We start from the raw sequence: 121,896 nt of genomic DNA, 5'->3' as shown, positions 1-121,896 counted from the left end.
CCTAACAGACTGCAGTACAGTGTAAACATAACTTTTGTACGCACCGGGAAACCAAAAACTTCATGTGACTCACTTTATTGCAGTGGTCTGGAACTGAACCCACAATGTCTGAGGTAGGCCTATATTTAATGAATGAGTACCTAGTTTCAACAAATATTACCATTTTGTCATATTTTCCTTCTCTACCCTTCTATTCGGAATGATGTTTCTGGGGGGGTGGGGGGAGAGGAACCTTCACCTATATAGTAAATTAACCGCGTCTGAATCAAAGACTAGCAGATGTCATTCCTTTCATGTAAGTAGGTCCTCCCTCCTAAACTACACGGTATGCCATGTACTGTTTAGAAATGTTTGGGTGTAACGACGCATTTTGTAAAGAACAAGTACTTAAAATACTTATCTGCATTTTTGGTGCCTAGAACAGATCCAAGTTAGGCATTTAACAGATATTTGGTAAATTAACAAATAAATCTGCCACCATTTTATCCAAAGACCAAAAGTTCCTCCAAAACACATATGAAACGTTTGGCCTTTTAAGTACCAATCATAAAACAAACATCATCTTGTTAAATGAACTGGTAGCAAAAAAAAAAGGACCATCTTCTCTCTGTAATTCTTTATTAAAAATACTGCTGTACACGTAGAGACTGAAAACAGGATTAAAGATGAATAACCCATATTGGGATCATGACATTAGAACTTAACATACTGGTGCTTTTCAGGGAAGTTGTTGACATCCAAATTACAGAACCAAGGTCAAAAGCAAAATACAAAGGTACCCTCAAAAATATTTACAATGAAGTAAATACATTAACAGATTTTAAAATAGGTAACAAAAAACTGAAATGACCAACGTTACATGATTTCAAGGGTTGTCCGTTCTGTGCTTGTATCTGTCGTAACAGGAAGGTGTGCAAGTTTATATCCTTAATTTGAGTACTTTCAGATATTAAAATCTTCCTATGAATTAAAAAGACTAACTTTTAGACAACCTGTTAAATGGAATTACACTATGGAAAAGAGGGCTCCCCCAAAAAACACCTAAGCAGAACTAAGAGTTCTATTGAAAACCATTCCCAATAAAAACTAAATGAAAAATAAATATAAAACAAAGCTTAAAAAAAATAACGTATTACCTGACACCAACTGTTTTCTGGCTGACAATATTTACTCATGAAAACATATCAGCTGTCTACCTTTTTATTCAAACCAAGTCCTGAGGTTACTAGGGGCTGAAGCAAGCTAGCATTTATGATGCAAACACTCTTGGGGTTGTGATTTGAACCGGCCTCGCAGAGGGAAGTTTGCTGGTCTACACAGAATGAGAAAATCAAGCCCTATTTTACCCCTGCCCTTCCTTAGCTTTTGCAAAACATTGGTCCACAAATTAAATTTTCAAAAAGTTCCCAGACCCTGAAACTAAAATAGATGATCCCCTTTCATTTTCAAAGAAAACAATATTGGAAAAAATCTCCAGCCCGCTTATAAATTAAGCATTTCATATTTCTTCTAGAATACAAGTAGTTCTTTTTTGTACAAAAGAATTACAATATGATTTGTCAAAAAACATATAAAAAGACAGCTGCTCTTTGTCAAATACATGAGCTAATAATGATAAAAGACTTTTGCATGTTAATGTCTCCAAGTTCCTGTTCCTTTTACATAAAAAAAGAACATTATGGTGGCAAATGTTAATTATCCTTTGAATATTGAGCATTATGTTCTTTTAAAATCCATCCTGATCAAATGCAATAACTGATTTTCTTTTTAACTCAACAACTGATGCTACCAGACGTGGACTCAAACACACTTGTTAAAACATGTAAAGCGTGTCTCTAGTCTTCAAAGATTTTGGGTGAAGAGGTGCTTTTTCTTGATGCAAATCTCAAGGCAGAGAAAATCATTTTAAAGCTTATAAAAAGTGGACAGAGAAATATTAAAAACTTCTCTGAAAACTACAAATATGTATAGTTATTAAAATTGAAGACTGTAACATCAGTTGCAAGTGCTTGGAAGTCTTTCCTGACCTTTTGAGTTTCCGCATTTTCTTCATAGTTGCATGATGAGCACCCAGTGCTAGCAAAACATTCAGTGCTGGGAAAGGAGACAGAGTCTTCATCACTGTTTTTTATGAAAGAAAATTCCTATGTATTTGGCAGTCTTCAGTATCAAAGTATAGGTATTTCATTAACTAGAAATTCCATGAATACCCAAGTTTGGCGACAACTGCACGTCCAAATGTTAAGAAAGTTAAGAGGAGGAAAATTCCAGACTTTTGAGACTGACTTATTCAGGAATATCCCACATAGTTATTATCAAAAGCACTATTACTTTGGGCTAAGCAGTGACTGCAAAGGCACAGCAGATTGTTTTCCCTCCAGATTCAGGCTGTAAAACTTCAGAAAGCTCCTGATGCCAGACCACCGCTGTGTTTAGTTCGTCTTCTGAACAGTGTCTCTGTATCTGTATCCAGTGTAAAGTACCATAATAAAGCTGTGGTTCAAAGAACAGAACTTTATACAAAAAAGCAAACTGGGAAAAACCTAAAGCAATATACTCCTGAACTTCAGGCCTTTAACACAATTTCTTAATTTTTTTCTGTTAAAAAATGGCATAAATGTAAATGTATCTGATTAGCAGGGAAACGCCTTTTTAAAAAAAGGCTCTGGTTGAATTTGGAGCAAAGAGCTCTGTGTGCTCCTTCAGTTCCTGTTTGTCTAACCCTCATTCAGAAAGGACTTAAATCAACTAATAGGGGAATTCACACCCAACAAGTCACTGAAATTTTTGTGTGTTCTTAAAAACAAAACAAAAAACACACAAAAAAAATCTCAAGCTGAACTAACAGTGGGTGGCATACAGAGCTTGCATACAATACTCTTACAAGAATTATGCACTATACGGTACTTCCATGAAATCATTTACCTGGTCCCTTATGTTATTCAGGGCAACCCATCCCCAAAAGAGCAAATTCTGCAACCCTCAGTGACAAAAATGCTGCCCAGCATTGTTTCCCAAAAACCTCCTTGCAAATCGTTTCCCTTAATAAGTATACAATGTGGCAAAAGTTCAAAGATCAGAAAAAAGTCTTTAAAAAATTAAAATTAGTGCATATACAAGTGGAAAAAACAAAAGCTGGAACATCATTCCCCTAACGGTGCTCCTTAATCTAAAATAAACTCTTCACAGGTGTGGCCCACCGGCAGCCACAGCTCAAGGATAAGTGAAACATTCTTCCTTTCAAGTAACAGCGCACCTGACCCAAGTGCAAGCAGCTCTGCTCATCTTCTGCTTGTTTCCCAAACGCGAAATGAGATGATGAGAACAGTTCAGCTGTAGTGCAATTTGCTATTGGTTAATAAGCTCCTCGGCCATATCCCGCCTGTTTTTTTTTTTAAGCAAATACTACAACTGACCATTTGCAGCTGCAATCAGTTCTTGAAAAGTATTTTCAAAGCATCGCTTTAAGTCACTGTAAGTCACCACAAGTACACTCTTCTCATCTCTGGAAATGAGGCTTATTTTTTCTGGCACACCAGCATCTAACTGAAACAGACAGAAACACAACATATGAAGCTCAAGCCTATTTTAGGACAACACTTGCAACAGTGATATATGAAATATTTTTTAAAATGTTGTCACATTCCCCTCTAGAAATTCATAAATATTTTACATCACTAATCACTATGCACACACTTTTCAACTCAGATGCGTTTTTAAAAAACTGTCCTAGGGACTTCCCTGGTGGCACAGTGGATGAGAGTATTCATTAAATAATCTTCATTTAGGATGTCTGTCCATGGCTTATTTCCACAGGATCCACCTGTCAGTGTTTATTCTAGTTCTACATATTTTTAATTACTGGTGCTTTGATACTATGGATACCGTTTTCTAAAATCTGGTAGAATTATTCTCCACTCGTTGCTCTTACGAAAAATGTTTTCCCCTTAAGGGAAAAGGGCAAATGAATATACAAATTGTACCAGGTTAGCTCAATGATAACATAGTCTTGTTCTGTCTTATTGACAATACTCTCTAAAGAGTTTTAAGGAGATTCAAACACGGCAAAGTAGTGCTTAAAAATAACACCACCGTGTTTTACCTGAAGGGTTAGCACACTGTACGCCAACAGCTCTAAATCATGTGCCACCGTAGGTATTTTCTCCTCCAGTCCTTGTAATTTAGGGACAGTTTAGACCAGGGGTCAGCAAATGTTTTCTATAAAGGGCCAGATAGTAAGTGTTCTAAATTTCAGGGCCATATATCAACACAAGCCTCTGTCTCATACTCTTCTTAGCTGGTTTTGTTTTTACGATCCTTTAAAAATGTAAAAACTATTCTTAGCTTGTAGGCTGTACAAAAACAGGCACAAGGATTTGGCTCACAGGCCAGTCCGCCAACCCCGGATTTAGATATAAACCTATACACAAAGGCTAGGCTATACTTCTGGAGACCCATTCTCTCTGTAATTCCAAGTAATTCGTAAGGAAAATGCACTCCTCCCTCCCTCCATAAATCGCACCTCTCCTGGCCCTTTCAAAAACACAAAGCTCACCTCTCAAAATTATGATACATCTCTACCTGCTTACTTCATCTAATCACTTCTAATTCTCCATTTATCACAGCTGGGTCTAGTGATATGCCCAGTACTGCGTTTTCACTATTATTAACACTTGATTAACACCCACAGCTGACAGCACATGAACTAAGGACATGCAGGACTCACAATGACTGAGAAGAAAGGAATTCAACTTTTAAAAAATAGTCAAACACAAAATACTGCTTTGTTTGTTATAACAAACTACACTTGGTAAATAAAAGAGAGTGGGGCGGGGGTGTGGGAGGCAGTCCTTCTGTGACATTTTATCACAGCAGAAAGATCCACAATGAAGAATTCTTAAATTATTCATGTAGGCGTTAAAAAAAATCCTCCCTGGGGCTTCCCTGGTGGCGCAGTGGTTGAGAATCTGTCTGCTAATGCAGGAGACACGGGTTCGAGCCCTGGTCTGGGAGGATCCCACATGCCGTGGAGCAACTAGGCCCGTGAGCCACAACTACTGAGCCTGCGCGTCTGGAGCCCGTGCTCCGCAACAAGAGGCCGTGATAGTGAGAGGCCTGCGCACCGCGATGAAGAGTGGCCCCCGCTTGCCGCAACTGGAGAAAGCCCTCGCACAGAAACGAAGACCCAACACAGCAAAAATAAATAAATTAATAAACTCCTACCCCCAACATCTAAAAAAAAAAACCTCCCATTCTACAAATTGTTATTAAGTAGGTACACCTAATAATTATTAATAAAATGTCTTGTACACTATAGCAGACTACATCTTAATTTCTTAAGTCTCTTAGTATCTGTAGGAGATGCAGCTCTATAAATTGTAGATAACAGCACTGTGATCTTAAAAGTCCAGATACAAATTACCTTGTTAAGACAAGAAATGATATGACTGAGGTCAATCCAAGGAGCGCCCGCTTCTGTCACCTGATGAAAAAGATGATCCCTAAAGAGTTTCAACAGATAACGGTCTCCAGTCTCCGACCAGGTAGGATCCTTCTGAAACCTGGGGGAAGGTAATATTTCACCTCAGTAACTCATGCTGTATACCACAGGGCTATATGTTTATACTTCAGACTCAAAACTAGTTGAATTTTATTGTTTTCTACAATAAATCAGAAAGTAGCGTTTGTGTGTAGTTTTTTTTAATCAAATTTTATGTCCAGATTGCCCATAGATTTTTAAAAACTAATCTCACTGAACATGAAAGTATATGAATACCACTTGCCACTTCTCAAGGCAATCACCCCCCTTACACACTCCTATTTTATAATCACTTCCTTCTTTAGGGCCCTACCATTAGATAAAATGGGGAAGAAAGCAAATGTCTTCAGATACCTTTAGAAATAGGTTGAAAGAGATTATCCTTTTCCTCCTCCACCCTTAGGTCATACGGTAGAGAGAGGTGGTCAGACAGGTGTTCTGCTTTACTGGGAGCATAAAACAGGGAAATGCTTACGAAGCAAAAAGGGGGTAGATTCTGGTTTCCTACCATCATGTGATGATGTGAAAGTGAGCTGCTAAGAACTGGAAAACTGACCAGATGATCACTGCTACGTTTTCAGTGACCCATGGAACTTACAGGCTAGTGGGGAAAACAGACATTCAAATAGTAATTGCTTATTTAGAGAATGCTATTAAGAAGAAGGGATATGGTATAGAACAGAAACATGAATTCACCTGGGAAAGCAAGGAAGGCTTTCTAGGGAAGGAGTGGATGCTCTTCCCAAAGGAAGAGTGCCCCTTAGTCAGAGGTATGAGGTTTTGCAAAGGACAGAGCAAGGAGCACTTAAGAAACTTAGGAAAGGTCAGTGTAGCTGGATGGGGTTGGGGGAGAAAAGAGAAGAGAAGAGAGGGAGCAGAACTGGAGGGGTGCAGAGTAAGGACAAGGAGGGGTGAAAAGCCAGGCAAAGACAGCACTAGAGGCGAGGAGGACAGTAAAAGGAAAGAAACACATCTGAAGCAAGGATAAAAAGGGAGAGGTCAGACCATGCAGCCTTAGATCACATTTAAAAATTAGATCTGCATTCTGAGAACAAGGAGGGGTAAGCCCACCACAGTCATGTATCTGGGTTCATACAACAAACGGAAGGTGGAAGATTCTTTCCTGCAGAAGCTGACCTACCCAAGGGAAATACTGACATTTGGAAGTCTACCAACAACAAACAAAAACCATACGTAACAACATCATGCTGCTTTATCACACAGTCTATTGTATAATCCCTGCCTCCACAAGGAACTTCCCCCTAGCTTTTAAGGATGTCATTTTTAATATGAATGAACAGCCAAGGATCAGAAATCCTTTGCAGAATAAAACAAAACAAAGCAAACTGTTCTTTTTTCTATGAGATATTGCAGGGAACAGAATAAAAGTTAAATAAATTAAAAAAAACCCCACTCACTAAAAATCTATAATTGACAGTCTCAGAGAAAAGGAATTAAATGCTATAAGACAGAAACATGCAGAAAGCAGAAAGCAGAAAGTTGTTGAAAATTTAAAAAATGATAGCAGAAATTCAAAAATTCAAAGGATTAGGGAAAAACCCTTTAATTTTAGACAAAATTAAGTTGAGATTATTGCCTAGAAAGTAAAACAAAAAGATACAATATAGAAAATAGAAGAGAATATTAGAAAATCAATTGCAAAGGCCTAAGAGCTAAGCAATGGGAGTTCCAGAAAGAGAGAAGAAAAGTTTTCAAAGAAACAATAAGACAACTTCCGAGAACTCAAAGACATAAATTCCCAAGATTAAAATGCCCACCTGTTGATTCACCAGAATGAATCAAAAACCCACACACACCACAGCACATCGTTGTGAATTTCTGCACATCAGTGATTAAAAAAAAAAAAAATTCTAAAAGCATGGGGAGTGGAGAAGGATTTGGAAAGAAAATGGCTTTGAGTCCGTCTGGAAGTTAAAAGACAATGGAGCGACGCTTCAAATTCTGAAAGAAAACTATCATTACTATTACTTAACTACGTACTAGAGGTACTAGCTAACACAATCACTCAAGAGAAATCAAAAGTATAGAAATTAGAAGGGAGGAAATATACTGTCATTATGTGAAGACACGATTATATGCCTGGGAAACCCAAAAGAATTTACTGAAAAACTATCCAAACACTAATGTACCAAGGTTCAAAATTTATAGAAATCAATCGTTTTCACATACAACGATATAATCAATCATATCACATACAAGGATAACTCCTTATCCTTAGATAAGGAGTCTAAGAAGACAGAATGGGGGGAAATTCCCATTTATAATAGCAACAAGAAAAAATACCTAAGAACAAACTTAGTGTGCTACAACTATATGAAGAACAATGTAAACACTGAAGAACACTAAAGCAGACATCAGCAATACGACGACATGTCATTATCCTGGTTAAGATAACTCCACATCTAAAAACACAAATGCTCCTTAAGTTTACTAATAAACTTAATAAATATACCATCAGGTTTAAAAAATTTTTTTTAACTAAACAAGCTGATTCTAGAATTTATACAGATAATTTAAGTTTTAGGAAAACAACAAAAAACAATAAAATGGAGATAAGAAAGAGCTAACACTACTAGATTTTAAAATGTCAATCATGATGGTGTGAAAGAGGTGCTGCCTTAATAAACCAGTGGAAAAAGCTAGACTAGTCCATAAACAGCTTCTGGACCACTGGGTAGTCGTCTGGGGGTGGGGGGAGTTGGATTCGTACCTTACATCCTATATAAATTCTGAATATATAAAAAACTTTAACAGGAAAAAATTGAAACCTTAAGTGTTCTAGAAGGAACTACAAGATTATCCCTTCACAATCTTAGAGTAGAAATGCCTTCTAACTTTCTTACTATGACTCAAAATCCAAAAGTACAAAAGAAGTTTGATCAGTTAGACTACCATAAAAATGCCTACGTGTGAAAAGATTAAGCAGTCAAAAGAAAAATGACAAACTTCAAAGAAAATGATCACAAAGGGTAAATCTCTCTGGCTCCTGTACATCAAGATGACAGACAATCCAACTGAAAACAAAAATGCGCAAAGGATCTGGTGAGACAGAAAAGGAAATATAAATGAATCAAAAAGATAGGCAACATGCTCATTATGAGTAAATACCAAAAACACCTGCACTGAGATTTAATTTCTCATCTATCAGGTTGTCAAAAATCGAAATTTTTTTTTTTTTTTTTTTTTTTGCGGTACGCGGGCCTCTCACTGTCGTGGCCTCTCCCGTTGCGGAGCACAGGCTCCGGACGCGCAGGCCCAGCGGCCATGGCTCACGGGCCCAGCCGCTCCGCGGCACGTGGGATCTTCCCGGACCGGGGCACGAACCCGCGTCCCCTGCATCGGCAGGCGGCCTCTCAACCACTGCGCCACCAGGGAAGCCCCAAAAATCGAAATTTTGAAAGAAGTGTTGTTGGTGAAAGAATCTCTCATGCACTGTGCCTGGTAAACCCGTCTAAGGGCCATCATTACAGTCACAAATGACAACGGGTGCTGACCTAACGATCACAGTCGAACTCGTATTTGTGCACACACTAAATTAAGTATGTGTAAGTCAGTCCCTGCAGAATTGCTTATACTAGCAAGAGGCTGAAAACAACTCAAATGCCCATCAATAAGGAACTGGAGAAATAAATTACAGTGTACCTACAGGACGGACTATTACATGGCCAAAAATTATGAGGAAGCACAGCACAGTGGTTAACAGCATGGACTCTGGGACCACCATTCTGTCTGGATTCGAATCCTGACTCATATGTGACCTTGAACAAGGTTTTTAACCTCTCTATGCCTCAGCTTCTGGGTTAAAAGGGAATACTAACAGTACCCAGCACCACAGGGCTGTTAGGAGGATTAAGTTAGGTCATATTTGTTAACTATTGACAATAGTGTTGAGCATACACTAAACACATCTAAAGAGAAAGATTTCCAAAATATATTGTTATGAGAAAAGAGCAACAAACAGAACACTGAACATGGTTTACAATTTGTAGATATTTAGAAGTGGGGGGACAGGGGTGATAAGAATATACAGTTGTAACTCGGAAAATATGTGCAAGAGACTAATAAAAGACTGGTGGGAGGAACTGGGGAGACTGGGGGTGTCAGGTATGAAAGAGAGATTTTTTATTTTTCACTGCAAACCCTTTTCTACTTTTTAATAAATTGGTTCATATAATATCTATTCAAAAGATTTAAATAATAAAAAGAATTTTCTGAGGACAATCTGGAATTATATGCCCAGTCATACTATCAATAAAGTATAAAAGTAGAATAAAGGTATTTTCAGACTTTCAAAGACTCAAAAAACTCACCTTTCTCAGGAAGCTACTGAAGGCTGTGCTTCATTAAATCAAAAGAATAAACCAAGGAAAAAAGCAAGAAACAGGGCAAGCAACACAAAGGGAGAGACAACGAGAACAGCACAGGGAAGCTCAGGTTCTAAAGTGAGAGTGTGAGCAGGCCTGAAGCCAAGGAGCCCAGAGTAAAGGGCAGAGGCTCCAGGTGCAATTTCTCTAAGGGGAGGAAAAAAAGGGAACTGACAGGTTACCTATTTTTGACCATATGGAAAGGTATTTTAGAACTCTGGCAGAGAGTCTGGAATGAACTAGTGGTAAATATTTTTTCACTTGTTTAGTTTTCTATATAAGACAATAATTAACATCAGGAAAACAAAAATCTAAAAACAAAATACAAAAGAAAGGAAATACGGTCATGATTTACTATGCAAAGCAGCTACGAACAATATTTACCTTGTTCTAACAATGCCAACACTGAATAAAGATTTATCTCAAAATTCATGGGTTAAGCGGTACAATGTGTGTGTACTTAGTTAAGGGAAGGGGGTGTGAGAGAGAAAGCCTCATCTTCCACAGGACAAAGTCATTAGCTGAGTTACAAATTGAAGAAAAATTTAAACACTGAAGGAAAAATCAAGGAACAGCACTCTAAGCATTATACTTTTTTAAATAAAAGAGATAAATGCCAGAAAGAAGCAGCTGAAAGTCTTTTTTAAATGGTTCGACATATAGTCATGTTCTCTTCATTCAGAAAAATCATCAGGGAAAATGCTAACTGAATCTTTTAACTTTGAAGAAAGCTAAGGGAACTTAAATTTTGTGGTCAAAACATTCTCCCAAGCAATGATATTTCCCTGTCACCTGTCTCTATTAACAGAGGTAACAGTCCTGAAATGCAACTTATGCTACAGCCTCAACAGCTGCACTACTGTTCTACCTGTCTTGGACAGGTGTAACGCACAAACACCAAACTTGCTTCTTTCTTGAACATATGGTTAACTTACAAACAAGGCAGAACTAAACAACAAATAATGTAAGATGGTGATGCTATTCCAATGTCACTGATACGACAGCTATAAATAATGCACTTTAGCAGAAGAACGGCTAGAAACATCTGAAGTATCTAATCTGACCAAGGTAACCTGAACTGAACAGGCTTCAGAAAGGAGACAGGGAAGAGGCAGTACTGACAGGCAGAAAATGCACCCTCGTACGCAAACCACAACAGAGATTTCTAACACAGTGTATTTTCTGTTCGCATGTGTGTGTGTGTGAAATCCCTAAGGACAACCACAACGTACGCTGTGGTTAAAAAACCACACCCTAATGGCTAACAATAGGCTTAAGGTCACTTTACATGAGAATTTTTCTTTTTCCAGATAAAACCAGTAAGAATAAGGTATACTCATTCTTGTTACGTCAAATAGTGCCCTTGATTGAAAACACATTGTAAAATACTGTAAATCCTTACTCCGGCCTCTCATTGATTGTTCCCAATTTTGCTAGAAGCCTAAACAGTCTTCCATTTTGAACCTCCTATAAAACATTTTAAAAAGAGAGAGAATATTAATGTTCCAGCTAACTGAATATAAAAGCAAAAGTTTACAAAACTGGTATCCTGTACCAATATTACCTTTAAACAATAAATCTTAATATCCCCACCTTCTGGTTATACTTTTGAATACAACGTGTCCATTTCATTCAATAGTAATACTCAAGAAGATTATGCAGCTGTCCATTTTTTTCTTTTTTAAAAATTTTATTGGATTATAATTGATTTACAATGTTGTGATAGTTTCAGGTGCACAGCAAAGTGATTCAGTTATACATACACATATATTCACTCTTTTTCAGATTCTTTTCTCATACAGGTTATCACAGAATATGGAGCAGAGTTCCCTGGCTATACAGTAGGTCCCTGTTGGTTATCTATCTTATATATATATATAGTAGTGTGTGTATGGTAATCACAAGCTTGTGATTTATTCCTTGCCCCCTACAGCTGTCTATTTTTAAGAATTATTAAAGTAATTCACATTAAAAAAAAAAAATCAAGATTGTGTCTCATGACTGTAGCAAAGCCGCAAACAAAAAAGAACAAAGCAAATGCCCAGAGGACCTAAGAAATCAAAATACGGAACACTAAGTTTGGACAAAAATATCTGCAAACAATCTTAGCCAGCTGTGTACTATATTCAGCACAGTAATTACTCTGTTTTATATCTATTGATACACACAGATGCAGGTGTGTACACACTCCTTTAACTACACACTTTACCTTTGCAAGGTCTTCCTCTATGACATCATTTCTCATTTGAGCAGCATCCAATTGAGTATAAAATCGAGCACCAATCATGGGCATGATGTCATTTACACTTCGCATCCTGTTTTGGTCAGTCAACAAATATCTAACCAAAATAGAGAAGGATCACTTGAATGCCAACCACGCAATTCACAAAACAACACAACCCCCAAGCACACGGGCACTGCTGCCGCCAGCATGTTAGTGTGCACAACTTCGGAAAAAATTTTTTCATGCAAGTCGAGTTCATTTTTAAAGCTTAGTAGTTATATTTCTTTTCTCTGGAAAACTTTAAGAGCCAATGGAAAAAACTGTAAAAATGTCTCTTTCTCTAAATGTTTTACTATTATGAAAATGAGAAAGGAAAGCTGGGTAGAGTTAGACTTACCATATTTCCATTCTCAAACCCTTCTTTACAATAGTGGGAGATGAAAAGATTGTTACAAATATTTTTGGAGGGGTGAAATGGGGGTGATTGTAGGTGGGGAAATTTTTCCATTGCTCTTCAAAAATAGTTTTTGAAACTAAAACTAGGTCTTCCATTTTGATACGTTAAATAAGCCTCAGCTTTTTAGGAAGCTGTCTCCTGCTCTGTGACCTCATTTACCACCTGTCATGGTATATTTATTTCTGAGAAATCTTCATGCACTAACACACATCAGAAAAGACGGAATCAATTTCTTCTATCATTATAACTAAGGCAGAAAAATATTACACGTTTCAAAAGGCCACCTGTCAGAATACAATGATTATCAATCATCTCTTACTATTTATTCTGATAGGTAAGCCATGTCCTAACCATTCTCATCAAAGCAGCCTCCTAATCTTTCACTCTCTGCTTATAATTCGACCTTATTTTCTCCATAGGACTTATCACTATCTGCAAACATCTTACTTGTTTATATGTTTATTAAGTCTTCCCCATTATAATGGGTGGAAGCTCCAGAAGACGGAAATTTTGTTCATCTTATTCAGAAGTGTCTTCAGCATCTGACATATAGTAGGCATTCTTTTGTTGAATAAAGGAACAGTTATAAACTCATGTGGATAATCTATGTCTTGGCTGTTCATCTGTAATTACTGACATATTTGTATCTAACTATGTATAGTATATGTGTACTAACTATGTATAAGCTATGTGACTTTTGGCAAGTTACTTTACATCTTCAAGCCTCAGTTTTGACATCTCTAAAATGGAGCTAATGATGGTACCTAATTTATAGGGTTATTGGGAGAATTAGGTGAATTAATTCATATCAATCAGTTCAAAAGTGCATGATACATAGTTTACTACTCTGTATATTTTAGTTATTGGTTAGTATGGAAGTATGACCTTTTTGTTTATTCATTTTTTATTAAGGAACATTTCGTAACATTTGTAGAAGGAAAGAGAATTATATGATGAATCCTCATGAACCCATTACCCAGTTTCAATAATTATTAACTTACGGCCAATTTATTATATTTATATCCTTTACTCTCACTTTTTTAAAAAAGGAAAATTATAACTTGAGATTATTTAAGACATCCTAGGTATTGTAAGCTACAGCTAGAAATCACTGCTGTGAAAATATATGAAACAAATATTTTTATTTAAAAGAGAAATCAACTTATTTGATTATTAAAAGGAACCAGGTAACCACTGGCTTCCAGTGCTCTGTCACCAGCAGGACACTTATGCCAGCGTAACAAAGCACAGGTGGGCAGCCCCATCCTCCATCCCTCAATTCCATACCACAGGGCTAGTCCAAAAAGAAACTGGATCATCCAGGGTTACACAGAAAGATCAGAAGGAACAGCTGGAAGCTAAAAGAGACTGAAAAGGATCAATAAGCTCTAATTGCTTCTAGAACATCATAGAAAAAAATTTCAAAAGAGACTTCCTGGCATCTGTTCTCTTGAATAACTTATAATAAGGGTTATGGTTGCCCATCCCCTGGAATCCCCGATGTCAGACCCATCTTAGACTGTTGTGACTGCAGTCCACATGGCTTCTCTTAAGCCAAGATCATTTCAGACCTATGCTCAAGGATTCCCTGGAGTATGAAGACACAGGAGGAGAAAGAAGCATAGGGACCTCACACACGTGCCTTCTGGAACAGGTGTCTGGGCCACACAGCACAGGACCGGGCTGCACGTGAGGTTACTTATGACAGCTTTTACAAAGACACTGGTCTCTCTGGAGAGCAGCACTAATAGGACTTTCTGAGATGATGCGTATGTTCTACGTCCACGCTGTCCAGTATATTAGCCAGAAGCTACATGCGGCTTCTGAGCTCTTGAAATGTGGCCGGTGCAACTGAGGAACTGAATTTTAAATTTTATTTAATTTTAATTCATTTAAACTTAAAAGGTCATATGTAGCTCATAGATACCAATGCAGCTTTACAGGGTCTAGCCTTTCGCCAAATGTTTACAACATCAATAACTAATTTAAACACACTGGTTTATGAATTTACACTTGATCTTAGCCAAAAGGCCGAGAAGTGATGGTTTATGTATTTACTCCAAGAAATACATACTTAGCAATAAAAACAAAGAAATTAAAAGTTGTTTAATTATGTTTTGCCTGATTTTAAATAGTGGAAACTAAAATAAAATCACTGTTAAAAGGCCCTCATGAAAAATCTGTCTTATCTCATATGATTATTATATTAAAACTTACAAAATCAGATTCTTCAGATCAGAGGAGTAGTTGATTGTCACCAGTTCCATGGCTTTCTGTAAATTCTCTCGCTGAATTCCTGCCAAAGAGTTGCAAGCCAAAGCCAACACAACTTTTCCTAATGATATCAGATCTGCTTGCTGACATGAAAGAATAAATATAACTTTTAATTTTTCTTTTATAGGTACAAATTTAATACACTGACACTACTGCCTGCATGGAAAAAGCATCTTTACAAAGAAGCTGAAGAACTCAGCACAAGGTTCCCAGGTATTGGAGCTTATCAGTCACCTGGGAGCTTATTAACAAGACCATTTCTGAGCTGCTCCACCCCAGATTCTCATTCAGGAGGTATGGGAACAGGCCCAACATTTTTAAAGCACCCAGGTAATTCTAATGAAGGTAGTTCTGGGGGATACTTTAAGAAACATTACCTGAAGCAATTCACATGCCAACTGCAGAACTGCTGCTTTAAATTTTTTTTCTAAATTTTTATATTTAAATAGAGCTGATATCCTTACTATTACAAGAAATCTGAGGTTGGTTACCATATAGTTAGCTGCTTTACAGTGATCACTCACGATAGGCACTTTTCTCATTTTCCATGATGCACAAAATATAGTGAGAGTTCATTTGAAGAAAAGTAATTCCCTTATTCCAAACACAGCAGCAGCATTACCTGATTTCAGAGTAGGTTCCCTAGACACTGACAATGTTGCAAACCCCCATGACATTCCATCTGCCGTTGTTTCCAAACAGACCGTTTTGTACTATAAAAGATCTTTGAGCTCTGTAACCACCTGATTTCCTACCCTTTTTTTTTTAAAGATTTCCCACTCTGAGGCTTTCCTTCAAAAGGAATTTTTAAAAGACAGCTGGCTGAATTGAGGTAAGCTCTCTACCACCTATTAAAACTCCAGGAAACAGAACGGTCACCCCAGGTGGCCCTGCTTGGCAGGTGAACTATTAATGATCACATGCCTAGGAGACAATGGAGTAGTTCAGAGTTCAATGAAATCATCTGAAGTCATTTTTACAGAAAACTTACATAAATCTTCACAATCTGAGACCTCATCTGAATTATTGGATACATGTTTATTTATGGAATATTGGTTTAGTATAGGAGTTTTCAAACCTAGTTTTACATTAAAATTCACCTGAGAAGCTCAAAAAACAAACAAAAAGTCACCCAGTGGCTATCCCTTCATCCTCTTCTGGTGTTATTAGTCTGGGGCAAGATATACGTATTGGTATTTTTCAAACCTTCATAAGAGATTCAGATATGCAGCCAGGGTTGAGAATCACTGGTTTCGTGGAAGTTTATAAATGGTGTATTTGCAAAATCAGGTGAGTATTTCAAGGCAATCACTAATGAAACTTTAGGACTATACAGCTATCCTTAACAACATTCTACCCAAATAGCAAAGAATAAAAGGAAAACAAACTCCATTATTAAGATAACATTAAACAGTTCAAATCTAAAACTTTATCCAAATCTAGCACATATGAATCTGACGCTGAGCCTGAGATCCTATAATCAGCGGAACAACTGATTAGACAAACAGCTTTGAATCTATCAGGAAAAGAGATGCCAAGGATTCATGCCAGAGAAACTTTGAAACTTCATTAGTGGCAGAGTTGGGGGCCCAGGCTGGCAGGGGGGAAGGTGACAAGGAGAGGGGCGCGAATACTGTGGCGTTTCTGTTCTCCGGATGGCTCTGCCGTGACTGAGTTCAGGAAGGGTTCCTCACGGTCATTCTCAAGATCAAGGAAAACATTCACAGTTATATTAATGAAATCCTAAAAATGCTGATCGAGAGAAATCAGTACACGTAAAAGCTAACTGTAAATTTCTACAAGTGTTTCAGTCCAATGTCATCAGCAAAGTTAAGCTTGTTATTGTTTAAGTATTTCAGCAGCATGTAGCAACACACAGCTTCCCAACCCTCAAACAGTAAAATCTTCAGTTTAGTTCCACCCTGAATTGATGCTGTAACTAAACCTCCCACCTAGAACATTCCGTTATTCCCTGTTATGAGATAGGAAAACCAAAGTGCAAGACAGCTGAAGGACTGTTATGGGTATAAAAAATAAGGCCATCTGATTCTGAGTGTAAACGCCACCTTTCTGAAGCTGACTCAAGGTGGGAATACCCACTTTTAGAAATAGAGTATACATGTCTCATAATCCAGACTAAATCAGAACTGATCTTTTTAAATAAAAGAGGTTAATGAAGTCCTGCTTAATTAAGAGAGTTTAACATCGTAAAAACTCAGTAACTCTTCTTTCCTTATTTCCCAGCTAAATAATTTTCCATTTGTTATTTTGCTTCTTACCTCCATCTGGCTTTGCCCCCCATTTGTTGAATTCTGGAGGTTTTCCCCCCAACTCATTTTCAGTTTCTTCCTGATTCTTGACTTCTTGATTTTTCTCTGATTCTATCTATGGCTCTATTTATGTCCATTTTACTGAAAGTCAGTCTCTATTCACGTGTCTGAAACAGACTATGAAAAATAGACTACAAGAAACAATGCACTCCTTTCTCATGTACCCTCTTCTCTGTGAAATCACAATCCCCCGTTTGGGACTACCTTTAATTCTCTCCTTTACCTTACTATATAAGCTACATGGAAAATCTACACATATATACCCACTCCAAAAAAAAAAAAAAGGAAAGAAAAGAAAACCTGATACAACTTTTACCGCTGAAAAATAAAGGGAGGGTGACAACTGGTTGAAAGTAGCCCAAGTTTATGAATGAAGGCAGTTCCTAACTTACCAAGTTGCCCCAAATCCTTACTTTAAAGTTATTTGTTTTGAAACTCTGGGATTATTTTTTCTTATGAAGCGTTGTTTTTCAAGGTAACTAACTACACAACCCATAATATAACTCCAATAACGGACATTTGCAAATAAAAAATGGAAAACAACACTGATGTGATACTCACAGAAAAACAAAATCAAACTAGTCTTATCTTATACAAGTAATTAAAAAGAAAAAGGAACTATTCAGAATAGAAAAGACTGAAGAGATACCGTGAGACTGCACGTAAAAAACAAAACTGGAAACATGGGGTTTCCAAATACTTGCAATAGAGGTTGATGGCACTGGTTCTAAATAATGTCTGATTTCTCTTTAAAAGTTTAACATTATTTTCCTGGATATATAAAGATCACTAGTATTTTAACAGTCAATAACCAGTCACTTTCAGGAGCACAAAGATTATGAAGAAAAATTTTCAGAGCCAATTAGTTAGGCACTAAGTATAAGACAGAAGATAAGCAGGAAAACAGCTAAGAAACAACCAACCTGGATAAGAAAGAGGGAGCAAATTCCCTTCTGCAGAAGAAAGCTGCTAGGGCTGGGGGCTGGGGGCTGGGGGCTGGGAGGGTGGGTAGCCAGTTTCTTCCATGGAGATCCCACTAGATGGCGCTACCAACCAGAACAGCTTGGCTGCTGCTGGGGGTAGGTGGGCACCAGCAGAGGGGAAGAAGCTGGGTAAAGGCTGCATACAACTGAATGTGATGAGTGGCTCTAAGTCTGGGGACTGCACTGTCCACGGTCCAGTAGCAAAGGAAGAGGTTTATGCATGAATCAACTGTAATACTAAAAACTACCTGGACTCTACTTCTCCTTCTGGCCTTTCCTTTTGTTCTGAAATTCTGTCTCATAAAGTGAACTTAAATCTTTCAAAGATTTCAAGAAAAGAGAATGAAATGAGAAGGACAGTGGGAAGGGAAGGTATTCTCCTCCTTGCTTCTCCATGTAAACAAGAGATTCTGCCTTACATCAAACCTCTGTAAGTTAATACATGTTCAGAAACAACAAAGATTTCTTACATGAAAGAAACTAACATTGTCTTAAAATGACAACTGCATACCCTCCAAAAAATATGAATACAAACTGAATGATACGAAGTATTTACTTTAAATAGCTACATTACTTGCACAGGGTAATCAAAGCAAAAGCAACTACACTTAATGCTCCTTGCAGAGGTAGGTTCTTACTCTGCTACACATTGTGTTAATCAAGAAATAAAAACTAAATAGCTAAGAACAAAATGGGACCTAAGTCCACAATATTATGATGAAGTCAGACTATAACCAAATTCTAATAATGTACAAGAAGTGAGTGATAGGCTTTGGTTAAGCAAAAGAAAAAAAATCATTTAGAAAACAGCAATACAAAAATTTTCCTTTGAAAATAAAAATTTTGGATTGATAGTGGGACAACTATTCTAAAAGTAAAAATAACAGGTGTGATTTTTAACACACTAAAAAGTGAAAAAAAAGTAAAATGTCATTTAATATATTTCATTCAGCTGACTAATTAATGTTTTAATCTATGCTGAGGACAAATTTCCTTGTCAAATAAATGCATTTTCATTCAAACAGCTGGAGTCTCTGACACTGTCATTAATTCTGTATATGCCAACGTATAAGGGCTCTACACTAAACACAGCACAGGGATTAAGAAAATACACGTTCAAAGTTTGCATAGAGACCACCCCCAGCATAAACTGAAATCTAGACTTAAAACCCTGAAAAACTTTAAAATAAACAAAATTTATCTTAAAAAAAAAATCAAGCCTTAAGTTATTAAGTATCCATGTTAATTCTTACTCACCTGGTATTGAGCCATTAATGCCAATGGATTATTATTCTGACTGTTATCAAATGTTAAAACATCAAAAACTCCAACACAATTTACTCGCAACCTTTAAAGACCAGAAAATTTAAAGAAAATAATTAAAATGAGATTTAAAAAAAATTATATACTACTGGAAATTGAACATTTCTTATGATATTAGGAGGGATCTCAGAATCCTATCCAGTCTTACCTCCTGTCCTACCCCCCATAACCTCTATCAATCACCATTTTAGAGATGACATCACAGACATCAAGTGATAGGCCTATGGTTATAAAAGTCAGGAATGGATAAAGCCAGGACTATAACACATCTTTTGACTACCAGGCCAGTGGTCTTTTCACCAAACCGAGCTGCTTCTTTATTAGTTATTCATGAAAAGAGAACTAGTTAGCTTCTTAACATGTACTAGGCACATTCAAAGCATTTTATATGTAGTAATTCATTTGATCCTCCCAATAATCTTATGAGGCAGGTACCTTACAAATATGGAAAATGGAGATAATAATAGTACCTGTCTCACAGACTGTTGAACACATAGATGTTAATTAAGTAACTAACAGAGCCAGGATAATGAACCCAGGTAACCTGGTACTAGACCTTAAGCTCTTTATGCTATGCTACCCAAGACAACTCTCAAAATTTCAGCAACTCAAATAAAACTCTAGTGAAGTCAAGGTCTGTGTTACTTAACCCTTTATCACTGGTTCTCAAAGCATGAAACCCAATCAGCAGCAACAGCATCAGTCACCCAGGCACTTGTTAGAAATGCAAATTCTAAGGCCCCGCCCCAGACTTCCTGAATGAGAACACTGGGGGTGGAGCCCAACAGCCTATGCTAAGCCCTCCAGAATATTGGGACTCGTGACAAAATGTGAGAACCACAGTTGTACACAGAAAAGTTGTACTGACACTGTTTGCTATCCCCCCAACCTTAACCATACATACCTCCCAAACCCTCACACGATCTTGGTTAATAACCAGGCATCTTATTAAGAATTCAACATTTTAAGAAAACTTACAAATGAACTCAAAGTCACGGCAGTTCTTCTGGATGGAATATATGAAAAGGTAGAATTAAAACAAATCATCATGCTATGCTTACTAAGCTGTCATAGGTTAGATGCTCAATAAAGAAGCCAAAACTCAAAATGCTAGTACCTTGTTTTGCCAGTTATCAGAATCTTTGTTGGGTCCATAACTCGACATGCCAAACCTGCTGTATGAATGGTACGCAATGCAGAGCTCAGTTGGACAATATATGCCCAAATAAGAGATTCTGGCAATAATCCAGCATGCTGTCTGGGCAATGGTCCATCGTGTTGACCTATAAAAGCAAATAAAAAATGGCATCTTCATTTAAATAATTAACTAAAAGACTAAAACATGCAAAGCAAGAAGAATTTAAGAAACAAACCCAAATTTTCTTATTTATGATATTATACCTTTATATTGTTAGCAGCAGCAGAGCTCTCTCACTGAGCTTCTCTTTTCTGTGACCATTATAATTATTGCACAAAAATTATTTAAAGTAAGAATTTATACTTAATTGTGAGCCAAATAAATGAGCTCAGATTAAAAACAGGAACTGCAGAGATTATCTTTCTTAAACTGTGGCTAACCCTTGCCTATACTACCATTCAGGTGTGTGGCAACTACACACCTGTGGCTTGAGGGAAACAAAAGTCTCTACCATCATTTATGTTGAGTGTTTTCTTATTCTCCTCATACTGCTCAGCCTCCCCTATTATAGCCAAGTCAGTTAGATGAAATGACATCCAATTCACAGAAAACATAAATGTAAAACACTGAAGGTCATTTATGTGTAATGAAGAAACACAAAAATGATCTGGTCTACCACGAAAAGTAATCCTTTTGATTCTATCAACTCTTGTTAAGTGCTTCTTGATACTACTTTCTGGGTCACTGTTAATCAGCAGAAAAGAAGCCGTATAAATTTAATCTTGATTTTGTAATTATTTCAGGGAATATGACTTTATAAATCCAAGTGTTCATATGGTTGTAAACAAACCTTTTCTGAATCAGTTATAAAAGCAACACAGTTAAATGGTTAATTGTGGAGATAATAAATAGCAAATAAGGAAGAGCAAACACAAAATTCAAAAACTGCTATCCCTCAATTTAGACAGAACTAAAGATAATACCATCTGGAAAACAGTGACAGATGACTCAAAAAGTAGCTCTAGTGATAAATGTCAAGACAACATCAAAGACAACCACGAAGAGTTTAAATAAAACTATTTAATAAGTGTGGTAGTAAGGAAAAGAAATATTTATAGCAAATATTTATAGCTACATATTCATAGCAAATATTTAGTGCATACTGTGTGCCAGATTCTGTCTAGTTACTTTACCAACATTATGTCATTTTAAACCTCTTATCACAGTCCCTATATGGTACGCTATTATTATTGCCACTTTCTTATTAGAATATTTATTACAATATGCGATTTTTTAGTTTGTTTTAAATTAACAAATTAAATAGTATAAGAAAGCATTATACTTCCATTTATGTCTCTATAAGTTTACACAAACACTGGCTCTTTTTTCCTTCTTTTTTTAATATTCATATTGGGAAAACAGAGGATTGCCTTGTATTATATAAATTGTTGTAAATTAAAGTATATATGGTACATTTAGGGAAGTTACTACCATTCAAACAATACTAGAAAAAGAACTGATTCCTAGGAAAATGTAAACATAATATATCAAATAGTCAGCCAACACCAAAAAACAGAATTAAGATTAAAAAAAAAAAAAAAACTGGAAAGGAGTGCTATAAATCAGTGGTTCTCAACAGGGGTCCCTGTTGCCCCTCAGGGACATCTGGAGGCACCTAGAGATACTTTTGGTGTCACAACTGGAGGAGGGGCTGCTCCTGGCATCTAGTGGGTAGATGGCGGGGATGCAGCTGAACATCCAGCGATGCCCAGAACGGCCCCGCACAAATAATTATCCAGCCCCAAATGTCAGCAGTGCTGAGGCTGAGAAACCCAGCTGTAAATTAAAGCCAACAGTCACTTCACAGGTGTTATTACTAAAATAAACTTGAACAACTACAGCTATATTCATCTGTAGGAAAAGTTACACCACATCCCCTTCAACAAAATTATGTATGTGCTACAGATGACATGGCAAAAGGAAACAAATGACCACACTATGCGACCAGATTTTTAATGTGAAACAGCCATGTAACCACAGCTTTCTTCTTTCAACTGTCAGAAAGCACAGTTACAAGTAAACAGAATACATTTTTTATCCATAATGCCAGTTCTTAAAGGAGTCATGATCCTAAAGATACTGGAATGTGGACTCAAGTCTTCTCCCTCCTTACTTCCTCTCAGGATATATTCAGGAAAATCTTTAACAAATTAAAAACCACTGCCAAGAATGTCATGTTTCTTTCCTGCCCCCATACAAGAAAATGATACATACATTTTTCTTGACCCCAAAACATAAACTAATTAATAGACACAACAAAATGGATTTATTTTTACTCTGAAACAACTTACCCTTTAATAATCATTTGTTAGGATGTAATTAAAATATTTTGGTTCTTTGCAATATTTGAACTAAAAAACAATTCTTTAAGTAAATATTAGAAAGGGGCAAAAAAAGAAAATATTCCCCATTTAAGTAAAAGTTACCTGAAAATTTATTTTGAAGACTAGCTCCTTAAGGAACACAGAACCCCACCTTCAAGCAAAAGCATTTGTTTAGGGAAATAATTACATATTGATAAATGACACACCGGCACACTGGAGTATGCAAAACAAAACAAAACACAACAAAAAACCAAGACTAGAAAGAAATATACCAAGAGACGTGCTTTGGGTGGTGAAGTTACAGGGATTACTTTTCAATTTACTGAATTTTCCAAACCATCTTTATTCAGAAAGCATTATATTATAATTTTTTTTTTTTTTTTTTTTTTGTGGTACGTGGGCCTCTCACTGTTGTGGCCTCTCCCGTTGCGGAGCACAGGCTCCGGACGCGCAGGCTCAGTGGCCATGGCTCACGGGCCCAGCCGCTCCATGGCATGTGGGATCTTCCCGGATCGGGGCACGAACCCGCGTCCCCTGCATCGGCAGGCGGACTCTGAACCACTGTGCCACCAGGGAAGCCCCAGAAAGCATTATATTTTTTAAAGAAAAAAAATTTTAAGAGGAAAAAAAGCCTTTTATCGTATTCTCAGCTACTTAAATTTCAGGTATTTACACGAGTCTTTCATAACCCACCTTCATCTCAGTCTATACATGTACGTAACATGTTATTTCCTATTGTTACATATTGACTCCATTTCTTTAAGGTATTTCTTTTTTAAATGCAATAGGGTCTTTACGCTGAATGATTACAGGGCTAAATTTACATGTGTTTTAAAATACAAAACTACTCTTCCACAGAGCAAAGGCATCTGTCAAACACAGCTTGCTTGAATCTTTTTCTTACCCCACTTTCTCTTTGTGAAATAGGCATCCGCATTAGGGTCATTGAAGTGTCTGCTCATCATAGTCTCTCCTCCAGCGTGGAAATCATATGCAAACACAAGAGCTTAAAATAAAACACAAACACTCATTACTGCAATCTGGCTTCAAATAATGAAGCCCACTAGCAAAAAGACCATTACAAGTCACTCACAAGGCTCTGCAAAAGCTTTAGTGGTAAACACTTCACGCAAGGTCACGATATTTGAGTGCTGGATTTTCTTCCACATGTCCACCAATACCATGCACTTTGTGTTAACAAGACGAAAACCTGAAAAAAGAAAAAAGTTTCTGCTAACCTGTAAATGACATCTCCCCCTTATTTCATCAGAAATGTGCAGAGGGCTTCCCTGGTGGCACAGTGGTTAAGAATCCGCCTGCCAGTGCAGGGGACATGGGTTCGAGCCCTGGTCCGGGAAGATCCCACGTGCCACGGAGCAACCAAGCCCGTGCGCCACAACTACTGAGCCTGAGCTCTAGAGCCCGCAAGCCACAACTACTGAAGCCCGCGCCTAGAGCCCGTGCTCCGCAACAAGAGAAGCCACCGCAATGAGAAGACCACACGCCGCAACGAAGAGTAGCCCCCGCTCGCCACAACCAGAGAAAGCCTGCACGCAGCAACAAAGACCCAACGCAGCCAAAAATAAATAAATTAATTTTTAAAAAAAGAAATGTGCAGAAAAAGCCACGTTATACATCACTTATGAAATACTAATTTCCAAATGAAATAATATATGTATTATCCTTTAAATTCATGTTAAATAAACTCACTTAGGAATCTATGAATAATCTTAGCCTCACTAATATGCTCCTAAAAGAGGATAATTTATCTTCCTTACCATGTATCCTCCGAAGGCAATAAGGCAGATCATCTTTGCTATTTACAGCTTTGTAGCAGGACGTAATGTATCCAAAATTACTTGATTTCTGTATCCGGTTGGGTGGTGGCAGTGGTTCTAGAGGGAACAGGCTATGGTAGCTGTCAACTTCTGCAGGGACTGCTAGAGTAATTCATAAGAAGATGACTTTAACTTGCAGACATTCACAAATCTCTCAGATCTCAAAGTAATGAAGAAGAAACCAACTCTATAAACCAGATATCAAACACACTGTATTCTAGAACAGTGTCAACATTTGTAACAATTCTATAGGACACACTCGTCTCACTATCAATAAAAACAGGCATTATAAAACAACAAAAGAACAACTAGATTTCAGGCACTCAAAAATATTTGTCTTTTATAATAGCACACCACTCTTGTTTCTCAGCTGTTAGAAACAATTCGCATTGTCACTTATGAGATATTAACCATTTCTGATTCTGATGTAAAATAAAAATCAAGACAGTTTTTGTCTTTAAACATCTTATTTTGTAAAAACATATTTAGACAATGGTGTTAAGTATATGAAATTCTTTTTTAAAGAAACTGAAAACAACAATAAACTGGAGTGTATATGTAATATGTCTGTGTATGTATATCGATTTATATGTACAAATATAGCAATCTGTATCAAACTCTCAAACCATTCATTGGAATAGCACAGTTTGAATACCTAGCAAAACACAAAAGAAAAAAACTGAAACAGCTTTACCACTATGCCTGCCATGTTCCCCTGTATTTCCTATTAAGAAATACAAGTGAAACGTCATTAAGAAATTCCAGAAGACAGGTCCAAAATGACCCCTCTGCCTTTACCAAATATTTACACTCATTATCTCTTAGTTCTTGAAACAATTCTATGAGATAGGATTCCCTATTTCATAAACAAGGAAAGTGAAAATCACACATCTAGAGAGATAGTTGAGATGCAAACCCAGGATTCTGATTCCGTAGTCTTGTGCTCTTAACCCCTAGATCGAATTTTGGCCGTAGTGAAAAACAAACATCAATTCATTGTTAACTTTCAAACCAAGGTCAAGGCATGTTCTATGGAAGAAAGGCGGTATAAGGGAAATATACACACAAGTGAATATAGCTGTAACTTTTGCCCACTTACTATTTTTTATTTGAACAATCAGTTCAATTTCCACAAAGAAACAAATGATGAATAAATGTTGTTTCCTAGTTTTTTGATAAGGAGCACTTAATAAGGGAATTAATTTCAAATTAGTAAAAATATATTGAGTATCCACTATGTATTAGTGAACACATATTAATGAAATGCGGGTTCTTATCAAGAGGCTTAGAGAAAAAGGATTGAGATTTACATAAAACAATACAGTACCAAGCAAAATAGCTTTTAAAAAAGTACAATTCACCATGGCACTGGTTCTTAAACCCTAGCACCCTTCAGAATTACCGAGAGGCTTGTTAAAACACAGTTTGCTGGGTCCCATGCCCAGAGTTTTGAGTCAGCAAGTAGGTCTAAACCAGGGCCCAAGGATTTGCAATTCTAACAAGTTCCCAGGTGATAATGAAAAGTTGCTGTTGGGTCACGTGCTTTGAGAACCACTACACATGGAAATACAAAGCCATGGAAAGGAAAGCCAGTTCCAAGGATATTAGGAAAGATCTTACAGAAGATCTGGCATGTTTACTACAAAATGATGGATGAGACTGCTTCCAGTGAGCTAAAACAAATGGAAAGAGCGGTGAGACAGCTAACAGACCAACAACAAGGACTTGAAATTTACTACACCAAACACCGGTACTCAGAGCATCAGTGTGACAAAGAGACTGTGTGAGGGCCACAATAAGCTAAAAATGTTATGCTCTGAACTCCCTTCTCCCTCTGTCTACTTTTAAGCAAGTCATGAATTCTACACACTGAAGGAAAACAATTGTGCTTCAGTGGAAAACGGTGCACTGTCTAAAGGATAACCCTCTGGCGTCTGATTCTGTGGGAGATATTTTACACCTCTGTTAAGCTGTAAATAACTGATAAATACCACACTGCAAGATAATTCTCGTCTATAGGCAATGCTGTCTGGTGAAGGCTCGACGGACTTCCCTCCTCCCCTGTGGAAAAGACAGTTTACACATTTGTTTCAATATTCCTCATCTATGATGTGTTTTGTAATACAGGATTGGCTCCCTCACAACTTAAATAAAATCTTTAGTACTTTCTCCTTTTTATATCTGTACATCCTGATTTTAACCTTTTTTCGGAAAATCATCTTTTAACCCTACATTTCCCAGTCTACTCTGAAATAATCATATGTGGCCTAATATTAACCTTGAAAACCAAATGTTTCCCTTAATAGACAGGAAAATTCATTTGTTGTTCTGCTGTTCTTCGTTTCTAGTTCAGTTTAACAAATGCACAAAATTAAGTACCAATAAAGGGAACAGGGGTGTCTCAATCACTGTTTGGCATCAAAAATCAAAGTAAAGAAAACCAACTCGGAAGATCCCAGACAAATGCACTCCTTAATTCAGCCCAATATTTAGTCTGGGGCTCAGTTCAACCAAATAACATTAAAAATAATGATAAAGAAAATTTTAGTGTCTTTCCTCTATTCAACCCAACGTCCCCTCAAAGAACATAGAGAATGACAGACTGGATCTAAGATACTGAATGTCTGAGGCTCACCATGGTAAACCTATGGCAGAGTTTCTCAAGCTCAGCACTAGTGACATATTGGACCAGACAATCCTTCGTTGTCGGGGACTGTCCTGTGCACTGGAGGGTATTTAGCAGCATCTGTGGCCTCAACCCACTAGTAGCCAGTAGCACCCCGCTGCCAACTGTGACAATCAAAAATGTTCCAGACGTTGCCAAATGACCCAATGACCCATGAGGGGTAAAATCATTCCTGGCTGAGAACCACTGATCTACAGGAAATAAATTATGATTTGAGTTGAGAAGTCCTAATTTGATGGAAGTATGAAGAATAGAAAGGAAAAGGGAAAGGAAAAAGTCAGTAAGACCAACATTAATAAATGAGTCAAAATGAGTCAAAGGTTAACAGTAAACATGAGACATAAAAAAGATCAGAGTGAGACAAGCGACAGAAAAAACCACTTATTAAACCTTGTTTGAACACGGGCGCACAGAATTGGATTAACCACAATCTTCAGTTTGTGACACTCAAATCACGAGCTCATGTCCATGCATGGCCTGCTTTTATTCAGTTAATTATTCTTAATAATACGGTAAGCATCTGCAAACCTGGCACACAAAACGAAGCCTCAGACCTTGACTTGAATGGTCATCTAAATACATGGTTCTCTACCAACCTCTGCCTTCCTTCTCTCTCTTCCTTCCGTTTTTATATAGTTTCATTATACCTATATGTATTCCTCAAAATTTTATTATGTATATATGCATATACACATGCATTTATTGATAATGTAAATACATATATAAATTTCAACTTTATAAAAAGGTATCATGCTCTATGTAGTCTCTCGCAGCTCACTTTTAAACTTAATATTACATTACTGAGATTCTTCCACATTACTGCTTTCTTTATGAAGTGTACTTTCTTCATTTAAACTGCCATGTAATATTCCATTGTCTGACAGTATCAGTTAATTCACCCACTGTCCTTCAAGATGAGCGTTTGGACTGATCAAAGTTTCTGCTATTGTAAGCAGTGATATTATGGATACTTTATACATTTTCTAGTTAAAAATATAGAGTTGACCTATATCTAGGAGCAGAACTGCTAGATCACAGGGTACACAGATATTCAGCTTCAGGAATTTTCTGAAGTGATAACACATTCACCAATTTATACAACCAACAGCAATGTACTGGAGAACCTGTGGATCCACATCCTACTACTGCACATGGTCAGACTTTCCAATGATATCTTATCTGTCTTTCCCTGATCATCAGTGATGTTCAACATTTCTTCACAGATTTTTCGTTGTATGAATTTCCACTTTCTTGAAATGCCTATTCCTACCTTTTGGCCATTTTTCTGTTTTGTTGTTTTTTTTTTTTTCAGGCTCTTACTAATTCGTGGTTTTTATTTTCTTCGTCAATTGTGTAAATACCTTCTTCAAGTTTTTTCTTTAGTATAGATATCTTTGGAGTGTTTTTAATTTTTTTTTAATTAATTAATTAATTAATTAATTAAATTTTTGGCTGCCTTGGGTCTTTGTTGCTGCGTGCGGGCTTTCTCTAGTTGCGGCGAGCAGGGGCTCCTCTTTGTGTGGTGCGTGGGCTTCTCGTTGCGGTGGCTTCTCTTGTTGTGGAGCACCAGCTCTAGGTGTGCGGGCTTCAGTAGTCGTGGTGCACAGGCCCAGCCGCTCTGCGGCATGTGGGATCTTCCCGGACCAGGGCTCGAACCCGTGTCCCCTGTATTGGCAGGCAGATTCTTAACCACTGCACCACCAGGGAAGTCCCTTTAACCGTAATTCAGTAAAATTTATCAGTACTTTCTTTAAGAGTCAAGAATTTTTGCCTCCAGTATAGGAAATCTTTCTCTACGGAAAGATTAAATTTACTCATTTGTGTTTCATTGTACGAATTTTAAAGTTTTGCTTTTGACATTTAAATTCTTAATCTATTTGGAACTGGTTTTTGCATGTGGTTTGAGATCATGATACAATTGTAACAATACAATCTTTTACCATAAAGAAAACCATTTTTTCCAATGCCTTCCTTTCCCCACTGATTAGCCACCTCTATCACAGAATGTGTCTAGGTTCTCCCTAGTCTGTTCCAGTAATCAATTTGTCTAACCCAGTGCCATTACGACACTGTTTCAGTTACTATAGACTCAAACCAAGCCTCCCCTCCTCAATACACCCAGAACCCTAATCATAATCTTCAAAGTGCTTCAGGTAGTCTTGGACCTTTACTCTTTGATATATTTATCATATACTATGAAAAGCTCTGCTATGCTGTAATATAATAAAAAAATAAAATAAAATCTTGATTAGAAGTGTGGAAATTTCAGCCAATCCCCCAACCTTCCACAGAGGAGAGAGAGGTTGGAGACTGAGTCAATCACGAAGAGCCAGAGATTTAATCAACCACACCAAGACAATGAAACATTCATAAGAATTCCTAAACAGAGGGATTCAGAGGGCTTACAGGTTGGTGAGCATGATGAGGGGCTGGGAGGGTGGCATACCTGGAGAGGGCATGGAAGTTCCCCACACCCCACCCTATCCCCACACTCTGCCCCATATATCTCTTCCATTTGGCTGTTCCTTGAGTTGTACTCTTTATAATAAGCCAGTAACAGTTTACAAAGTGCTTTCCCGAGTTCTGTGAGTCATTCCAGCTAATCGCCGAACCTGAGGGCATGTTGTGGAAACCCCCAAATTTGTAGTTGGCCAGAGAGAAGTTTGAGTAGCCTGGGTACCCCATTTCAGCTGGCATCTGAAGAAGGAGTGGTCTTATGGGACTGAGCCCTTAACAATTAAATTGTTAGGACACGAATTAGGTGTCAGAAGTATATGAGTAAGAATAGCTCATGTGCTTTGACTGAAATTATACTGAATCTATAGATTAGTTTACGAAAATGGCAACCATTATGTCCTCCTATTCATGAATATCGTACTTCACTCTCTATATTTATCTTATTTAACACCTTAGTAAATCTCTGCCACTGATATCTTACACATCTTTTGTTCTGCTTATTCCTAGGTACTGATATTCTGAAGCCACTGTAAATAGCATCTTCTAACTTTTTTTTTTTTTTACCCTAGCTAGGGCCTCAAAGACAATGCTTAATAATAAGGAAAATTCCAACGTGAACATTTCAAAGGCTATGACAGGTAAGTTTCCTGCCCAGCCTTAAGACATAACAGCCAGACAGACATATTCCTTTGAACTCTTTAGCGATCAAGAGGATACACAGTGGACTGTGCTGAATTCGCGATTACAACCAGGTGTTCTGAGATTATCGCTACAGCAAATGTATTCCTACTGTATTATTTATAAAGTTTTCCTAAATTACACCACATTTCACTGTGCCTATACTGAATAAGCTAGGCAAAGAGATTTTAATGCTGAGAAACATCATGGTACAGTCAGAAAAACCGAGGTTTAAATTCTGACTCGGTCAGATAATTACTAGCCACTTGTTCTTAGAGGCAAGTTACTTAACCTGCCTGTTAACTTCAGTTTCCTCATACGTAAAACAAAGGTGATAATGTTAGTATCTATACCACAGGAGTTTTGTGAGGAACTTACAAACTTACACACAGAAAGCCTTAGTACCCTGTCTGGCATGCCGCAGCCTCAATAATAATAACACTCACCTCCCCACCCCTACTTAAGTACCTATACTTCATCGTTTCAAAAGATAATAATATTCTAGTGCACGATGAGGTAAATCACCATGAATTCTAAAACTACCTATTTTTTGGATGAACTAGAATCTTGTCACATGTAGAATTCTTTGAAAAAATACTAGATCAATGGCATCTTGGAATTCTTCTTAAGTAGGTTTCAAATAAATATAGTCATAAAATAGTAATTAGCTAGCTTAAGGCATAAAAACATGTAGGACTAGATAAGGATTACACTCTCCTTTAAAAGGAAGCATCAGTCAACTTGCATTTTACCTGGCATATCTGCTTGATCAATCTGAGCCATTGTTATTAAATGTCTGTTAATCAGCTCCTAAGAAAAGAAAACAAGTATATTTACATCTAAACACAACTTCTGAAATCTGGACTTTCTATTGCAACTGAAGAGCCTGAGTACTAATATTTTTGGCATGTGTACTTTTTAATGTTGGTATCAGGACATAACATTTCCAATAATGTGAAATGTCTAAATTCCAGTCCTGGATAGACCTGCCCATCGCTAAGGTTGGTTTCAAGTAGCAGTGCTATAACCCAGAGCATGCGGCTAGCTCTGTGGCCAAGCTCGTCGATAATTCACTCTACAAACATTATACTGGTGCAACTTACTTCTGTGAAACAAAAACATTTCTGAGAATCGAAGAGTAAAGTAAAATTCTACATACCAAATAATACCTGTTCAACACTGCCAAAAAAAAACTAAATAATTTTATAAAACCTACTTTACAGAAAATATTGAGCTGCCTTAAAAATGAAGTTCATTTCTAGGCCAAATTACTTATTAGCCAACTACTACAGATATTAGCAAAAAGTTGTCTAGTGGTTAGAAACCATTTAAATTATTTATTTATATACTTCAGAGACCTTCCAGTGCACAGGAGGTGCCGTGCAAAAAGGTGGGCCCATTTAAATAGCTACTCCGTGTTCTACATCTGAACACAGTTACTTGCAATTTTCTTTAAAAATGGGTTTCCTTAAATAAATATCAATTAGTCTCATAAACTGTAAATTCTATCTTCTTTATTACAGCATATTTGATTAAGTAATACAATTTGAAAGGAGCTCTGTTCTTTCTCCAGTTCTTTGCTAAAGCACGACAGACATTAAGTATTTCCACTCCGAACTCTGAAAGCATACCTGTCGGAGTTCATCAGCCATGAAGAAGGAAGGTGCATTTGCTTTTGGTTGCATATAAGCAACATGAGGTGCAGTTGGAGGATAAATATGGTAGTTTGGAAAAACCTGAAAGATAGGAAGGGGGAAAATATCATGATCAATTGATAAGCTTTATCATTATTTCGATAAAGTTTTAATCTTTAAATGACAGTGACAAATGGATACTTTTAATCTTTAAATAATAGTGAATTAAACACCTGAGAAAAGCTATTATTAGTACACCTTCTGAATGATTTCATTTTTTAAATAATTTTTATTGGAATAACAAGTTTTTAAAAATCTAATGAGAAAGGAAACATTTCTTCAGATACAGTAAAATTTCAGGTCCAATGAGAGGCAAAAGGAGCTCTTTGTAAGCATTTTTTTAAGGCAGCTGGAAGAGAGGAAGAAAGTAGATATTCACGGTGCTTGGGCACAGTCAGATCAGGTAGTAACTCTGCCGTGGACGCCCAAAGAACTGTCCTCTTTAAGGGTTTCTAGCGACCAAACGAAACAAAATGTTATCTAGATACTTAACACTTCAAACTAGAACAGAAAAGAGGACCAACATACTCTGGGTCAGCAGTGGAGGTGAACAGAAGGGTATGACAATATACCTTCCAATCAAACTACAACAAAGTTACTCAATTCTGCTTCCAGCTTCTTGTCTTTGCCTCTTCCAATTGGAATCTTCTCACCACCCCGCTTTTTTCCCTTTTTCCTCTGCCTCTCCTTCCCTTCAACTGGTCCACGATACAAAATCAAGTACATCCTAAAATATCTTTTGTTTTATTCTTTCATTTTTAAAGCCAAAACATTTTTTTTTCTCTTTTAAAAATGAATTCATTTGATTTCTGTTGCCCTCATGTGGCTCTTCTGCTCTGGATCTCAACCAGGAAGTGATTTTGCAATACCTGTAAGGTCTCCTTTAACCTATACCTGAAGGGAGAAGAGTGCCTCCTTTTTCTTGCCTTGGTTTCCTTATATCAGGTAGTATAGTTGGGCATGACTACCTCAGGTTTACCAGGAGCATATTTTTAAGAGTGGTTTGAAGGGTAAAAACATTACAAAAATGTGCCACATATAATCTCCACAAAAACAGCTGAGACAGTTTTGTGACAAAAGAACCTCTTCATAGATTAAACTAACTTTTTTCTACAAATATGATAAAATAAAAAACGTAAATAATGATAAAATATGATAACCCCTCCCCCCAAAAGTAAAACATTGATGGAATTCTTACTTGAAAGAACCAAGGAAAGTCTCTACTCTACCTCAATTATTTGACCTTCAGTTCGGCAAGCTGTTCTGTGATAACTTTTGAAAGATCTCTGACCAAAAACAAAACAAAACAAGAAACTATTAGCTATTTTATTATTTTTTAGAAAGCATTTTACATGATTTACAAGTACTTCTATAAATGTTTTCACATTTACTTCTCATACGATGGTCGTGTGCTTAACCTCATTTACAATCGGGGGACCAGTCTCAGAGGTACTAAGATTCAAGAGTCACAAAACAATGGCAGAACTGGGACTCTTAAAAAGGAAAAATAAAAATCTGTTGTCTTTCCACTCAAACTGCCTTTTAGTAAAATATTAAATGTAATCAAAATAAATCATTAATTTAACTTATGGGGTCAAAATCTGCTTACCAAAATCCAAACATACTTTTCATCTAAGCCTGTCAGTTATGATTTTGTCAAGTATCTACAGTTTAGACCAGCATTCATATTTTAATGGAATTTGGCTTTCTTACTCATGAGATCTTCATCTACTACTTATTTTTCTATAGCTAAATAATTTTTGAACATGGACAAAATTATGAAACTAAAAGTGTACAATTTATGGAACATGACGCTTCCCTCTCGGCCCCTCCCCCCCTACAGTCCTTTGGTAGCTCTTTCCTTACCCATAATCAGGGCTCCCTGAACGTCCTCCCTCCTTACCAGTGACCCATGCTGGAGGCCTCCTATCACTGTGTCCTCCACCATCCAGAGTTCTAGCTATTAAATCACTGCCTCGCCTGAGCAAGCATTTATCATCGGTTTGCTCTCAGCAACTACTGATAAGAATCCATCTACTTCTCTAACTACTTTCTCTAACTTCAGAGGTGAAACTACCTGTATCTACAAACAAAAGTCAGCAAACATCAACACCAGCTAGCACAAGTACTAGGTAACCCCATAAGCAAAACATGCCATAAAGTAATAAACTAGAGCTTAAATATAACTTCTGATTACAAGCAGATTTGGCCAAAACTAGAGATATTATTAATGCAGAAACAGATTACTTTGAACAGGTAAGAAGAGATTGGAATTATCATCTAAGTCAGAAATTAATTACTTTTTCACATCACAGTATAAAGATACAGGACTGGGTAAACCTCCTCGTTAATCTCATTAATAAGAAGAAGCTGCTATAAGAGCCCTCTCTTTTCTCCTTTAAATGCAGACATACCATTCCAGTCAAAGGTGCTGGAGTTGTGTCTGTATAGAAGTAAGTCGTCCCACCGACAGTTTCCTTTTGGATCACCTGACCAGAAGATGGAGTCTGAGAGACAGGATTATTAACAGGTGTAGAGGCACTAGAAGGCACCAAGTAATTGGCTGGATTTGGAGTGTGACTTCTTCTTCTGGGAGCAGGAGAAGTATGTGGAGTGATCTTGGGGGAGTGCAGAGGGGAAGATCCAGCAGACAATGACATTCCTGAAGAAGATGTAAAAATGTTTCTTAGAAAGCAAAAACTGGTTTCAGAGAAAAAAATCTGGAAAATAAAATGCAAACGTTCATTTGGAAGAAACATCTTTAGCAAAATTCTTTAAGTTCAAAAATAAAAGACAATTTTGTCTCGTTTTAGAGAAAGCTCTGATTAAAAGCAAATGTAAAGAATTTCTTTTTTTCAAATATAGTCATTCCCAAATAAATTAGGATATTTACTGTAAGAATACGTCTCCTCCATATCAAGGTTTACATGAGAAACTTCAATAATAAGAATTACTGATAATTTAATAAATTAATCAAAAAGTGAGAAATAACTGAGACTCTATAAAATTATGCCTTTTATAAAAGCCTTTCTTTAATAAAAGGCATAATTCCTTTTTTGTAATGAATCATTTAAAACTATGGCTATTAACAATACAAATATCACATACCCCTAAAATATTTTACTATCAAAAAATAAAATTATTTAATGAGATTTATTAGATTTCTTTTGGCCAAATACTACTAACAGAATGGTTTGAAAAAGCAAAAAAAAAAACTAAGTCTAGTCTTAGTTGAAATACATGGCCGCTTAAATACCATAGTTTTTTAAAAATCAAGACGTATACTATTTTGATGCCTTTTGTCTTTAAACAGGCATACGCTATATAGTAGACAACTGAAAATTTCTGCAGATGCATACTCTGCTCTAGTGCGAGTTTTACCTAAACACAACTAGCAAGAAACCATTGTATGCAGAGCATCCTCCATCATGAATCTATGGTGGAGAAAGGGAAAGGACAATTGTCTTCAACCCTCAGGAGATTCCAAGCTATCTGAGAAAACAAGGCCAGGTCACATGTAAAAGGCATAAAATGGCTTACAGAAACACTCAAATAGAAACGAATGTACTGTCAACTCCATGCCTCCATACAGATGGAATGCAAATTAAGTAAAACCAGGCACAGTTTAGTCAAAGGCTTAATGGAGGCGATCAGTTCTGAGCAGAGACTGAAAATGGTTTCTCCAGCCACAGTTAGTTACACTTCCTGAAAGAATTAGCTTATCCAGGAGCTATTTTCTGGCTATTTGGGAAACAACTGAAAAACTTCACCTTTGAAAAAATATGCCATCTCACGATTCAAGAAAAAAGTTACCAAAATGCTTCTGGTCACAGAAATATGATTAACAGGGATATGAATTTCAATTGCTAAGAATTCATAAAACACGAACACTGTTTTTTGAAAAGATGTAGGTGAATAAAAATAAGGTTGAGAACTGAGATAATACTTATTTTTACTCTGGATAGCCCTCTGTATTTCCTAAGAGCCCTGACATAATTATTTTGTCTGATTTTCTGAGCAACGAAGGTAGCTCAGGTAACAAGCACCGCAGTACAGATCAGAAATTTACACACAGTGGGGGTTGTTATCTGACCAAGGACATATGTGCACAGCCAACAGCAAAGCCAGGCTTCAAACCCAAGTCTCCAAACTTCCAGTTTAATACTCTTCCTGCTATAACACAATGTCTACTGCACTGACATTAAAATAGGCCAGGAATTTCGCAAGTATGTCTTAAATACATCTAAGAGAAACTTTAAAAGTCTAAAACCCTTTAGAAAAATACTTATAAGGAAGCCAAGCTATTATATTAACATATGAGCCTAATTTTTAAAACTCATGATTCTTTTTTTTTTCGTGGTACGCAGGCCTCTCACTGTTGTGGCCTCTCCCGTTGCGGAGCACAGGCTCTGGACGCGCAGGCTCAGCGGTCATGGCTCACGGGCCCAGCCGCTCCACGGCATGGGGGATCTTCCCAGACCGGGGCACAAACCCATGTCCCTTGCATCGGCAGGCGGACTCTCAACCACTGCGCCACCAGGGAAGCCCTACATATGAGCCTAATTTTTAAAAAACTTTTCCAGAGTTCTGTATTTTTTCTAACTCTGTATATTATACATTTAATTGTAGGTCAATCCATACTGCAAAAATTGGGAGGATTATTCAACTATTTTCAAAAGATACATACTCCCCACTCATCTAATATGAAATGCATCTACAGTTTTCCTAAAGCTAGTCTCTAAGCCCTTCCAATATAAAACTGGCCAAGTCACCAAAAATGAGTAAATTTGTTTACTACCTTTAAATTAATAACATCAGCAAATACAGCTACCAATTCTTAAGCACTTTCCATATGTCAGGCAGTAATAAAAGTGCTTCACATACACGACTATTTAATCCTCACAACAACCCTGTGAGGTAGGTATATCAACAGTCACCTCACAGAGGAAGAAACTAACTTAAAAATAATTTTTAAAAATTTATTGTAAGGGCAAATACAGGTTACTGAACAAAAGAATCAAGATTGAAACTCAGGCCTATTTGATTCCAAAGCCTGTGCTCTTAGCCAATATCTAATACAGCTGCCCAACCCCTAAGCCATACACCAGAGAACAGAAAGGGGGTCCATTACACTTAGGAGCGTTAGTGTGACAACTTAAACGACGTGTGGGAGCAGGGTAGGGGAAGTGGGGTGCAGCAGGAGAGGAGGGGAAGAGTCTGGCACCAGAGCAGGCGTACAAGTGAAACAAAAGGTAGAATCTCTCCTTAAGGCAAAATACGAGGAAAAAGACTACCAGAAACAGTCTAGGAGAATTCACAGGTTGTAAGTGACAAGCTCTCTCTTCAGAATTTTAAATTTTGTGGCTATTCTAGTACAAAGTTTCAGCACTGAAATCTGAGTTAATATATCTGAGCTGAGGCTGGCTGGCACGATCTAAACACATACAAAATAAAACATGTAAAACAGTAATAAAGATCACCACCCATAAGGGTAACAGAATATTTAAGTTGTATGGGAAGCTAGAAAGGAAACTGACCTCTAAGTTACTGAAACATCCAGCCACAAAAGGCATAGCTTTGTGCCACCAAAATATTTTGCAAACATGTTAAAGAATCGAGTAAAATACACACATATCTGCTTGGAGAGAGTTATTCTGTACTTGGTATTGTGAAGACGATAAGCACAACACACTTAATATTAACTGCCTGCATGTAACACTAAATTACAGACAGCACAAAGGAGCAGAACCTTACTACAGAAATCAGTAACTAAAAATCAAAGTGAAGTAGAATGAACAGATTCCATTTCATCTCTCTTGCATGTAAATATTCCTTCATAAGTTCCATCTTCCCTTATATGGGGGGGTGGAGGCAGGGGCGCTACTTGTGGTTATTACAACAGTTTGCTATTAATTAGTACTCTATCACATGAACACGTATGCAAACATAGCAACACACTGAGGATACCATGAGAGACAAACAAGAAGAATGAAAATCTGTATTTTAAAAAAAATCTGAATTAAAAATATTTAATTTGTGTATTTATTTTTTGCATTACTTTTGTAATTAACTCTTAAAATGACATTTTGGTGAGATCATATACAATAATTACACTGTAATTTCTTATTAAGTGAATATGCAAACTGAGATATTTAAGTCATGTGTAAGTTAATCGCTTTAGAACATTCGAACAAATCCTTCTTAAAAGTACCCAATTCAAAGAAAAGTGAGGAACAATACAGAAATGCCCACTGGACGAATTAACCAGAGCAATGAACAAAATAAATGAAATTTTTAAAATTTAAGGTTAACTTATCAAGGTAAAAGTATCAGTGTTTCTGGATGACATAATTCTATATCTGAAAAACCCAAGGAAACAAACAAAAAAAAAAGACTCTTGTAAATAATGACAGAATGCATAAAGTAAATGGCTCCAGTATTACAAAATACCAAATGAATCGTTCCTAAATACAAACATCCACCTAAGACAATCATATTTCTGGGAAATCAGAGACTGAGCTAAATAAAACAAATACCCTCCCTCAACCCCAACCAAAACTATGAGCACATAGAACTGCACGATAAAATACAATACCCACATTTAAAAACATAGCTGAAATCAAAAGAATAGCAACAAAAGCAAAAACTCCAAGAGCAAGAAATTAAGGCAAAATTGTGAACTAGAGATTATACTGTGGGAACTTTGGAAAACCACATCCCAGGCCAGATATAGTGTCTACAAGTTAAGGCTTCCATGTTCACATAGGCATATGAAACATGGCCTTCAGCACATAAAATGTGGAGAATGAAATTCAAATCCCAGTGTAAAGCCAGGAGTCTGGAAAAGCTGTACCATCAGGCAATGGTGGAGGAGAAAACTGCTACCTGTCAGCCCACAGGCAATAGGTAGGCTTGTCTGTGGAACAGAGATGGAGAAAAGGAAGAGGGCTTGGCGCGTGGTGGGGGGGGGGGTTCAAGAGAAATGGAAACCTAATGCCTGCACCATGCACAGGTGCAGGAGACAAAAAGCCCCAGGAGATTCTGTGTGATAGGGATCCCAGTGGGTAATTATAAAACTTAAACTGCACTGGCAATGGACACCTGGGTAAAGCAAACACCAACTATTTCGACAAACAAACAAACAAACATGATCTCTCCCCAGAAAATAATCCCATGTGAAAAGAACTCCCAAAATGAGAATCAAATATGCACAATACATTGAGAATTAGCACCCTGAAAACAATGAATCCCAGATAACAGAACCCTATAAAGGAGATTTTAAAAACCCTACAACTAAAATGATTAAGGACATGAAAGAAGTGACAAACATTTGGCCTCTCCCGTTGCGGAGCACAGGCTCTGGACGCGCAGGCTCAGCGGCCATGGCTCACGGGCCCAGCCGCTCCACGGCATGTGGGATCTTCCTGGACCGGGGCACGAACCCGTGTCCCCTGCATCGGCAGGCGGACTCTCAACCACTGAGCCACCACGGAAGTCCCATCTGTCCTTCTTAAACAGAACTATATTCTATAAGAGTAAAAATTATAACCATTAAAATTAAAGGAGAAAAAACTTAACAGGTGAGTTAAATAGCAAGGTAGACACAAAGACAAGAAAAGTAAACCAGAGAAGAATCTAGAAACAAAGCTTGGAAAATATAAAAGACTGGTTAAGATACACAGAAGGTAGAATGAGAAGGCAAATTTCCAGGATAAAGAAAATACTGGAGAAGCAATATTCGAAGAAAAGCTTTGGGATATTCAAGAACTAGGAAATCCTCATTCCAGAAATCCTAAACAAGAGTCCTGAACAGAATAAGTAAAAACAAGTCCCTTTCAATCAATCAGGTGAAACTGTTGCATGCCAAAGATAAAGAGAAAAACCTAAAAAGCTACAAAAGCAAAAAAAGACAAATTATCTTTAAAAAAAAAAAAGGACAATTACATTCACAGGAGACTGATCAGCAACACTAGACAATGAAAAAATGTGCTCAAAGTAAGGGAAATAAATGTCATCTTAAAGTTTATGCACAATTTGCAAGTGAGGGGAAAAGTAAAGACATTTTTAAGGTCACTCACATCTCCTTGGCAAAAGAACAATTAAATGATCCACTTCAATACAGAAGAAAACTCCTTCCCCCAAAAAGCACAGAATAAAAGAATGTATGGGTAAATCTGAACAAGCACTGACAGTGAAACAATTAGGCTGAGATAGGTTCAAGTCAAAGTGTAATTAAAATTCTAGGTTACTGTAACACTGAAAGAGGGCAGGAAGGACTTCAACAAGTTCATACTGAGTAAAGCATGCATGGTAAAATTCTAGGGGTGACCATACACAAAACCAAAACATAGTACGTAACATCCAACCTCTACCCTACACCGTACACAAAAATTACCTCAAAAATCTAAATGCAGGAACTAACCTATAAAACTCTAAGAAAACCAGCATATACTTCATGATCTTCAGCTAAACAAGTGTTTCTTAAGTTGACACCTAAAGCACACATAACCAAGGGAAAAAGAAAAAGAAATTAGACTTCACTAAAATTTTAAACTTTTTGTACTTCAGAGGAAACCATCAAGAAAGTGAAAAGCCAACCCACAGAATGGGAGAAAATATTTACAAATCATATATTCAGTAAAGGTCCAGTATATAGAATATATAAAGAACTCTTATAACTCAACAACAAAAATAACCAAATTTTAAAATGGGCAAAGGATCTGCATAGACATTTTTCCAAAGAAGATAAACAAATGGCCAATAAGCAGGTAAAAAGCAGCTCAACATCATTAGGAACATGCAAATCAAAACCACAGTGATACCACATTATACCTACTATGACAGCTATAATCAAAAATAAGAACAATAACAAGTGTTAGTGAGGAAGTGGAGAAAACGAAATCCTTAACACATTGCTGGTGGGAGTGTAAAATAATGCAATCACTTTGAAAACAGTCTGGCAGTTCCTCAAACTGTTGAACACCAGTAATTCTACTCCTAAGTATGTTACCCAAGATAACTGAAAACATTATCTTCACACAAAAACCAGTACATGAATGTTCAAAGCAGCACTATGCATAATAGTCAGAAAGTGGAAACAACTCAAATGTCTATCAACTGATAAACGGGTGAACAAAATGTGATCTCGCCTATACTATGGAATACTATTCACCTGTATGAAGGAAAAAAATACTGATTCATGCAACAACATGGATGAAGCTTGAAAACACTGTTAAGTGAAAGAAGCCAGAGACAAAAAAGCCACACGTTGTATGATTCTATTTACATAAAACGGCCAGAAGAGGCAAATCCATAAAGACATAACGTAAATTAGTGGTTTCCAAGGACTGAGGAGGGGGGAAATGGGGAGTGACTACTAATAGGAAGGTATGAAGTTTCTTTTTAGGGTTATGAAAATGCTGTGGAATTAGACTATGATGATGGTTGCACAGTCTTGAGAGTATACTAAACACCACTGAATTGTACACTGTAGAAGAGTGAAGTTTATGATATGTGAATTACATCTCAACAAAAATAGTTAATACCTAAATTATTGCTGCAGGTGAGGGGAGAAGGATCAAGAAAACTCCATTAATCCAATGGGCGTATGGGGTGGGGGGTGGGGGAGAGAGGGAGTGTGTGTGTGTGTGTGTGTGTGTGTGTGTGTGTGTGTGTGTGTGTGTGTGTGTGTGTGTGTGTGTGTGTGTTGGAGAGGGGGGAGAGACAAACAGATTGCAAAAAACAAAATTCCACTTACATTAACTAGCAATAAAAACCTAAAATATCTAGGCACAAACTTACCCAGGATGTGCAGGACTTACATGAAGAAAAAGGTAAAACTCTACTGTCAGAAACAAAAGATAACTTGAACAAAAGAAAATAAATACCTGTACCTATTTGTTGTAAAAATGTCAATTCTACCCCAAACTAATCTAAAAGCATAATGCTAGCTCAATAAGAAAACCAACATAATTTTTTTTATTTAGCCAAACCAATTATATTCATTGGAAAAATAAGCAGTAAGATAGCCAGGAAAATTACTAAAGTAAAGCAAGTACAGAGGAAGAACAAAAAAAAAAAAAAGAAGAAGAAAGAAGACTGAAAAAGTAAAAGGAAGAAAAAAGTACTGTATAAGGTCACTGGATACTAAAAAAGTGATGAAAGCTATAGTAACAAAAATATTGGATAAAGGCTCCCATGAACAGTGGGTCAACACAACAGAATAAGCATGAAACTTGACCCCAAATATATATGAAAAAATAAGCATAAGATAAAACTTCAGGGGAGGAGATGGACAGTAGTCAGATATGCCAACTTACTAGCCATCCCTAAATGACGAATTGAGTAAAGATAAAAGCAAACAGATGGTTATTTAGATAAAATAAATAAAAGTGACTCACCCTTCCATTCATTACACCCATAAAAAAGACAAATAAATATTCAGATTTAATATTTAAGAGTTTAAAACGAAAAGTATCTCAAAGAACATTTTTTTAAATATAATGTTATGAAGACATACAAAACACAAAGGTCAAAATAGAAGTTAACTTCTTCAAAAAATAAATATTTCTACACAGCAAAAAAAAGATATTTGCAACACTTAGTAAAAGGCTAATCATCTTATTATATAGTTCTTAAAATCATTAAGAAAATAGAAAGCAACCAATAGAAAATGGACAAATTATACAAGTAGTCAGTCTGCAGAAAAGAAAATTAAATGCCTCAAACATATAAAAAGATGCTAATATTCACTGATTAAAAGAGATGCAAAGTAAAGCCAGCGTATCATTGGCTCAGACTGGCGTAGATTAAAAAGTTTATTTAGACAATTATTAAAAGGGCGGATGGCATATAAATACTGTCATACATTTTTCGTGTCGATTGTTACAATCTCTTTTGGAAGAATATTTGGCAATACCTATCAACTAAAACCTTTTAATTGGCATGATAATGATAAACAATTCAAACTAAAAATGTCATAAAATGAAAAATAAAAGCTATAAACTCCATTAAAGTGTATATTTTTGTCTTGCTCATCTTTGAGGCCCTCAGAAGTCACTGAATAAATGCCTCATGAACAAATGCTAAGGTCGCTTTTAAATCTCTTCTAGGAAAAACAAATGTAATATTTTCTTCTCTCAAAGAATTTTTTAAAAGGTGTCCTCTCAGATACAAATGTATCTAAGATGCCAGAGCAAAGATCCTCCTAAATATGAAAACATTAGGAGCATCCCTTTTAAAATCAGGTACAAGACAAAAATGTCAACTATGATTTCTTCTGTACAATCCCATACTAAAGACCCTGGCCAATGCAAGAAAACAACAGAAAAAAGATTACAAAGGAAGAGATTATTATCATTATTTGCAAGTAAGTGTTCAAATTTTATATACACACACACATATACATATGTATATATACATATAAAATAATCTACAAATTATTAGAAATAGAATGTCTCAAAGTAACCAACACACAAATGTCAATCACATATTTTCACACTAAGAATAATGAACTAGAAAATTTTTATTTTTGAGACGCCAAATTATAATACCAACAATTACCACAAATGTGTCTCAGAATATCTTACAAAATATATGTAATACTTGAACACAGAAAATTATAAAACTTTGTGGAAAGGCATTAAAGAAGACCTGGAAAAAAGAACTGGACAGAGAGCCCATGTTCATGGACAGAAAGACAATACTGAAATCGTGACGATCCTCTTCGATTCATCTAAAGATTCGATACAACTTCCCTGAAGGCACCAGGCTGCTTCACGGATCCACAAGGCTTGAAGACTGTCCCCTTGTCTGGTACACTCATCAACAACCCTCCTTGTCAACACCGAGCTCTCTAAACCCCACCCTCACAGTAAATTCCAATTCAACTTCTGAAAAATCTTCTTACTCTATAAAAATTCTCCTGATACTCATGTTTAAAAATTATTCCCATCATTTTGTACTTTATCTTTTGCTGCAAGTAGCACACAATGCAAACTGTCTCTTTGCAGGGGAGAACTGCGCCTTAATCCTCTCTGTATTCCCAACTACACACGTAATGGCACGGTGTCAGCACACAATACATTTATCGAAAAGGAAAAAGAAAGAGGTGAAAGTTTCCTCTTCTTGGTACAGCAATAGCTACAAACAGGAAGTGAAGAGTGCCAACACCAGAATTAACTGAGTATAACAAGTTGGGAGGAGAAAAGCAAGTGTTCATGCTATCAAGTGGCATAGATGCCAGTTGTCACTATTTAAAAGCAAATGTGAAACAAGCAAATGTGAGAGAAAGAGAAGAATCTGAAGAATTTGAGGGGAAGGGCATTCTTGTAACACAGCAGTCTGATTATTCTAGTACTACTCTTTCCAGATCTATGTAGCCTGGGTAAATCTAGATTACACTAATGTTAACTAAAATTGTTAATGCTGTTGTAACTGAAGTTGTTAACTTTAACAAAGTTCCAATAACCACATTAAATCCTCAGTAATAAACTGTCATGTATGGCTACACTGAAGAGAATGGTTTAGATTAGAAATCACCAAAATATGTCTCATACTGAACAGATGAATGAATTAAAGACAAACAGAGGAAGCGTTTTATCTACTTAACAATAGGGCCAATATTTGGGACCTCATCCAAGAGAAAATCATAGTAAGGAATTTATATGATCATATCCAGGAATACAAAAAACGAAGTTACTACTAAAGATATATTTCTTACTTTACTGATTTTTTTTTAAACCAAATTCCCTAATCACACCCCCTCCCAAATAAAACAATGCACAGTTTATAGCCCAAAAAACAGACACTAAGTTTATACTCCTAAATTCTAACAGGATCTTAAACATACAATGAATTAATAAATCTTTTTCCTTGATATTGCTTATGATAACTTAAAGGGTGGGTATAAAAGGACAACTCTAAAATTGAGATCAGAGCGCTTTTCTCCCCCTCCCTCCGCCACTCACTCTTTCAGTGAGTCAGAGACAAGCTTTATTTCTTAGTCCATTTCTATCCACTAGCTGTTCTTAGCAGGAGGAGAAAGTGAGTCTAAAGAAAGTGTTTAATTGTAATCATTGACAGTTAAGTCTGTATGTCATGGAGTTCTCTGCAATTTGATGCAACCTGTCAGACAAATCCCCAGGATACTCTAGACAGCTATCCTATACGCAGGACAGACTTCTACTGTGTAGAACTTTCTGAAATAAAATGTTAAAAATTACAGAACAACATCAGAAATGCATTAAATTCTCCGTATGATGTTGATGACTACTGCATAAATAAAACTGCTTTAAAATATAATCCCTACAGTTTCTCAGTAAATTTAGTAACAAAGATCCTTGACTGGTGTGTGGGGGGGTCCCCCAAGACCACTTCCATGTTCAGAAAGTCACTGGAACTCAGCACAGGGTTGCACTCGCGACTAAGATCTACCACAGCAGTGTAGTAAACGTACACATCCAGATCTCAAGGGGCAAAGACGCAGGTGGAGACTAGAGGGATTCATCTGTGGGCTTCCTTATGCCCCCTTCCTCACGAGGGGTCACACGGCCCACTCTTCGTCCAGGAGCACAAAGGCAATATATCTGCTCAGAGAAGCACCAGGGTTTTTACAGAGAAGCACACACCAGAATCCCACACTCCCGGACGGAAAGCATGTGAGCAGCACAAACCACACTGTTTGCACAGAGTCTAGGAACAGTAAACCACCCTCATCAGTTAGGGAAAAACCGGAACACTCCCCACCTCCGAGGTCCCAGACATCAGCCCAGGGCCAACCTTGCAAGCAGGCTCTCTTAAGTACACTATGTTAGCTCACTTCCGCACATATACCTTAAGTTGTCTACTACAGTACAGCCACCACTTTTTCATAATTCTGCTCTATAGTGTAGTGAATACTGTTACAGACAAATATAAGGGCAAATGTTTTGTTTCTTACATCTAAACGTACCTCAGGGAAGAGGGAGGAGGGGGAAAGTAAGCTTTAAGTTAGGGCAATGGATTTATGTTGATTCCACTAAGTTTGTCCATACACATTGAGAAAAATTATATAATTAGAGATGTACCCTCCGTCGCTAGGAAATATAGCAAAGAAAAATTAAATACAGCTCATGTAAAACGGAGCTGAACCTATGTGTTCCATCAACTCCTTTCGTTAGTATCTAAACTATCTAAACACACACCATAAAAGTAAATATATGTGTTATAGCTTAACTAGGATTTCAGCTACTAATGTTAATAGAAAAGATTTTATAATATCATTAGTTGGCATATTTTAATTTCTAGTATACTAATATTATAGAAGCCATTCAAAATGTTTACTTATGTAAAAATTAGAGGGGAATTCCCTGGTTGTCCAGTGGTTAGGACTCTGCGCTTTCACTACCGAGGGCCCCGGTTCGATCTCTGGTTGGGGAACTAAGATCCCACAACATGGCCAAAAAAAAAAAAAACCATGTGTTGGGACTTCCCTAGTGGCTCAGTGGATAAGACTCTGTGCTCCCAATGCAGGGGACCTAGGTTCAAACCCTGGTCAGGGAACCAGATCCCACATGCATGCCACAACTAAGAGTTCACATGCCACAGCTAAGGAGCCTGTGTGCTGCAACTAAGGAGCTGGCAAGCCACAACTAAAGGAGCCCTGGAGCCACAACTAAGACCTGGTGCAACTAACTAACTAACTAACTAAATAAATAAATAAAATAAAAATAAAATTTGGAAGTATGAAACAAAATTTATTCTTCATAAATAACTGTTGGACTTCTGGAGTAATCCTGAAGAGGATCGTCTGGCTATGGCTTGGTGTATACATCACAAAAACTGCTGCTTTCAATCTCAATAGCTTAAAAACTATGCACAGCCTTTGTCCCAGAAATTCTAGCTCTGGAAAGTACCCTAAAGAAATAATCCTAAATCCTGAAAGACATTTATACTTAAAATAAATGTATATAGGGACTTCCCTGGTGGCACAGTGTTTAAGACTCTGCCTGCCAACGCAGGGGACACGGTTCGAGCCCTGGTCCAGGAGGATCCCACATGCTACAGAGCAACTAAGCCCATGTGCCACGACTACTGAGCCCACGTGCCACAACTACTGAAGCCCGCGTACCTAGAGCCTGTGTTCTGCAACAAGATAAGCCATCACAATGAGAAGCCCGTGAACTGCAACGAAGAGGAGCCCCTGCTCACTGCAACTAGAGAAAGCCCGTGCACAGCAATGAAGACCCAATGCAACCAAAATAAATAAATATATAAAATAAAATAAATGTATATATACACGGAGCATATACATATGTGCTGCTTTTTAAATGGTAACACTATAATTCAACATTTTAATAGATAAAATAAGTTTTTAAAAACTGAATGCAATTTGAAGGATAGAGAAAACACTATCAATCTGAAGTCTATTAAGGTGGTAAGAATGGTTTTAGGAGAAAATAGCTCCATTATAAGTGATGTTCTATGATGTACACTAAATTTTTCCCATGACACAATTATCTAATTCAGTTAAGAAATAAAGAAAAGCTGTTTGAATACTTAATAACTTTACGTTTAAAATTTTTCTTTTAAGTTTACGTTCTGAATAACCTTGAGCATGTTTGTTTGCACAAATATCATCTTCACTGCCTTGTAATAAAATACACCAAGTTAAAAACCCTAAATTTAGAAATCCTTAGTCAGTATTTTGCTTAATGAAAATCACCCTATTGAGTCACACTTGAATTCATACAATTACCTACTTAAATTCAAAGATAAATGAGAATCTACTTCATAAACTGCCAACAGTTTGAAGAGAATGTTTTACAATTTCCAATTTTTAAGCCAGAAGTAGACTAAGCTTCTCCCCTTTCTACAAATTAGACAATGGGGCCTGACACAGCTCAGGCACATAAACTCAGTGAAGGTAGAAATGAAGCTAGAATCTAAGTCCCTTGAGTGCTAGTACAACCCAGTGGCGCACTCCATGCTGTTGAATTTAACCCAAATTTAAATCCCTGAAGGCCATTTAAAAATAATGCACCTAGAAGAAAAAGTTTAAGGAGAAAATGTGATTAAAGGCATAAGAATTGTCAAATTTCAGAACATATAAAATATTAAAGGAGGGGAGGATGGTACAACCAGTTCACAACATTTCTCTGTTCAAGTTTCTGGATTTCTACAATAAGCCTCAAAACTATACTGCCAATCCTAAAAGTTTAGGTACTGTGAAAAGAAACAAGTCATAGGAAGCTATGTATAACCGCTACAGACAAGGGTGATCCAGAAAATCCTTGAATTTAAAGACAATTAGAATTTAAAGACTTGAATTAGTGTTTCTGAAGATTCCTAGCAACATGAAAGTTTGGGTCATTTTCTTTATTAAAGTTTCTTTTTTTTAAATTTATATGTCTAATGATATTAATTCCACCGCCGCCCCCACCCCCCGACCCCAGCAAAGGCTATTACTACACTAATGGAACGCATTTCATAATAGATGGCATCTAAGAATCCAGGGACTAAATGGCAATAATCCGTCAAGATGTTGCCATTAAGTAAAAAAATGTAAATATTTTACTAAATTTTATTTTGGGGACATTTTACCATCACTTTTTTTTTTTTTTTTTTTTTTTGCGGTACGCGGGCCTCTCACTGTTGTGGCCTCTCCCATTGCGGAGCACAGGCTCCGGACGCGCAGGCTCAGCGGCCATGGCTCACAGGCCCAGCCGCTCCGCGGCATGTGGGATCTTCCCGGACCGGGGCACGAACCCGTGTCCCCCGCATCGGCAGGCGGACTCTCAACCACTGCGCCACCAGGGAAGCCCTACCATCACTTTTAAGTCACAAACACAGGTAAGAACACTTTAAAAAGTGGACATAAATAAAGATTTAACTGAGACAACCATCATATAGCCATGCTCACATTTTAAATGTGGATCTAATCCTCAAATAGACTGTACAAAATAAAACAAACCACTATCCAAAAAGCAACAGGATTAGGAAGTAAAAGCTAAAATAATATTAGTCTTTACAGTCATTACTTCTTTCCCCATAATAATTCCATCATTCAATCAAATTCAGCTTTGTAGATAATTATCAAAACTGGCTAAAACTGTTACTAATCAAAAGTACCAGGCTTAAGGTAATAATAATCATGCAACTAATGAACCTAAAGCTGAAATGTATAAACTCTCATTTGTCTAAAAGCCCAATTTTCCAAATCCTGACATGATGAATGATCACTTCCACTTCTAGCCTAAACAATAATCAACTCAAATATTGACTAGGTAAAATTCCCATTATTCCTATATATTTTAAATCATACTAACTTTCAAATGATTAAAATAAAATTAATATATTTATAACCCTTTAACTCTTAAACCACAAAATTATTTGTTACCACACAGATGTATATACCTTTGGCCAAAGTATTGCCTGTATCATGCCACACCCTGTTTTTAAAAGCCTCCAAAAGGACAATCCACAGTATTCCTGCATAATTTATAATGGCCTAGAATATTAGGATAAGAAAACTTTCCTTTCTATAGCTTAAATCCCTCATGTCTCATATAAAAAAATCCATTTAATTAAACATTAAAATTATCCTCATTTCCTTGAAAACTGAAACTAAAAAAATAACCTTTTAAGGTAAAAATTGTTAATTATCAAAATCACAATATTAGCCATAAGCCACGATAAAAATTATTCACTAATCTAGTAAAATATACACTAATCAAGTTAAGTTCAATTTAATCCTAAAAGTTGCAAGCCACAAATGCAAACTACCTTTGCAAAGATGAAACAACCCAAATGCCAAAAGGTTTACTGGAGAGAAATGTTTATAACCCCATGTGGAAAAAGGATAGCTTGGATTCATAAGTAGACTGCTAAAATCCTATGCTGACCTCTCAGGAGCATACTAATTCTTGCTGGCAACAAATAGTAAAATTTCTACACTTTAAAGAATTGTTTCATTAAGTGTGGTGATAAAATGAAAACAAAGTCAGTAAGAATATTGATTGATGTCAACTGCCAGAACTGATTCCTTCACAAACCCTGTTTTCACAACAGCAACCCCTTATGATTAGGGGAATTAAAAGTTGCTGAACGCAACAATCCCTTCAGTTAAACAAACAGACCCCTCAGAGCTGTCCAACGCTGCCCAAACTATCCATCCTTTAGTCGGATCAGTCAGTTTCATGAATTGTAGGATTTATCTTCAAGTCCAGTGCTGACTCAGAGGGTAGCTTGTTCCCTAGAGAAAACAACCAACAAAAATCAGAACAGCTACTGCTCATAAGCTCTTTCAACACCCAAGTGGAAAGGACAACTTAATGGGTCCAAAAAATAGTTCAACTTCCTTTCAGCTACAGGAGTAGCCAATAAACTGAAAGCATCTATATGCCATAGGCAGTTCCTGGTTAAAGCTTTCACTCAGTTACAGTAAGAAATGTTAAAACTAAAAAGCTTGCAAGAGAAGCTATCACACACACCATAGGGTTTCTCACCCAAGAAGAAATTTGCAAGGACTATAAACGGAAAGTATTTCAAGGGCCAAAGCTGTTATTTTGTTTTCTTTAATCTGTGAAAAGCTGCCTTTCGTGTGCGTGCGTGCATGCGTGTGTGTGTGCGTGTGTGTGTAGTGGGGGGAATTAAATATTTCCACCCAGAAGCAGTCTACATGTCTAGGGCACTAGCTTTGCTTATGGCCATACATAAAAAACTAGTGAAATGTTACTTAATTCCCTAAACGCAAGGTCCTCATATTCACTGGTCAGAGAGAATATTCTGAATTAAAAGATAAAAAGAGTAACATGTTCTGTTTCAAGATATGCAATAGTGAACTGCCTTCCCTATTATTTCTAAAAACCAAAAAATCAACATGTACAGCCTTAGAGCCTCAAAATATACCACTACAAAACGGGGGGGGGGGGTTTGCATTTCATGAGTTAGGGGTTCTGGCTACAAAAATATGTTGTTATGAAAAAAAAGAGGGAAAAACCTCCATAAGAAGAAAGGCAACCAAAGAACTCAAGCTACTTTCAGAAACATTATTTTGTCCTTTCCGGCGCATGAAGCTAACAGCTTTTCACAGAACACACACTCCTCAAGACCACCTCCAGAGGGAGGCGTGAGGGTGGCCAGCACAACTTTCCTTTCTAAAACATTTATTCGTGTGGGGAAAATTCTAATCAAAAAATTTCCCTTGTCACTTCCAAGCTCTAATATGGAAAATTCTTGATTCTCCACCAAGAACCTCAGTGCCTCAGAGCTCAGATTTACGGAGGACAAAACTAGTAGTGACTACACACTGTCTTGAAAACTACTCTTTTGAATATAAGCATCTGACAGGTTATGGGGGGTTTTGGTTTGGTTTTAAAGCCTTACTCGTTCCTCATTTTCCCAGCCTCTCTCAGAGAAAGGAGAGTTAAATCCCACTGTATGTAATGAATGGTACCTGTCATAAACTATCTGGGGAGAATTCACCAAATGGCCACTCAAATCATTCCCTGTAGTCTGTGGTTCAGGTGAGAAAAACAGCAACCCTCCCAGCTTCCTCAACCTGAGTACCAGTGGATCGCTTCCCATCAAGAAACAGGGCTCTGTGCCGGTGGTTTTCAATCGCATTGAGCAGAACCCTAAGCTTCCAGAAATGCTTCGGGGCTCTGTAAATTCTTGATTTGAATTTCATCTGTTTTTTTCACTTTTAGTAAATCAACAATAAAATCACAAATGCAGGTCCAAATTAGCATGCATTCTTTTTTAACATACTAGAGATCATCACCAACATACTTAGCTTGTGCTGGGTTAGGGTATTCTCATGGAGGCCGAGAATAAAGCCTCTCTCCCGTCACCCCCTATACACATGGATCTTGCATTAGGAAGGCAGTGATTGCGATAATCTTTATTTAAATGCACATGCACTCAGAGAAAACTGAACAAATGGGTGCACAACTTATTCATGTGAATCATGATTTTTATGTTACCATATGACAGAAAATACAGAAAAGGAGACAGGAATATAAGACTAATTACTGTCCTTCACCCACCGATTTCAAATTACTGGGTTCGACATAATACCACATAGACTTGCTATTCTCACTGAATAACTTCATGAGTAAGTTTAATAAACCTGACCCTGTAAATGCCAGTTTTATCTGCTTTATATAATTTTAGATTTGGGGACTACATACAGACTTCACAAGAGTTCTGCTGCTTTAAAAAAAATGTTTGAAAACCACTGTTCTCTAAACTCTAATTAAGCTTTGGTATTCCTGGCTCACAGGTCCTCTAGGGGCAGAAATGGTAATTAAGTCTTATGTTTCTGATGCTTGCTGAGCTTCAGGTGCCCGATATCGGCGTGCTCCCAGCCTGCTGTCCAGTCCTGCCTTCTCTCCCCCCATCCTGACAACCCTCAAGAAACAATGTGCCATGGACTTATATACACTACTAAATGTAAAACAGCTAGCTAGTGGGAAGCAGCCGCATAGCACAGGGAGATCAGCTCGGTGCTTTGTGGCCACCTAGAGGGGTGGGATAGGGAGGGTGGGAGGGAGACGCAAGAGGGAGGGGATATGGGGATGTATGTATATGTATAGCTGATTCACTTTGTTATAAAGCAGAAACTAACACACCATTGTAGAGCAATTATACTCCAATAAAGACGTTAAAATAAAAAAAAAGAAACAGTGTGCCGAACTCAGGGGTGCTAATAGCAAAGAAAATTGGTAACATTTTAAAAAAGAGACACCAGGTACCTCAAAATACATGACATTTTATCTCAGTGTCATTTTTCATTCATTTTTCCAAGTTCCTGCCCAATCTAACCTTTTTCACTTGCCTAGCAATTTTAATTTGAAAAGAAAATTCCACTCTTCTGATATTTCAGAATGGTGGCTCTCCACGTCACGCAAATGGCAAACTTCAAAAATATTTCTTTGAAAAGATAAATGAATAAGAAACTCCACTTAACAGAAGCAGTGACCAAGAGCCTAAGGTAGGTAAACAGAACCATCTATGTGAGCTAATTAATGATAGTAGTTTAAACTGTCATGTGGAATCACTGCACACTGGTACCAACGTATAGTTTGTCTAAAAAAAGTGCCAGTTGGCAAAAAACCTCGCCTTATCCTATTCCCTCCAGGCGAACTCTGTGGCCTCCCCTACATCAGCATCTAAGGGTAATGCCTGTTCCAGGAGGACCCTGCTCCAAGCCTATGGCTCGGTACTGCGCCTGACGTTTTCTTCACATCTGTCTTTACCTAACTCAGAATGAATTACTTTATGAAAGTTCACTAACTGAGCGAAAACAATTCTCTATTATGGTAATAAACTGGTTAAAACAAACAGAAAAAAAAATAAACTTCACAGATTCTCAACTGTCTGTGTTAAAAATGTTTAAAGAAATCCTATCTATCCTTTAAAACCCATCTTATGGGTTTTCCATGAAACTTCATCCTGGATAACCTCACTCGAATCAGATAAAATCTCACCTTCCCACAAATTTTCTGGAATTCTGAACTTTTTTTTTTCTCTCAAAGGGTAGATGTCAGAATCTCCTGCGAAATCTTTAAACGTACAGACAATGGCAGTGCTCCAAATGTGGGGTTTCTGACTTCATAAGTCTTACATGGGGACGGGGAAGCTGTATATGCAAAGCACCACGGGCTAATCTGCAACTACATATGAAAGCTTACCGGAACCACTGCAGGAGATCAGGCACTGAGCAAGGTTCCAGGAATTCAAGAAATAAGATCTAGTTCTGATCTCATGAAGTTCATAGTTTACTCATAAAGCCCACGACAGTGCTTAAAATTTTTCAATTTTAGTGTTTACTCTAGGTCTCCATGTGTGATCACAATAGTGGATAAAATGATAAAAATGCTTCCAGAAGCATTTAACTTTAAGTGAAGGAAATAAATAAAACATACAGACAAAACTTTAAAAACATTAAGAGATAATGAAAACATTATAGAAGCATAGAGATGTAAGACAGTAATAATGACTTCAGAAGTAGAAATGGCTTTGAAAGGGGGAGAAGAAAAAAAAAAAAAGAGACGCATTTGACCTAATCAGTGAAAAACAGACAAGATCTCAAGAAACTGAAGAGCCTTCCAAGTAGAGGAAGGCACAGAGATGGGAAAATTGCTGCCATTTTCAAATACATATTCTCAAATAGGATACGTATTTTATATCAGAGGAGGTCCTCCATGAAGAAAAGAAAGCTGGTAGTCATTTTCAATTATTTTAATTCTAAAAATATTTAATAAGCATGTAGACATAGTTCCTTCCACAAGGGAGCTTATATTCCAATAGGCATGAAGAGGACCACTCATTCTAATACAAAGAAAAATGCAAGTTCAAATTGTAGTAAATTCTAAAAAGGAAGTAAACAGGAGAACACCATGAAAAATAATGATGGGAAATTTCCTCTACATTAGCCAAAGGCCCTTCTCTGTGACACTTTAAGTCACTTTGTAAGTGACACCTAAGAGAACGCAAGGAACCATCCATGGAAAGAACAGGTGAAACAGTACATGCAAAGAACATGCGCCAGAAAGGAGCTTGACATATTTGAGGAAGACCAGTATGGTTGGAACTGAACACACAACGGAAAGAGTGAAAAGGTGAGATTCGAGAGGTATGTAAGACACAGATCATATACCGTAGTAAGGGACTTGGAGTTTATTCTAATGACAACTAGAAAGCCATAATGTGATTACTTTTACTTTTAGGAAAATATAAAGGAAAAGTAAAATATGTTTACTGATTTACGGTAACATTTCAATTATTAAAAATTGTATTTGATTAGAAGTACAAAGATTCTCTCTTCATTACATTACACAATAAAAATAAGTTTCAAACACACTCCAAAATGCTTTCTTTACTTATTTTTTAAAATATAAATAACCTTTAATAAAAGCCATGTGGACCAAACCAATATAAATGCAACTCAGATTCCACCTCTGATTTCTCCCTCAATATCTAGAGAATTTCAGCGACTGACTTCTATAAGCATACTTCATTTTAGTTGAATATCTACCTGTGATAAAAGGTATTTGGACTACCTGGATATTAAAAACACTGTAAGCATTAATAAAACTATTAAGTGTCCTAACGCTTCCTCACAAAATTTATTTAATCTCATTGACCAAATGTAGGTAAATACTGTCAGTTCATACTATGAGTTTAACCCAAGTTGTATCAGCCACATACTCGTACACAATATTTGATGGAGACCACAGTCTGCACAACTATTTCACCTTCCATGTCTACACACAGTAATCCTCCATTGGGCCTAACTTCAGCCTTACCTCTATCAAGAGCCTCATTTCCATATGAGTTTTCATTAATTAATTCAACAAATGTTAGAATATTATGTGTAAACTACAGTACCTAAACCTCCCAAAATGTGAATAACTTGTCCAGATTTTTAACTGTCTTAAAAACAACTGAATTACAACTTTAAGAACTATACCCTCTGGCCTGTATGTTAGGTCACTTACTTGGATCACTATAATATTTGAAGAAACAGAACAGTGACCTGCTTGCCCCCAAACTTGACAAAATTATCTGGATTAATAGGATCTTCTCTAGCCTCTGCAATGGTGTCAATCTCTTAAATCATAACACGTACATTATTTAAACAGAGTCAAAACAAAATGGGAGGAGGGCAGGTGTTAGCTACCAAACAAACTCTTCTGGATCAAAAGAACCATTTTTCTTCTCAAGTGACAGTGAATGTTTATGACTAAATGGTATGCTTCATTCATTGATAAATTATGTTGTATTGTTTATGAACAATAAACATACTCCAAGACAACCATGTCTGATTATAAAAAGTTATAGTCACAAAAAATAAGATTAAATTAGTTAACAACGTAATTTTAACTTTAAATTTCTTTCCAACAAATAAAAGCTAGTAACAAATTAAGAAGAAAAATTAGTCTGGCTTCAAAAAATGTTGTTATTGAATCAATAAACACTTCTTACTTCTTTAACATTAGTAACAACTTAGTTGACCTTTACATAAAAATCTTAAAACATACATATTAAAACGTAACATGCAAATAAAAGATATCTGATTACTAGTTCTAGATCCGTGAGGTTTAAAATTTTAAACAGCCACGGTACGTATGCTATGCATTTTTCAGACATTCTGAAAAATTTATGAGATGTATCAACAATTGATTTACATTATGTGTGTCCCATAAGCATTACTAAGGTAGAAGAAAGCCCTGTGGCCTGGTTTCGCTTAAACGGTATTTGTGATCTTGGCTGAGCTTCAGGAACCCCTGTAACAATTCATTCAATGGTTACTTATCTGGTAACTTCAGTTACCCAGTACACAGACTCGAACCAGAAAAGCGACATCAGCCTCAGCCAAAGAATAATTTAAAGCCCCATCCATGCACCTTATTCACAGGCGACAGTTCAAGTCCTTGCCTCAAAGTCTTTTCCTTATTTAAAGAAAGCGCAGATTAGGAGAAGAAAAGGGCTGTTAAGAAGAAAGAGGAGAGAAGGCAGCACAGAGCATTAAGCAGAGCAGTAGTTCTCAAAATGGACTCCCCAGAAAATCAGCAGCATCACCTGGAAACACATCAGAAAAGGAAATTCCCTGGCTCACCCAGACAGACCTACAAAATCAGCAGCTCTGGGGATGGGACCCAGGGAGTGCTGGGTTTTAACAGGTACTCCAGGTGATTCTGACAGACTCAAGAACCACTGTCCTGGAGTTAGGAATACTAACAGCACAACAGAGTCATCAATAAAAAGCCAGCAAGAACTCACTAACATGGTTCAAATTGTCTGAGTATGTCCATTCAAGGTACTACATTCAGGCACTTTAATAGGCTCAGAGAGCAAGAGAAATTACCTCCAAGGAGTTATAATCTGATTGAGGTGGGAGGACGATGGAAAGGGTGAAGAATCCAAGTAATTACATAACACTGAAGCAAGCTGCTCTTCAAACTCCGTTACCTAAAATGTAGCAACTGCGCTCCGGTTCACTACAATCACCTGAAGCACGTCAAACTGAGCGTGAGTCATCAAAGGAAAGTCAGCTCTGCGTGAAGCAACAGAACTACAAAGTCTGGCAATCTTTCTTTGAAAAATTGCTGAGAATATGAAGTTTTGACAATGAAAGCCATAAAGCGTCTTATATCCAAAAATTCAAGTGTGATGGAGAGCTTCATTTTCCATGATGCTTGATAAATCAGTTACTGTAGCTGTTTTGGTGATTTCTTTAAAGTAGATACAAAAGATGTAAATAAGATAATGCCCCAAAATGCCTTTATATGAGATAACCAGGGTCAACTTAAAATTCTGCATCCAAAGAAGACTGGAGCATGCAGGCCAGCTGCTTAAAAAGATGAAAGTCTGGATTTTGGTGGACAGTCATGGTTGGAGAAACTTTGCAGACAATTTCCAGGTTTGTCCATAACAACTTCCCACTCAGGCTCCTCCATGCTTTCCCCCTTCCAGCTGACTGGAGAGATGCCTAGAAACCCTTTGACCTGGGTCCTTAAGTACATGGAGAACAGGATCCCAGACAACCTGAAAAATCTGTCCTGGACTGTTACAAAAGCAAGAAATACATTTTTGTCATGTGAAGCCACTACATTTTGGATCTCCATGTTTCAGCCGTTTAGCCTACCACATCACAACAGTGGGCAGTAAGATTATGGTCCATAGTAACTATGGCTTAGGGAGCATTTTGGTGACAACAATTATATTAATATCCTATTGATCTGTACTGTTTTCTAAAAGGTACACCCCCCACCAAAAGGGACTATTAGTTACTAGTTATTATTTATAGGAATATCATTCTACAATCTGGATAACCACATCACAAATATGGGAAGATGTTCATGAAATCATAAGAAAACATCTCATTTCAGAATATCAATGTGTAAGAGATTCATGACTAAAAAATCAAAAACTAAATATTATCACCATCAACATTTAGTCCACATCTGAGTTTTTGCTCGTGTACATGGTTGGAGTTTACATGCCTGTGTGCACTGAGGGTTTTAAAGGGATACATCTCTCTGATTCCTCTACTTTTACTAAGACTCTGCCCCATGCCCTACTGTAGGGTAAATGCACATCCAAAAGGCAAAAAGAGTAAGAAAAAAAGATGACTTTCACATATGAATATGACTAGTCAGGCTGAGAAGAATCAGGGCAAGTCAATAAAAGAGCCTGCCACCATTCACTTCACTCCTACAGAATTAGAGGACCATTCCTATCTAGACATGTCACACACAGCATAGTAATTTTGTCCACACAAACACTCTCTCTCTACTAAGTACCTACAATGCACCACTGAGCCAAAAGGTGAAAAAAAATGATCCCTGGAGGTTTCAACCTATTTGACTCAAAGGAAATAAAAAGACTGACTTCTAACTCTCCACATCCAGCTGAGAACCAGGAATGTTCTTGGGCACTCACAAATACATGCTGTCTCTCCCTGCCTCAGTTCATTCAGGACCTCTACAACACTCTACTCACCCCAGACCCTAACCTTACACTGCTGAAACAAAACCCCCCTCATCTGTACCTGTGATACAAAGGATTTTCTATTTACACATACTATGTCAAGGAAGTCCATATACCTTTTAAAGTCCTTTTTAAGTCTCGTATCAACACACAAATCAAACTGTTCTCTCCTTTTTGCTACTTCGCATCACTGTTTTCATTTCTGTCTCCTTTTAGTGTACCTATCTACCTCCTATTGATCAACATGTCACAAAACAATACAATTTTAGATTAGAAAGACTTTTAAAATTCTCTATTATCTTCTCATAGAAATGAATATGCTAAAACACAGGGATCAAACAGCATGCTGAAAGCTACATAGCTACTTTAGTAGAAGAACTGGTACCATGTTCCAAAGGCAATCAAGTCACGATCCAATGAAAGCAGCCCCAAAACAGCAGGAGATGCTGCTACAGTTGTAGATCAGGGAACCCCTACCCACTCCCATCCAGCCCTTACTTCTCAGTTAAAGAACAAGTTAGCCAATACATGAGATTGAAACAGGAAGTCCACAATAGAAACGCTCAAACCTAACAGGACACATTAACCAGGGATTCCCCAACCAGCAGAACAATATCCACTGTCAGCTACTTTAAGCCTTACCTGGCAGGTCTCCAAGCCAGCTGCGGCAGTCACATCCCCCTCGTGCCATTAACGTCTTGCCTCAGTGTCCTGAAATTCCCAACCAGGAAGGAAATATAGCCAGCAGGCACTCCCAACCCAGTTACGGCTCTACAGTTCTACTGTTAGTAACCTTCCCTGGAACGTCACCATCTGTACCCATAAACATGCATACGCCGAGCAGCCCCCACCTAGGAGGAGCTCAACATTACAGGGCCTTCTTCACAAAAACCTCAGGGACCCCTGACCTTAACTATAAAGTTTTCTTTTATTTTTTAATGTAGAAAGCAAGCCCCAATTAGAAAACCTGGACATGTTTGAGTGATTCTGCTGAATATACCTGAAAAACAAAGTAGTTACAAAAAATGGAAACATGCAATTTAAAAATAATACAAATATTTTGACTGGTTTTAAAAATGTTTTAACATCTCAAAACACAGAGCAACTCTAGTTCTGATAAAGTTAAACTTTCAACAGGCATATTTCTGTTCCTCATGTGACAATACACCTACACCCTCTTGAACACTTGCAGTATCTAGTTCTTCAAAGATGTTTACAGGATCATTAAAATTCACTGTAATTAAGCGGTAGCCACCAATTAAAATTTTTCTCTGAGATAAAAATGAAGCTTAGTTAAATGAGCATTTATTAGGCACCCTCTTTATGCCTAAATTTGTGCTAGATAAGAAGTGACTCCGTCCCTTCTTAAGAAATTTGTAATGTGCTTAGGAAATCTAGACTGACATTTAAAACAGAATACTTTAATGGTAAACTACCGCTATTGCTATTAAGGGTAAAAATAATTCAGAGAAACCAGTTCAGATGGAAATATCAAAATAAACTCATGGTAGGATTACTTGACGGTCCCACAAAATTCATTTAATGAAAAATAATTAAAAGGAAAATCTGTTTTAGAGTTACATCATATGAAACAGGGAGATGTTTTAGAATTACCTAAATATTTTGTATAATTTTTATTTTCAATAATTATACTACTTAGTAAAACATAAAATAATCTAAAATGATAGCTTATAGTTTTTATGCCTTGAGTGATTTTAATGTAGAGCCTAAAATACAAAGAGAAATTTGAAATATGAACTTAGATATTTACCATCTGCAAAACCATAGCTTCAATCCATTAGCAACCTATTTTCCCAATGGTACATACACTCCTTAGCTGGATATCAGAGTAGTAATACAGGTAGGTAGACATATCTGAGGATTTAATTTTACCCACACTAGTGTTACAGCATTATGACCTATGATTTTTGACTTATACAATTTATTAATTTTAACAGTATTTTCCCAGTTTGCCCTCTTGTTTGCGTCAAAAACAGATCAGTTATACGGACACACACATACATACAACTAGTCTAAAAAAACAACTGAAAGGGCTATCATGTAGGAAAGATTTTAATTTATTCTATTCAAGGAAAAGACCTAGGACTAATGGATAAAAGATACACAAGACAGAGTTTAGTTCAACAAAAGATCTAATTTTCTTTTTTATTCAAACTATTAAAATGTACACTCGGCTGCCTTGGTTAGCTACATAATTCTTTATTACTGTAAGTGAAAAAGCAGAAGCTAGATGATAATCTCTCAGGAATGCCACCTCTAAACTGGCACAAGGCTGAACCATGGAAACCCCAAAGGTTCCACTTAGACCAATGACCAGTGTCAGATTACCGCATCGGCCAACTAGTATGCAACTGAAATGAATGAAGCCTCCATTTCTTCATTATGATATAAAACATCACAGAATCAGAGAACTTTATTCTTTAGCACAGAACTTTAAAAAAAATATCACCTTTCAACATTAGAAGTATGAGAATATTTTTAAATAGTACATTATATATACTAAAAGTTAAATATTTTTCAACAAGAATGACGGATGAATATTAATTTTCCCTTTTCTTTTCCCTTCCTCTTTTTCCCCATACCTTGCCCAAGCCAAAAAATAAAGAATGTAAGCCAATTTTATCTATCAATTTGGCACTCGCAGGAATATATAAGAAATGATTAAGTGTTTCAAAAAACTGGATCTGGGCTTCCCTGGTGGCGCAGTGGTTGGGGGTCCGCCTGCCGATGCGGGGGACACGGGTTCGTGCCCCGGTCCGGGAAGATCCCAAATGCCACGGAGCGGCTGGGCCCGTGAGCCATGACCGCTGAGCCTGCGCGTCCGGAGCCTGTGCTCCGCAACGGGAGAGGCCACAACAGTGAGAGGCCCCCATACTGCAAAAAACAAACAAAAACAAAAAAAAAACTGAATCTAAAAATATACTTTAAAATTCTTCTAAAATATTATGATTAAATTTTAATGAAGGAATACAATTATTTAATAATGATAGGTTTAGTATAATTATTAGATGCTGCTCATCAAATCAATCATCTGAGATTACCATAATAATTTACAATAAAATATACTCATGGTCCAAAAATCTGCACCATTCTCATCTTGAAGGAATGAATATTTGAAAGTACTAAAAAGTCACTTATGGCTCTCTTTCTCATTTATAAATCAATGATGGCATCTTCAAATTCAAGAACTCCCCTCTACCTCTCCCAAGTGTACACACACAATCAAGCAGAACAAGAGATGCTCAACTCCTGAGTCACAACTGTGCACTAAACCACCAGAGGACATATTAGAACACTACCCAGAAATGTACGCTCCTGTTGCTACCTCTCTCAGAATCACCTTCAACAGACTACGGCCAAGACTGAGGTAATTAAAGTACACCAAGACTTAGCTTACCAAGTTTACTACCACATCAAAATACTCTCAGGAAAAATTCTGATAGAAAACCATTCAGCAATTAGTTCTCATGATAAAATTATTTTTCATGGCACAAAAAATTAAAGTATAAGCTGTCTTTTCACATACTTAGCATAGTCATATTTTCATTTCTAAAGGCTATTCCAAAAATGTTTGCCTAAAACTAGACCTATTAGAAAAATATATCTTTATACATTACTTTAAAGGTATTGTTACTATATCACACTCAGGAAATAAAATTTTGCTAAGGGTGTGTTAAACCAGTGATTCTTAACTTTTGGAAGGCTGTGGCCCTCCAAGAGGATAATAAAATCTGTGACCAGAGAAAAATGTGTATTTACAAATTAAAAATATGTCTATAATTGTAGGGGTTCCAAAAGACAATTAAGCCCCAGTTAAGTGCCATAGCCCAAATACTAATGCTTACAACTACCTTCATAGAAGACACGTAGAAATACAGCTATCGTTCTCCGGTTAAATGTGCGGAAAACAACTAAACCTATAGCTCCTTCATTTCTTAAATTAAAATAAAATGTATATACAAGTCAATGGAAAGTTAACGTGTGCTGCATATATTTAACACTTTCAAATACCTTTTAGACCCAATTAGCTATTTAAATTCAAATAATTTTTGTATAAAGTTTCACTTCTTGCATTACAACCTTTTTAAAATACAAATCATGTTTTTAAAGTGATCAAGTTTTAGAGGAACCTGATTCACTCAGGATCCACTTTGTTCCACACATTACGTTTTTCTTCCTTACGATCTGAGGAAATAAAAATCTTAACATCTACTCAACTTTGCTCAAATATTTTTACATTTTTGGTCGAAGGATATATTTAAATATGTATTTTTTCACATATAATGAAAATGACATTACTCTAGTTTACATCTGAGTGCCAAAATATTTAAGGTTTCATATTTTTTAGGAAAACAATAATTTGACATATTTTCAAGGGTACTAATTTCTGGAACAGAAGTTGAAAAAAAGAGAAAATGAAACTTTATAACTGAAAATTATCACTAGGTTACACCTATAGTAGACAAGGAGGATTAAAGATCAGTTAAATCACCACTAAGGCAGGTAAATAAACTTCTATGACCTTTCTTATTCTACAGTCTTAAAGTGAAAATACCAAGAACCTCTCCTAGGCCTTGAAAAAAATATTTATGGGTAAGAAGTAATGGAAGACACTGAAGGGATAAAATGTTTTCCTGAAAGTACAGACTTAATTTTGTTTTCCTTTGCTCATCTCCACAGAGTGTTAAGCCATTAACTAAAAGGAGAAAATATGGAGAAATAATAAATGCAAAACCATTAATCACTCCAGTATTTTTGGAAAATATTTTAGCCTCGTTGATTGCCATTTGAATAAAGAACAATTTTTAAATAGTTGGTATAAAGAATTCAGGAATACATTTAATATAATATACTGACCTATTTCCAATGGTTCCAGACAGTAATTACTTTCATTAATAGGAAGCAGAATGACCACTTTAATGTTAGGGCTATGTAGAAGAAGAGTAAATAGTTTTAAATTAATTCATTTCATCCTAAATTTAGGTTGTGAAATCCAATGGGGACCAATGAAACACCTACCTACACACAAGTTAATAACAACTGGAAACCTTAAACAAATACCACAGCATTAACGGATTTTGTAATTAAATGTTTTCAGTATCTAAAATTCCCTTTGACATTTTTAACTCCTCCAGTATTTAAAAAGCCCATCTTTTAGCCTGAACTAGTCTGATCAAAGATGTGAACAAAATATTTACTTATGAGACAAGGGAAAATGTGCTGTTAGGCCAAAATCAACTGGTGCTTAATTAAGAAAGCCAAAGGGTTCTGACTGGCGTACGGGTTTTGTTACTGTGGGTGCTTTATAAACACTGCTCTGAAGTCTGGACAATCCCTAAGAAAGTTCAGATGTACAGCTGACATGTAGATTATGCTCATGTAAACAATGTGCACACACCTCAATGGGAGAAAATCATAGCAGCACATTACTTACAAGTAAAACTTTAGGGCTACCAGGGATATTCAATTCTGACACTGCTCTCTAGGGAAGAATGGAAAATGTTTACAAATTTAACTGAACCTGAAAAGAGCCAAAGTAGAAAAAAAGGTAAAGGGACAAGTAAGGGGGAAGGAGTTGCAAGGTATATCTCAAGGCCCTCCACACAAAATTATCTTAAAAGTTTCACCAGAAAGGTATGTAATTCTTGGTTATGTTTAGTTAATAAAATGATCAACTGCTCACTGGGGTGGGGGAGGATGAGTGGGAGATGAGTGGGAAGGGAGGGAGGGAGAATGAGATGGAGAGAGGGAGAGAGGGAGGGAGAGAAGGGGAGGAGGGAGAGGTGAGGGGAAGTAGGCATTGATAAAATCCTTGGCAACGCAAGGTTATTAAGCCTCTGAATACACTTGATACTTTATAAACTAAACCGGATGCTCTGTTCCATAAAGCTATCATTATCTTCTCTCATTCTTCTTCCCAAAAAGGTCCTTGATTTCAATATCAATATCAAAACCAATGATTTATCACCATCACTGATTAGATTAAGCCCTGGAGGCAGTACTAGTTCCAGGCTGATCTAGATAGATCTTCTGGCTTCATTTAATGTATATAAATTTCCTTTTGTTTCTGTTTTTTTAAACATCCAGGACCAAGTGATGATTTTCCAGTACAGGTTCCAGAAACATAATCTGGGTGGGTAGCTCAACCATTTCACAGACACAAGACAACCTGCTCAGCACTTACTATGAATTCAATATAATTCTGCATACATTGTCTAATTAAGGTACACAGCAGTAGGAATGGGTGATGTTAATTATCTAAGAAAACTTTCATATTTTGATATGTGTTTATGTTAGAAAGCAGAATACAAAATCTGCATGAATTTTTAGATAAAAGAGGGGAACTTCTAAGAAGATAGGGTTCTCAAAGGGTTACTCTGAACTATGCCTCAGGACCCCTGAGGTATAAGTGCATTTCTTCAAATTCTTCTTCCTGCCATTTTGGGTAAACTTGGAAGAAAGTGTTGAGATGTACTGTCTTCCCTACCTCAATGACCCCTAATAGTTCACATTTCTCTCCTACCATTGTTTACAATACTTTACCCAATTTGAATTACTACTACAGATTTATAGCCAAACACCTGAAAGGCAATACATCTAAACTTTTCTTTTAAATGATATAAATTATTTTTTAGAAATTTATTTCAAAAGGAGGCCCTTGACGCTCTTACAGAAGTTTTTGAGTGAAAGAGCATTATCATGAACTTAAGGAAATACTATGGCCCAGACAGACTTTTCTTCTCAATAACCATTTTCTCCTTTAAATTTATTTTTGTGCTTTTAAACATCCTTATATTCAATTTTTGTTCATATTTAAATTTTGCTTTAAAATTTTCAACTACACATTTGGACTATGGTACCAAAACCTAGAACGTAAAACTCATAATGTGTTCAAATATGACTCACTGAAGAATACAATTTCAGGTCTGGTGAACTACCAGCAAATGTGCTTAGAGACGTGCTATCTGGAACTCACTGGAAACAGTTACTCAACTTACCTGGGGCTAATCCAGCAGCAGCAGCAGGAGTCCCCATGGATGGGTGAGAGAATACTTGAGAGAAGGCAGACGCATGTGCCTGGGACGCGTTACTGAGCCTGGAGGTTGCTCCTCCTTTGGGAATAAACTCGCTTGCAGTAGGATTTGGTGTCTATTTAAAAATCAAATATAGTAAGTTAACACATTTTAAGCCCAAAAAGACAATGAATCTACTAGGCATTATTCCACAGTGCTCTATTTACTGAGTAAAATATTTTATTGAAAGCCATTTACAGTGTTTTTTAGTTTTCATATTTTGGGGTGGGATAATTAAATTTCTTGAAGAAAAATTTTCATCAAATTTGAGGGTTTTAATCATTTCATTTGCAGAATTTAACTTCAGAACATGAAAATTTGCCTTTATTGTCAAATATACATCATTACCAAACTATCCTAACACATTTTAGAGAACTAGGACATTGAAACTGCCTCAAAACTGAGCCAACAAGTTTCAAATTTAACGTCTTTAAACCACTTCTACCAGGATAAAGATCAAAACTGCCTTTATTCCAAAATTAATCACTTCCTTCTTTATAAGCACTTAAGACATTTCCCCAATAATATAGTACCATGTATTTAAATAACAGTAAAGACAAGAAAAGCACTTAAAAACAAGGCAAACACACGAGAGGACTCAAGATATAAGAAAAACATAATAGAGGCTCCAATGTCTGCTAAGTATTCATGTAACTTGTTATATTAAAAAACATTTTACTATGAGATAAAAAAATTTCCTCCCAGTTGTACAACGCCACCTCTTATCTAGTCCAGTGGCATGTTGCCTTTAAGAATGACTAGCACGTTGTAAGACTGCAAGTCAATTTCACAAATGGTCTATATTTTGTCCATGTGGAAAAAATGAATACCCTAAATATTTTTCTGAAATTGTGACCTACATGCTTAAGTACAGTGAAGATCCAACACATTGATATTTGAATTCAACTTCCAAAAGGGTCGACCAAAGAGATAATTTAGTATGTTCATACTTCAGCCCACATTTTCTGTATACATATAAGCTAAGTTTAAAATACACTGAATCACGATGCAAAAAATTTAATCACTTGAAGTATTTTAGAACTGATCATTAAAATGGAAAAATACTTCCATAGAAGGCATAAAATAAAAAGATGGACTAATTACTGTACAATCCAAGAACAACTTCCCTACTCAATATGAATGACATTTTAAACTGCTAGGTTAGAGTTCAAAATATTAAATTTGGAAAATAGCAAGTCAAGAGGCTAACCTCATTTTAAACTCTAAAACAAATGATATTTTACTAGTTACGTTCCAGCTAAAATTAAATGCAAAGTAATAAAATACAGAAAAAATGTTAACCTGTGTTTAACTACAATATACTAGATGTACAGAGAACCTCTTTTACTGCCATATCTAAGACATAAAATTCTGAAGAAAAAAAAGAATCAGGCCTGAACCAAAACATATTTTCCAAAGAGAAAAAAAAAAGTCCTCTTCTGTCACTTATGTGTCTATTTTAAAACCTTCCAAATTTAAAACACTGGCATTTTCTTTAAAAGTACGGCCAATTCCTTAATTTCTGGAGTAGAAAATAAGCCAACGCATTTTATTGACGTAGTAATCCCTAGTTATAAAAGAACAAATGGTTACCAAGAGGACCCCTTCAGAGCTAAATCAGTGTGTACTAGTTAATGCTGAATCTGTTGTAGAAGATGAAAGTCAAGATAAAATCAATCAGATAACTTGGTAAAAGAGGTCAAAACGCAATCAGATAACTTGGTAAAAGAGTTCAAAACGCCTAGGAGAGATGGATACTTCAGGATTACAAGATTACTAAGAGACAGCAAATTTAGACAAAGAAATTAATCTAATCTAATCCCGAGAAAAAGTATCACCCACTTTCCATTTCATTTATACCTTACATTTACCTTGAATAAGAGACTTTTGATTTCAAAGCTGAGTTTCTCTAAATCAAATCTATTTTAAATTAGTCCGAAAGACTATTTTTAAGGGATCCTATAAAGGAGAAAAAGGAGGGGAAAATCTATTCTACCTCCCCCAAATAAATTATATATAAAATGCCATTATAACAAATAATAAAGGTCCTTCAAATTTATTATGATAGAAGTTATTAAAATTAACTATGAAAATGTATACACTAAACTGCAACTTTTAGGGATTCAACAACCACAGATCCAAAAAACCTACCAGCAATGAATTTTAATTAAGAAGTGAAAAGAAGGGCCTAAACCCCTCCCTCCATTTTTTTTCCTGATTTATGATGGCAAGGCATTTCCCTTGTCTGGGTGGTTAGACAGTTTGTTTTATTTCAGATGAGTTTATCTGAGATGAGAGAGAAGGTTAAAGAATTTAAATGGCAGAAAAAAGAATTACATAGTAGGTGTAACACAAAAAACAAAATCTAGGAATAAGTGAGTAGCACTACTATTATTAACAGTTAATATAAATTCCTCTAACCAGATTAGAGAACTATTAAAAATACTTAATGAGAAATTATAATAATGAGAATACTTTCTCATGATAAAATTAGTTAAAATAAGAACTATATAATAAAAGTTATATATAACTATATAATAAAAAGATGCATTCTTTAAACCATTTTAATATAACTGGTTTGTAACATATATAAGGGTTTTATAAAGCAACAAAATACCATAGGCACACACCCTTAACATGTTAAAAAGAATACTTTTTTAGAGATAGATAAGGCAAAACTGGTAACTAAAACCAGTATCACATTAAAATGAAATCTCTGTTCATCAGAAAATAAACGATTGGGACTTCCCTGCTGTCACAGTGGTTAAGAAGTCAGCCCGCGAGTCACAACTACTGAGCCTGCGCTCTAGAGCCTACGAGCCACAACTACTGAAGCCTGCACGCCTAGAGCCCGTGCTCCGCTACAAGAGAAGCCACCGCAACGAGAAGCCCGTGCACCGCAAGAGTAGCCCCTGCTCGCCGCAACTAGAGAAAGCCCATGAGCAGCAAAAGAGACCCAACACAGCCAAAAATAAAGTTTTTAAAAAAAGGAAAAGAAAATAAACAATTTATTTTAGCTTTAGGAGGCAAAGGTTGTATCTACAAAGAAGAGTCAAGGACTTGGGTTATATAAATTTGTCTAACTTCAACAACACTAAAGAGAATGGAATAAACGAGAAAAGGAATAGTGAAAAAGAACACCAAAGTTTTATTACTCCCACCCTGTGACTTAGATAATCCCATCATAACTCTCTAAATATGTTCCTATAATATTAAATTTGTGGGTTTTCTAACATACATATAATTATATTTCTATTCATAATTTCTAATTTCTATTCATACTTATTTATTTTTATTTGTTTATTTTTGGCTGCGTTGAGTCTTTGAAGCTGTGCGCAGGCTTCCTCTAGTTGCGGCAAGTGGGGGCTACTCTTGGTTGCGGTGCGCGGGCTTCTCATTGCGGTGGCTTCTCTTGTTGCGAAGCACGGGCTCTAGGCGTGCAGGCTTCAGTAGTTGTGGCTCGCAAGCTCTAGAGCGCAGGCTCAGTAGTTGTGGCGCACGGGCTTAGTTGCTCCGCGGCATGTGGGATCTTCCCGAACCAGGGCTCGAACCTGTGTCCCCTGCATTGGCAGGCGGATTCTTAACCACTGTGCCACCAGGGAAGCCCTCTATTCATACTTTAAGTCCTAATTTTCATTCATATCTTAAACAGCTCTAAATGCACATTTGGGAAAAAAATCAATGTTTATGTCAAACAGCAGACATTCACTCTGTGAGAAGTTATCAATAGAGTTTTAGGTTCTCACACACTTAAATTTACACCGCAACTTTCACAACCAAAAGAACCAAGTGCATTTTATTTAGTGAGTTCTTCAAACCAACATCATCCCCCAACATTTGGATATGAGTCCTACCTGTCCTCTCCAGACAGAAATATACTAAGTCAAGAGTCCTGGCCTTTAGCTTATAAAGCACTGTTGTAATTATTATCATTATATTTTAAATGAAATAATAATTAATGTTTCAATTCAGACATCCCAACCAACCAAAATGATAGAGTGTTTCCTATTTTACCAATGACTGATAAAGGTTTTGTTTTTTTTACAAATGAAGTAATTTTCTGTTGAGGTTTCTAGCTCAAGATTAATACAACTTTATGCTTTTCTACTATCATATTATTTCTTGGAAACTGTTACTTTTAAAGTCTAATTCAGAATTTAATACTCTGCTGGACTCCACTACAATCAAGAGTACTTATTAATAACACAATAAATTAGTCCCATAAATTAAGGGACTAATTTAATAAACAGTGAAACAAAATAAAAAGTTCAGCCATTAATTTTTAATTAGGTAGAATGACAGGAAGAGGTTTATACTGAATAAAAACACAAAATATTATGTAATATTTCACTGCAAATATGCCAAAAGGTCTGTACGAAAAAGAAAGTTGTCTTAAGGTGATGTGACGAATGACTGAGGAATCACTGCTATTCCTGAATATTGGTCAGGCTTTTTAAAATCGCACAGTAACCTCATAAAACCATAAAATACCCTCCTTAGTAAAACTCCTTGTAACGAGCTCAACTTGCTTTACCTCTTAATAGCTTCATAAGCTGCTATCAGTAATCTTTCTACTCTCTGAATGAACGTGAATGACCTGGTAAATTTTTCTGAACAGCTTTATCTAGATATAATTGACATATAAGAAATTGTACATATTTAAATGTAAGCTTTGATAACTCTTGACATAGGTAGACCACCATGAAACCACTACCCAAATCAAGAAAATGACTACATTCGTCATACCCAAAAGCTTCCACAAGCCTGAATGAAATCCCTCCCTCCTGTTCCTCTCTGCTCCACTGCTTTGGACTCCAGGCAACCACCGATAAGCTTTTTGTCACTATAGACTAGTCTGTATTTTCTAGAATTTAATATAAATGAATCTTACATACATATGTAGGTGCTGGGTTTTTTACTAGCTTCTTTCACTTTGCATCATTAAGATTCATCCCTCTTATGTTTACTTTGGGTTTAATTTGTTCTTCTTTTTCTAGTTTCTTAATATAGAAGCTGAGCTCACTGATTTGGGAACTTTTCTCCTTTCCTAATACAGGCATTTAGTGCTCCAGATTTCCCTCTGATTACTGATTTAGTGGCATCCCACAACTGCTGGCATGTTTCATTTTCATTCAGTTCAAAATACTTTTAAGTCTCCCTTTCTAATCCCTCTTTGACACATGAGTAAGTCAAAAGTGTGTGTGCTATTCAGTCTCTGAATACTTGAGATTCTCCAAAGATCTGTTACTGGTTTCTAATTTAATTCTCTTGTGGTCGGAGAACACATCTGTATGACTTGTACCCTTTTAAATTTATTGAGACTTCTTTCAAGACCCAGAATTGGTCTGTCTTGGTGACCAACTTCTATGTGAACTTGAAAAGAGTATTCATGTGGTTGCTGTGGGGCACAGGGCTCTACGAGTAAACTACCAGAGCTGCTCAGGCCTCCCATCTCCTTAATGATTTTCTTCCTCTCATTGAGAGAGGAGTACTGAAATCTGTATCACCGTCTATTTCTCCTTGCAATTCTACTAGCTTTTGTCTCATATATTTTAACTCTGTTTTTAGGTGCATAAACATTTAAAAATGGCATATCTATGCTCCTAATAAACTGTCCCCTTTACCTTTATCACATGACCTTCTGTATTCCTGGTAATATTCTCTGCTCTGAAATCTACTTTTTCTGACATGAATATAGCTATGCCAGCTTTCTTTTGACTAGTGCATGGTATAACTTTTAATCTATTTTTGTGTTTATGTTTAAAGCAGGTTTCTTGTCAGCTTCATATAGTTAGAGTTTGCTCTTTTTCTTTAATCCAATTTGAAAATCTGCCTTTTTATTAGGATGTCTAGAAGACTTATATTTAATGTGATTACTGATAAGTTCGGGTTTGAATCTATCTACATATTGTTACTTGTTTTCCATTTCTTCCACCTGTTCTTTGGTCTCCTTTTCTGTTTTCTGCCTTCTCTGGGATTAAATGATTTTTTAAATTTTCATTTTACCTCCTCTCTTGGCTTGTTAGCTATAACTCTCTCTGTTCTGTTACTGTGGTGATTATCTTAGGTTTTACAGTACGTATATTTAACTTATCACTGACTATCTTAGTCTGCTAGAGCCATAATAAAATACCACGCACTGAGCAGCTTAAACCCGCGGTCCCCAAACTTTTTGGCACCAGGGACCGGTAACGTGGAAGACAATTTTTCCACAGACGGGGGAGGCAGGGGGATGATTCAGGCGGTAATGTGAGCAATGGGCAGCGGCATATGAAGCTTCGCTCACTTGCGCGCTGCTCACCTCCTGCTGTGAGGCCCGGTACCTAACAGGCCGCAGACCAATACTGTGCCGCAGCCCAGGGGTTGGGGACCCCTGGCTTAAACAATGGAAACGTATTTTCTCACAGTTCTAGAAGGTGAGAACCCAAGATCAAGGGGCCAAGAGGGTTTGTTTCTCCTGAGGCCTCTCTCCTTGGCTTGCAGAAAGCCATCCTCTCACTGTGTCCTCACAGCAACAGGCCTTTTCTCCGTGTGTGTGTGCAACCCTGGTATTTCTTCATCTTCTTCTAAGGACACCAATCATATTGGATTACGGTCCATCCTTACAACCACATTTAGCCTTAATTAAATCTTTAAAAGCCCACTTCTATATACAGTCATATATATATTTTAAAATGAATTTGGGGAAGACACAATTCAGTCCATAACACCAACTATCACTGAATTTTAAACTACTTCAGATATAGTGTAACAAGCTCACAATATTATACTTCCATTTCTCCCCTCCCAGACTTTGTGCTATTACCATCATATATTTTATTTCTACATATGCTATAAACCCAACCACACACTATTACCGTTTTTGCTTTCAACAGTCAATTATCTTTCAAAGAGACTTACAGAGTAAGGGGGACAGTTTCTTATATTTACTCATGTAGTTACTGTTTCCAGTGTTCTTCATTTCTTTGTATAGATCCATAAGGTATTTTCTTCCTTCTGCCTGAAGTACTTTCATTAATATCTATTAAGTACACATATACTGCAGGTGAACCCTTTCAACTCTTGTATGTTTAAAAAGATGTTTATTTTGCTTTTTAAAAAATATATAATTTTGAAGTAATTTAAAATTCACAGTAGTAGTATCCTTCACCATCTTTCCCCAAAGACATCATCTTACATAACTAGAGTATATTTTCAAAACCATAAAATTAACATTGGTGCAATAAGTTTAACTAAACTGCACATTTGATTCAAAATTTCACAAGTCTTTAAATGCACCCAATGGATTACATTCTTGCATTTTTCCCAAGAACGGAATTCTAAGTTGACATTTTTTTTCTCTTCCTATATTTTAAAGTTATCGTAGCACTGTCTTCTGGCTTGTACTGTTTCCAACAAGAAATATGCTATCACTTACATCTTCGTTCCTCAAAAGTGAGTATGTTTCCCTCTGGCTGTTTGTCTGGTGTGCCTCGGTGCGGTTTTTACTCCCCCATGTTTCTTTCGTGCTTGTGTTCATTGAGCTCCTGGATCTGTGGGCTTACAGTTTTCATCCAATTTGGAAAATATCTGCCCACTGTTTCTTAAAATATTTTTTGTTTGCCCTTCCCCCACCCTGCTTCAGTGACTAAAAATACAAGTGTGTTAGGCTGCTTCAAGTTATCCCACGGCTCACTTTTTCTCTATTTTTTGGATAGTTTCTATCACTATGTCCTCAAGTTCACTAATCTTTTCTGATGCAATGTCTAATCTGTCATTAATCCCATCCAATACTTTTCATTTCAGACAAAGTAGTTTTAAATTTTAGAAGTTTGATTTGGATTTTTTAGTAGGTCTTCCTTGTCTACACTAACATGTTTAATCTTCCCCCTAGTTTCCTGAACAGATGGAGTATTGTTATAATAACTCTTCTGATGTTCTTACATACTATTTATGTGTTATAATTGATTACATTTGCTTCTCCTTATGGGTCATATTTTCCTACTTCTTTGCATTGCTGGTAATTTTTGATCAAATGCCAAATATTGTCACTTTTATCTTTTTGGGTGCTGGAGATATACATATATATATATATATATATTTAAGGATGCCTTGTTTTTTTCCTTTATTTTTACTAAATTTATTTACTTTTTATTTATCTTTGGCTGCATTGGGTCTTCGCTGCTGCACGCAGGCTTTCTCTAGCTGTAGCGAGCGGGGGCTATTCTTTGTTGCAGTGCTCAGGCTTCTCATTGCGGTGGCTTCTCTTGTGGAGCACAGGCTCTAGGTGTACAGGCTTCAGTAGCTGTGGTGCACAGGCTCTAGAGCGCAGGCTCAGTAGTTGTGGCACACGGGCTTCATTGCTCCGCAGCATGTGGGATCTTCCTGGACCAGGACTTGAACCCGTATCCCCTGCCTTGGTAGGTGGATTGTTAACCACTGTGCCACCAGGGAAGTCCTAGATATATTTTTATTGCTCTAAATATTCTTGAGCTTTGTTCTCCATTGTCATTAAACTGATTAAAAATTAGTCTGATTCTTTCAGGTCTTGCTTTTAAGCTTTATTAGTTAAGACTAGGGCAGCATTTATTCTAAGGCTAATTTGGTCCTACTACTGAGGTAAAAGACTTCCCATTACCCTACTTAATGCTTCATGAATTATGATGCTTTCCATGTTGGCTTGTGGGAATAGGAACTATTCTTGGCCTCGTGTGAGCTCTGAGAATTATTTCCTGTAATCTCTTCAGGAATCTCTTTTTCCAGTTCAAGTAACTCCTCACTCATAGCCTCTGATCAGTACTCAGCTGAAGATGCAAGGAGAATCTCTGTAAGCATCCAAAGTTCTATGTATGAGCTCTCTCCTCTCCAGTACTTTTTTTGTGAGCTATATCCAGCTTGGCCTCTGTAAACTTCCAGTTTGGTCTCCCTAATTAGATAGATCACTAGGCTCCACCCGAGTTCCCGCTCTAGGCACCAGGCTCAGAAACTGCCCACCGAACAGTGAGCTAAGGTAATCACGGGGAGCTCACCTCATTTGTTTCCCATCTATCAGGGATCACTGTCTTTCACTGCCTGATAGCTAATGTCTTGAAAATTGTTTCATATATTTTGGTCAGTTTTTTAGCTGTTTCTGGAGGGAGGGTAAGTCTAATCCCTGTTCTTCCACCTTGGTCAGAAGACAAATTTTGTGGTGATATTTTCTAAACATAACGTATTCCTAATTTGAGCTTAAGTTATAAATATATAAAATTTAGCCAACTCCTTGTTTTGGCTAGATCAGACACCCACCAGTGAAGAGATATTTTGCAACTATTAATTCAAACTATTTATGAACAAATCAACTACTTCCCTGTAAAGCTGGTTTTTCAAGTTTTGTTGTGCTTTCTATACAATCTCTTTCCTAAACAGATAAATTATGTCACAACTATCTTTCTGATAATGCAGTTACCTTTGAAGCATCAAGTCAGCATCAAGTCATGCAGTCTATTCTACATCCTAAATATTTCTCAAATTCAACTACTTCTACTCATGTCATTGTCAGTGCCCTAGTCTAGGTTACCATCATCCCAACGGACCAACTTGACTCCAGTCTTGCACAACTCAAATCCATCTTCTACTTTCAGCCAGGATAAAAGAAAGAGAGAGAAGCAGAAAAAGAAAAGGAGGAGGAGAAAAAGGAGGGGAAAATGGGAAGAAAGAAAGAGAAGGAAAGTTTTATTTAATGACTTAATTGCTGAAATCCAAAGACTGATCAGGTCAAGTCTCCACGGTCCTTGACTGAATTAAATCATTAAAAAAGAGAGAGAGATAAAACGTTGATACTAATCTTGGCCATATCTACTTTTTACCAGAACGTATGACTCCAATCTCCCCTCTTCACTACTATTCTTCTCTCTTTAGAGTGACAAAGGGGCCTAGTTTTGGACTAATTCAAAAGATTCATGCTCAAGGTAGAGGGCTGTATGTATGTCTGTGTGTGTCTGTGTCTTGGCAAGGGCAGAGAGCAGTGAATTATCTGGAAAGGTAGAAGAGGATACTGATAATGAAGGAGAAAGGCAGGGATAGGCAAGAATTTTGCCTTGATAAAATTATCTAAAAAGGCATAAAAAGATGAGACTTATAGACATAAAGAGCAGCACTATTCAGAGTGATTTTTACTAGTCTTCAGTGTTCATGAATAACACAGAATAAAGAGGAACAGGGCGAGACAGAAAGGAGAAGTCAAATGGCTAACCAGAACCTCCAAGTTCATATTTCTACATGGTTTTTTGTTGTTGTTGTTGTTGTTTGCCTTAATGGGTTGTTATTTCTCCAGATTTCAAGCATGTCCAAATATGGTCAATTTAAAATTTATCACAATATACTCAACTTCTGGGCTATTCAGAAACTTAATATTTTAAGACCAGTCAAGTTTCATCTTATAAAAGTTAACATATAACACTACTACTAAAAAAGAAACAACAACAAAAAACACTACTACTATTGTGAAATTAGTCTAATATCACAATTTACAAATTTTCTGAAGTAAACTGGGCCTTCTGATAAAACAACCCAATAGAGGAAATATGATTCTCTAAATAAATCAGATTCAAATTGGTGGGGACAGTGAAGGAAAGTTGACTACTACTGCTTACAAGAGATTCACACCATTGTTCTTTTAAATATAAGTTCTCCTACTAATAATCTGACTATCTTAAGGGCAAAGTGGCATGTGTATGTCAGAACCTGCCAGATGAAAGTCCATTAGTAAGAGGCTTTATGTTATGGTAGAGTCAAACAAAAACATTTCTGTGAACTCAGCTTAAAGTCACTCTCTCTATATAAGAGTGTGAAACTACAGGCACATTAATTTCCAAAGACGCTCATTAGTTCATCTTTCATAAAGTTTGTCAGAAATGGGTAACACTATTCTTGAGAATAGTTTGATACTATGTACCAAAATGAAAAACAAGCATATCCTTTGACCTAGTATTCCTACATCTAGGAATTTAGGCTAAGAAGAAAATCACCCAAGTAGAAAAGATTCCATTTAGCACAGATTTTTTAAATAATTTTTTAAAGTGGTGGGGGGAGGGATAACTAAAATATCTATCAATAGGGATCTGGTTATGTGGATTATGGTATATACAATAGTGTGTAGCAATTAAAAAATCATGAGAATTGATATATTTTTATTTACCATGAAAATAGGCCAATACCACTATTGAGAAAAAATAAAGTAAAATTAGGCTACAATACAGCAATTATACTAAATTGCTTCTTGTAAAATGGTGTGCATATGCCTAAGAGAACGGGTTGGGCAGGGAGGGAGGGAGAGGGAGAATGTGTGTACGTGCATGTGCACAGGTGTGTAAAAGGATTCTAACTAAAGATGCTCACTGAAGTGTTAAAAGAAGATTCTATCTCTAGGTGGTGAGGAAATGGGACATTTTTGCTTCCTCCTTTGTACTTCTCTGTAGTATGTGAATTTTTTTCAATAAACATATATAACTTTTACAAAAAAGTTTTAAGAAAGTTTGTTAAGATTTGTAAATTATGAAGCCACTTACACTACTCCCTTTTCTTTGCATATCATCATCACTGAATGGAGTGGTATTAAGAATTCACAGAGAATATGCAATATTCAAATTGAGACGAGTAGGACCAATGTATATAAAAAAAGCAAAAATCTGTATCTGGAGGATAGAAGGCATTTAAAAACAAAAACAGAGGGGCTTCCCTGGTGGCACAGTGGTTAAGAATCCACCTGCCAATGCAGGGGACACGGGTTCAAGCCCTGGTCCGGGAAGATCCACATGCTGCGGAGCAACTAAGCCCGTGCGCCACAACTACTGAGCCTGTGCTCTAGAGCCTGTGAGCCACAACTACTGAGCCCGTGGGCCACAACTACTGAAGCCCGCACGCCCTAGAGCCCGTGCTCCACAATGAGAAGCCACCGCAATGAGAAGCCCACGCACAGCAACAAAGAGTAGCCCCCGCTCGCCGCAACAGAGAAAGCCCACGTGCAGCAACGAAGACCCAACGCAGCCAAAAATAAAATAAATAAAATAAATAAATTTAAAAAAAAAACAGATGAAATGCTTCCTCTTCCATTAAAAGTTATTTACATGTCAAAGTTCTCCAATAACAGTAATCATTAACCATCACCGAGGTATTCTCAATATTCTACCTAGTTAATTCTTAATATTACTCTTCCTATTTATGTCAATTATTGGGTTGCCCAAAAAATTCGTTCGGGTTTTTCCATAAGATGTTAAGGAAAAACCCAAAATGAATTTTTTGGCCAACCCAGTATCTCAATAAAGTTGGGAAGAAATATTACTCTCCCTAAAAGAAGCAAAAATATCCATTTAGGTCCGTTAACGAGTAATCCAGGAGACAGCAAGACCATCACCACATTCCAGAGAGGCAATAATTACTTTACACAGCTATAACTATCTTGCATACCTATGTACATCTTCTATCCATAACTATATATCAGTAAAATCTATTTGTCACATTGCATAGTAATAGAGACTTACTTGGAGGCATTCTTTCTAACCAAGAATCCTGCCACATTTAATCACAAAATTTAACATATATTAAGATTTTTCAAACATTTTTCCATAATGATATTTTATGTCTTGAAACTATACCAAAGGAAAACTTAAGAAATGTACAAAACTTAAATTCAGGACTAAATTTGGCCAAATACTCATCTCACCAGATAATCGTTAATCCAGGTTAATTCATTCAACTAGTTGAATAGCTAATAATAAAAGATAATGTGCTGGGCGCTGTGCTAGGCACTGTGGAGAACAAAATATTTGAAACATAGGCACTACGTTCTAGAAGTTCACAGGCTGGCCTTTCACAGGTACAGAATGTACCCTGAACCCAATTCCACACTCCCAAGAGCTCAGAACATCCATGTATCAAAAAAAAAAAAAAAAAACTACCTATAGTGTGCCATTCACTGCTAGCCGGTATGTTATATACACATTAATTACAGCAATGTGAAGTGCGAGGAAAAGTGAACAAATGCTTAGAGCTGTCTAATTAGGTCATAAGACCATATGCTTGAATCGAATCCTAAAAGACAAGTTTGCTGAGTCAAGGCAGAGAGAAGGGCACAGCAAGCAAGGAGAATGTTCAAAGGCAAAGGCAGGAAGAGCATGCTGCTCTCCATCGTGCTGCAAACTGTTCAGCAGGCCTGCAGCAGTAATCTGAGGGGTCAAGAGGCACCTTGGATGCCTTTCTAAGAGACTTGGATTGTATTCTAATGACAAAGAACAGATGACAAAGAAGAGAAATCAACCAAGTAGTGGTCTGAATGAAAAGACCAGAAGCAGGAAACCAGGTAAGAGACTACAATAGTAATAGTCTGGGTAAGAAGTGGAGGTGAGCCTAAACTGTACTTTGGTAACATTAAAAGTGAAGAGAGGGCTTCCCTGGTGGCGCAGTGGTTAAGAGTCCGCCTGCCGATGCAGGGGACACGGGTTCGTGGCCCGGTCCGGGAGGATCCCACATGCCACAGAGCATCTGGGTCCGTGAGCCATGGCCGCTGGGCCTGCGTGTCCGGAGCCTGTGCTCCGCAACGGGAGAGGCCACAGCAGTGAGAGGCCCGCGTACCGCAAAACAAAACAAAACAAAACAAAAGTGAAGAGAATTTCAAGGTAGCACAATCAACAGATCTTAGTGGCCAAAGAATGTGGCAGATATGGAAGATGGAAGAATGAAGAACTCACAACTGGGTGATATCAATAACCAAGACAGAGAGTGGGCATATAGCTGTGAGTAAGTGTGTACAGATGTGTGTGAGTGAAAGAACAGGTTTGAAGGAAAAGATATAGTATTCATTTTAGACACACTGAGTTTTTAAAGTCTTACGCCATATAGATGAAGATGTTCAGAAGCAGGTAGTGTGTGTGCGTGCGTGTGTGTGTGTGTGTGTGTGTGTGTGTGTGTGTGTATATAGGAGTCAAATGTGACTAGCGAGTAGCTGAAGTAATGAAGATAAGTGAGATCACCTAGGGGCACTGTGTGCAGAGACAGGAGAGTCAAGGACAGAGCTTGGGAGAGTTCCTGAGGGCACGGCAAGGGACAAGAGGTCCCTGAAAGAGACTAATAAAGAACAGTCTCAGAGCTAGGAGAACAATAGTTTCAAGGAAAGAGGAACGGACGACAATGTCAAACGCAGTAGAGGTCAAGTAAGAATTGTGACTTTTGGTAGCTAGGTAAGCTTACCAAAAAGAGTCTCAATAGAGTGGTGAAAGTGAAAGGTAAAACGCTGGGACTTAAGGGATGAATGAAAGGTGAAGAACTAGCAACAAGCAGGAAGCAGTTCTCAAATTGTATCACACAGTTTCCCAAATGTACTGACCACAGAATATTTCCTCATGTAGCACTCCTTGGTACTGGAAGACCAAGCTAGGAAGAAGACATCAATGTCAAGGGAGAGACTGTCTAAAACTGAAAAGGGATAAATAATGAAATAAATTGCTAGAGGGACTAAAGACAGGTTCTGAAGGATATAGTAAAGGAACACCTGTTTGTTTGCAACCAAAGGAAAAATAGTGGGAAAGGGTGTAAGTGAAAATGTTGTGCATAGTTAGAAAGCCAACATATGAAGCAATTCATTCTCAATGACCTCTTGTTTCCCTCCTCTGAAGAACACAAGTCTCTTACTCAAAAGTGACACAGGGGATGAACAGGTCTGAGGTGAATGGTAAAGGTTTAGAATAGCAGCTGCAGAGAAGAGGAGAAAAGAAGAGGGTCTGGGATGGGCTGTGGGTGAGAAATCAGAACTTATATAGTAATATCATTTTAGCTGCCCCACAGTTCTGTAACTTTTCAAAGTCCTGAGGAACCCTGAGTAGATGGACTGAAGCTTCACTCTTATAAATTCCAATCCACTCCATCTGAAGCCCAAAGGACCTCATTTCCTGGGGCATAGAGACTAGAAATCTCCTGAAATAACACCAAAATTCAGTAACTAACTAAAGACTGAAGGATATGCAGTGAGTTTCCAAAACCTCCCTGGGATCTTAAAAGCAACAGTAACAAGCAACTAGAATTCACAGCTGAATTTGTGGGCCAAGAGATTTTAATGTGAGCATTCTTACAAATTAAATACTTATAAGAAATGCCATTTAATCAGACCACAAGGGGGAAAAACACCATCAAAAGAGATGTTAACAAGTATGAATCTCCTAATACACCCAACAGTCCAACAGTTCTCATTCATCTACATCACTCTGGAGGTAAACTAAAACAACAGTAATACTAATAATTTATGATTCATAACTCCGCTATTTCCAAAGGTCTAAGACAAAATGAGACTTACATGTTACATAAAGTCTTTTATATATATAAATATATATATTTATATATAAGTAAGACTTTATGTAACATGTCATTACTTTTAGGTACATCTTAACCTGCAATACTCTGAGAAGTTTATAAAACCATGCATTTCCCATCCTTTCATTCAAGTTGACATCTGATTGTTACATGAAGGATGGGAACACATTGTTATCCCTTCAAAAAACGCATTTTTAAAGTAATTTTTTAAACTATTCAAATGAGTCAGCATTAAAATGAGAGCCCCTAAGAGACACTTAATGTCACTGCCTCTTTCCATATATACCACAATGCCATGCACATCTGAGTATAAATAACTGAGAGCACCCTAAAAAAACAGAAACAAAAACCAAGTTTAGGAGGGATGAGGTCAAATTGGAGGAATGGACATTTATTTAATATCTACTACACAAATGATAGATTCAAACAGAAAGCTGAATCTTCACAATAATTCTATAAGGTAGGTGATAAAACAGTTCAATCCTGAACGGCATTTGAGCCGTAATCATAGAACAAATGTAAAATCTCAAATTCACGTGCAGATTGGTCAGGCAGAGGAATGGGCAATCATCTGGGCAGAGACTAAGGAAAGATGAAAGTGAACTTGCACTTCAGTGAAATAAAGAACTGCTGATGCAGAGTTTTAGGTGACCTTCCATCTACCACCTGCTCGGTGTTTAGACTGAGACCATGAGAAAAATACAAAACAGAGGAGCTTTGTCACATAATAACACTGTCAAGAAATAAGACTAGTACCAGGCTCAGAAGACTGAAAAATATCAAGAATAGTTCTACAATGTTAAATTTTGAAATAAAAAAGAAAAAGAGAAGATCGTCTAACATTTCAAAAGAAATCACCACCCTATGTTCTAAATCAATTGTGATAATTAAACTAAACAATAGTAATATATGATGGCTATAAATCCCAGACAACCAATGATCAATTTTTCAAAATATATAAAATTCTTAAAATAAACTACCACAAATTTCACATATTGCCTAAGAAAATAAAATTATACAATGACATTTAGAGACAAGCAGAATACCTTAAGGGTACAAAAATAAACAACACACGCCTAGTCACACGTCTTTACAATTCAGTTGGAAAGGACAGGTAAACAACCAATATAAGAGAGAATGAAATAACATTAAGTATTGTGAAGAGTAAAAAAAAAAAAACAAACTTTTTTTTCTTTGAGGTGTTTGAGCAGGTATTTACAGAAAAGGTAGCATTTGAGCTACTCTCAAAGGAAAGGGGGGACTTCCCCGGTGGCACAGTGGTTAAGAATCCACCTGCCAATGCAGGAGACACGGGTTCGAGCCCTGGTCCAGGAAGATCCCACATGCCGCGGAGCAACTAAGCCCATGCGCCATAACTACTGAACCCGTGCACCACAACTACTGAGCTTGCACTATACAGCCTGCGAGCCACAACTACTGAAGCCCGCGCACTTAGAGGCTGTACTCCACAACAAGAGAAGCCACAGCAATGAGAAGCCCATGCACCACAGAGAACAGCAGCCCCCGCTTACCACAACTAGAGAAAACCCACATGCTGTAACGAAGACCCAACGCAGCCAAAAAAAATAAATCAAATAAAAATAAATTTTTAAAAAAAAAGGAAAAGGGAAGAAAGTTTTTTTAGGCTCTATTAACAATGGTACAGAGATAAAAAGGTACAGAGAACTGACAATGTATTTCATATTATATGAGGTATAAAAGATTCCATATGATTAGAATTTAGTACATGTGGACAGTTAAAGAGAGATAGCCCTAGAAAGGCTGAACAGATCCTGAAGGGATGTGACAAAAATTATTCAGAAGATACACTGAGGGTATATATGTCAGTTATGTTTAAAAACAAAAAGAAAGAAAAAGGAAAGGAAAGGAAAGGATAAAAAGATACCGTGGAATTTTAAAGAATGGGGATTAGAGGCAGACAATATAGCAGGAAAATCTCAGGATATAAAATTTAATAGATCTGGAATCCCAGCTCTACCACGTAGGAACAATAAGCCTTGTCTAAATGGCAATTTCCGTATTTTTCAAATGGGGCTAATATGTCACTATTGTGGTAGAGCCTTAATATGATGGCAAATGTAAATTGTCCAATGTATCATCTTTCAATTAATGGGTAGTCAAACCTCAGTAGTTTCCTTTTCATAATAAATGGTAGAATATGGGAGAAGACAGGGAAGAAATGAAGCTATGTACTCGCAGTGACCGGGAAGATGATAAAGCCATTAACTAAAGAAGGAATATAAAGAGAATATAAAAGAAGCAGTAGATTTGGAGAAGAGAAAAATACACTGAGTTCTAGACTTGCCAAATTTGTAGTGATAGAGGGATATACATCTACATGCAAAGATACCAGAAGGCATGAAAGATCTGGGTCTTGAACTGAGAAGACAGTTCTAAAAGAAATAAAAATTTAAGAATCTTAGGCATACACGGGAAAGCAAAGAACAAGTGAGCCAAGAACAGGAGCTCACAAGGAGCAGGGATGAAACAGAGTCAAGAATGCGTGGTGGGGACTTCCCTCGTGGCGCCGTGGTTAAGAATCCGCCTGCCAATGCAGGGGACACGGGTTTGAGCCCTGGTCCGGGAAGATCCCACATGCCGCGGAGCCACTAAGCCCGTGTGCCCCAACTACTGAGCCTGTGCTCTAGAGCCCGCGAGCCACAACTACTGAGCCCGTGTGCCACAACTACTGAAGCCCACGTGCCTAGAGCCCGTGCTCTGCAACAAGAGAAGCCACCGCAATGAGAAGCCCGTGCACCTCAACAAAGAGTAGCCCCCGCTCGCAGCAACTAGAGCAAGCAATGAAGACACAACACAGCCAATAATAAATAAATAAATAAATAGGCAAGCAAACAAAGAAACAAGAATGCATGAGGAAAGAGCTTCAAATAAAAAAGTGGCCAGCAGTATTAAGTACTGGATGAAACTGTTGGATTTGGTGATTCAGGAGACCTCTGACAAGCTTTGGGATTTGTTTCCAGCAAAATTTTTGCTAACACCAAACTCCAAGCACTGAAGGAATAAATGGGTTGTAAAGAAATCAGAGAAAAGACTAGAATCTATTTCAAGGGTCCCCAAGTGGGAACTCCACAGAAGTAGTAATGGAGACCAGATGGGAATGATCAATATTTCAAACAGCCATATGAAAAATAAATTTGGCCTCCACCAAGCTACCTCCACAATATAAGAAAAATATTAAATTTCTTTGATTCTCTAATTAGCATATTATATATTTTAGAATGAAAGCATGAATCACTGTTTTACAAATGTCCTGTGTTCAGCAGACAGACTCTTTCATATCACAAGATTCTTGGTAGAAAATTAATAAAAAGATTATTAAGTACTAAAAGGCTGGGAATCATAGGGCTCTTGAAAGAAATCCAGCACTGAAGAGAATAAATGCAATTATGAATGATCCAGGTAGAAACTTTCAGAGAAAGTTTCTGTTGTTGTTTTAAGGTTTTTGTTAGTTAGTTGTTTGTTTGGGTTTTTTGGTTTTGTTTTCAGAAGTGGAAAAACTTGTTTTTCCAAAATTTGTTTTCCAAAAAGATGTTAGGTCAAGATTAAGAAATCAGTGTAAACAAATATTTAAAGTTCCAGAAAGAGAGACAGTTAAATGTCACTGAGAAAAAAAAAAAGATGAATCATGAGGAAAAAAGACTGACCTTACAAATACTGTGGAGTTATGCATAAGCTACAGTCCATGTCTGGAAACCTACATACCCATTCTCATCCTCAAAAAAAGTTGTCCTACAGAAGTTCAGTTAACCATTTAGACAATTACATCAATCATAGCTCTAGTACAACTAGAACTACGTTACACAGAAGTGAAGAGATTCTGAAGCCTGACAAACATGGGTTCAAAGTTCTGTTCCTCTACCGACTACCATTTAACCTTAAGGTTACTTAGCTTCTCTGAAGATGTTTCTTCATTTAACAGTAACAACTGTCCCATAAGAGACCAAAAGAGACAATACATGTAAAGAGCTTAGCACAGTGCGTGGCACAAGGTAACCATTTAAGAAACATAGCTATAATCACTAAAATAAAATATAGATAAATATTTTTCTAACCTTAGGATTGAGAAGACCTAAGCTTTAAAGGAAAGGAAACAAATGAAGCAGGAAAGATTAATATATCTGGCTACACAATCCTTTAAAATTTTTATATGTGAAAAATCTTTAAAATATTTGAAGGTAAACATAATACAAAATTAAAAGGCATAGGTACAGAATTGACTTATATAAGTTACTTTTCTCATACAACAAAAAGATAAAAACCCCAATAGAAAAGAAAATTGCACTGACATACTCTTTGCTCTAAATAAACAATATCAGGTACCCAACTTAGGAATCCACAAAGACAGTAATGGACACCGGGTGGGTATTTTTCAATGCTTCAACACATGACTGATAGTGTAAGGCATTCTTGCCCCTCCAACATCACATCAAGCTAATAAGGCATTCCTTACATCCTTAAAAAAGAACTATTTGAATTATATGAAACACAAAATAATATTAGTATTTGAAATATTAGATTCAGACAGCATCAATTCAATCTTTAGCACACTGAATGCAAATCTATTATTAGCTTTTTAATTAAAAATAAAGCATAATCCTAGCATATATTCTTTAAACGAACCTAATGATTTTTCAAGCTATGCTAAAGAGAAGTACCTTGGAACTGCCCCTGAGATACGGGGGACAACGAGGGGCGGTCAAGTGGCCGTACCTCTGCATCATCCGTGTTTCCCCTGCAACCTACATGCACTTTCACTTCCACCTGTATCTGTCCTTACGTAACTGGAGCCCAATTTATTTTCAGACTTTCTTTTTAAAACTGGAAAATAATTCTAACAATCCACATCAAACCTCTCTCCTGATCTCAAAAAGAAGAATTCAGTACACATTCTTCATAAAGGATATGTCCATTATGAATTCTTATTCGTAATGGACATATCCCAAACTTTCCAGGGAAATTTTAAGTATTTGATTATGTGGACCACCCCCCTCCATTTCCCTGTTTTTCCTTATATTTAGAAAAATACTATGAAATTTTCAGTTGAGACAAATAACATGTTTTGCAGTATTTTGGGAATAACTTTTTTATTTCTGTGCCCAAGGTAACACAGATACTGCTATGGCATTGACAGTAAACAGATCAAAATACTGTGGAACCCCTTCATAATACAAAGTTGCTGACAGAAATAAAACCAATTGTTGACTCTGTTATATCTTTTCTGTGTGTGATATGTGTATGTGGGGTTATAGGCTTTTGGCTAGCAATATATTAAAAAAATACCAATGTACTCAGAAAGTTTGGGATGAAAGATATTCTACTTCCAGCTAAACTGAAATTTTGGTCAACAGAGCTATTTTATACAATTACCAATTTCTTTAAATGAGACTATAATAATTATAATCCAAATTAAAATGGAATATAATTCAAATTATTTTGTAAGTACTTCAGATTCAGAGTCATACAAAAGCTAGCCTTTGAGTTATAAAAATTCATTTTCATTAGCACAGATAATGCAAAGACTGAAATGTATAATAACTCTAAGACAACATACTATTGTAGTTGGTTTTACAGCCAACACTTGACAAGTTTACATACAATTTTTATCTCCTAGTAAAAATGTACAGAAAGACAACATGTGGAGCTTTCTATTGCTCAGACTCCAAATAAATGAGATTTTCTGTAATAAATTTTATATGACTTTTTAATGTAGTACAACTTTGTGTATTAAAAATAATTAAACTTAACTATAAACAAAATCCAAAAGGGAAAAACTAAATTAAATGGAAGAATAGGAAAATATACTACAAGCAGAGAAAGTTCAAAAAAAAGCCACAAAACAAAATCATTTAGTTAGTGAATGGGCCACTAATCTTACTTTGATTTAAAAAAAAAAAAACAAGAAAACAAAAAACCTAAGTGTATCAGCTAAGTCATCCAATCTCATACACACCACCCCACACAGACACAGAAAGCAGCCAAAATATTCACTTTTCAAAAATGTCTAATAAAATTATTTTTACCTGTAAATTGTTTTCTGTGATTCTGTTCCACCAAACCATATTGATGGGTACTCCTGATTTACACCTGTCAGCAAGGCAGCCAATAGGGTTCTTTGCTTTTCGTGCCTTTGATCCCATCGGAACTAGCCTCTCCTCCAGCATCCCCAGGCGATACTTCCTTGGCTAGGAAAAAGAAGGAAAGAAACCAGGCCACTCCTAACATCCCCCATACTAACCTAAGCTAACATAACTAACATACAGAAGATATCAAGAATGGTGGAATAGGAAACAAGTAAAATTTCTAAGACACTCCCTCTAATGTCCTTAGCACCACCCCCCATTCCCCATCCCCACCCCCAGTACGCACACACCTCCAAAATAACCCATAGTCCTAACAACAGTATTACATAAAACAACAACTGTTTTAGTGAAATACATTATAATCTGAGTTTAGTGAACAGAAATTAACTTATCAGCAAAGTAAATGCTTTGCAAATATTTTTCCACTGGCACTTACCTATTCTCACTGCAATATGAAGAAATGGCTTCAAGGGCACAAAATACAGGTAAAAAAATTTCTTCACACTATATATCTTTTTCTCCTCCCCATCTCACTACCTTATTTCCTACTGAGAACCACTCCACTTAGAAGCAGCAGCTAATTTCAAGGAATGGATTTTTTTTTAATTTTTAAAATTCTATGCCCATTAGGGCAGAGTACAAATTGATCTATCTTAAACAGGCATTGTACTCAGTGAAACTTGTACTCAATGAAAAACAACAATCTCAGACAAAAAAATACACAAATTTCATTGGTCTTATAAATCTCAGTAGTTTGAACAGATTGATACTAAGTAGCCTAATAAAAGCACAGATTCATTGGCTAATATTATAATAAAGTTAGTAAACAATCTTAAAAGTGGTTGGCAGGGATTTTTTCATACATGAAGGTTAATGAACAGTTTCCACCATTTTACTTCTCTTAATTATAGCAAATTTGTACTAAATTGCATCTTAAAGGGAATCTGTATATATTTTTTCCCTTTAAGGAATACTGATACATTCTTGGGAAGGTATCTAATTTAAGATCTAAAATAAGAAAATCTATGTTTACTCATTGTTCTGTCTTAAGATTGCTGAAGCAAATAGTTGAAATTAACCTTCTTCAAAAATTAAACTTGCATGAGAAACGAAACTAGATTACCCATCTATCCGATAATTATAGCAGTGGGTAAAGTTTCATGAAGCTAAAATATTTCCACCTCTATGCAACCTTGAACCAATTCGATTACTCTGTGTCTACATCACAAGCAACTTTTGTGAATGAGAATAGAAATATACCCTTTAGAACCAAATTACAGATGAAAACATTTTAAAGCAAGTTATTTTTAATAACATAGCTCACAAGTATAAGGCTCTGACATATAGCAAAAATAATATAGCCTTAATTAAGCCTTCACTAATTTAAAATTTGTATTTTAGAAAACGTCTGGGCTAAACATGATCCTATCAAAAAAGTTCAACACATCAAAGAGTATTTATTTAAACAAAATCACAACATGTCCAATAGGTTCTATATATATATGGACACCTAATTTCTAGTCATACATTTGAAAGCAAGAAAATTATTGCTTTAAATGTTCTTCTGTTATTTAGAGCCTTCACAAATCCAGACTTGTTTTTGAGCCAATTATTACCTTAGTGAAATTTATTCTCATGGTAGTACATTAAGCAACATAGAAAAAAAGGTTTTAAATAAATCCAGTGTATAATTCTCCCACCCCAGCAGCTCTCATTATATGTTTGTTTTTCCAAAAAGGAATTCACTATTCCTCTCCCTCCTCCCCATCACCCCCAAAACCTATAATTAGCCCAAGACCTTTCCTCTTAGGTAGAAGAGATCCCCAAACTTGTGCCGCTACAGATTTAAGTTTCTTCAATAAATAGCCAGAGACTAAAGTCCAATGCAAAAGTAAAACTTTCTATGTGATACTGAATGAAAAGACCTAAGGTATCAATACCATTTAAATACCATTATAAGCAAGAGAAGACAAATGACATCTGTAAAGAGATGGGAGCAACACAGAGCATGATGGTGAGCCAAAAAGATTACAGATAGAAGTCTCATTGCACAGAATGTAAATTATGGTAAAATCTCATGTCAAAGCTAATTTCCAAATTATCTGAACTATTATTTATTCCTTGAAGGAAAAATGTATTTTCAACTAAACATGAGAGCCTACTTTGTATCAAGAACTGTTCTAAGTACCTGGAATGCAATGATGAATAAAACACACACCTTTCCCTCCAAAAGAGGACATAACCTAGTGGTTAACAAAGTCATGAGAACAGAACACACTCACTGTGATATGAAAAATGCATATATAATCAAGGTACCAATTGAACAGAGGCAAAGAAGGCTTCACAGAGAAGATGAATGCCTGAGCAGTGTTAAAGCAAGTGTCTAGATAGGAAACAAAACAAAACAAAACCAGAGTGAGTGGGAGAGAAAGATGTATTTGTAGGTTAGGAAAAATGCACATGTATAGGCATACAGGCACTCTGTTGTCAATTAAGGGAAAACTACAAGTTTTCAGTCTATCATTAGTAGAGGGCCAAACTTGAGAGTGAAAGAGGAGGCTTGAAAGCAATAAAAAACCACGAATTGTCTTGTATCCTATGCCAAGGAGTTTGGACTTCACTCCGTGGGCAATGGGGAACTCTTGAAAGCTTGTGAATGAGAATTAAACTGGAAATAGGTAGATAAATCAATGGTCTCTGACGATAATCCAGGTTGGGGTTTCCCAAACGCAGCACTACAGACTCTGGATAATTCTTTGCTGAGGAGGGCTGTCGTGGCCCACTGCAGGACGATGAGCAGCATCTGCCCCGGTCGTGACACCAAAACTATCTTTGATGTTCTGCAGGAGTCGGGGGACAAAACTCCCCCACCTGAGAATCACAGGTGTAGGTGAAGGATGGGAACTCCAGGAAACTGCAATGCAAATAGAAGGCGAAGGCGTGGCTGGGGAAAGAGCTGCTGGCTTAAAAACAACTATCGGTGATTAAGTGACAGTAGGGTCTACGGGAAATAGAGAAGTCAAATGGAAGGTGAGGAAATAAAGGGCAAACAGCATTTTATGGGAAATGTTTATTTTCCCCAAAGCCTTCTGAGTCCTACAAGATCCAAACCCCTCCTCCAGAGCAAACAAAAGCACAAGCCCTCTTCCTTGCCCCTTAGCTTCCAGCAGTCCCTTCCTAAACCAATCTTGAGAATGTGTTGGTCAAAAAAAAGGTATGTTTCCTGGTTGATCCTCCACTCTTGACAGCCTCCTTGCCAGTCCAGCCTGCTGGTTATTATGAAACGGAAGCATTTTGCAAAGTCATGTCCTGTTGGTAAGTAACCAGTCTGTCTGCTCCACCTCCTAGTAAGTCAACATCGTACATCAAAATTCCCATTCTCTTTTTGTTCCTGTGGTAAAATGTCCAGCATACCATGTAACTATTTTTTCTCTCTCTCTAATATATATCATTTTTATTTTAAGTCTCAAGATTCACCACAAAACTGATTTTTATCATTCTTCACAAAATCTAAACAAACAGCACAAAAAGACAGTAGTTGAAAACAGTTTTACACTTTTTATTGGGCATTTAAAAAATAACAACTTAGGGCTTGAAAAAGTTGGAGAATGTATTCTAGACTAGCACATCTCAACTGTAATGAACATATACTCTTCTAGGGATCTTGTTAAAATACAGATGCTAATTCAGCAGACCTAGAGTGAAGCATGAGATTCAGCATTTCTAAAAACCTCCCAAGACTACTAGTGTGCTGCTGGTCTGGTGATCATCCTTCCAGCAATAAAGTTCTAGAGAATGTCAGGGAAGAGGCCTGGATAAGAAACAACTAGTGGTAAAACAGAAATTGGGGCCACCCCCCAAAATAAAAAAAGGATAGGGGTTCAAATAGTTAACATCCCACTCCTTTAGCTTGCCCTAAATACTCAGAGCCTTCAGAACCATTACTCATAGCCCCCAAAGCCCTGGCTCTTCAAAAATCCTTGCCCTAGTCCACAGAAGACCAATCCAATGGTTTAGGACTAAGGGAAATCCACTCTCATTCCTAACAAATACGATAAGTCTCCAGACTGTGTCAAAAGAAAGAACAATAAAAGCTAATTTTTAGGACTGTTTTACTTCAAAACCTTAAATGCAAACACATTTTTTTTCATTCATTCATTCACTTAACATTTCAGCATAAGGCTTTTTGCCCTCCCTAGATGACCTAGAGGGGTGGGATAGGAAGGACGGGAGGGAGGCTCAAGAGGGAGGGGAGGGCTTCCCTGGTGGCACAGTGGTTGGGAGTCCACCTGCCGATGCAGGGGACGCGGGTTTGTGCCCCGGTCCGGGGGGATCCCGCATGCCGCGGAGCGGCTGGGCCCGTGGGCTGTGGCCGCTGGGCCTGCGCATCCGGCCGCAGCGGGAGAGGTCACAGCAGTGCGAGGCCCGCGTACCGCAAAAAAGAAAAGAAAAAAGAGGGAGGGGATATGGGGACATACGTCTGCATATGGCTGATTCACTTTGATGTATAACAGAAACTAACACAGTATTGTGAAGCAATTACACTCCAATAAAGATTTTTTTAAAAGAGAGAGAAATACAGTGGTAAGATCTATTCTCTTCCCCTAAAAAGTTCAGTCTAGCAAAAGAAAAATATATAAATACCACTGCTCACATAGAAAATGTTGTTATAGACCAATGTTCAGAGCACAATTTTTTTGGTAAAATTGCAAAACAGCATCATCTCTACAATACTTCACATTACAGGCCTTGTTATTATATATCATAACCTAATCATTAGTTATAAACTAGAGAAATCAATTGTTATCCTAGCACAAAAAGTTTCCAATGCCCTGAATTTTAAGAATGCCCTCTGAACATCGAAAACAGAATAACTGTGCTTTCACTATTTATACTCTGAAACAATGATGATTTAAAGCTACTATGAATGGCACTTTTTTAAACAATTTGTATTTTATCAATCAAACATCTTCACATACTTGGAAAATAGTTGTGCACATATATGAAATACTGATATTATCTCCCTTTAGACAATGTTTAATGAAATGTATTAACTCATTGTCTTTTGCAATTACAACTCAGCAACCTATCTACCTCTTGCCACTTCTAAGGGTCTGAGGTCCACTAACAGAAACCTCTGGCCTAAAATTTACTGTATATTTATTTGAAAATCAACTTTCATTTCTCTTTTACGACCTCTTCTGACGTACACTGGTTTTCCCTCAATTAATTAAACGCCCTAACTGTTTAGCGTATTTGTTATTATGAGAACTAAATACAAGATTACATTTCCATTAACCGTCAGTGGTTAATGTAAAACTCACTCGGAAAAAATAGACTCCAAAGTGATTAAAACCATTTGAATATTTTAAATCAAATAAATTAGCTAATTTCCATATAGACACAGGGAACTACCTCTACTTAATATATTAGTTAATTAGGTGTGTTAATACACCTGGATTTTAAAGGCTCTCACACCTAATCAATTTAGAATAGTAAATCTAAACCTATAAGTGATTGTATATTGGGCTCCAATTAATTTTCTCGAGTAAAAGATTCAAAAATCAAAAACAAAAACAAGCCAGCCTCAAAGATTATGTTGTATTTTGTCCTGCCATTCATTATCAGTAATTGTAGGTTTTCATGGACATATATTAGGTCCCTTAGGTTTTCACTGTTTAAATAAAGCCAACTATAGGATGGGATGGTGAGCAGGTCTACAGAAAGTGGGTCTACAGAAAAACAGACTGTCATTGTTAAAGACTCATGGGCAGGTAAACATCTACAAATGAAAAAGATCTTTTAATCTGTGGAGTCAATACAGAAATCACATATATGTTGAGAGGATGAAAACAGAGGACGCTGCTAGGTAAAAAGTAATCTAAATTATGTCAAATAGAGCAGAACAGGATTTACACACACAGAAATGTTTTTTAGGCTCTACTGAGTCTGATCCTGGGAGAAGAGGCCCACTATATTATCTACATAAATTTAAGAAAGCCTACAAAGTAGTCATTACTTCTGTTCTCAAAACCTCAATGTTACAGTGGAGTTTTATGCCACCAAAAATGAGAACAGCTGTTAAGCAAGGTCACATTCAATTTCTAAAGACTTGGAACACCAAACTACGACTTCTTTTAGTCTTTTGCTTTAGAATAGAACCAGAACACAAGATGTAGAAAAACAAAATACCATGCCAAAGTTATTAAAATCTTTTAAGTGCAAGTGAGTAATGTTGTTTTAAGTCATGAAAGTTATTTCTACAATAAACTATCACCTGTAATGACCATAAAAATTTTATATGAATTTTAGTCCCTTATCAAAAGCAACCATCATGCTAAAATGCCTATTTGCTTATTAGCAAAAGGTTCCCTTTTGATTTATTTATATGTGTACACTTGCTTAAACTGAATCTTGAAATGAAGCAGAATATCTTCAGCAATGCTCTTTACTATGATTGAACTTAAAGTAGGTAGTGGTTAATCAAAGATAAATAATCTTACACACATTCAGAAACAGATAAACGTATGTTTTTAAATTGCAGGATTATAAGCAGCAGAAGACTGCAACAACAACTACCATTTGACAAGCACAATGCACTATGCCAGGTACTTAATAGCCATTAATATATTTAATACTCAAAATTCTGTGAGATAGGCACCATTATAAACCAACTTTACAGATGAGAAGGGTGGGCTTAGATGAGGTTAAAATAACTTGCCTATAATCTCAAAACTAACATAAGGTCAGGCTCCAGAGCTTGTACTCTTAACTAAATTTATTCCACATTCTATAGTATTCCTTAACATGTTACAATCTTAACATTATTCTAGCTAATTCTAAAATGACCAAATACAAATTCCTACATTAATCACTCTCTCTTTGACTCTAATTGGCATGGATGGGATCAATGAGAAACAGTAGCTACAGAGACTTCATTAAGCCACTCCCTCCTCCCCACTTTCAAAATGCAAGAACAAATCTTGGGAATTAAACAGAGTTAGGAAAAATTATATAGTTTTGGTTAAATTTAGCTTAAAACTTAGGCTACCATGTTTGTGGATGAGAATTCTAAATTGATCTTTACTAATTTATTCCTGACCCCTACTTCCTAGGAAAACAGGGATGAACCACCAGTAATACCAAACTCTTAATATCAGCTACTACACTTTGTAAATACAGTGCCCAGAGTAGAGTGTAAAGAAGCCAACCAGAATATCTCAGAATGATCTACTAGTTCCCAGGTCCAAGTGGCAGATGCAGCATGGTTTCACTAAACTACCATTATTAGGTAAGAACCAACTCAAAATCCCCAAAGCTAAAGCTAAATAATGACTATAGTCAACAGTATTACATACTGTATACAAAAGCCATGCTGTTTCAGTTCACGTGTTTAAATACGGTAGCGTGTCAAACACAAAACAACCATACACACCTAAAAAAAAGCCTCCAGGGCTTCCCTGGTGGCACAGTGGTTGGGAGTCCGCCTGCCGATGCAGGGGACGCGGGTTCATGCCCTGGTCGGGGAGGATCCCACGTGCCACGGAGCAGCTAGGCCCGTGAGCCATGGCCGCTGAGCCTGCGTGTCCGGAGCCTGTGCTCCGCAACGGGAGAGGCCACAACAGTGAGAGGCCCGCGTACCGCATTAAAAAAAAAAAAAAAAAAAGCCTCCAAAACAAAAAACTCTCGTGAGATCTTTTTAAATCAATCAACAGGACAAAATTCCCTTGTAATCATAAATTTTGAAGACTCTTGACTCAACAAGAGCAAGTTGTCACTGCACACAAAGTACGAATTAAAATAGAGAAAATACGTGGCTGAACTCCTAATTTGTTACAACAAAATTTAATCTGTTCTTTCCAAAGCACACCTTTATCTCAACACAATTCTGGAAGTTCACCCTGGAGGACTCTTCATTTAGGAGGAAAATAAAATTAACTTTTTCAAAGGTGAGCCCTTTTCTATAGGAACTATCATATTGTTAAACAAGTTTCAATCTAATCTAATCCATCGCTTTAGGAAAAGAATAGACTGACGGGTTAAACAGTAAGAAGAACGTCACATTTAAGTCTGACAAAACAGAGAAGAGAGAGAATGTAACTGTTTGCTAAAGGGAAGTTGATTACTATAGATCATTAGCAATAAAAATGATAGTGGATTCAAATTACATAAAAATAATGACAGTCCTTTCAATATAAAATCACCAACTCATCAGACAGGGAATTACCATGTTATTTTAACAAAATGAGCTTAATATTCTATTCTTTTTTAATGTACTTAATAAAAGATAATCAGAGTAATAAGTGTGACATTTCAAAGTTGACAGCATAAATTACTTGTGAAATTCAAGACCAAAAAACAAAGAAGCAGCTTAAATGTCTAATAAAGAAAGAGTTTACAACAAATTTAAAAAGGATATCCCAACAGTAAAATAAAAGCATAGGACACCAAAGAAACACCAAAGGTCAATAAACATAAGAGAAGCTCAATAGCAGCAGTAATCAAGTTTTAACAATGAGGGGTTTTGACTATAAAATGACAAAGATATGAAAGATTTTTACATCTCAGTGTTTTCAAGGCTGCAGAAAACCAGCACCCATGAGTAGAAATATAAATTTGTGCAACATTTCTGAAAAGTTAGCTATCAATTATCAAAAGCTTAATTGTATATTCTTGCCCTAGAAATTTATACTGTTTACAAAAACTTACACTGAGATAATCATATAAATGGGAAAAAAGGCAGGCATAAGGTCAATGTTTTATCTCCTCCTCTGCATGTTACCATGTCTCTCCGCTACCTCTTCATTTTTTACCTTATAGAAGATCTTACCCTTCTATACTGTCCTAGAAAAATTTTTTTCTCTGAAACATAACTAAATATTATCTATCTTATTCCAAGTAAATTACTTGATCTAACTTCCATTTCCCAATCTGTATAATGGAAAAAAATAATATCTCTCAAAGAATTGTTGGGGTGACTAAATGATAAAATGAAATTATACAACATTTAATTTTATAAAAGTATTACCATATTACCTGAAACGGATACAGAAGATCATTGTCAACATAAATAAAATCAAGTCTGCCACTGCATAGTGAGAAAATCCCAGATGTATTTTCACCAAATTTGAAGGATATGTTTGAGAAGCTAACAGCTATGTGGGGAGGAGGGGCCTGAACACCTCAAAGAAAAGATGGACATTCTCAAAGCAACTACAGGAGAACGGCTTTTCCAATGGACAACTCTAATACAGCCTGATCCAGAGTGAGTAGCAACAGACATTTATTTATTTAGTAATAGTTAACAGTTCCCAAACAAGACTAGAAAGGTTCGGCTAGCACCATGTATTACCAATAATAGCTTCCGTTTATTGGGCATTTCTCATTTAGTCCTCATAACACCTCTACATGCCAGGTACTAAGGTATTATTATTCTCATTTTGCAAATGAAGAAACAGAAAGGTTTAACTAAGCTTAAAGACACAAAGACAATCAGTGAAGAAACAGGGATTCAATTCAGACTGCCTGGCACCCAACTCCAAACCCTAAAACCTTGACCATTATTTAGTGCTACTGGGTTATTACTATTCCCAACTCTTTGCTCTTGGAGAGAGATAAAAACTCACCATGAGCTCTAAGCAAGCTATAAACAGGAACCATGATGCTCCCCTGCCTACAGGAACTTGGACTCCAACAATTCTACCATACATATCTCTAAATCCAAAGCCTGTGCACGTTCCCACAGCATGGCAAGCAGAGGTGAATGGAGGTTCAGTCAACTCCAGTAAAAGAAGAATAGCTCTGAGTGTATTAATTTGGAATTCTAAATACAATTTTCCATAAAAACATTCCTGCACATACTCATGGGGAAAAGATATGGATGTGGCTGACTTGGAAATCTAAATACTAAGTAAAACAGTATTTGAGAACATATATAAAATGCTTAAAAATGATTTTATAGGTGAAGTTTTAGGTTGTGATTCCCATTACGATTTATTTTTCAATATCTTCCCCCTTTTCTCCTCACCTTTTATTTTTTCCCCGAGATCAATATTTGGTTCCACGTTCAATCAATATTTGGTTCCCTGTTTTAAAATGAGCCTAACCATCAGAAGGACTGCGGAAAATTTACATCCCAGATTATCTAGGCCATAATCCTATTAATTTCTCCAAATTTACTTTAGCTTTCTCCATAAAAGAACTCTACCATAACACTCACCAGTTTGTTATTCCTATTTGGTTCCCTATGTAAAAGTAAATAGTGTAAAAGTCATCTTTTGAAGACATTAGAACAGAAATGTACACAAAAATTCTTACATGTCAAATTAATCAGAAATCATACTATATATATAGATCAGTAAGTTTTGTAACACAGATGATACAAAAAGGAAAGGATGCTCTTAAGATTTGAGAACAGTGGGGAGGAGGTTCCAAACTGAGATCAAGCAGAATCATCCCAAACTAGGCCTCCACCAGCTACACTTCCTCACAAATAAGCCATCAGGAGATAAGCCAGCCTCTTTTGATCCCACTTCCCTCATCCTGACAAAGAGCTTTAAAATCAAGAACAGAAGAAATAAACATGATACTTCACAAGTCTTTTGTCCTCTAAACCCAAAGAATTTAACTTGTTATTAAAACCTAAAAGATTTACAGAAGTGAAAATCTGTCATCCCATTATCAGAAATAAAATGCAAATGCCCAGGTAAAGCTGCATATTGACTGAAACGTCATACTAAAGTACAATTAAAGTAAGAAATGTAAATGATGAGCACCAGAGTGGTTTTGCCTTAATGTGGGAAGGGGAGAAAGCTAAATAGGAAAATGACTAGACAACTAAAAAAGAGGGCAAAGAAGGACCAAGAAATATATAAAAAGGGAAAAAGCCAAGATTGCCAGACACAAATTTTGAAGGAACATTTGTCTCAATCATCTGTGGCTGCACAGCTTAGCAAGAACAGTTAGCAAGATATCATCATGTTATTTATGAATATCTGTATCTCTACATCTAACTTTGTTATAAAGGTACTTTGTTCCCACGGGAGTTCTGACCGAAAATTTTACTGCTGTCCAGACCACATTTGTGATTCCCAGTGACTCTCAGGTCTTTTTCTGTCATACCAGTTCTCGGCTTTATCTACCCTGTTGTTAAGGTTTCCTTATGCATTAATGTCTAATATATTCACTCCCATTTTCAACAGAACTCCATCTCCAGTGTTTTGGGGGGCTTACCTCTCCCACTGAGTATACAGCCATAATTCAATTCCTTCCACCACCACCCTTGGCCAACAGTAATTGTACACATTTTCAAATAAATGTTACTTTTATAAATAAAAGTAACAAATAAAAGGTTACTTTTCCTATCTATATTTATGTATTTCTAATGTAGAAAATTTTAAAAATCAGTGCTTCTCAAATATCAACTGTGAAAGATCACATTTTTAAAAAATTTCCTATGCATCATAGTCCTATATGTTCATAAAACAAAAATGAATTACTAGAAAAATGATGACACATTTGGATGTTGTGGTATTATCAGATTGTTATAGAAGTTTCTAAACATTTACTTTTAACGTTTTAACTTATCTCCCTACAGACAGGAAACAACTCACCGTCTAGCTCCAGTCACTCGCCACACTATGAGCATCAGTGCCCTAAGGCATATATATTCTCAGCATACAGCTCTTCAGGAAATTTTCCACATGTTTGACAACAATAAACCAACCCAGACAAATGGCTAGGAACCTTTTTCTATACTGTTTTTCACATCACACATTTTACTTCAACAAGTCCTTATAGATACAAGGCCCTCTGCCATAGTTTCTTAGCTTATCTGTGATAGAAGAGAATTTTTAAATTTACTGAAGATCCTAACTCTCTACTTGTAATCAAACAATTCCTTCTGCTTAATATGTTTGCTTCCCCATATTCCTCACCTTCAAAAACCACAACTCAAAACTTCTCCATAAACTCTTCTGGATCTAGAGAATTCTCTGCTACTAGGCAATCATCACACATTTAAATTCACGCTGATTAATACACCGCTGTGTAAATGTTCTCTAGTAGAGTCATGCACTGTCTCCTGAATTAGATTTGAGGAAAGCAAGAAAAACATCAGCCCATTCTTTTTAAGTTTTTCACACAGCCCAGAGTAAGACTGCCCACAGTTAAAATATCTGACTCATCAGATCCAAATAATTCACATACCCCACAGGCAAAAAGCAGCATTTGCAGCTCAGGGGTTGGCCCAACTGAGATTTTCAGAAAATAATTTATCTAACTAGCCATGAAATAGTAGTAAGTATGGCCTAACTGCCTGTTTTCCAATCTCATTCTGAAATAAAATGTCACTGAGTTATCATGATAGCCTGCTTAGATCACCTGGAATTATGATTGAATATTTACATAAATTTGAGGTACTTCCACTAAAATTACATCATTAAACAGACGTTATAAATTACTAGAACAAAAGAATAATAGACGGAGGGTGGGGGGGGATGAACTGGGAGATTGGGATTGACATGTATACACTGATGTGTATAAAACTGATGACTAATAAGGACCTGCTGTATAAAAAAATTAAATTAAATTTTAAAAAAAGAATAGACAAAGTCTCCATATGCCTTTAATTCACAGCATGCAATACTCTCATACCAAGAGTTTTTGTTTTACCAAGAGTATTTCTAATACAAAGGAATTTTAAACCTTCTCAACTCAACCATTAACAAACAATTTAAAAATATATGCAACCTGTACCCACAAAGATTCCTCATCATGTAGCCCACTACTGGAAAAAAGTCTCTATGTCCCTACATATTATTTTAAATATAAATGGCAAGAAAATATGGTCCTTCAAAGATATACTATATGAATACTGAGTTTCTAAGTAGAGGCTGACACGTAGGTCCTTTCAGTTTAGCCAAACATTGAGTTTTAGAGAGGAAAGTCACCACAGCAATTATCCAGGCCATGCTCATCATTTCACAGATGTGAAGATTACAGCCTAGAAGGTTGTCCCAAGGTCACAAAGCTAGAGATCCAGGACCTCAAAAACTGCAGCATAGTGCTCACTTCACTAATCTGCTTCCATTTGGATACATTCTAATCTCTCTCCAAATACAGATGTCACATTTATAGTAATATTTCCTTCTATTATTTTCCTTCACTAAAATAAATTTTAGAAGGATGGGTATTATAATCTCCTTTTTCAAATCTCCAGGGCTCTTTACTATTTTGTCAAAAATTAATGTCAACAACAACAACAAAATTAATGTCAAAAAAGCTCTAAATCACATATTTCAACTTTAAGATGCAATCCACCAAACCCTCGTAAGTATTTATTTGCCATTCTAGTCTTACTTTCTACTCATACATCAGAAATGCTACTTATCACAGTTAACAGATTATTATTTTAAAAAATGTGAAAAAGCTACTGCGGGACCCTTAAGACTACTTAAGGGCTTTTTGTTTTCCCCTACACTAAACAGCTCCAAATAACCTGACTTCTAGGTTGTACCTGCTTTCCAGCACTTCACTGCTTCCTTCCATATTGAAGGTTTTGTCTACTGTCACTTCTCACTCACTTCTCACTGCTTGTGTCCAACTCTATTCCACTTCTACCATAGAGATTTAGAAAATACATATTCCCATTTCTGAGACTAGTACGTAAAGCAAAAGTAAATGTGTTCTTCGTGAGAGCCTGTATGTAAGGAAGTCTATAAAACCAAACCCATACCTTTTAGTCTACCAATCTTAGCTGCTTAAAAGCATTTTGTAATTAATTACCTCCTTGTTCTCATCTATTTTCTAAAAGGAGATAATACTAGGTACATGAGGTATTGATATAATTCATACCTGACCCCACAGTTTTATTTTCTTGTCTAGAGAACATCTACCTAGTATTCTTGAAATTCATTCTATACTACCTTCTGATCAGAGACTTCCTTAAAGCACCTTAAGCTTACATCAGTTTTCTAAAATTAATATTTTCTTTTTGATCTTTCTCCTATTACTTAGGAAACTGAATTAGTTATAACTTTATAGTAATTTCCGCCAAGACTTACAACCTCCTAAACATCTTTAGCTGCTACTGATCCTAACCAAAATTAGCACTGTCTCTAGATTACTATTACTATTAACATAATGATTCTCAGTAAGACTCAAAGGCATCAAACTATAATAAACTACTGCAAGGTACTTCAAAATCGATTCACGGTCTATCAACCTCAATTCCAAATAAAACTAAATTAAATTTCTAATATAAAGAGATTTTAAACTGTTTTTAAACAGTTGGGCCAATTATGAAAAGCTGAAGATTTTAAGTTTGCCTTGTAATGAGGAGTTTAAATTAGGGGAGAAATCTTTGGTATTTAGACAAAGCAGTCAGAAAATAAAGTTAAAAGATGATTAATATACCTACAATGGGTCACCTAACATCTAATTTAATGTTGTACTTGCTGTTATCTTAAAAAGAATGCATTAAGATAAAGAAAATGAGCAAAAGTAAGAAGGATTTCATCCCTTCACATAAAATGTCTCTATTTCATGCACAGAGATCAAATAAAATTCTGCATATAAGAGATATACACCAAGGAAAATGGTTAACAAAAAGCAAGAAAAACATTACAGTCCTCCCCCACTTAAGAGAACACTGACCATTATGTAGGTAACATCCCAGTATCATCCCTATGTTCCATTTAGTTTCACGTAAGTTTCCATCTCACCTACCTTTCTTCTCTGAGAGATGTTGAGGGCACCAAAGTCATTAAACAAGGATGAAGCAGGTGAAGTTAGAGGATCTGGAAGGTAAGTTATATAAGTTTCCACACAGACAACTCAGGAAACCTATAAATCTAATAAATGTTTAACTTGAATGCTTATAAAGTAGTAAAAAAAAATCATATACCACAACAATAAACTCAGTGCCTCACACAGTGGGTGTTCAAATATTTTGTAATTGAATGAAACACAAACTGGAGACTACTTCATTCAGCCAATAGTCAGTACATATCTATTCAGAAGCTATACAAATTAGAATGCATCTATTTGCTGAGAACCAAAAGAAAAATAAAATAGAAAAAAAAGGTGATCTTAACCATGTTATTAGGAATGTGTTTATGAAGGAAGTCTTCCTATAGTTTGTGTTCTTGAGACCAAACCATAAGAAAAATAAAAAAGGAGTAGGGGTGGCAGGGAGAGTAGTCAAACATACTCTGAGCGATAGGACTTGGATGTTAACACTTAGGCAAGACCTTAAAACCATCTACCCTACAGAATATTCCATATTTTTAAGTTTATCACCACATACTTGATATTCTTACTAAAAAGATAAGGTAAATTAAGTTCTTAAAGATGAAAATATTAAATGTTTCAAAACACAAACATGAAATCCAAAGATTTTATAGGTTCAAGGCTCTATTACTCTGCGGCCAGAAGTTACAAACAAAAGTACATCTCTAAATTGTTTCTCACTTAACAAATCAGAAGAGTTTCTGAAAAGGAATACATGGTATACATTGAAATATTTTTGTCTTCATTTCTGAGCTTTAGTTAATTCTATGTTTCTCATTAAATTATCTGTAAAATCCTAAAGAAAATAGAGTAAATGTTGTCATTTAAAGGAACCTTAAATCTCTTCATAATGCAGTACATATAAATTGCTGCTTAATTTCTCTGGTTTCTTCTGTATGGATTTTCACAGTCTAGTCCTTCATTAGAATTAACATTAATTTAATAGTAACTAATAATGCAAAGAGAAAGAAGTTAATAAAATAATAAGATACAAGATTTTTATGTAATTTATACATTCAAGACTAAAAATAGGTATTATTCATCCTTTACGCTACCTTTGATAGCATTTAAAAGTCAGCATATAAACTCTATGGGAATGCCAAAAATATTATAATGCTACACATTAGTTTCTAATAATTTTATTCAATATTAAAATGTCGCTATATTTTCCTACAGCAAAAGAAGAAATTTCTAAGTAATGAGAGAGATTCGATACACACACATAAAATGTCTATCTCAGAAATAATCAACATGCAAATTCTTATTCTCATCGTTATAAATAACTGTTTATATTTTACCGATATAGAATATTAATATTGTTAACATATTTTTAAAAAAACCATTCTTGAACATTTATTTTTAAAAATAGGATGCAGAAAGATACAAAAGAAACATTTATTTTTAAATTAGGATATGAAAAGGAAATTCTGTATCAAAAGGCTTAAAAATGTCCATAATCTTTGAAACAGTAATTCCATGTCTAAGAATGTTTCCAAAAGAAATAACTCAAAATATGAACAGATTCATACACATAAGTCCAATACTGGACTTTAAAAAAACAAAAGTAAGTAAATTATGAAAATAAACAAAGGATTCAATTTATAATGACCTAGAAACACTCATGTTATAATTTAAAAGTATATTTAATGCAATCTCAGGTATTATTATGTATATAAAGTGTTATGTATTATGTGTATATGTATGTATATACATATATCCAAACCTTAATACTAGTTATCTCTGAGTGTGAAGATAACAGATCATATTCTTCCTTACATCTATCTGTAATTTTCAAAATTTCTACAATGGACATATTGTTTTTAGAGTCAGAAATACATATATCTGTAAGAGAAAAAGGGACCAAGTCTTACCATGGCCTGCATATGGCTTGGCACTGTCATTTAGAAGGCTTGGGGAGCTGCTACTATTAGTCATTCTCTGAAACATAAAATATATATACATAATATCTTTGAGGAATACAGAATTAAGAATATTCAACCGATTAAGTTAAGACTGACCCTCTTTGCGTCTTCCCCTCCAATCCATCGTTCACATCAGTGACACTCTAATCCTCCTATAAATGCTGCTGCTTGGATTACAATCATCTATGCAGAAACTTCGAAATACTCTCTATAACACATCAAATGAAAAGTTTACTCAATAGCCAGGTATTTAAAACCAAAGTCACAGAACTATTTTGAATTGCACTTCCATAACTTTTTAGCCTGAGCAAGACACATAACTACTGTTTCCTTATCCATAAAATATAAACTCCAGTATCCATCCAAGAGGATGTGAATGACTGTAAGTCAATAAACACTCTCTAGTATTCTCTCCCAACGCATATTATCCTTCATACACCTCACAGATTCTATAAAATTAGGTTCTTCTCTGTTCTCTAAATACGTCCCCGCGCTTTCTTAACACACTCCACAGCCTCTACGGTCTCACGATCCTCAAAGGCTCTCATTCCACACTCAACAAAACACACAGAGGAGTGAAACCAGTCTCTTTCTATCCATCCTCTACATTCTCCAACTCCACCCTTGAAAGCTCACCCTGACTCCAAACCTACAAGAGACGGCTCACCTATATCCCACCTACCTCATCACCTCCTAAAATCCCACCTCCCACTCAACAAAAGTGAAAACAAATGAAAACTCCAGATGTCTCCATCCCCGGAATAAACTTCAGTGTTTAGTGCCATATAAATTCATACCAACAATACCTGCATCAAGGGATACTTTGTTTCTACAGGGCTTCCAAATCCATTAACTCCAATAAAGCTGGTGCTGAAATATGAATCTGTGAGGCTGGTATCAGTTAAAGCACCTCCATCTATTCCAGGAACTGAAAGAGAAGGAAAATTCAAGTATTTAAATTATTTAAAAGCACAAAACATTGATGTAGTTTCTCTGTTCCCAAATAAGTTTTAAAGTCTCAAATCTCTGTCACACTTGTTTCTATTTACCTGTTCATAAGAAAAGGCAGAACCAAATAAAACTGTCTCAACTCTAGAAACTTGTTAAACAATGCTCAAGTTGAAACTTTTTTTCCCACAGAGATAGCTATTTATTTTATATTAGTTACCTGAGAGCCACCAAGCACAACATGAAGAAACAAAGCACACTTGCATTTCTACTTTTCTCATCAAGTTTTTTTCTTTAACTTTGCAAGAGGACAGGAGAATATGAACCACTGCAATTTCTCCTGTGAATCTTCATATGCTAAACAGAGACAAGTTTCTCAGGACTGTTTCTCATAACACATCTTAAGAAACAGACCAGCAGTCTCATATTAACTCATAATTCAGTAAGCCAATTCTACGGTGGGAGCAATGGGACAGAGCCGAGGGATACAGACAAGCTTTCTGTCGATTTTATGGTGGAATAATACAGAATCATTGTAACTACTAAGACAACCCATCATATACCAACAAAGTGATGGACCATGTTTTAGATGCTATTTCCTGGTAAGTACAGTTCATCCTTGAACAACACAGGTTTGAACTGCATGGGTCCAATTATACACAGACTTTTTCTCAATAAATATATTGGAAAAATTTTTGGAGATTTGTGACAATTTGAAAAACTCAAAGATGGACCTCGTAGCCTATAAATATCAAAAAAAATGAAGAAATCGTACGTCATGAATGCATAAAATATATGTAAATGTGGATACCACTCTATCCTTACATAGGTATAAGGTGAGTGACATTTAATATAAAATTAATGTGTTAGTTTTCTTACTGTTTTATAACTTTGCTTTCAAAGAATTACATTACCGTACAGTATGCCTCTCTCTCTCCGAACTGGAGAAACTATTACAGGTGACATAACCTATCATCACAGGTTAAGTGTTTTTCTTTAAGTGTAACACTTCCAATACTGTATAATGAATATGACTATGAAAATTTTATAATGATTCATTTATTAGCGTATAGGCCAGGCTATTGTGAAGCAACCATGTCACTTACACTAAGCTACCATAAAGCAATCATACTGCTGCTTCTTCATTATCAGTGCAGGACACCTGTAAATAAATATGAATTTCTTTTTCACATTATCTTTTCATTTTTGATGTCTAGTGTTAGTAAAACATATGACACTTTGTATCGTATAAGGCAACAGTGATGTAGGTACAGACAGAAAGTGGTTCACCTTGTAAGCATACAATGTAAACTTACATCAATCAATACAGTACAGAACTGAAAATGTATTTTCTCTTCCTTATGATTTTTTAATAGCCTTTTCTTTTCTCTAGCTTACTTTATTGTAAGACTACAGTATATAATACATATAACATAGAAAATATGTTAATCGACTGTTTATGTTATTGGATAGGGCTTCCCAGTCAACAACAGGCTATTAGTAGTTAAGTTTGGGAGCAGCCTGAGGGACTGGAGTTCCATAGACCATGCTTTTTAAAAAAAAAAAAAAAAAAGCCCAGCTGAAACTACTAAGTGGTTCTCCTCTGCCAACTAGGACATCAGAGACAAGATGCTGGCAGTGCTCATCCCAAGGGATGAAATCCAAACTTCCTAGTCTGACATTAAAAAGCCCTCAACAATCTGTTCTCAACCTATCATTCTAGTATTTCCTGAAAGTGCTGGGTTGGAGACTCAATTCTGCCACTTACTAGCCACAATGTCTTAGGCAAAACGGTTATAAAGTAGAGATGATACCATGACTTGTAAAATGAGCCTCATACCATCTACCCTGCAAACTTCCACAAAAAGTTATGAAAAACAATGAAACGGTATCTTAAAAGTTCTTGTAAAAATCCTGATGGTTGCACAGCTCTATAAATTTACTAAAAGTAATTGAATTGTACATTTACAATGGGTGAATTTTATAGCATGTAAATTATATTTCGACAAAGCTCCTTTTTAAAATCGGTGGAGAAAAATGGGATTACTCAATAAATGGACTTAAGACAACTGTGTATCCATCATGGAGAAAACTGAGTACCTTACACAGATATTTCCAAAAGATCAAAGATTATAATGTCAAAGTATACACCTACTATAAAAAGGTCTTACAATAATCCTAACATTATTGAATTCTCTCCTCCAGTCAAAATGATAAACTCACTATATTTTGAAGGTCCACACTTCATCAATTCTAACACACACACACACACACACACACACACACACCCCCACCCCAACTCTGTGTTCTTCAAGACCCAGGTATAATGGAAAAAAACCAAAATACTTGGAAGTTAGTCATTCAGTTCTAATCCAACTCTTGCCATTCACTAGCTGAATGACCTTGAGCAAAACCCTCTAAATTTCATTTCTTCATCTGCAAGAGAAGGCAATCCCAGCTCACTCACAGGGTTGTGAAAGGGACTCAAGTGAAGTAACCTATGCAGAATGCCTAGCACCCTGTCTCATAGGTAATCATAAATGTTATTTTCCTCTTCTCTTATCTCTAGAATGTATACCCCAATTATTCCAAGTTGTGTTTAACACACAACTCTATCTCTTAAGATACTGTTTATATCATTCATGTGACAAAATTTTTTTCCTTTGATCTCTTATTGCTGTCTTCAACTACTTAAACATTTAAATTCTTACCTGTTTCTGAACTATCTACCCATCTAAATTATCTGGAAACTGAGATTTGGGACTACTCCTGATATTTTTCTGGTATGCCCTATTCTACTAGCACATTTACATAAACACTTATTTACAATTAAGCCCTTTTTTAAAGTAGGTATTTTTAAAAGTTGATAAAAGATACAATAGACTTTCACAACCAACTTCTATAAAACACCCCATGCAAATGATATTATTGCCTCCGTTTTTCTGATGAGGCAATGAGACTCAAAGACACTAGATTGACAGCACAGTGGATGCAGGCCCAAGAAACAGGGGCTCCTCGACCACTCAGCAGACACTCGCACCAGCCTTTTCTGTACTGCACTGTGGAATGAGCACGAACTTTTAGCAAATACAACTGCCCATAAGGTCTGTCTCAGCCAGTTGCCAACTACTGATCTTTGACAGCATATTTAACCTAAGTCTTTTTTTTTCCTCCTCTGTAAAACAGAAATGATAACACCTACTTTCCAGTGTTTTATGAGAATAAAAGGCCTGGAAGTTTGTACCTCTTGACTATCTTCACTTACCCCCCTGGACCCCTGCATCTAGCAACCACCAATCTGTTCTCCACTGTATCTGTGAGTTTGGGGTTTTTGTTTTTGTTTTTAATTTATTTATTTTTTTATTTTTGGCTGCATTGGGTCTTTGTTGCTGCGCATGGGCTTTCTCTAGTTGTGGTGAGCAGGGGCTACTCTTTGTTGCGGTGTGCGGGCTTCTCATTGCAGGGGCTTCTCTTGTTGCGGAGCACAGGCTCTAGGCGCGCGGGCTTCAGTAGTTGTGGCACATGGGCTCAGTGGTTGTGGCTCGCAGGCTCTAGAGTGCAGGCTCAGTTGTGGCACACGGGCTTAGCTGCTCCATGGCATGTGGGATCTTCCTGGACCAGGGCTCTAACCCGTGTCCCCTGCATTGGCAGGCAGATTCTTAACCACTGCGCCACCAGGGAAGCCCCAAGTTTGGGGGTTTTTTAAGATTCCATATGTAAGTGAGATCATACTGTACTTGCCTCTAGATAGTTTTTTTTTTAATGTAACAAGTTTAAACCAGATTACTGAAGATTCTGTACGCTCCTTAACATATGTGTACATTATATTTTGTGTTAATTTATGTATTGGTATACATAATACATTAAGATATAACAGCTTAGGGCCATCATTTGTAATAGTAAAAGACCGTGAACAATCTAAACAGCCACTAAAAAGAGTAAGGTGTATTTTTATGTGTGGATGTGGAAGAAACTAGAAGATATGCAGTTTGCTGAAAAAATTCAAAGTGCATTAGGCTCCCGTGTGTGCACACGTGTATATGTGTGTCGGCATGTGCTACAGATAGGTTAATGTAAACATGAGTCATAGTACAGACAAAGAATATTTCTGAATAGATACATAATAACTTGGAAAGAGTGACTGTCTTTTGGAGAGGGATCAGGGAATTAAGGAAGAAGGGAGACTGTTTTTCACTGTGTACCCTTTTGTGCTATTTAAGTTTTTAACCTGTGCATGCAGTACGTTTTTAATTCCAAAAGCAAGATACTGTTCCCAGTTTTCTAAAGCTGGAACTTTTAATAGTAAAAATATAATTAAAAACTAGTTTTAGAAAAATAGGTACAACATCTTTAGTTTTTTAAAGAAAAAGCAAGGTACCCATAAAGACATCAAAAAAGGAAGAGGTTTTATCGGAAGAGGACTATTACCCCCCATGCCAATTAACTCAGCCAAGATAAATGAGCATGTCCTCCCCTAAACTGAAGTTAAGCTGCTGCGAGGTCAGTGATTTTAAAAGCTGTTGGGAAGGGAACAAGATGAATTCTAAAGTTTGAACATAAAATAATTCGTTTTCTAGAACATAAACATTTAGAAAAACACAGAAACATTTTAGAGCTGAAGAAATTTTAGACATCATGTACTCCATACCCCTTTCTCCTATTTACAGATAAGGAAATATATTTCCACATGGACTAAGCTGCTAGCCTAAGATCAAAGTTACTTTGTAAGAGAGTATTAAAATCAAAATCTCAGGACCCCCAGTCCAGAAATAATTCATATATACTGAAAGGAGACACAAATATTTTATGTATTGATTTGTTAACAATTATATGATAACAGTACATAAAACAAATATTTTATCACATTCCTTTGTATAGTTTCAGCTCATAAACTACCTTATAAACAGAATATAAAGTTAATATGGAAAAACAAATGTAAGAAATACTGCTCTAAAACTTGAGTGTGTGTATGCGTGCCCATGTTACGGACCTGACCTGTTTCCCCCCCAAAATTCACATATTGAAGCCCTAACCCCCAATGTGAGTGTATTTGGAGACAGGCCCCTTAGCAGTAATCAAGGTCACATACACAAGACAATTCATGATGATTAACCCTGGGCAATAAGATGAGATTGGCTTACTTTGACTTTATACACTGCTGTTCCAATGAAAATTTTTACAGAAAAGTTTATAGCTTTTATTAACTTAAAAACTAAATTAAATTCAACCTTAAAATAGATTTAAAAACTATTTCTAGGTGCTGTAAATGTTCATACCTTTGTACACAAAAGCACATATGCCTATAGAAAAGCAAACAAACAGACAAAAAAAAGCCATTCCAAAATAAAGATAGATATAAATCTGCCAAGTTAAAAAGAAAAGAGAAAAATTCAGCAAGAAAAACTCTCAATATACACAACTTGGCTGAATCTTGAGGGAATTATTCTGAGTCAAAAAAAAAAGCCTAATCCCAGAAGATCACATGCTATATAATTCCATTTATAGAACATTCTTTTTTTTTTTTTGGCCATGCCACAGCTTGAGGGAATCTTAGTTCCGGGACCAGGGACTGAATTCAGGCCACGGCAGTGAAGCACGGAGTCCTAACCACCACACCACCAGGCAATTCCCTATAGCGTCTTTTTTTTTTTAATTTTATTTACTTTTTATACAGGTCCTTATTACTCATCCATTTTATACACATCAGTGTATACATGTCAATCCCAATCTCCCAGTTCATCCCACCCCCACCCCGCCCTATAGAACATTCTTGAAATGACAAAATTACAGAAATGGAGAGCAAATTAGTGGTTGCCAGGGAGTGGTAGGGAGAGTTACAAAAGGGCCACTTGAGGGTGACAGAGCTGTTCTATGTCTTGACTGTGTTGGCAGGCACAAAACATACACACGATAACACTCCACAGAACTAAATATACACACGTGTGCACACACAAGTACACATAAGACTCAGAAAATCTGAATAAGGTAAGTGGATTGTATCAATCAATGTGGTTGTGACACTGTACTACAGCTATAAAAGGTATTGCCACTGGGGGAAACAGTGATGGGACAAAAAGCTCTTTCTGTATTATTTCTTACAACTGCATGTGACTCTACAATTATCTCAAAATAGAAAGTTAATTTAAAAACAGAAAAATCCTATAAAAGAGCGAAAATAGGAAGATATTGTTTTGTTTTGGCAATCACATATCTTCTTTAGAGTCATTTCAAATGCACTTCCATGCAAAGCAGTCTTTTACTTGTTAACTGACTCTTACCTAGACTTAACTTTAGGACAACCCTTGTTGAGTACTCCTCATAAAGCTCTAAGCCCTCCTCATAAAACTTCTCAAGATCTGACTTTATCTTATACACGTGTCTGTACTCCCCACTAGAATGTAGCCTCCATTAGGGCAGACTTTTGTTTCATTCAATGTTGTATTCCTATCACCCAGATCAAAACCTGCCACTTTGCAAGCACAACATTAAAGGAGTGAACTGAATGGTAGTCTTTGTTGTCTACTTTGTGTATTGTCAAATAAAAATGTTCAAATCTATACCAGCTATCCTAATGGCAAATTCCCAGTACTCACTTTTCTGTTAGCTGATTCGGGTTTGTGGGATGAAAAGTATAATCCTGGCTTAAACAAAAACAGTTTCGCCATACACGTAATCATACACTCCAAAGTTTGTATATGAACTTCAAGTTACCCCCTGCTTTCTTTCATTTGGACAGACAACCGCAGTTCAATAATCTGTAGCTATTTTACTGGTCTTGAAAATATACTCTCAAAAATTGGGAGAGAAGGAAATGTACAGGCTAATTGTAGACTTACTACTAGTAATACTCAATAACAGCAGCAACTAAGCCTGAAACCTCACTATGTGCCAAGCAATGCACTGACAGTGTCACGTGCGACCCTATCACAACTCTTAAGTAGGTATTATTACTACCTCCATTTTTTTAAATGAGAAAAACTGAGGCTTAAAGGTTAAAAAATTGCCCAAGATCACAATGCTAGTAGATAAGAGAGCCAGGCCCATCTTAGATGTGCCTTATGCCAAAGGCTTCATTACTAACTAAATTAGTAGAACCGAAAATAAGTCTACTGTGGTAAAATAAACAAATCTATTGGGTTTCAAATTATAAGTAATGTGCATGAAATACAAATATTGGTATAACAGTTTAGCTGCTAAAAACTGAGCACCTTGAAGATGAAAAGTCTAGCTGTTTGAAAATATTAGAATTACATCTTTAAAATATCAAGAATCAATAATTCAGCTGAACTCAAATCAAACCACATTTAAGCCTTCAAAGATCCCAGGTCCAAAAGAAACAAGAAATGTCAAAAACTTAAAGTAAATGCTTTTTTAAAAAAATAAACTGTTATTTCCCAAACAATCCTGAATGCCAGAACATGTTTACTACCACGCTGCCACATCAACAGAAGAGCTTGAAATGAGAAAATGTACTACTCTGTATAGATAAAAAGTAAGCAACAAAAGAAAATATAGTTCCTTTACAAGATTGAAACACCACAAGATTGAAACGCCATACAGAGAAGAAAAAGCCTTTCTGCTTCAGTTTTCCAATGCTTGCAAAATAAGGATAAAATTTTCTTCTTGCATGTACCTCTAAAGTTTTAACAGAATGTGAAACACTAACAAAACAATTCTGCAAATGTGAAGTACTAAAGCAAGGGTCAAAAACTCAAATGCCAAGAGGAGCCAGGCATAGAAAAGTCACCCAGTCAGTAATAAGGCAAAATGGAGAGTCTTGCCCCACCAAAGACCTAATTCCAATATACAAAAGAGCCGCCCTTCAAAGGAAGCCAGAAATCTGTATTTCAATGTTAAACCTTCTGATTTTTTAAATGTTGTCAACTAATTCAATTACAATCCACACACATGCAAATTAAAAACATAAGATTTGCCACCAAAATGCCTAAAAGTATAAGATGGAACACCAAGTGTTGGGGAGAATGTGAAGCAACTGGAACTCTCCTACTCTTGTAGAGGGAATGTAAATGTGGTACAATCCCTTAAGAAAACCGAAGTCATCTACTTAAAGCTGAACATCTGCATGCCCTATTACAAGCCTGCAATTCCACTCCCACGTAACTCAACATAAATTCGTAGACTTGAACCAAAACACATGTTCAAGGGTGTTCAAAACCGTGCTCTTAATTGACAAAAATTGGCAACATTCCATTGCCCACTAACAGTAAAATGAGAAAATAAAATGTGGTATATTCATACAATTTAACACTACACAAGAATGAGACTAAGAGGCTGTTCCTATATAACATGAATGGATCTTATAAATACGCTGAAAGAAATAAGCCCACAAAAAGAGTACATACTACCTGATGCCATTCCTATAAAGCTCAAAAAAGCATGAAAAATGAATCTACAATGTTATAAGGTAGTGCCTGAAACCAGTAGTTACCTCTGGGAAAGGGGAGTGACTGGCAAAGGGCAAGAAGAGCAAAACTTCTGGAAGGTATTCATTATGTTCTATTTCTTGATCTGAGTACTGTTATACGCTATGTGTTCATCTTGTGAAAATTCCAAAACTTATGATTTGTATACTCTTCCCTAGGTATGCAGACCTCAATTTAAAAAAACTTTTAAAACACACACACACACACACACACACACACACACACACACACACACACACACACACACACACACACAGAGAAGATACCCAAGGAGCCCAAAGTATTTCTGCAGGCAGACCCAGCTTATCAGAGCAGATCTGTCTGGCCTCTCAGCTAAAGAAATACCCTACATTCTTACATTTAAAGAACAGCAAAGAAAACAATAAAAGCAAAATAAATTGTGTCAGTGACTCTACATAATCAGGTCAGTAACTAACAAAATATAAATTTCTCCTTATAGCAACACCTCTTAGAGTGTGTTGCCCAGTTTAACTGCCTCATACACTTAATTAACAAGTGTCTCAAAAGATACAGTATAAGAACACAGTAAAATGTAGAGAGTAGACTAAAAATTAAACAATAAAGTGTACAAATTCAAAGTAGCCATTAAATCACCGACACAATCCTCTTCCCTGATTCCTGAACAACTTGACTTGCCACTCATTGATAAGAGGCAATTTTATCTCATCCAAAATGAGTCACAATCTGTACCACTGAGAGTTACCAAGAAGCCTACAGCAGAAAAGAAGAGCCTTAGGCTTCACCCAGTTAAGTTAAAGCAAGCCCTACAGAATCCAACTACATAATGCAGCTACTTAATCAAATAACTGTTGAATGACTAAACGTTAATTTTAAAATGCCTTCTTAGCACTAAGTGTGTCCTCTCAAGACCCTATATCCCAATTCCTTTCTGTTCCTGAGATACGAAATGATTCCCACCTTTGAGTCCCTGCTAGTGTTTCTCCTCCACCTTCCTGATTCCACCTGTTTACAGCCTGTCCTATCTTTCATGTCCCAAATCTACTACCTCTGTTTATCGGAAGATCCTAGAAATATCACATATTAAATCAAATACCTGCATTTTTGAAAGTGTCTCTTCCTGTAGGTAACAAATACTGTTCAGTTTCATTGCTTACTAATCAAACATAATTCGAATTAATTTGAGCCGTAACTCAAGACATACAGCAAGTTTACCTTGAAAATGCAAAGCTGCTACTCCAAAGTGATAAAATTCCACCAATCAAGTAACCATTTTGACAAAACATTTTAAGTTACAAATTAATCTTCTTAGCATATCACCCTCACCAAATATATCTGCACTAAAGTAAAGCCTATCGCAGCAAAAAAAACAATCTTTAACACACACACGTATCTCTGGGAAGACACTTACAGTCCTCATAGAGCAAGTAACTGCTAAAGCATCAAGGCAAGTACATAGTCCGTTTACCGTTTAATAAAAAAAAAAAGAAAATACAACAATGTTCTGACATTCAAGTTAAGTAGCCTATCAAATGATTTTCAGATCTGAAATCAGTTTAGAATTCCCAAGAAAGTAGGACTTTCCCATTTGGTTTAGAAATGCTCAACAAACTCAAAAACAAAAAAGGAAAATCTGGCACCTCTACTTTTTCCTTAAGGGCAACATTCTGTAAAACAGATTACACTCACACTTATTAGAACTTCAAACTCCACTCACTAACGGCTCAAAAGTTGCAAGGCAACAGATAATGACAGAAAGTAAAAACAATGCAAACAGTCCTAAGATATCCGCATCCAAGTGCTCAGTCGCACACAAAGGTGCGCTGCACATGACACGCTTTCAAGGCTCCACGCTAAGGGTTCGCTTGGTACAAAGCAGTAGAAGACGAGATCCCTAGTGACACCCTGCAAACTTCTGCCAGCTTTCAGGAAAACCATGCCGAAATGCAAGTCCTGTGAAATCCCTACTCGCAACTCCCGACTCAACCTCAGCACACGATAAACGCGGCTGTCCGTTCGCTCTTCATCCTTAGAAAGCATTTCCTGCCTGGAAAACCTTTCTCCCAGAAGCCTTGCACAAACTTTTTCCGCTCGTTCAACCCACCGCACGAAGCCTCAGAGCCCGCCCTCCCATCCCGCCCCCGACCCACACACACCCACCCGGCGACCTCAACCCTCGGCCGACTCCACTCCACACGGGCACGCAGAACACGTGTGCCCACAAACCCAGCCCCTTTCCACACCCCCCGGAAACGACACCCCCTTTCCCGCACACCGCACGCCACAACCCATCCCCCTTCCTCCCCGCCCCCACTCCACCACCCCAGTCCACCACCCACGTTCCCAAGAAGCCAGCCTCCCCTTGCTCCCGGGCTCGCCAAAGGCTGTGGGGAGGGGAAGCAGGAAGACGGAAGGAGGGCTCGGGCCTGGCCTAGGCCTCTCAGAGCGCCGAGGGAGGCGAAGGGGGGGACCCGCGGGCCGGGCTCGGTCGCAGGGCCTCGTCCGGCCCCGGGCCTTCCCTCCGCCGCCGTCCCGAGGCCGAGGCCGCCCTCCTAGCCCGGACCACACTCACTTGCCAGCCGCGGTCCGTCGAGGACGCCGCTGCCGCCTCCTCCACCGGCCGCGGCTCCTGCCACCGGGCCCCCAAGGTCCGGCTTTTTGGGCCCCGGGGGCGGCCCGGCTCCCCCGCCCGGGACCGCTCCGGGCGGAAAGCCGGCCACGGGCGCGCCCGCCAGAGCCAGGGGGACGCTGTTGCTATGGAGGCCGAGGCCCGGGGCAGCTCCGGCGGCTGGGTCCTCATGCAGAAACTGACACTCCTCCCCGTAGAAGCAAGTCTTATCCTTGGCGTAGTAGCGGCAGTACTTCAGCTTCACTCCCGCCGCCGCCCCGCCGGGGACACCCCCGACCCCAGGCGGGGCCACCACCGCCACTGCCGCCGCCAGCGAGGAGGAGGAAGAGGAGGCGGCGGCCGAGGGGGGCGGGAGGCCGCCGCCACTGTTCATGGCAACGCTGCAGCCTCGTCTTCCGCTGCCGCCCGAGGAGCCGCCGCCGCCACCATAGACCGGGGAGGGAAAGAAGACGCTGCCGGTGCCGGAGAAATGCCTGGGCGGGTGGGTCTGTCCCGCTGCGGGAGCCGGAGCCGCCCGGGGAGGGGGGGGGGAGGGGAGGGAGGAGGGGGTAGGAAGGAGGGGAGGGGAGGGGGAGAGTTGGGATTCTCTCTCACTCACTCTCTCGTTCTCTTTTCTTAAAGGGGCCGCGCGGGACGACGGGGTGGGCGCGCGGGCTCGGACGGGGACTTCGAGGACGCGGGCTCGGGGAGGGGGAGCGGCGGCGGCGAACGGGCGGGGAGGGCGGAGGGGCCGGTTTATTTTTAAATTCTGCCTCCACTCGCTCTCTCGCGCTCTGGTTCCTCCGAGTTGTTTATTCCATTTTCCTCTTCCTGAGACGGCCGTCGCCGGTGCGCCTGCGCGTCGAGGCGCAGGGGCTTGTGGGTAGCGGGAGCGCGAGGGCTATCCTGGCCTGGCGTCGGGCCCCCTGGGCATCCGCGAGCCGGCGGCGGTTGGACGGGCGGACCGCGGCGGCGATCCCCGACGCCGAGCCGGCTCGGGAAGTTCTCACGAGGCGAATGCCTTCCCTTTTTCGTATGTCCTCTTGTTTATAAAGCCAGGCGTCATTTTTTAATTGAAACGACGAAATTTACAGAATGTGATTGTCATTTTGAGGGGCCGCACCTGGGGCCGGAGCCCAAGCCCTTGCCCTGCTGGGAGAATAGCTCTGTCTGTTCGCCACGCTTCCGCACCCTCGCTTTTTCCCCTCCCTCCTCTTTTTCCTTTCCGCTGTGGGTGATGAGAACTACGGGACTGATTGCCTAAAAACTCCTGGGCCTTTTATTCCAAAAATCGAATCTGAGAAGGTTGATTTGGGCAAACCCCCAGCTGAGTGCAGCACCTGTTTTCTCTATTTATATTACTGAAAGCCTTCAGTAAAATATTATGAACAATGAGATGCCACCTGGGGACACCGCTGCCTAGGCAGCACCAGAAGGTTTCCCTTAAAATCGCGCTGGGTTTCTTTTCTCCAATCGGCCTAGTCTTGACTCGAAATTCATTTTTAAAAGAGTTTTTTTCCCTCACCGATCGCTGATGTTATGCTCCGCTGTATTTATTTAAAAAAAAAAAGTTTTAAGGAATTTTAAGGAGTTGCTATGAAGGGAAAATAACTTTAACGTTTTAGTTTTTCTCCTCTGCGAAAGGTCTTCTCAAAAGGCAATTGGAAGGGGGGGTGTTCGTTGGCAGAATTTGAGGAACTGTGGCAAACAGAAGAGGTCACAGAAGAACGGATAGAAACAAGTGTACTACACTGCAGAAAGGGGGAAAGTGGATTCCATAGACCACAAACTGGTAAGCCTGGTGACGTTCCTTTGCTAAATTCGAAGTAGTAATAACATTGTATTGTGTCTTTCTGTTTAAAAATATTTCCACATGTATATTTACTCAACAAATGTTTATTAATGGCCATCACGTGTACCAGGAACTGAGCTCAGAGCTGGGGAAGCAAAAGAAAACAAAATGCAGTCTTGTCTGAGTTCAGATGGCTTGTTTATTCTCTCCTTGGGGAGACACATGGTACACAGGCCATCACAAATGAGTGTCTTAGGTGCTAACCTTGTCACACTAGCTATTAGAGGATATTAAAGATGTTGGCTTCCTGGAGAAAGCTGATAGCTTAATAGCAGGACTTGAGAACATCTGCTTTGAATTCAGACAGATCTGAGTTTGTAACCCAGTGGCGACACTTAAGAGCTGTGTTACTCTAGGTAAGTTGCTTCACTTCTCTGTGTCTTATCTGTAAGCCAGGTAAGAATACTACCTACTTGGTAAAGGAGAAACTAATAATGCATCTAAAGTATCCCATGCTTAGTAAGGATTCAGTAGGTTGTAGCTATCACTATTAGTAGTATTGCTGCTACTAGTAGTCAGCATGTAAGAGCGTAGGAAAGAGCCTTCCAGGCAAAGCAGACAGCTTGTGCAAAAGGCCTTGAGGTGAAAAAGAGCTTAGATTGTTAGAATGGTGACAGTGGGGACCATATCACGAAATCCTTGAAAAGCATGTTAAAGGATTAAATTTTTTCTTGAGGGCAATAGAAAGTTATCACAAGGTTTTAAAAAGTCAACTAATAACATGATCAGATGTCCCTTTTGATTCTCATAAGAACCCTATGAGGAAAGTAAAGAAGGTGGGTTATCACCATTTTATAGATGAACAAACTTAAGGCCTAGAGTTACACAGTTAACTAAGTGTCTCAAACATTAACAGTGGTTTTGCTAAGATGACAAGATGACAGAGTAGGTTCTTCCTATCTTTCCTCTACTTCCCAAATCTGTATCATGAACATATATTATTTCTATAATAGAAAATAAGCATTAAAACTTTATTGTAGGGGCTTCCCTGGTGGTGCAGTGGTTAAGAATCCGCCTGCCAATGCAGGGGACACGGGTTCGAGCCCTGGTCAGGAAAGATCCCACATGCCGTGGAGCAGCTAAGCCCATGCGCCACAACTACTGAGCCTGCGCTCTAGAGCCCGCATGCCACAACTACTGAGCCCACATGCCACAACTACTGAAGCCCACACGCCGAGAGCCCGTGCTCTGCAGCAAGAGAAGCCGCCGCAATGAGAAGCCCGCAAACCACAATGAAGAGTAGCCCCTGCTTGCCGCGCACAGCAACGAAGACCCAACACAGCCATAAATAAATAAACTTTATTGTAATTTAATCGTAACCTTTTCCTTCTATGGAGTGAGTACATGGTTGTTTGTTAAATTGTTCTCTGTATTTTTGGTTTCATTTTGTTTTCAATAAATTAATTTTGTGAAGCCAAGCTGGACATCTGTTGTTGGCCGTTTCTTTAAATTTTCACTAGTCCGGTGTTCCTCAAAATATATTTCATGGAAGACTGGTTTAACAGCATGATAATTGATATTACACAAAGGAAAAAGTTCTGTTATTGAGAAAGTTTGAGAAACTCAAACAACTTGAAGTCTTTTTCAGAGTCTTTAATATGTTGATATGTTGTAATTATCGAAAAGCAGGATTTTTTTAATTTTTTGGACCGGCAACCTGCCGTTTTTAAAATAGAACATTTATTGCTTAGAGGTTTGATACAGAGCAGCTTTTCTCGCTTTGAATTTGGAACTACTATACAACTGAATACAAAGAGGAACAAAAAGTACCAACACCGAACTTGTGATTCTCTGTTAATGTGGCATAAACCAGTTTTGTACATAACATGTAGCAGCAGTTTTTTTTGTTTTTTTGCTGTACGCGGGCCTCTCACTGTTGTGGCCTCTCCCGTTGCGGATCACAGGGTCTGGATGCGCAGGCTCAGCGGCCATGGACCACGGGCCCAGCCGCTCTGCAGCACGTGGGATCTTCCCAGACCGGGGCACGAACTTGTGTCCCCTGCGTCGGCAGGCGGACTCCCAACCACTGCGCCACCAAGGAAGCCCTGTATCAGAAGTTTTTAAGTTCCCTTTAGGAAAATATGAATTCTATACATTTTTTATTGTTTCCTGTTTAATGTGTGGGCTGAAATCACTAGGATCAACTTCCTTCTGGAGGAAAGAGGAGCAGAGGGTGGAAAGAACGGTGAAACTTTCTGAAACCGGCATCCGACTATCACCTAGCTTCCCCAGGGCTGGTTGAAAAAATAGCCCTTTGGGTTTTTTTATTTTGTTTTCACAGCTGGGAGTTTCTTGTATTGATTGAATCTCAGCATCGTGTCCATAAATCAAAGAAACTTGCACCTCAAAAAACTTTTCAGAAGATCCATATAAAAGCAGGATTTAATACACAGAATTTACGAAAAATTTTTACCACTTTTTTCAGAACCGTTTTGCTTTGAGAAACATTGTCCTAGTCATCTGCTTTCTCATTTTCCCTATACTTTAAAATTCGTCCACCTCCTTCAGTCCCCCATCGCAACCCTTGTACCTTGCTTTCTGTTCCGTACAGCCATAGAAAGGAGACACCGGCAAACCTCATCAGAAGAGGGGCCCTTCTTCCATCCAGGACTAATCCTTTCACTCATGCTCTGATCCTGCCCTAGCATTTCCTCAGGAATCTAGTCGTTCTCCATCCAGTGTCTCCTCTCTCTTGACCCTCTTCTTAGGATGTGAATATGTACATTGAAATACTTTTTAAGGCATTTATTCTTTCATATTGTGAACCTCTTGTAATCAGAAGCAGTAATGTTTTTGTCCTTGTTTTTAAAAGTCTCAGAAACAAACCCTGCTGGTAAGAGGGCTAACTGACACAGCCACATTGGAGGGCAATTTGGCAATGTCTATACAATTTTTGAATATCCATACCCTCCGGCCCAACAGTGCCACTCTTGGTATCTCCCCTAAAGAAGCACTGGTGTGCCCAAGGAGGCATACGTGCAATGCTCATTTGAGGTGCTGTTGATAACAGTGAAATTGGAAATGACCTAAATGTTCATAAATGGTCCTATATGCACCAGTATTCCCCAAGACCTACTGTTGAATGAAAAAGGCATGATGCAGGTAAATACGTGGAATATAGCACCTTGTACGTAAAAATCATTATATCCTATAAGGATGTGTACAAATGTGTACAGAAAGAGCTGGAAAGATAAACATTAAATTGCCAACAGGATGGGGATTGGTAGTAGTGATCAAAGGGCATTTTAGCTTTATCTGTAATGTTCCAGATTTTCGAAGAAGAATGTATGCCTGCTTATGTAATTAAAATTTTAGTTTTTTAATTCCCATTGGGCTCCTTCTTTTGCTCCAGCTTCTCTTCACAGGCAATTTAATACTTGAATCATCCATTCGTCTCTTAATGGAGATTAATCTGACATTTGCCCTTGCTATGTTAAAATATTTTTGTTTTTTACCAGCGCCATCGCTGGTATTAGTTAGCAGATTTATTATGTACTTTTCAGCTCTTTTATATTTCCTCTAGAATATTCAGCAGCGTTCACCCTTTTTGCAGCACTCCTCTCTCTCTTGGCTTCCAGTCACCCTTTTCTCTTGTTTTTTCTCCTGCCTCTGCCATTCAATGTCGCCTGCATGGTAGGACTTGCAGAAATACTCGTGGAATACATTTCAAGTAATTCATTTATTATAATTCAAGACAATGCATGGAATATCCTCTGAGCTCTTAGCTTGTGTTGTGAACACAAAATGTAATGTTAATGAGACAAAAAGGTACACTGGATTTGGAATTAAAATGAGGTTTGCAACCTGGTTCTTACTACATTATACCCATGTGGCTTTTAGCAAATCTCTTAACCTCACTTAGCTTCAGTTTCCTAATTTTTAAAATGGAAATAATCCCTACTTTGTGGGGCTGTCCTGAGAATTGAATGACACAATGAGAACCTCATG

The 121,896-nt window shown here is 37.2% G+C and overlaps 1 protein-coding gene, 1 long non-coding RNA gene and 1 other non-coding gene across 14 annotated transcripts; 1 reads left to right on the top strand and 2 right to left on the bottom strand.

Moving 5' to 3' along the window:
- Positions 1–601: 601 nt before the first annotated feature.
- On the bottom strand, positions 602–116,845 carry PAN3 (poly(A) specific ribonuclease subunit PAN3). 12 transcript variants are annotated; one of them, XM_019936813.3, is made up of 21 exons: positions 116,716–116,845; positions 104,924–105,045; positions 104,067–104,133; positions 102,133–102,203; positions 87,346–87,507; positions 65,888–66,038; positions 34,805–35,052; positions 33,620–33,676; positions 32,328–32,432; positions 31,449–31,506; positions 24,816–24,977; positions 24,131–24,247; positions 23,942–24,043; positions 20,633–20,798; positions 19,450–19,540; positions 14,823–14,962; positions 12,134–12,263; positions 11,327–11,391; positions 5,423–5,561; positions 3,417–3,546; positions 602–2,493 (listed from the first exon to the last, which is right to left on the bottom strand). In XM_019936813.3, exons 2-21 carry the CDS (start codon positions 104,927–104,929, stop codon positions 2,399–2,401), a joined length of 2,262 nt encoding a protein of 753 aa, XP_019792372.1. In that variant the 5' UTR covers positions 104,930–105,045; positions 116,716–116,845; the 3' UTR covers positions 602–2,398. The 12 variants fall into 12 exon arrangements, 10 of the variants coding, with proteins under 10 accessions (XP_019792372.1, XP_073651104.1, XP_033699662.1 ...); XM_073795003.1 differs by lacking the exon at positions 116,716–116,845 and adding an exon at positions 116,061–116,671 and having other exon boundaries at positions 24,816–24,974; XM_033843771.2 differs by lacking the exon at positions 116,716–116,845 and adding an exon at positions 116,061–116,670.
- Positions 14,459–14,648, bottom strand: LOC117308885 (U2 spliceosomal RNA). The gene has a single exon (XR_004523138.1). It is a non-coding gene; the product is annotated as a U2 spliceosomal RNA (small nuclear RNA).
- Positions 116,846–116,920: 75 nt separating the features above from the next.
- LOC141277012 (uncharacterized) lies at positions 116,921–119,372 on the top strand. The gene is made up of 2 exons (XR_012327539.1): positions 116,921–117,888; positions 118,929–119,372. It is a non-coding gene; the product is annotated as an uncharacterized lncRNA (long non-coding RNA).
- The last annotated feature ends 2,524 nt before the right edge of the window (positions 119,373–121,896 follow it).

This window comes from Tursiops truncatus, chromosome 18 (genome assembly GCF_011762595.2).
Source record: "Tursiops truncatus isolate mTurTru1 chromosome 18, mTurTru1.mat.Y, whole genome shotgun sequence".
NCBI lineage: Eukaryota > Metazoa > Chordata > Mammalia > Artiodactyla > Delphinidae > Tursiops > Tursiops truncatus.
Note: the sequence above shows the minus strand (reverse complement) of the source record. Positions and strands in the feature narration are given on the sequence as shown.

Coding starts and splice junctions, on each gene's coding strand:
- PAN3 (XM_033843771.2), bottom strand. CDS start 116,490: ATGAACAGTGGCGGCGGCCTCCCGCCCCCCTCGGCCGCCGCCTCCTCT. Junction 24,978..31,448: donor TGATCAAGCAGATATGCCAG/GTAAAATGCAAG, acceptor GAATTACTCTAG/CAGTCCCTGCAGAAGTTGAC. Junction 3,547..5,422: donor TCATTTCTTGTCTTAACAAG/GTAATTTGTATC, acceptor TGTCTGTTTCAG/TTAGATGCTGGTGTGCCAGA.